Source organism: Oryctolagus cuniculus, chromosome 2, assembly GCF_051225735.1.
Source record: "Oryctolagus cuniculus isolate XC-2025 breed Fujian yellow rabbit chromosome 2, ASM5122573v1, whole genome shotgun sequence".
Taxonomy (NCBI): domain Eukaryota; kingdom Metazoa; phylum Chordata; class Mammalia; order Lagomorpha; family Leporidae; genus Oryctolagus; species Oryctolagus cuniculus.
In genome coordinates this window covers 146,834,457-146,953,821 of record NC_142868.1, presented here as the reverse complement: position 1 = coordinate 146,953,821, position 119,365 = coordinate 146,834,457, and the positions used below count along the sequence as shown (strand labels likewise).

Genomic DNA, 119,365 nt, shown 5'->3' with positions numbered 1-119,365 from the left:
TCTTTCCTGGAGGGTCAACCCCAGCTCTCACTCGGTACTGTTTCCCCTGTGTGATCTCATCAGTGCCCACTGCTTCAATTTTCTCTCATGGTACCTAGATGTCCTGATAAACTGGCTTTTCCTCTTGGATTTTTACATTCCTTAAGCATTACCATTTGTCCTGCCATTTAAGATACTTAATAGGATTCTCAAAATCTTGTTTTATTCTTTCACACTCCTTCATATTCCAGTCTTTTTGAGTCTGCTTCCTAAAAATCCTTGTTATTTGTCCCCTCTTCATTTCTGCCACTGTTAGTAAAGGCCCTCATTCTTTTTACAAAACAAGAATCTTCTCTATATTTTAACTAACTCATCCTCTTAACCCTTTTTACATGGTTAGCATTCTTTGAAAAAAACATTTCCTGGGATCGGCATTGTGGCATAGTGGGTTAAGCCACCATCCATGCTGCCAGCATCCCATATGGGTGCCACTTCGTGTCCCAGCTGCTGCACTTCCAATCCAGCTCCCTGCTAATGTGCCTGGGAAGGCAGTGGAAGATGCCCAAGTACTTGGGCCCCTGCCACCAGTGTGGGAGGCCTGGTCTTGCTCTGGCTGTTGCTGCCATTTGGGGAGTGACCTGTAAGATGGAAGATACATTTCTCTCTCTCTCTCTCTCTCTCCCCCTCCCTCTCTCCCTCTCCCCCCTCCCTCCCCCACCCCAGCCTTTCAAATAAAATAAATCTTTTTTTAAAAAGTAAAAAATTTTCTGTTTCCTTACCTTTATAAATGTTATCCACTCTGTCTGCTCTTCTACAGCTAGAACACTCATCATTTAAGATTGGGCTTCTCTGTGATGGTTGGTCCTGCCTCCATAGTCAGGGTGCAGCTTAGTACATGCCCATGTTATAGAATTCATCAATGAATTATTGACATTTAAGTGTTGGTATCACTCATCTCTGGGACTCTACCACCTGGTGCAGTCCTTCCTGGCACAGTTGGTGCTGAGTAAATGGTAGCTACTATTAGAGAAGGAAAGGTGAAATTGACCTAAGTGTGGTTATTAAAATACAGACAAGGATGCAGTTTTTAAAAAGATGCTTAACCCAGGAGAAAAAGCAGAGATGCCAATATTAGTTAAGTCTTGTAAAATATACTTTTCTTGACCTATTTGCCTCCCTTTTAAAAACTCTTTTGTAGCCCTTGAGGATTGAAAAGTTGCATGATCTCATACCCTTGCCTGGTTACTTTGTCCACTGTCAGCATCTCCCTCCATGCACATGGCACCTTCTCCTTGAACAGACACTCCAGTGATCATGTCATCAGTCCCATCAGATTTTTTGAATGTCCAAAATACAGAGCACCATGGGAGGTGCCAAAAATGATTGAGGTGAATGAGACACAGCTTTTCCTTTCAAACATGTCAATCTTTGTCTTTTTGAGGGACATAAAAATTGCATAAAGTAGATGAATTTTTAGTGTATAGCTTGATGCGTGTTTATGTATGTAAATACCATGTAACCACATTTGCAGCACTCTAGAAATTTTCTCTGTACCCCTTCCCAGCCCGTACCTACTATAAAGCAGCATTTGATTTTTATCATTGGAACCTACTGGCCTTTGGAATATTTAACTGTGAGTCTGTGTCAAGAGTGCACAGAAACAGCTGGGCGGTCCACTTCTAACCAGATGCTTCAGATCAACTCATTCTATCTTCCATGTTGAGAGAGAATGGGAATTGGTGATTCAGACTGCAATAGTAGCACCAAATAAGTTATCATAAATTTATTGAAAGATTATCATGTGCTGTTAAACAGTATGGAGAAACAGAAGAGAGACCTTTGTCAGATAATACCCAGCCTATCTACCTCACAGATTATTATACTAAATAAAATAATACATGAGAAGAAACACTGTAAATTGTAGGGCTAATCAAATATTAATAAGCCAATATCGGTATATCCTGTGGCCCTGATTCACCTCTACACACTCCTTCTAGTTACCTTGTACACGACAGAGTGAGAAAAATCACTATGGGTTAGATCAGTAATCAAGAACCTTGAGATAGGTGTCTTTTTAGAATGATCAGCAATTGTCCAGATCTGGGGGATATTCCCTTCTTTTAGATTTATTCTTTGCAGAAACACTTCCTATGTAGAGTGTGGATAAAGTCAGTTAATGACTTCAGTTCTAAAATTCTGTGATTTTGAATTTCTTTGCCAAAGACGATTATGAATCGGGAGTACTTTCACGCTTTCTCAAAGTGAGTCTCATCAGAGTTAATGAAGTTGCCACCAAAACTTTCTTTCATGAAAACTTTTGTTTTCACAGGCTGCATGTGAAAGAGGGAAAATTATAAAATGCTTTTTGTATTGCATATAGTAGAAATTTCATTGTTTGTCTTGAAAGCCCAGGAGTCGATTCTTAGACATAAATATACGGGTTATCTGTCTAGTTTTATGCCTTTGTTTGTCTAAGACTTAGTAAAATAAGTATTTTAACTCATATCTTAGCAGAGTTCAGTTAAAGCACAGGTTTAATAACAGTGGGTAAGATCAAATCTCAAAAGTAATCCTGTATGAAATTTCATTTCATGTGTATGACAGACCAAAAAACTACTGTTTCAACTACCCCCAATAATAAAAAAGATACATCATTTTTTGAAAAGCAATCCCTCTATTCTAAATGTCTGTGGTTTTAGGATATGTACTACTTGCTAGTAATTACCAATTTAAAGAGGTAGAATTTACCATATTCTAATATTCTTACCACTTATTCCCACAACTTCGTTTACTACTGGGCTTTCAAAAATTTAAAGAAGTACAAATAAAATTCATTAAACACTTAATATGTGAAATGGTAATACACAATAATTAGTATGAAATGTTCTTTAGCAGATTGAACTTTCAAGGATATTAGCAAGTAAATATAAATTTATGATAAAAGTAGCAAATATTCACCTTTCCCACTTGTTAAAATTTCTTTATCTAATCAAAACATTACAGCTTTCAATAAAATGTAGTTAGATATAAGTAAGTTTGGAGTACCTAGGGATCCATTTGTTGAATTGTCTTGAGATTTCCCTGGCGGGCCACTGGATTTTTGTGTAATTAGCTGATCCTGTTAGCCACTGTAGCACGGTTCTGGTAGTTTTGAGATGGGAAGGAAAACATAGAGCTTCTGGTTAATGAGCCTTCTTAAATGAATGAGTCAGACCAGGGAATCTTTAGAGGCGATTCTTGTTTTAAAGTAAGTCCTTAAAAATACTGTTGGCTATGATGAATCTAGATCCCAGCAGAATAGCAAAATAATTTTTTGTCTGTTCCAAGTAGTAGTATATGCTTGATGACTGGAAAAACATTGGAGGCACTGCTAAGAATGATACTTAAAAGTTCTCAGGTACTGTTCAATTATTTAATGTTAAGTTTAGTATCGGTATGCAATAGTTTTTAAAATGTCAGAATGTGTTTTATTGTACAGAATATTTTATCTTTATAATATCTTTGTATACAATGATTTTTTTCTTTAATAATAAATGGAAAACTTCTAAAATCCTTGATAAAATGTTACTGCTGCTTGGTTTTCAAAGTATCAACAGATTTTCTACATATTTATAACATCTTCCCGGAAAGGTAATTTTGCTTGCTTACAAATAGGCATTTTGGGGGGTGGATATTGTTGGACTGCTGCTTGCCTGTATCCCACATTGAAGTGCCTGGTGTTGAGTCCTGCCTCTGCTTCTGATCCACCTCCCTGCAGGGTGATGGTTCAATTGATGGGGTCCCAGCCACCCGCGTGGGAAACCCAGATGGGATTCTTGGCCTGTGGCTTCAGCCTGAACCAGCCCCAGTTCTTGCCAGCATTTGGGGAGTGAACGAGCAGATGGAAGGTCTTGGCCTCCTCTGCCCCCCAGACTCTGCCTTCCAAATAAATAAAAACAAAAACTTTAAAAAAATGTTTATGGAATGCTAAAGCTGAACGCTTGCATGTGTATTGAAATGGTAACTTTGTAGAGTAATGAAATGCCTTTTTAAATTGTTTTGGCTTAAACAACAAATTATTTTTTCACAGTTCTAGGGCTGGAAGTTTGAGATCAAGGAACCAGTATTGTTGGGTTCTGGTAAGGACTCTTCCATCTTGCAGATATCACAATTCTTTATTCATTCATCTGGGGCTAGACATGTAGGTTAAAGATTCTACGTCTTGGCTATTGCAAAGAACATGTGAATGCAGATGTATCTCCAGTATACTGATTTCATTTCCTTTTCACATATTAAGTAGTGAGATTGCTTGATCTCATGATCCGTCTATTTTTAATTTGCTGAGGAACTTCCATATTGTCTTTATAATGGATATGCTAATTTACCTTCCCCTCAAGTATCATAAGGGTTCCCGTCTCGCCACGTTTTAACACTTGTTGCCTTTTTGAGAATAGCAATTCAAACAGATGTCAGGTTTTAACTTAAATTTCCTTGGTGATGAGCGATGTTGGGGAAGGTTTCATATACCTTAGTATTTGCATGTCAGCTTTTGAGAAATGAAATGTCTGTTCAGACTTGCCCTTTCCCCTCTGTGTATTCTTGGCACTTTTGTAAAAAATCCGCTGACTCAGGGCTGGTGTTGTGGTGTAGAGGGTTAAGCTGCTGCTGAGATGCCAGCATCCCAGATTTGAGTTCCGGCTGCTCCGCTTTGGATCTAGCTCCATGGCTGATGGTGTGCCTGGGAAAGCAGCAGCAGATGGCCCAAGGACTTGAGCCCCTGCCACAAGCGTGGAAGACCTGATGAAGCTGCTGGCCTGGCCAAGTACTGGCTATTGCGGCCCTTTGGGGAGTGATATCTCTGGAAGATATCTCTGTCTCTCCTTCTCTAATTCTGCCTTCCAAAAAAAATAAACAAAAACAAAAAAACAGGTAAATCTTTAAAAGATCACTTTGGGTAACAATGGATGTTTTAACAATATTGATTCTCCCAACCTATGAATGTGTGGTATCTTTCCATCCTTCCAACAGTGTTTATAGTGTGGAGATGTTTCACCTTTATACTTCCAATGTAGAGCTCCTTCACTTTCTTGGTTAAATTTATTCATAAGCATATATTTTTGTGAAGCTATTGTAAATGAGATTTGATTCTTGGTTTTTCAGACTACTGACTGTTCTATGTTGATTTGGGGTCCTGCAAATTTATTGAATTTGTATATTCAATAAATATACAAAGTTTTTTGGTGGATTAGGGTTTTCCTTAAGTAAAATCACGTTCTCTGCAAACAGGGATAATCTAACTTCTTCCTTTCCAATTTAATGTCTATTATTTTTTTTCTTCCCTAATTGTTCTTGCCAGCACTTCCAGTACTGTGTTGAATAGAAGTGGTGAGAGGGGACATCCTGTGTTGTCTGTGATCTTTGAGAAAGGCCTTCAGTGCTGTACTCTGCTATGGTGTTGGCTGTGGAATTGTCATGTATGGTCTTTATTGTGTTGGGTTATGTTCCTCCTAGATGTAGTCTATAGGCAGTTTTTATGAAAGGATGGTAAATTTTGTCAAATGCCTTTTCTGCATCTATTGAGATGATGTTTTTTGGCCTTTAATTTGTTGATGTATATCACATTTATAGATTTGCAGGTTGAACCATCCTTGTATCCTCGAGATAAATCCCACTGTATCATGGTAAGTGCTTTTTCAAGTGCACTATTAAATTTGGTGTGTATTTTGTTGAATTTTTGCATCTGTGTTCATCAGAGACATTGGCATGTAGTTTGTTTATTGATAATGTCCTAATCCAGCTTTGATATCAGGGTAATGCTAGACTCACAAATGGACTTCAGAATTCCCTTCCCTTCCATTTTTTGGGAAGAGTTTGACAAGGACTGGTAATCATTCTTTAAATGTTTTGTAAAATTCAGTAGTGAAGTTATAAGGCCTCTGACTTTCAAATAAATAAATAAATCTTTAAAAAAAAAAATAGGAGACTTGATTGGAAGTAGAGCATCTGAGACTTGAATGAGCATGCATAGGGATGCCAGCAGCTTAACCTGCTGTGCCACAGCGTGGGCCCTGGAATATCTTTTTGTATAAAATAAGAACTTAAAGAATGATGGGGACATGTCAAAAGAACACAACCCAGCCTGAAGCGTGTCCCATTGGCAAAATCAATACTTAAAAAGCAGAAATTAAAACCCATCAAATAGGAAGGCTGTGAGTCTTGTTTCTGTGTAATTCCTGCAAACAAGAACATTGCACTTAACCCCACAAGTATCAAATTCAGGAAATTAAAACTAATACATTATTATCTAGTCACAAAAATAAACATTTTTAATTACACAGTGATGTAAATAAATGAGAAACTACCTTTTAATGGAATGATGACCAATAAATGTTAAAGGAATGATAAATTAGGCCGGCGCCACGGCTCACTAGGCTAATCCTCCGCCTTGCGGCGCCGGCACACCGGGTTCTAGTCCCGGTCGGGGCGCCGGATTCTGTCCCGGTTGCCCCTCTTCCAGGCCAGCTCTCTGTTGTGGACAAGGAGTGCAGTGGAGGATGGCCCAGGTCCTTGGGCCCTGCACCCCATGGGAGACCAGGATAAGTACCTGGCTCCTGCCATCGGATCGGCACGGTGCGCTGGCCGCGGCGGCCATTAGGGGAGTGAACCAACAGAAGGAAGACCTTTCTCTCTGTCTCTCTCGCTCTCACTGTCCACTCTGCCTGGCAAAAAAAAAAAGGGAATGATAAATTAGAAAATATTTGGCAATTGGTACAATAATTGATTCAGGTGGAAATCTTGAATGGATGCTAAACTTGGGAGTGAACGTTGGATAGCCTCTTTACAAGATACTAATGGCAAAAGGGAAAAAAGAGAGTTACCTTATCAATGGAGAAGTTTGGTAGACAGTACCTTGATCAAGTGATCAAAGCCCAACCATCAGTAACTGGGCAAATAAACGCTGATAAGATGCAAGTACATAATGTTTTCTGTGTGGTACTCATACCAAAAAGGTGCAAATGGAGTCTGATAATAAGGAAACATCAAGCAAATCCTAACTGAGGGATTACTACTGGCCTGAAATGCTCAAAAGTGTAAGTAATGGAAATCAAGGGAAGACAGAGTGTTTCAGGTTGGGAACTAGGGACATAATTAAATGCACAGTACAATCACCAGACTATGAAGAACACTGGTAGGACAACTAGCAAAGCTTGAAGAGGGCCTGAGGATTGGATAATACTAATGTATCAGTCCTGATTTTGATAGCAGTACTGGGGCTGGATTAAAGAATATCCTTTGTAGGAATTACACACTAGTGTATTTGAGACAATAAGGCATCATTGGCTCAATGGTTCAACTTAAGGGTACCATTTTAAAATGAACTCAGAAAAGCTTATATCAAAGTCAATTTCTTTTGGATTTAAAAAGTATAAAACTAAAGATTAGCCTAAAATGTTTTTCTCTTACAAAATGAAATTTAACTTTTAAATTTATTTGCTATAACTTGAAAATATAAAGTTATCTTGAAAATTTTTCATTTTAGTAGCTTGTTCCCCAGGTATTCAGAATTGTGATTTTCCTAAAATAAACCACAGACTATATTTGGGACACAGAAATACTAAAAACTGCAAACTGAAAGAGCTAACTTTCTCTGAATGTTATTTAAAATACTTCTAATTTAAAGCTTTAAAAAAAGAAACTATAAAATTTTAAGAATTATTTTTAAGCAAAAGGAAACTATGGTATTCTCATTACCTGATGTTTCCAATTTCACCTAGAACAAGGATCAACATTAATTTTTAACAACTTGTGTCTCAAATAAATGGAATGTTTACAGCTAATATTACTCTTTGCTTGAAATTTTGTGTAATTTTGGGTTTAAAAATTTAAGAAATAAGTTTTCTAAGTTTGCTAAGGAGGTTCCTGAATTTTCCATATTACAGATATACTGGATTCAAAGCTGAAACAAAAGAAATATTCAAAAGACTCTTACATTATTTGTCTTTCTGTAGCAAAATTTCTTCAGAAATTGAAAATGATTCACACAGAAGTTCTTTTATCAGAAGTTTATTTCTGTTATTCCATTCTCATTTTCTAACATTGGAAAGAGTGAAAATTATTTGCTACTATTCACATATGAAATCAAAGTGGTAGGCTGGCTTACCAGTTAACACTATTTTCCTGATATCTAAAGTGAATCTTCATATTTATGAAATATGTGTAATACAGAGATGGGAAACAGTGAGTAATTGATACTATACAAGCCATGTGAATACTAAAAAAAAAACCTCTAATAGCTATATTAAGAGTGACAGGAATTACACTTAAATCTGAAATTTTAGGAAAGTTTTCCTTTTTTTTTTTTTTTAAGATTTATTTTATTTATTTGAAAGCCAGAGTTACACAGAGAGTGAAGGAGAGGCAGAGAGAGAGGTCTTCCATCCGATGATTCACTCCCCAGATGGTCCCAATGGCCAGAGCTGCGCTGATCCGAAGCCAGGAGCCAGGAGCTTCCTCTGGGTCTCCCACGTGGGTGCAGAGGCCCAAGGACTTAGGCTATCTACTATTGCTTTCCCAGGCCATAGCAGAGAGCTGGATCGGAAGTGGAGCAGCTGCGAGGTCTCGAACCAGCACCCATATGGGATGCCGGCGCTTCAGGCCAGGGCATTAACCCGCTGTGCCACAGTGCCAGCCCCAGGAAAGTTCTTTTCTAAAACTTTCAGTAACCCATTGTTCTTTAGGTTTAGCTTTCTTTTTTCCTTTTTATTTATTTGAAAGGCAGAGATAGAGAGAGAATCTTTCTTCTGCTGGGTTCACTCTCCAAATGGCCCCAATGTCCGGGGTTGGGTCAAGCTGAAGCCAGCAGCCAGGAGCTTCTTCTTGGTCTCCCATAGTGGTACAGGGGCCCAAGCACTGGGCCATCTTCCATTGATTTCCCAGGCCATAGCAGAGAGCTAGATCAGAAGTGGAGCAGCTGGGACTCAAACTGGTGCCCATATGGGATGCTGGCACTGCAGGCTGAGGCTTAGCCTTTTATACCACAGTGCCAGCCCCAAGTTTAGCTTTCTTAATATTATTTCCCTTCATAACACCATTGGGTAATAAACTTACAGGTGGCAGTTATATGAGATTGTATGAAATATACTTGGGCTTTTTTTTGGTAAGCTGCTTGATTTGGTATTTTAATTCCAAAACTCAGTTATAATGGTCCATGAGTCTAAAAGGCATCCTCAGGTGCCTCCTCCATACCATAAGTACTCAATAATATAATGTTTTAGAAAAGAACTCTAGAGACAAAGCAACTTCAGTTCTATTCCTAGATATGGAGGTAACAATTTTTAGATGTCATCTAACTTCTTTGGTTTCAATATTTATGAAATAGAGACAATTTCCTATTTGCCTTTCATTAAGACGTTTGAAATTAATATATTGAAGTAATACTAGTTTACCCTTTATTTAGCAATCTGTTTTTCAAATTCTTAACCCTGGGATTGGAGTTACTGAAGGCACTTGTTTCTCCTTATTTAAAATGGTATGTCTCAATTACTAAGGTTTCACTTCCCCTTGCACAGAAGAAAGGTATTGACAATTTTAGATTGTCAAAATAGGAACTTGAGGTCATTAGATATGTGACAAATCACGCTCAAAAGGGCTTCTATTGGTAATAGTTTGCTTGAGGCTCACCAGGAAAAATATTGGCAGATTTTCATTTGATATCTTAGAATATTATAGGATACTATGCTGCATAAATCTAGAAAAAAATTTTATTCAGATAATTTTAAAGCTTTGGAACATGATTTTAAAGGTAGAATGCCTCTTCAAGAGGAAAATCTTGTTGCAAGAAATTACAGCGTCTCAGACTAAAAAAGAATGTGTCTTTTTTGTATACCCCTCTAAATCGAAGAATTGAGAGAATGGTTTCCTTATTTTGTTTTGTGGAGATGTAAGAGGAAATGAGAAAAAATCACGACATCCTTGGAACAGTTAGAACACAAAATCTACACACAGAGATCCTGAGCTGTTGCAATAAACTAGAAATCATACAGATCAACATGATCCAGATGGTTTCCCAGACACCGTTATGCTGGGTAAACAGCTGTGTTAGCATGGATGTTGAGTGGAAGTCTACATCATACCAGGAAAACACTACTCTTGGTCTCCACATTGAGAAGTTAGTCTTCCAGAGCAGGTGGCCAGTCAACATCCACAGACTAGAAGGGAGAAAACAGTCATTAAAACAGCTCATACTATTCTGGTCAACAGTTACTGGTAATATTGCTCAAATTTACCATAATACAGCAGAAGAAGATGCATTTGAAGGCAAGAGGTACTGAACACCATCATTTAAATGCTCTTGTCCATTCTAGGGATTCTTAAGCTTAAGCTCTGTTTCTGAATTAAGCAAGCAGCAGGATTTTTATTTTATTTTTTTTTTTACAGGCAGAGTGGATAGAGAGAGAGAGAAAGAAAGGTCTTCCTTTTGCCATTGGTTCACCCTCCAATGGCCGCCGTGGCTGGCGCACCGCGCTGACCCAAAGCCAGGAGCCAGGTGCTTCTGGTCTCCCATGCGGGTGCAGGGCCCAAGTACTTGGGCCATCCTCCACTGCACTCCCAGGCCACAGCAGAGAGCTGGCCTGGAAGAGGGGCAACCGGGACAGAATCCGGTGCCCCGACCGGGACTAGAACCCGGTGTGCCAGTGCCGCAAGGCGGAGGATTAGCCTAGTGAGCCGCAGTGTCGGCTCCATCTCTGATTTAACACATTCAATAGTGTGTAAACCTATAGCCTTGCTGGTAACCTAGCAACTAAATCTAAAAGACAAGAATATGAAAGATCACCTGTAACTAGAAAAGGATTAAGTATCTTTGTGTTTGATTCTTTCAAAGTCTAGTCTACTCTTACCTTCATTTTGCTCTTCTGGAACAAAACCTTGGCCTTCAAGTTATGATGAAATTACAGTAAGACTATTTTGTCCACACATAAACATGTCTGTTTTTTAAAAAGATGTATTTGTTTGAAAGGCAGAGAAAGAGGAAGACGGAGAGAGAGAGAGAGCGAGCTTTCATCTGCTGGTTCACTCTCGAAGGAGCTGGGCCAATCCAAAACCAGGAGCTTCTTCCCAGTCTCCCACGTGGGTGCAGGGGCCCAGGGACTTGGGCCATCTTCTGCTTTCCCAGGCCATAGCAGAGAGCTGGATCAGAGGAAGAGCAGCTGGGACACAAACCGGTGCCCTTACGGGATGTCAGCTCTGCAGAAAGCAGCTTAACCCACTATGCCACAGCATCAGCCCCGCATACCATGTCGTAACTATAAGGAATGTGTTTTAAGAGAAAGTTAAAATATTCATAGTTTTTATTAACTTTAAAAATTTGAAAACTAAAATGAGGTACTGAAACTGTTAATCCATGAGTCATTCACATTCCAGATTTATAAAACTTTGATTAGGAAATAGCAAGCTGGCATTGTGGTACAATGGGTAAGCCACTGCCTGCAATGCAAGCATCCCGTTTCAAGTGCCTGTTTGAGTCCCAGTTACTCTGCTTCCAATCCAACTCCCTGCTAACATGCCTGGCAAAGCAGTGAATGCTGGATCAAGTACCTGGGCCCGTGCCATCCCTGTGGGAGACCGGATGGAGTTCTGGGTTCCCAGCTTCAGCCTGGCCCAGCCCCAGCCACAGCTGTTACGGCCATTTGGCCAGTGAACCAGTGGATGGAAGATCTGTCTCCCCACTATCCCTCCCTTTGTCACTCTACCTTTCAAATAAATCTTTAAAACATAAACACTTTTATGTGTGTGTGTCTTTTACAAATCTAAAGATAACTTCAGTTAAACTAGTTTCACAATGTAGCCATATACAAAACATCCATAATAAGTTAATGAGTGGTTTCTCAAACTGAATTTTTAAACATCACTGATTGCAAGCGTGTGTTGAAGGCAAGGGAGGATAGCCGTGGTGTATTATCTCAAAAGCTCCCCAGGTGATTCCAGTGGACACTCAGGGTTGAGAAACCTTGGCCTGTGACTCCTTGACACTCCTGAGATCTCAGAATGTCCTAAGAACGAGGGCCAAAGAGCTAAAAGTTATCTTCCTCAAAATGATAGGCTCACTGAAAAGGCAGGCTTGCAGGAGCTGTCATTGGGTGCACTGCAGAAACTGCGTAAAGTCCAATCAGAGGATCTGCGATAATCGATTACTATAGTTTTTTCATGCGAGGCAATGATATCAACCTCTCTTTATAACTTTAATATTATTCCTAATACAAAATGCTAGCTTTCCTAAGATTTGGAGGATAAGATGAAGGATAAAGACTATTCCTAAATAGACTTTCATCAAGGAACACAATGTATTACTCACTATGTGATACTCAAATGAAACAAACAATTTCCTGAAATAGCCATTCTTTAGAATTTAACCTTCTTTCAGTTCAGGCTGTAAGAGCAAGAAGTCTGGACCACAGCATAGAGGTCCTTTACAGAAATGCGACTCCCACCCACCCACCCTGAATGTACATTTCTGAGCAAGCTGCCTTGAATTCTTTATAAAACAAAACAGATATGGAAATGTACTCTTGATTTCAAAGGACATATGAGAGTCATTACAATTTTGCTTGGCTTAAAAGTTACTTTATGTAAAGCAACTAGTAAATAGATAAAATAGTAAATGAGACCTTGTATTTTTAATGAAGTCTGAAGGTATTTCTTGTGATACAGTGATACTGTGTGATTATTTTCCAGTACTATGAAGGTGGGTAGTGCTATCTGACTAAGTGCCAAGGAGCATCACTCTGGCTGAATTTGCAAATGTGCACTCCAGAGCTGGCTTACCTCAACATCCAGCTCAAGAATGTCTGCAGTCACACTCATCAGAGAGCCAATGTTTGGCTTAGTTCTCCCGAAGTCTCCATGGACAAACTCTTTGATGTACCTGGGCTTTGTTTAAGGAAACAGTGAAGACAGCCATGCAGTACCAACCAATGGGCAAGATTGGATAGGTCAAAGCAGGAATGTTACAACACCATCCTGAGCTCTGATTGTGATACATGTCTTGGAAAATAAGCTATGGAAAACTGGTTCCTATTAGCTTGGAAGTCAACATAAGGACCCAGGACCTCTGTTTACATCAAAAGTACCAAAAGTCATAGTTTTCTTTTTTTCATTATAGCTTATCCCCAAAGTGTCAAGATTTATATATGGGACTTAAAAATTAGCTATAGAGGCCAGCGCTGTGGCATAGCGGTTAAAGCCTCCGCCCTGCAGTTCGGCATCCCATATAGGTGCTGGTTCGAGACCTGGCTGCTCCACTTCTGATCTGGCCTGGGAGGCCTCCTGGTCTCCCATGCCAGTGCAAGGACCCAAGCACTTGGACCGTCTCTACTGCTTTCCCAGCTGTAGCAGAGAGCTGGATCAGAAGAGCAACCAGAACACAAACAGACACACCTATGAGATGCTGGCACGATAGGTGGAGGTTTAGCCCGCTACACCATAGCACTGACCCCACTGAGTTTTTACAATTCAGATGTTTTAGGGACACGGGCTGCTGTTCTGGGCCATTGGCCACATAAAGTTAAGATCAATATGTACAGTCATCATTCCCATCTGCCAACCATGTTTATTCATCCGGCAAGGGCTTGAAATGCTAACAGGACCCACATTTGGTCATGAATTTGTGGCTTGCATACTATGTAGAGACAGCAAATGAATCCATTAAAAATGTTTCTGACTACTTCCTATGTGCCCAGCACTGGGTACCAAACTAATTACATGAAACATAAATAACTTCAAAGATGACATTGAACTGATTGTACCTCATAATTTAAAGTCATTTTGGGGGCTGGTCCTGTGGCATAGCAGGTAAAGTTGCTGCCTGTGATGCTGCCATCCCATATGGGCACTGGTTCATGTCCCGACAGCTCCTCTTCTGATCCAGCTCTCTGCTATGGCCTGTGAAAGCAGTGGAAGATGGCCCAAGTGCTTGGGCCCCTGCCACTCAACATGGGAGATCCAGATGAAGCTCCTGGCTTCCACCTGGTCCAACCATGGCCATCTGGGGAGTGAACCTGTGGCTGGAAAATTGATTCTCTCTCTCTCTACCCCCTCTCTAATTCTGCCTCTCAAATAAATAAAAAATTGTTTTTAAAGTCATTTTGAAAACCACAAAAGAAAAAAGATATCAAACCAAAAAAGCATGGCTTCTTCTCCACTGTACTTATAATGCTTTCCCTAATACCTCCCAGACCAAGTGGCGCCTCTTCCAGGCCTGCACTAGCTGTTCCACTAGGATCCCGCGGTGCGGACAGCGAGAGGATACGTCCCAGCTTGAGTCTTGAGATGGAGGCGAAAATGATGCTCGTCCACGTAGTGCGTCTCCATGGAGTGAATGACACGCGATCTCACAGCCAGTGGCCTGCGGTGCAGGACCCGGAGAGGGGTTTTCTGGTCGATCTTGAGGTCCTGCAGGGGGGTATGGTCACAGCAGAGAGTCAGCGCGGCCACCCAGGGAAGGATGGCTCGGCTCCTCTGTCACGCAACCCTCGCCACACATGTGCTCGGGAGGGGCTCCATGGATCACACTGCAATAAACCGTCTCCCCTCAGGTTCAGCCTGTGCTCTTCTCAGAACCTGGTCCATAATTCCTCACTTCCTGGGCTCCAGGACCTTCCTCATAAACAAAATCCAAAAAAAGGTTTCAAAGCAATAATCCTCAAAGTCTCTTGCTCTAATATTTAAAGGGTTGGTTACGACCCTAGAGTTCCACCCTGTCTTTTGCTTCAATGGGCTCTTCTGGAAGGCAGTGCTCTTTACAGACTGTGTGTGCGTGTGTTCGTGGGGGGGGGGGGGGGGAGAGGGACAGGGAGAGGGAGAGGGAGAGAAATGTTATATATGTGAAAGGCAGCATGAAAGGGAGAGGCAGACAGAGACAGATCTTCCATCCCCTGGATCAATCCCCAGATGCCCACAACAGCCAAGGCTAGGGGCAGGCCAAAGCCGGGAGCCAGGCACGCCCTATGGCTCTGCTATGTGGGTAGCAAGGGTCCAGGTACTTGAGCCATCACCTGCTGCCTCCCAGATGCACATTAGCAGGGAGCTGGTTGGGGAAGCCGGAACTCAAACCAGGCACTCTGATGTGGGATGCGGGCGTCCCCAGCAGCAGTTTAACCTGCTGAAGTGCAGTGCCTGCCCCGAGAGGGCAATGTTCGTTCTTTAATTTTCCAACCAACAGAGTGACCTGGGAGGATTTCAGGCTGGGGTGAGAAATGGCTGCTTGCAAGTACAACACGTGCCTCACTTGTGCACAAGCGTGCTTTGCATATTCCAAGGAGGGCCATATATGCGCTCTCGGGGTGGTTGGTTTGGTTTGGTTTTCTGGTTATACAGAAGGATAAATCTGGAAAAGTGGCGAAGGTGACATTCCAATGTAATGATTACAAGTAGGTGTGCACAACAAATCAGGCTCTGAGCAGGTTAGCCCAGCCCCGGAACGCAGCAGTGTCGCCTCATCTCAGCTGCTTCGGGGACGTGGGCTTGCTTTCCTTACAATTAGTTCAAATGAGAGATTTTCCTTTATGTCACAAGATATAATCAAGAAATAAGGAGAAATACTGTAAAAGGTTAATTCCAATTTTAAAAATAGGTACTGGGCAGAACTAGAAATGCCAGTTCCCGAGAACTGGGCTTCCTCTGCAGTTTCTTGTTGGAACGATTCCTAATTCACATGCTTAGTGAGTGCCTGAGCCCTGCTGAGCGAAGAAAGGTTTCTGTCTGGTCTCTGCTGTGTGGCGCTCTCTGCAGAGAAAGGAAGGGCGAGTTCTGACAAAGAGCATGCTGGGAAGGTATAACCGCCGTTATCAGAGTGGTGAGTCAGCAACCCCCCCCCCCAACTCTGTGGTTTTTATGCTTAATTCTTTGATTTTAGAACCATTTTTATTATTATTCTGAGATAAGCCATCTCCACAAGGTTGGCCTTTTCTCTGGACAAAAAGACCAATAAAATAAAGGCCAAGGCTAACTATTAAGGAGTCTATAAAAACAGGCTGCACTTCAGACTGCAGGAACAGCCAGCCTTTAATTGAGCAACTACAGAACGAGTGCTCTTCTCTGATTCCTTCACCTCTCAGTCACTCCCAGGAGGCTGACCAGGAACCAGGCAGGAAGTGGAAATACCAGCTGAGCTGTGAGGCCCAGCACTGCTGCCAGCCTGGCTCTCAGACCAACGCTGCTTGCTGCTCATGTTTCTTGTCTCTGTAGCTGACAAAAGGAAACCATTTACTCTAACTTGCACTCTGCTTTTCAGAAACACAAATACACTTTTTTCCATAGAAGTAGGTTGCCCTTAAAAAGGGGGACAAATAGTACATTTGAAATAACTTTCTCAGAATTGGAAACTGATTCAGTCTTTATATGTTTATGGCAGCAGGAATATTTGCAAACTGTAAAAAATGTTACCAGAAATCCACTAATCACATCAGCCGACTTGGACTATGGACCATTAAAATAGATCCTTTTACCACTGAGTCTGCTTCTATATAATAATCTTTCAGCCAGCATTATTTCTGAATTAGCTCATTGGCTACTACCCTCAAATGAGTTTAGGAGCCGGTGTTGTGGCCTAGTGGTTAAAGCTGTCACCTGTGTCACCCGTGTCCTCTATGGGTGCTAGTTTGAGTCCCGGCTGCTCCTCTTCCAATCCAGCTCCCTGCTAATGGCCTGGGAAAGCAACAGAAGATGGCCCACGTGCTTGGGCCCCTGCAACCATGTGGGAGACCAGGAAGAAGCTCCTGGCTCCTGCCTTAGGCCTGGCCCCACACTGGCTGTTGTGGCCATTTGGGGAGTGAACCAGTAGATGGAAGGGCACACTCTCTGTGTCTCTCCTGGTCTCTGATTTTCAAATGTAAATAAATTATTTAAAAAAAAAACAAGTTTATTTTTCCAGTAGCATTTTGAATGACTCATACACATGTGAAAGAATGGAGAATTTTATAAATCTGTTTTAAAATCTTAAAAATGTATCTACATTATAACCATTATCCCAAAGGCCCTAGATAATTAGGGCTCAGTTCCAGGGTCGCAGAGCTGACCTCCAGAGGGGCCCTTGCTTTAGAGAGGAGCTTCTCTAAGCAGGTGAATAGCGTTGCCACCGAAACCTCATTCTGCACTTTTCCCCTGAAAACACCATGGGTACTCCGTCAAGGCACATCTCTCCTCAACATTTTTCATCATGTATTACTATCCACATGTTTACATGTTAACATATAAAGTAATTGGGATCATATGCTGGTTTTTTTGTTTTTAATTTGAAAGGTAGGCAGACAGAGAAAGAGTCGGACAACAAGAGTTCTCCCGTCTGTTGGCTTACTCCCCAAATGCCTCTAACAGCAAGTTCTAGGCCAGGCTAAACCAGGAGCCAGGAACTCAATGGCAGGAACCCACCTACTTGAACTGCCTCCTGCTGCCTCCCTGGGTGCACATTAGCCGGAAGCTGGAGTCAGGAGCAGAGCCAGGACTCGGTCCCAGGCGCTCCATGCTGGATGTGGACATACCAAATGGCGTCTCAACAGCTAGACCAGAAGTCCCCCATTTTTGTTTTTTGGTGCCTATATAATATATATATATTATATATATTTATTATTTTTCTATTGAAGGACATTCATTTTGTTTGTAGTTTTTATTGATTTTACCACTTTCAACAAAGTTAATAAACATCCCTGTGCAGATATCTTTCCACACTCGAGTTTTCTTTCTGTCAGAGAGATTGGCAGCAGAGGGAGTGCTGGGTAGAAGACCAATGCATTTTTTTTTAATAATCATTGCCATGCTGCTTTCCATAAAGGCTGCAACACTTGCCATTTCTATTGACAATGTATGCAACTATCCTTCTCCTCCATTCCAGCCCACTGCTAGGTGTTACTGGTCCAACAGAAATAAGGTGATGTCTTATTTGAAAAGATGTCCCACCTCCAGATAGAAGTCACAATAACTTTTGGCCACTTAGAGTTGCTATTTTTTAGCTGCCTGCTCATATTTTTTGTCCTTTTGTATCTATTGGGTGTTTATATTTTTATGACAAGTATAAATCCTATTTATGGTATCTTCTGCCATATAATGTGTTTTCTACAGTCATATATATGAGTACATACAAACATATGTGTATGTGTTCAAATCACACTGTATCATCTTTCTATCTACTCTTAACCTTATCTTTCCCCTCAGCACTTAGTACCATTTTCTAATGTCAGTGAATATGCACTACATCTGGATAGTAACAGTCTAATTTAATTACGGTAACCACAGTATTAATTCAGTCCCCTCTAGTAGGTCATCTACATTGTTATAAAATACTGCCCATTTAATTTTTAAAATTTTCACTTTATTTGACAAGCAGAGAGACAGAGACAGAGGAATTGTCCATTCATTATTTTACTCCCCAAATGTCCACAATAGCCAGGACTAGACTGGGCCAAAGCCAAGAGCCCAGAAGTCAATCCAGGTGTCCCCCATGAGTGGCAAGGACCTAAGTGTTTGAGCCATCAATGGCTGCTTCTCAGAGTGTGTGTCAGCATGAAGCTGGATCATAACCGGAGTAGACTGCACTCTGATACAGGATATGGGTGTCCCAAGTGATGACTTAACCGCTGTGCCAAAGTCCTGCCCCAAATACTGCCCATTTCCACAGTGTGATAACTATATGCATTTCTGAGCCCAATTATGCTCTCTTGGCGTCTTTACAGGAAGAAGTGGGGGCAGGTGGGAAGAAAAATGCAAACAAACAGGAAGATTCTCTACAAGTGACACTCCCATGTGAAGGAAAATGGCATAGCCCAAAATGTATAGGCTGTCGTATACTATCAGTGTTTTTTATTTGCACAGATAATCTTAGCATTAATTCTGTTAGGTAAGTTCTTTCTTTCTTTCTTTTTTTTTTTTTTTTGACAGGCAGAGTGGACAGTGAGAGAGAGAGACAGAGAGAAAGGTCTTCCTTTGCTGTTGGTTCACCCTCCAATGGCTGCCGTGCTGCAGCCAGTGCACCGCGCTGATCCGATGGCAGGAGCCAGGTGCTTCTCCTGGTCTCCCATGGGGTGCAGGGCCCAAGCACTTGGGCCATCCTCCACTGCACTCCCCAGCCACAGCAGAGAGCTGGCCTGGAAGAGGGGCAACCAGGACAGAATCTGGCGCCCCGACCGGGACTAGAACCCGGGGTGCCGGCGCCGCAAGGCGGAAGATTAGCTTAGTGAGCCGCGGCGCCGGCCATAGGTAAGTTCTATTTTATATATAAATATATATACAATATATAATATTATTATATATACTATATAATATATAGTATATATTATATACTATATAACATGTTATATATATTATATATACTATATATTATGCATCATATATCAATATTTATATATATTACATACTTATATATTATGTTTATATATTGTGTAATTATATATCATATATTATCATGTATAATACATGTTAATATTTATATTTTACATAATTTATACATCAATATCAATATGATAATATGTAATATAATACATATAATATATATTATATTATATGCATAGTATATAATACAGTATATATTATATATAATATATTCATATATATTAATAATGTATTATATGATTTATGTTTTGTATATTTATGTTATATATAAATATAAATAATGTATAATATATTTATAAAGTATATTTAATATATATTTATATTTTAACAGAAGAGCAAATATAGTAATAGCATTGTTGAGTGTTTTCTATGTGCCAGCTTGTGTTCTTAAATGCTTGAAATGCTTGATACTCAATAAAGAGATTAAATAACTTGTCTAAAGTCACACAGCTAAGAAATGAAGACCTTAGGATTTGCACCCAGGCAACCTGTCTTTAGGGTTGGACTCCTAACCCCTAGCGACACTGCCTCTCCACTGGGTTAAGTGAGTTCCCAGCCACTTAATGACAAAGCCGGGACTTGAATCCATGTCTCACAGGCTCTAAAGCCTATGTTCTGTGACTTTAGTTACAAACAACAATAACTCTTTTACAAACAACAGAAAAAGTAAAAGAGAAAGGAAAAGGGTTAAGTCTCCGCCTATAATGCCAGCATCCCATCTGGGTGCTGGTTCAAGTCCCAAGTGCTCTGTTTTTGATGCAGTTCCCTGCTAAGGCACCTGGGAAAGCAGCAGAAGATGGCCCAAGTCCTTGGGCCTTTGCCACACATATGAGACCCAGATGGAGGTCTGGGCTCCTGGCTTTGGCTTGGCCCAGCCCCAGGCCTGGCTGTTGCAGTCATTTGGAGAGCGAACCAGCAGACAGAAGATCTCCCTCTCAGTGTCCCCCCAGCCCCCATCTCCCTCCCCGCTCTCTGTAACTCTGCCTTTTTTTTTTTTTTTTAATTTTAATTTTTTTTTTTTTGACAGGCAGAGTGGACAGTGAGAGAGAGAGAGAGACAGAGAGAAAGGTCTTCCTTTGCTGTTGGTTCACCCTCCAATGGCCGCCGCAGCCATCGCGCTGCGGCCGGCGCACCGCGCTGATCCAAAGGCAGGAGCCAGGTACTTCTCCTGGTCTCCCATGGGGTGCAGGGCCCAAGCACCTGGGCCATCCTCCACTGCACTCTCTGGCCACAGCAGAGAGCTGGCCTGGAAGAGGGGCAACCGGGACAGAATCCGGCGCCCCGACCGGGACTAGAACCCGGTGTGCCGGCGCCGCAAGGCGGAAGATTAGCCTAGTGAGCCGCGGCGCCGGCCTTGTAACTCTGCCTTTCAAACAAATAAATAAACAAAACATAAACTACCTTTATATCATCTAGGAATTCAATGTCTTTCTTCTGGATTGCTTTATTTATCCATATTAAGGCGCTGTAGGTCTTGGTCTTTTCTTCTTCACCTTCTTTCATGTGTCCTATTGCCTCTCTAAACAGACACAACAAAACAAAGTTTGTCTAAATATATAAAATACTACAAGCCTTGCCCAAAAATTCCCTTTAAGAATAGCTCTATTGAGATAATAAATGCAATTACCCCATTTGAACTACAATTCAATGAATTTTTGTAGGTTTACAGAACTGTGCACCTGTCACCACAATCTCATTTTAAAATACTTTCAGAACTCCCCCCAAAGAAACTCCGTTAGCCATTAGCAGTCACTTCCCATTCCCCTTGAACTTCTGCCCTGGGTAACCGCTAATCAACCTTCTGTCTCTATAAATTTTCCTATTATAAACATTTCCTATAAAATGGAATCACACAGCATGGTGGTGTTTGGTGACTGGCTTCTTTCAAGTCATAGTATTTCCAAGGCTCATTCATGTACCAAGGCTTAGCTCCTTTTAATTACCAAATGATATTCCATTGTATGGATACACAATAATCGATGGTTTCAGTTAACTGCAGCCAACTGCAGTCCAAAAAAATTAAATGGTAAATCCCAGAAACACAATTAATAAGTTTTAAATAACCCTCATTTTAGTACATTGTTCTATTGTTGTTTTGTTATTGTTAATCTCTTACTCTGCTTCATTTATAAATTAAACTTTACCACAGCTATGTACATATAGGAAAACACAGTTTATATAGAGTTTGGTACTAGCAGGTCTTGCAACGTATGCCCCAGATAAGGGGGAACGACTAAATTCCATGTTATTCATCTGCACACCTTTGGGGAGTTTCTACTTCTTTGCTGCTATAAATAATGCTACTATGAACACTCACGTCCATGCCTTTGTGTGGATGTGCGTTCTCATTTCTCTTGCATATTCAATACCTAGAAATGGTTGCTGGGTCACAGGGTAACTCTCACGTTTGACCTTTTGAGAAACTGCCAAACTGTTCCGCGCCGATCCGAAGTCAGGAGCCAGGTGCTTCCTCCTGGTCTCCCATGCGGGTGCAGGGCCCAAGCACCTGGGCCATCCTCCACTACCTTCCCAGACCACAGCAGAGAGCTGGACTGGAAGAGGGGCAACCGAGACAGAATCCAACGCCCCGACCGGGACTAGAACCCGGTGTGCTGGCGCCGCAAGGCGGAGGATTAGCCTAGTGAGCCGTGGCACTGGCCCTGTTTTCTGTCTTTTTAACAACAGCCATCCTAGTGGGCACAAACTGAGATCTCACTGTGATTCTCATTTGCATTTCTGTGATGACCTGTGATGCTGAACATTTTCTCACATGTCTATTGGCTGTTGGTATCCTCCTTGGAGAAATGGCTATTTAATGGTTTCTCCATTTTAATTGGTTTGTTAGAGTTTGTTTATATTCTGGAGACAACTCCCTTATCAGATATTTGATCTGCCCCCTCCCTCCTGAAATCATCGCTGGTTAGCCCACCCCTCACCTTGTCACAAGCTGCAGGTCACGCACTTGGATCTTATTAGATGACTTATTAATTTTCTGTAGTAAGAGAAAGGAAAAAGCAGTCAGCAACTGTGCTCCGTTACAGAGCTGGAGACGTGACGCCTCCCCGTCCCCCGTGCTTTACCTGCTGCAGCTCCTTAATTTCTCGGGCAGTGAAGTGTATTCTGTGCGGGTTCACCAGCTCCACTGCAAAGGGCCTCCCTGGCAGCGCACAGCGGTCAGGAAAGAGAAGCGTGTTGAGGGAGTTACCGTGCGAGCGAAGGCACCAGGGGTTAGAGGCACGAAAGTCGTGTTGAGCTCTAGAGGACTAAGAGTGAGTGACAGCGCTACAGCTGGGACAGGGAAGAATGTGTGAAAAGAAATCAAGGAGCTCTGGGGGAGGCGAGGGCTGGAAACCTGCACGTGGGCAGCAGGTGAAAATGACTGCTTCCCCGAGCTCCAGACAAGCCTGTGGTAATTACCAAATAAAACTCCAACAGCCACTAATTAAAGAACATAACGCAGTCCCACACAGCCATGCCCAGGTACACCGAGCTGAAATCCCATCTTCCTGGTGTAACCCACTAGTGACCTGGAAAGGCCGTGACTTCACGACAGGGAGGCGGACAGACCTCACACAGTTCTCATCAGCTTCCTTGTAAGGCAACTAGGCAGAAGGTGAGCCCTGAATGCTCGGAGCAGATTCACTTTCTCAATGGAGATGTACATTCCGGAAACTGTACTGGTACTTCTGAAACGCTATTAAGTGGGACAATCAATAATCCAACTTTTGGGGAAAAAAACATCGGGCTCTCCTTGTCGGTAAACATGAAAGCCCCTTGTCACTGGAGGCGTGTCAGGGCGGCCCCCACCGAAATGACTCCTGCTAAGACGTGTATAATGCAGGTGATAAAGGGAGCTCCGTGCTCCACAAAGACGTCTCCACTGGAGAAGCTTGGGGCCGTGGGCACTCTGGTTCTGGCTAAGCTGCCGAGAAAGGGTGAGGATCGAAGACTGTTCTAGTCTGGTAACGCTAGGGTGATCTTACCATTTCCTAATGTTCTCACGTCTACATCTTCTCTTCCAGAGGATGAAAAATTAAAACCTTTGGGAAACAGATAAAACAAGTCAGACATAATTGCCCTAAGATATTGGTTCCTAATCTTTGCTGGAAACCCAGTAAAAGGGCTTGAGTAATATACAGGAGAACCCCAAGGGACAGTCATCTTCCCTCCTCTTACCCAGGTCTCTGCTAAAAATAGTAATGGTAATGATAAATACCGTTTACTGAGTACTTATTATCCTCCAGGCATTAGAGTAAAAATAATGCGTAATTTTATTTAGTTCTTATTACAACCTTATGAAGCAGGTATGCACTCCCTGCTAGTGCATTTGGGAAAGCAGCAGAAGATGGCCCCATTCCCTGGCCCCCTGCCACTCATGTGTGAGACCCAGAAGTTGTTCCTGGCTTCCAACTGGCTCAGCCCCAGTTATTGCAGCCACTTGGGGAATGAACCATGGATTGAAGATTTCTCTCTCCTTGTCTCTCCCTTTCTCTTTCAAATAAGTAAATCTTTAAAGGGGGGGGGGGGTTGGGGGGCCGCACTATGGCATAGTAAGCTAAATCACCTGCAGCACTGGCATCTGATATGGGCGCCAGTTCATGTTCTGGCTGCTCCACTTCTGATCCAGCTCTCTGCTATGGCCCGGGAAAGCACTGGAAGATGGCTCAAGTGCTTGGGCCCCTGCACCTGCATGGGAGATCCAGAAGAAGCTCCTGGCTCCTGATCAGCTCAGCTCCAGCTATTATGGCCATTTGGGGAGTGAACCAGTGGATGGAAGGCCTCTCTGTCTCTAAACTCTACCTCTCAAATAAATAAATAAAATCTTAAAAAAAAAAAAAAATAGGTAATTTCCCCAAGGTCACACAGTTCAATGGCAGAGTGAGGTGTCTTTCATGTCAAAGCCAGACCCTGACTATCAACAATTTCATGGGCAGAGAGAGCACTGTTTGGAAAATGATCCCACCACTACCCTGGCCACAACCTTATAGTGAAAACCCTATCAATCTTTCTTTCCTTAAAACAAAACAAAAACATTCATTAAAAATTAAACTCCATGAAAGAAAGGAGAACAAAAACTGTTTGACTCTAAAAGGCAAGTTCATCATTTAATCAAACCTAAACTGAGTCTGTATATTAGCTATTTCAAAATCCAAATCAAGGGCAAGAATTATCAGACATGATAAATACTCAGCTAAGCTGCAGTGGCCCTTATCCCAGGGCTGGGGGCAAGGGGAACACACAGCGGGACTAAGAGAGAGATGGGCAGATGTCAGATGATGAAAGCCCAGAATATCAAGTAGTTTGGATTTTATCCTGTAGCCAGTCACTGACCAGATTTCACCAGGGAACTGATGTGACAAAGAATGACTCAGTAAGAGAAGTCATAATTGTATTAGGGGAAAATTTCTTTGAAACAATGATTTTGAGAGTGTGTTTAAACTCTGTTACTCATTAACTAGGGAATTAGCAAGTAGACAACATGATGTGCTGGTTCGAAGTGACTGTGAAACAGGTGTGCATACCCACTCAGGGCACATAATACTAGTTCACCTCACAGAGAGGTAAAACTTAGAACTCTCTTCCTAGACTTGTCACATGTGGACCATTAATCAGAAGTATCAAGTGTTATATCTGAGAAGCATGCGATTAGCAAAGGGCAGCCGTGAATCAGGGAGTTCAGCCAACCAGGTTTTACAGTCTGGCCCGCAGCCAGTTGGCACAAAGGCCCAGAGCTGTGCTGTGCCCAGGAGCTGTCCATCATCTTCAGATGCTGAGCTCACAGACTGCGCTCAGTCTGGGGGTGGTCGTCCCCACTCCGGTGAAAGATGGCCACAAAGCACCCTCACGACAGAGTGCAGCGGGGTGAGGGCAGAACGCACACTGTGCCAAAGCCTCCGCAGCTACTCTTCTTCTAGAAAGGGGGTAAGGTGGCCCCAAAAAGACTTTGAGAGAGACTTTTTGTGCCAATGCCTTATTTTTACTTCTTCACAACTTGCCTAAGTGTTATCACCAGTTAGTTGAAGTTAGGTAGACAAATACTCATGGCAATAGCCCAGTCTTTACTGCTAAGGTTCTGGGAAACTGTTGGGTGGCTGGGTTGATTTCTTCTCCATTCAGTAAACAATTCTTAAAGACCCTTAGAAACAGGCCCACCTACCTGATAGGCAATGAACTGTAAGAGTGCTGAAGTCTGAAGGGCTCCCCCCTTCCCAAGTCATTCCCAAAGCCCTGTCATTCCCAAAGCACACTCATCTTACGCTTGTCCAGACAGAAGGATGGATGTCTCCACAAAAGATTTTTCTAATTGTACTAGGAGCCCCTTGCCAAAGAGTGACATCACTCTCTGATATTTTTCCTGACGTGTGACGTGATTTCCATCAGTCGAAATCTTAGTCCCTTTTCTCTTATCTAACCCTGGGTGAAACCAGATTTTACATTGCCTATGGCCTGACAGGTCTGTTGAGAAAAGGAAAACATAAGCCTGGAAGGACCTGGCTCACCCCACAAACTGGACTCATTAATACCCAAGAAATGAAAACACAACACAGCTGCCTTAAGTCTTTGTAAAATGGTTACTGTTGATTTTTTCTAGGCCTGAACTTTATCGCTGGAAAATGTATAGGTGACCTCAGAAGTCACACATTTACAAGTGATTATTCTTAACAAGCACTGGATGTGGACATTGTGTTTCAACTTCCTCACATTCCCCGCAAAAAGGCCAAGGCTGATGTGTGCCAAGGCCAAGGCTGAAGCCCTTTCAAGCCATTTCAAGTAGCTTCAGTTGCTTTGATTTCACCAGGAGTAAGCAGTCACCTTGAGACAGGGAACACCTTGGGCACCTGGATCAAAGTCCAGCCCAGGCTACAGAAGTCCTGGACATGATGATCCCTGTGCGGCCAAGGGGCCTAGACTTGGTGGTGGTTAACCTAATACAGAAATCAATTCATGAATGACAGCAGATTGAACATACAAGTATTACAGCACCTACTCTCTGCTTTGAATTCTGTCAGCAAATGATCTGAAATTAATTCTTCCACCGACGATTCCAGTTTCCTTTCGCCATCAATGATCCAAGGAGTTTGTGGGAGATTCCTGGAGTATTTATTGTATCTCCCTGCCAAAGAAATGTCAGGCAGCCTGAATGGAATGGTGTGATTAACACAGTAGGATAAAAAGAAAAGCAGCAATTATTCGATGAGTGCCAATAGCCTAAGTGCTGGGTCATAAATCAAGACCTCATCTTAAGTAATTTGGGAAGCCAGAACATGGACATATAGATATTTAGGTAAAAAGGTTTAAAGTAGCAACAGAACAGACAAGTAAAGACATGATACGAATAATGCATTAAATGAGTTTGAAAGAAATGCTCAATATATTAATCTGATTAGTGAACTGAGTTATAGAATATTTAATTACTTTATTATTGTAATATAATTATTATATAATATTGAAGAATGCACCAAAGATCGTAAATAAAAAACTATTGCTTTTACACTTCATTTATAATGTACTACTCATTAGTGATAACGTATGCCAAAGAATTCAAACACAGGAAATTTTGAAGTGTTTCTAAGTTGAAACAAAACAAACAAAACAAAAAACCCTAACAGAACATGACTCCTTCACCACTAGATGAGTAAAGCCACACCAAGGTGGGCAGCTCTCATCGCCTGAGGGCAGGATATTGTAATGAAAGCTAAAGAGCAATTTCGTTTTAGCTATTACTACGAAACAGCTGGAACTTTCAAAACAAAATCTGCCTACTTAGATTACCTCTTGGGAAAGTCAATGTAACAGTTTTTTTTTTTTTTTAAGGTGGAAGTCAAGTGTTTAGTCATTTTGGCAATACTGAAATTACTTTTTCAAGTTTTCTTTCCTATTATAAAACCATTCTCTGTGCTGCTTTCTCCTGACAGTTTCTGGTCGCTACATCTGCTAATATTTTTATTCAGCCATCTCTGATGAAAACTACTAACACCTAGCAACTGACATTGCATCTTAAGTAACAAATATCTGGTAGGAATGCTTATAGAACCTAAAGTCTGGTTATCAGTTCTACTTCTCAAAAGAGTAGATGAGTAAGAACCCAATAACAGCAGTAAGAATTTAACAGAAAAGGAGTCGCTTTTCAGAAAGGACAGTAAGTTTGACAGTGAATGTAGATTCCAGACTAAATATTTTACCAGCCACAAAAACAGCACCATGAGCACATTCAATTTCAAGAACAGTGCATACGGCCTTTGGTGAGTTTGGAGGACAAGGAAACTGCCTGCAAAACAAAATAAATTTTACAGCTACTATTTTCCAGATGCAATACTGAATCACAAAACCAACATGAATCGGCATCGTCCAAGACACACACGCAGCCTGAGCGTCACAAGGCCTAACCTGCTCCCTGTCTGAGTTCCCGAACAGGAAGGCCTGTCAGGTGGGAGCACACCACTTTCTACACCTGTGGTTGGTGTTCAGTGAATCAGGGTCTCACTGCTACCTCTGATGCTCAGGAGGCCTCATCTTCACAGATGGGAATTTCCAACAGCCTTGAGATTTGCAGAAATAATCTGGATCTTCGCAGAGGAAACCCCTTTGGGCGCATTAGCCAGTGTGCTACCCTGGGTCACCTGCTGCTGGCTTTCATGACAGCAATCTCTGGGTAGTGTTGCCAGGCAGTGTGAAGCTGGTCATATGATTAAGTCCCACCCAGAAGGAAGTGTGCTACCATTTTTCTGTTTCCTTCTCATTCTAACTACTATCCTGTGAATTAGACCCCAGAGCCAGCAAAGATGGAATGGAGCTGACACTGCCCTCTGCTAAGAAACTGAAATCCAGCTGAAGACAGGAAAGAACAAGGATGACTTTATTCTCTGTCCACCACGCAGAAATTTCTATAGCCACTGACTGGAGTCTACTTGTAAATGACTACATATGGACATAACCCCAAATGCATGGCTTGAAAATTTCATATGGTTTCCCAAGATCACTTAACAAATCAATCATTCAGGAAAACTTAGGCATTATTGGCTGTAGAGTAACTACCTCTACTTTCTCAAATTTAACAAAAAAACTTCCTGAGATTCAATTTTAGTCAATAAAAGACATGAAATTCTCCTTGCACTGTCATTGCTTTATATTCAAATATCTTCGGAAGGATAACTACAGTGACATCTGACTTTATAAAATGAATGCCCTGAGAATTAACATATATAAGACTAATTGTACAAAGTGGCTCTCAGCATATTTACGTCTTAGAAAAGGATATCAGTGACTACAGAGGGAGCTCAGCTGCCTAAGATTTCAACTGGGAGATAGACAGTGGCCTAGAGCCAGATTTCCTGAGTCTCTGACCACTGCTATTGCTGCGACATCCCTAATCCTGGACTTCCCACTATAGTCCATGTTCAGCTGAGGGAAGAGAAGGCTCTGCTGAGTTTGCTCACCTGTGATAGGAATAGCACAGGGCTGGAGTGTTAAGAAATCTGCCTCTCGGTCACTCTCTACTCCCAGTTGATCTTGGGCAGGTCAACTCTCTCTTGGGTCGGTAGTACACTTACCGAACAGTACTACATTCCAAGTACTGTGCCACAAACTGGGGGTCTCACAGTGACTAAGACTGAGTTCTGGTTCCTGAAATACATCCAGTCCATCCCCTTTATTCTAAAAACTCCATGATACTTCTTTGTTTCAATACTTCTACTTACTTCCGGAAATCCTCTTCTTTTATCTTATTCAAAGCTTTCATAACTGCCATTCTAGTGAATATAGACTAGAGCAGGGTAAAATGAAAAGAAAAAGCATTATATCACCTAGAGAAGAAAACATCAGAGGTGACACAAAGAGCATGGTTGGAAAACTGCATCATTTTATATACTTGAAGGAGAGAATTCCTTGTTCCCTCAGACCTCAAGGGGGATTTGGTTGATGCATCTAACCTTCATTCCCTGCATTCCAGTGGAAACCTCGCATGTGCTTGAGGAGACGGCTGCCAGGGTTACAGACAAAGCAGCCAACCAGCCTGCCTGGCACCTGTCAACTCGACAGCCCTCACCAGCCACAAAGCAAGTCCACTGCACTGAACGGAAGAGCGTCTACACAAATGTCTCACTTGGGATTTTTTAAAATAAAAGCCAAGCTACATGGTAGACATATGAGAATTAATTCATGTATGTAATCATGGCTATGATAAATCACAATTGTTTCTTCTGTTATGAGAAATTATATTCACTTAAAGGAGCAAAATGTAAGCATCTTAACAGTTTATCACCAAAGCAATGTTTTTCTTTTTCTCTAAAGATTTATTTGAAAGGCAAAGTTGCAGAGAGGTAGAGGCACAGGCAGAGACAGAGAGAGAGAGAGGTCTTCCATCCACTAGTTCACTCCCCAGATGGTCCCAACGGCCAGAGCTATGCCGATCCGAAGCCAGGAGTTTCCTCCGGGTTTCCCGTGCAGGTGCACTTGGGCCAACTTCAACTGCTTTCCCAGGCCAGAGCAGAGAGCTGGATTGGAAGTGAAGCAGCCAGGAAATGAACCAGCATCCATTTGGGATGCCAGCACGGCAGGCGGCTGCTTTATCCATTAGGCCACAGCGCCAGCTCCAAAGCAATGTTTTTCAAACTATATTCTGGGGAATTTTAGGAAGTTCTGCAAGGTACAATACGGTTAGAACTGGAGCTAGAGTTGTGGCAAAGCAGGTTAAGCTGGTACAAAGTGTCGGTTCACGTCCTAGCTGCTAAGCTTCAGATCTAGCTCCCTGCTAATGTACCTGGGAAGGCAAAGAAAAATGGCCTAAGTGTTTAGGCCCCTGTCACTCATATGGGAGACCTGGATGGAGTTCCTGGCTCCTGGCTTCAACCTGGGCTGTAGTGGCCATCTGGGGAATGAACTAGCAGATGCAACATGTCTTTCTTTCTCTCTCTCCCTCTCTCTGTTGCTCTGCCTTTCAAATGAAATAAATAAACCTTAAAAAACAAATAGGATGGGCCAGCGCCGCTGCTCAATCGGCTAATCCTCCGCCTGCGGCGCCGACACCCCGGATTCTAGTCCCGGTCAGGGCACCAGGTTCTGTCCCAGTTGCTCCTCTTCCAGTCCAAGTCTCTGCTGTGGCCTGGGAAGGCAGTGAAGGATGGCCCAAGTCCTTGGGCCCTGCACCCACATGGGAGACCAGGAGAAGCACCTGGCTCCTGGCTTCGGATCAGTGCGGTGTGCCGGCCGCAGTGGCCATTGTGGGGTGAACCAACAGAAAAAAGGAAGGCCTTTCTTTCTGTCTCTCTCTCACTGTCCACTATGCCTGTCAAAAAAAAAAAAAAAAAAAAATAGGATGGGGCCAGCGCTGTCCTGAATTGCTGGCATCCCATATGGCCACCAGTTCTAGTCCCGGCTGTTCCTCTTCCAATCCAGCTTTCTGCTATGGCCTGGGAAAGCAGTAGAAGATGGCCCAAGTCCTTGGGACCCTGCACCCATGTGGGAGACCCGGAGGAAGTTCCTGGCTCTTGATCGGCGCAGCTCCAGCCGTTTGCGGCCATCTGGGGAGTGAACCAGTGGAAGGAAGATCTCCTTCTCTCTCTCTCTCTGCCTCTCTTCTCTCTGTGTTACCCTGACCTAAATACCTAAATAAATAAATCTTAAAAAAAAAAAAAGTAGGATTAGAACTAAAAATCAAGTGCCTATCTGATAAGACATGGAATCTAGGCCTCTCAAAAGGTCACTCAGTTCACTAGGCTAATCCTCTGCCTTGCGGCGCCGGCACACCAGGTTCTAGTCCCGGTCGGGGCACCGGATTCTGTCCCGGTTGCCCCTCTTCCAGGCCAGCTCTCTGCTGTGGCCAGGGAGTGCAGTGGAGGATGGCCCAAGTGCTTGGGCCCTGCACCCCATGGGAGACCAGGAGAAGCACCTGGCTCCTGGCTTTGGATCAGTGAGGTGAGCCGGCCGCAGCGCGCCAGCAGTGGCGGCCATTGGAGGGTGAACCAACGGCAAAGGAAGACCTTTCTCTCTGTCTCTCTAACTGTCCACTCTGCCTGTCAAAAAAAAAAAAAAAAAAAAAAAGGTCACTCAGTTTACCGTTTACTCCCAGCCATGAGGCAAGAAAAAGACATTTGAGACTCTACAACTCCTACTGGAGAAGTGGTGTGGTGGCTATGACGGTTGTACAAAAATCTGCTTGTCTGATTATTTGATGCTGGCACTTGCATATTTCCTCAAAGGTAACAAAAAGTGAAACCAGACAACAAGATGTCAATCCCTTTAGCCGACAAAGACGGCCATGCAGAGTCTGGGACAGTAACACACCAGGCCTGTCACTTCCAATCTGGAGCGATGTCGCCCATTAACCTTGGGGTGCTGAACACCCATGGGAAAGCCAAGGAGCCCATGCAGCGAGGAAAGCAGGGCCACACTACCTCAGGCCTAGTCTGCATTTCTCATTATCTCTGCACAGAGTATTTGACAAATGTGACAAACACCTCTCCCCAGTTTTAAAAGGCCCGTAATTAGTCAAAACAAGAGGAAAAACCAATGATACATTCTCATGTATCCTATTATTTTTAACAACTCTTAACAACAAATGGATGTCATGAAAACTGTAGATGACTGACTATATGAAATCAGCTAAATAACTAGGGTGTGAACAATTGCCAGTGCCATGCCATGCCATTCTGTCCCAGTGTAATATATTAAAGCACCTCTAATGTGCTTGCTTATTAATGTGAAGCCCAGCTAGTATTGGACAGCAAAGGAGATTTTGAATAAAATGCCTCTTTTGCAAACATAGCTTACAATAAGCTAAATACTTTACTATCCCTAATTTGAAAATCCAAAATCCACATCAAGGAGGCTCAACATGTAAAGTGTAGCAAATACTCCAAAATCTCAAACAATACAAAAATATCTGAAACATGAAACATTTCTGGTCCAAAGGATTTTAGACAAGGGATACTTAACCTGAATTAAGGACTATCCTAAATAAAATTATTAATTTTGGATTATGTTTTTAAAACACCAATTTCTAGGAAATGGATACCAGACTAAAGTTTGGAATGCTACCGATACTTTGAACAGATTTTCCCAGATGATGTAATTTGAGGAATTAAAATCTAAAAGTTGGATTTCCCCAAATGGGTAATAGTAACACCACTGAAACACTGATTCTAAATTAGGTGAACCAGTGAGACAAGTCAGACACCGACAAAAATTTGAGGATGTTTCTGTGCTATAACTTCCTTACCAGATGCAAAGTTGCTAATAGTTAAAAAAAATTACAATAATAAATGGAGCAAATGGGAATATTTAAAAATTGATTCTTGGTGTCATAGAGTTACCACATTTCAATGTATATCCTTTTAAATAGTTATTTGAACAAACAAATGAGAAAACACTCACTAAATAATAAGAAGTTGAAATCTTTACCTGTTTGTTTTTGGCTGGCTTGAAACAATCTGGGCAGACTGTACCTCTAAAATGAAATTCAAGTTAATGTAAAGGTAAATGAGTTTATTTAGGGGTAGATGTAATTCAAATATACTTTATACAACATGGCTGTTAAACTCAGGGCATCAAAAGCAGACAAAAATCAATCTTTACGCAAGCTGCATTGGTTTGCCTAAGAACCTTGTATTACAGCACACATTTTAAACCTACAACAACATGACATGCTCATTAGAAAGAGAAGCAACACTATTTTCATGAAAACCAAAAAAGATGAGTGATTTCACACAATTGACATTGTTGTTCATGTGGCAACTTACAGGAAGTGGCAATCCTCAACTGTTTCTGGGTGAGCAAAGACCACACTCACTTCAAACAAGCTCTAAAAATTATAAAGACAGTTTACAAATGAGCAAAAGGAAACTCACATCTAACAACTTATGAATGGAAATAGACATGAACTCTCAAAGGCTGGCTCTGAAAAAGGGTGACAAGGAAAACTGGAAACACTGCTGTTCTCACATCAGCTTGCTCAAGGAGCAACCGGGAAGGAAAGTGTGGTTGGGTTTGGGTGTGTGTGTGTGTGTTTGTGTGTGTTAACTTCTGAAACTCAGTCACAATGATACTGCCAAAAAATTTTTTAACTAAATTTCAAAATAAATGTGTATGTTTGGGGACAAATATGCAAATTAGATGTGAAGATAAAAGAAGAATTCAGGGAATTGAAAAAAATGAAGAACAATTCTGTTGATACCATGATTAGGATTATCAGCAAGGAAAACAACATTGTACTCACATCCTTAAAAACTACCTAACAAGCTTCTTTGGAGAGAATCAAATTTCTTGACGGATTTGAGTTTTAAAAGAGTCATGTTAGTTTTTTGTTTTATTATAAAAGCCATACATGTACATTATAAAGCGATCAAGCATAGGATGGCTTTTGACCCCTTGGACTGAGGCAGAACTATTAACAATTTGATGCGTTTCTAGGCATTTTGATGAATATAAACATATGCATATATACTTTTTCGGGTATTAGGTATGTTTTTAGGAAACCAACTTATTTAATATTATCCCATGGACATCTTTTTCAGCTCCAGGAATTATCAGACATTTAAACTGCAGAATATTTTTGTTATTAAAAAATGCTACAGTAAACATTCTTGTACATCAAAAAAGTACAATTTCATACTCTCTGTACTTTTACCTCTACAGAGAATTCCCCATTGAACAAAAGCTATAAATGTCATACCAGGTACAACTGTCTTTTTTACTGAATTCTGTGTTTATTGGTTTTATATTTATTGATTTCACTGAATTGTCAGCAAGCCTATTAGCTACTCTAGAATCATAATAATGAATAGCTTCTTCTTTGTTCCTTATTCTAATCTACAAAACAAAATTAAAAGGGACATTTCTTTATTCAAAAAACATCTCACTTGGCCTGAATCTATTAGAACATTACATCTTTTGTTTTCTATTTTCTGTTCTCACTGATTCAACATGTAAATATATTTGTGCTTCAAAACTGAAATTTGAGGTAAAAATATTTTGCATTAATGACTTCTCTAATTTCCAAAGTACTTTCATTACCTCATTTCCTCTTCATACTATCTGTGAAGTGGTTTTATTCTCTATTCTCTCAGTATTCAGTTTAAAGAACAGTCAGAGCTTATTCTTACTCACAGAAGGAAACAGAGCTATATGATTCAGAGTGGCTAAAAAATAAACTATGTAGCTTTATGATTTTGTTAGATAGTTTGTAATTTTATTTCAGTAAGGGCGCATCTGATATTCAGGGAATTTCTTTCAAGCAAAATAATGAAACAATGAGGCCATAGTATTAAAACTAATTTAAACTATACTGAAATTGTTAAAAACTAAATAAAATTTTATAAATATTACAGATTAAAAATAAATAAATAAATAAAATCAAATTTAAGATAAGCTAGGAATATGTTTGGTTTCCACATCTGGAAACCCTCTGAGACTCAATCCATTCCAGAGACTGAAGCCAGGTCTTCCCCGCAGTAGGAAAGATGGCCAAGTGTTCTGGTTCTCAAGGCAGTCTCTGTCCAAAAGTTGCCAGAGGAATCTGAGACCCCAGGAGTGTGGATTCTCACTGTAGTCCTGAATAAGTGTGTGTATCTGAAAATGACTGGCCGCAGACAAAGGAAAATCAGCACCGAGTGGACTCTACATTTGCTCAGTTACTTAGATATTGCAACACAGGAATAAACCTTTGCCTCCAAATACAGTATAAGTAAAGGCAGAGATTCATTTTTAACTTTTTAAGGCCATTTAGGGTACACTGCACCTATTACATTCATAAGAGTCTTGGATCACAAAGAAATCTTTGGGGAAAAAAATGAAAGAAAGGATCTAAATTTAACACTGTCAGGAATTGACATTTTAAAGGCTTAAAAATCCTTCACTGAATAAAAGAGACGATTCTTTTGGCTAACCAAAGCTTTACCACATAATGAAATAAAACTGGTAACACTAGAGAATAAAATTAACAAGGCAAATGACTCAATACCTTTCCATCAACAGGAACACCCAGTTCCTCTGAAAACAGGGGATGAGTTATCCATTTGTAAGCTTCTTTTAGCTGAATTATATCATTTCTTTCCAGAGACAAATTCTGCTTTCTGAAGAACATAAAAATTCACTGACATTGAAAGTCCACTTTTTCTCTTAAAGAATTTATGCAATTATTAAAAATTACTGATCAGGTGCCTATGATGTGCTAGACACTGTTCTACATACTAGATAAAAAGCAAACAAAAATTCCTCACCTCATGGACCTCATATATCAAGGAGCTACATTTTAAATGACATGTAAGATACTGGATTTTTCTGAATTGCCAGATCCCAGGAGATAGAATGGTGGGTGAGATGATCATTTATTGCTCAGAAACTATAAAGCTGTGCATTACAATAATCACACCCGTATTATTTCTTTTCTTGTTGAACATTGGGGCTTACCGTTGGGAAATCAATGTAAAAAGCTGTACTTTTTTTTCTACACTTCTGAAGAAGAAATATTCAATTCTAAAGTATCATTGTTCTAAAATGCTCATCAATGTAATATCAGATAAATGTTTGAATAAAAAACTGACATTCTCCCCAAATATACACATGAACCAATAAATACGTTTTGGGAAGTCCCTATTATGAGTTCTAGCTTTAGTTTGTAATCTAAAATTGTGATAGGAAGGAACTAAGGTAAGAAGAAAGAAAAATTATTAAAACTGCTCCACTCTGTTGAGAACACTGAGATACCACTAAACAAACTAACAAGCTTGCATCATTCAAATAATTAAAACTTGAAACCAGACAAATGGCTATTTTCAGGGCAGTTTTTTAAAAAGGGAAGGTTAGGACCAACTTGTAAATCATCCCTTTTAAATGTCTAATTTTCACTGATAGTTACTGTAGGCAATATCCATTACAATTTAATTCTTTAAAATCAAAAAGCACTACAGTCTGCAGGCACAAAACAAAAAGTAATTTAGCTAATGGCTAAATTTAATTGACATTTAAAAAACATAAAAATCACTGTTTCTCTACAATTGAAATTTAGATCTACCCATTCAGGATCCAGTTGAGAATGTAACTAGTTACAGGGAGTGCGCTCATATGCTTTGGAATTGTGGCTTAACCAATGGAATACCAAAGTAAGTCCTACAGCTGACAAATAATCAAATTATTTCTCTACATTCAAGAACTTATTCAGACACTGAGCTTCAAAAACTGCTCCTAATTCTCCATGTATCAGAAACATTTTTGAAATTTTAAAAAACTATCATGGTATTGGACCAACAGTTTAAGTATTTAATGATATTTGCACAAAACAGTATCACAGTTGACAGTAAGTAATAACTATATGAGAATGGATTTTAAAGAATAAAATGTCAAATCAGAAAAACCACATGAATAGAAACTATTTTTAAAATTATTTAAACGTTGGCCGGCACTGCGGCTCACTAGGCTAATCCTCTGCCTGCGGCGCCGGCACCCCAGGATCTAGTTCCGATCGGGGCGCCAGATTCTGTCCCGGTTGCTCCTCTTCCAGTCCAGCTCTCTGCTGTGGCCTGGGAAGGCAGTGGAGGATGGCCCAAGTGCTTGGGCCCTGCACCCGCATGGGAGACCAGGAGGAAGCACCTGGCTCCTGGCTTTGGATTGGCGCAGTGCGCCGGCCGTAGCGGCCATTTGCGGCGTGAACCAGCGGAAAAGAAGACCTTTCTCTGTCTCTCACTGTCTAACTCTGCCTGTCAAAAAAAAAAAAAAAAAAAAAAAAAAAAAAAAAAAAGTCTAAATGCTGGAGACTCCAAAGTGTTGCAGCAAAAGCCAACCCCAAAAATAAGTTAAAATATTGCTCAGTACATATTTCAGAACACTGCTGTTTTAAAACCTTCAGTCTTTGAAAGCTATTTAGAGCACGTGATCTAGTTAAAAAGCTTCAGTTATTTTTTTCCCCTCCAGATTAAAGAATCAGAGGATAGGTTAGCAGACAGCTTGGAAATCTTATCCCTATATATGAGAGTTCTTCAAAAATCTGTGGAAAAACAGAATTAAAAGATATAGTTATTTGGGTGTGTGGGGAGCAACTGGGAGCAACTCGGACTAGACTAAGTTACTGGAATTAAGACTTATTCTATGCATCTGCTTTCCCACAATATGGCGCTGAGAAGGGAAACAGCTTCTACACAGCTGCCTCCAGTTCAACCAATAAACTGTGGGACCTGCTCCTGATTGGAGGAGAGCAGCGTACTCGGCGTGTGGGTAGCAGAGTTGGGATTGGTGGAAGAGGACTATAAAGGAGGAGAGAGACAACATGCACCAGGAACATCTATCTGAAGGAACACCTGAGCAGCCCCCGAGAGAGCCGGCCGGCGGTGTGCCGCTCCCCCGCGGAAGTGGGGAATGTGGCAGGGGGAACCGCCCTTCCACGGAGGTGGAAGGGTCGGTAGCCAACCCGGGAAGAACCAGCAGCAAACCCCGGGGAGGGCCGAGCAGACAGAAGAACAGCGCAGGGTCCTGTGTCGTTCCTCCACGAAGACGGGGAGCGACATAATGGTGCCGTGACTCGGATATGAAGCCTGGGCAGGGTTTAGTGTCGTTCCCCCACGAAGACGGGGAGCGACATAATGGTGCCGTGACTCGGATATGAAGCCTAGGCAGGGCTTAGTGTCGTTCCTCCACGAAGAGGGGGAGCGACATAATGGTGCCGAAACCCGGGAAGAACCAGCAGCAAACCCGGAGAGGGCCGAGCAGACGAAAGAACAGCGCAGGGTCCTGTGTCGTTCCTCCACGAAGAGGGGTAGCGACATAATGGTGCCGTGACTCGGATATGAAGCCTAGGCAGGGTTTAGTGTCGTTCCTCCACGAAGAGGGGGAGCGACAGGGGGCAGAAAATTTTCTAAATCCATGCATAGTGGGGGTTTTTGTTGTTGTTATTATGTATGTGTGTTTTCATTTTATTTGAAAAGCAGAGAGACAGAGACAGAGAGATGTTCCATACACTGGTTCACTCTCCAAATGCCTGCAACAGCCAAGGCTGAACTCAATCCAAGTTTCCCACGTCGGTGGCAGAGATCCAAGTGCTTGAGCCATCATCTGCTGCCTCCCAAACTGCACAGTGCAGGAAGGGGTGTGGAAAATGGAGGCAGGATTCCATGCTAGGCACTGTGATAAGGGACACTGGTGTCCCATGTGCTGGATTAACCTGTGTGCCACAACACCCATCTATCTTCCTTCCTGTCTCCCTTCTTTCCTTTTTCTTTTCCTTTCTTTTCATTCATTCAATTACAGAAAAATACTTCCATCTACTGGTTTGCTCCCCTTAATGCCCATAACAGCTGGGGCTGGGTGAGGCTGAAACAGGAGCCCAGAACTCAGTTGGGATCTTCCATGTGCGTGGCAGGGACTCTTGTACTTGAGCCATCACCTACTGCCTCCCAGGTTGTGAATCAGTAGGAAGCTGGAATTGGAAGCAGAACTGGGACTTGAAGACAGGCACTCCAATATTGGATGCAGATGTCCCAACTGTTGTACCAAATACCTACCTGAAAACTTACTTCTTAATTCCATTGCACAAGAACTTTTTGAAGTACTCTTGTATAAGGCAAAAATATAATACTTAAGATGCCAGGTTTTCAATCCTGAAATTCAAATGTGACTAATAACTTTTAAAATACATTTTAGGGTAAATGTTTTCACAAAGGCCCTTAGTCCATACTCATTAATGTAAATTCAGTTCCCAGGGCCAGCAGGGTGGCAGAGTGGGTTACATGGAGGCTTGTGATGCTGGCATCCCATACCTGAGTGCTGGTTCAAGTCCCAGCTGCTATGCTTCTCAACTAGCTTCCTACTAAGGCTTCTAGGAAGCAGCAGATGATGGTCCAAGTTCTTGAGCCCCTGCCACCCCCATGAGAGAGCTAGATCAAGTTCCTGGCTCCTGGCTGTGGACTGGTCCAGCCCTGGCTGTTGTGGCCATCTGGAGAGTGAACTAGCAGATGGAAAGTCTTTGTCTCTCCCATTCTCTCTGATGCTCTGCCTTCCAAATAAATAAAATTAAATCTGTAGGGGAAAAAAAAAAGGACGCTCTTACTACACTTTCAGATTTCTAAAAACATAGGATCAAATTTTATTGTGCCAGAATCATAAATATTTGAGATGCCTAGATAAATCTCCAAAACCTTTGATAAGTAATTATTACTTTTTAAACAAAACAAAACAAAACAAAAAACTCATGTTAATTTTTCTATAAATCACTTAAAGTATGAGATTATGATATAAAAATGTGTATTTCTCTCTGGGTCCTCTCTCCAGATAACACAGGGAGCCTCCAACAAACCACATAGCCCTTTTCATATTGATACAGACTTTTTAATTTCAAAATTCATGAAGTTCTAGTGAATGAAAAGTTGTTTGCTTTTTTAACTCAGTTGGCAACCAAATCCTGGTCTGAACAGGTGAGGCTATTATCTGTTTATCAAACGTAGTATGAATATTCTTGTTTCATTGCAGAAATATTAAAATGTTTGCCTACACAGCACCACCTCGGACCCTTGAGCACAGGAACATGTAACATATGACAGTTAATGCCATGCTACATTCCTACATTCCAAAAATTCTAGGTTTAAAACACATTTGGTGTTTAAAGGTTTCAGATAAAAGATGGCAAACCTATGTTATCTATGTGATATCTATGTATGAACTCACTGATTTTCTGCCTTAACTAAGATTTTTTTTTATTTTTAGTGGATTAACTAAGACTTTACTTTTTATCTTTCAGAGCACAGTTTTACAATTTAATTTCTAAGACCAGTGTAAAATTAACTCTTTTCAGATAACTTCCCAAATAGTACTCTATTGTGCCTAAAGCGTATAAAATGTTCACATCACATCTATACATGGAAAAGGAATCTGCTTTAAGAGATTACTACACTGCCATGCTAGTAAACTAAACAGTACTGACACCCTAAATTTCTACATTAAGAACTATTTTTCCCCACCAATTTCTCTAGTAGCTGGTGAATTCAGTTTTAAAGAGAGGAGAGTAGGAGCAGCCACAGCAGTAGTCGCAGCAGTCATAGCACTTCAAGAATCAGGCGGCTTGTCTCTAAGTGGCAGTGAGAATTCCCTGCCGAGATTACTTACCCCATTTCCTGTTTTACCAGCAACCATGCAGCATGCTGCAGGCAACGTAGTCACACCCAGAGAGAAAAGAAAAAGGGGGAAATGTTCAGTGAGATGAGGTTCCAGCATCATTACTGAACTACTTACCTAATTTGCTAATCAAACTCCCCTTTTTTGGAGGGGAGTTCGGTTTAGAACTGTAGCAGTAATGTCAGTCTCATTTAAAATCATGAATGAGGTAAGATTTCACTTAGCAATGCTGGCCTGCTGTGGCCTAGGAATTCAACAGGGGTATCCCCCTCCTCCCTACTGATTTTTATTTCTCATGATGAGGATGAGTGTAAGTTTCTTAGCATAGGGAGCTTACATTTTGTCTTAAAACACTGTGTTATTTCATGTGGGGAAAGCCCAAAATGACCAGGCACATAATCTCCAAAACACAGAATTGCAGGCCCATTTTTTGTTTTTGTTTTTTCATCAGTGCTAACACATATTTTCACTCTATCTATTTGATGATATCTATACCTCGATGTTCAAGAGTAAGGTGTAGCAATGTCTGCAACTCACTTGGAAAAACACCAAAAACTAAGATGAAGTGATGAGTGGAAAAAAGGATGGCTGGATATATAAAAAAGCAAGTACAGAAAAACAGTAACGACTGTAGAATCAAAGTGTGTATACCAGTGTTTACTGACAATAATTTCAACTTTTCTAAGCACTGGAAAATTCTCATAGTAAAATTTTAGGAAAAACGTTCTGGAAAGGGTTAATTTTAAAAAACTGAAAGATAAGTTGCTAACGTGAAGATAGCATTCACAATCATGGATGTTATATAATTAAATCTGATTCATGTAAAATGCTTTGCCTGGTAGGTGTGTGACACCAAGATTTCTCAGTTTTTCATTAGACTCCCCTAGCTTTCACTTTAACAAAAGGCAAATGCCATGTCCTGCACCGTGGTATGTGGCATCCGGTGAACATAACAGGAACATACCATATAAATCAGTAACATCCCGTAAATAGCTCCTGTCTCTACATGTCACAAAATTGGCCATCATTATCACCCACATACCTTCAAAACAATACATGTATACGTTGCGGTTCATACATAGAGCCATGTCCTTTTAAATAAATGGGAATTCCTTCAAATGACAAGCAGGATGCTACAAACTTGTAAAGACTATAATCATTCAGGAACGTTAGGTACACTAATATATTCAGACTTGAGCCAAGTAGAAAAACTAATCACCAGGTAGGTAAGACCTGGTCCCAGTGCCTGAATGTCTTGGCAGTACCTCCCAATTTGTTGGGTTGTTAACTTAGAGCACTCAATCTAATATCATTTAAAGTACTACCATCTTCCCTCTCAGGTATTCAAGCTCTGTTTCAAACTGTTTGGGTACAGTATAGTACACAAATTACTAGGAATCAGAAAACCTGACTTTAGGCTTTCTGTATTTCCTACGACTTCATTTCCTAATGTGTAAAACAGGAGAATTGAACTAAGATGATGGTAATCTTAACTTTTCTGAATGGTTGGAAGTGATCATTAGTAGGCATTAATTAGTATACAATGTTCTAATTATAGGACTTTGAAATTACAGAAAAAAATGAATAATGGCTGCTTAAAAATGAAACCTTATAGTCAATGTTGTCCCACCCTTCCTTCAGGCTCCTACTTTAAGAGATCAAAAAACAGTAATGACCTTATCTATATAGGTATTAACATGGTCATCCATCCATGTCTGTGGGGAACTGGTTCCAGGCCCTCTCCACTCCCCTGCGTGTAGATACCAAAATCAACAAACACTCAAGTGCCTTATATAAAATGGCATAGTGTTTGCATATAATGTATGCACATCCTCACCCCCCCCCCTTTTTTTTTTTGAGAAACAGAGAGGGAAAGAGAGCTCCCATCCACTGGTGCACTCCCCAGATACTCTTACCAGCTAGCCAGGAGCCAAGAACCCAATCCATGTCTCTCATGTGAGTGGCAGGAACTCCAGTACTTGAGCCATCACCACTATCTCTCAGGGTTTGCATTAGCAGAGTCAGGAACCAGAGCCAAACATCAAACCCAGTATTCTGATTTGGCATACAGATGTCTTTGCTGTCTGAACCACTAAAGACCTGCCCCCTCCCATATACTTTAAATCATCTCTAGATTACTTATAATACCTAATACAATGTCAATTCTATATAAATAGCAGTTATGCTATACTGTTAATGAATGGCAACAAAGAAAGTCTGTACATGTTTAGTACACAATTTTTTTTTTCAAATATTTTTGCTTAGTAGTTGACTGAGTCTGCAGATAAAGAACTGAGTGTACTTCCCACGGATGGACATGAAATGGAAGATTTCATGAAAATGTGTATACAGAACCAAGTAACTAACGTTCCTGTCATGTACTTGGTAAATGGTACCTGTTGTTGCTGAATTGAAACCGTATATATAATTTGCAAATAATAAAATTCAAATTTATCCCTTAAACGATTTATAGGACTTGGTCCCATTTCCTCATATCCCCAAACTGCTCTGCTATAGGTAGTTCTTGAACCTTTCTCATCCACGAGATCTGAGCTATAGAGAACCATCTGTTTCTTCTTGAAGGGTCCTCAGACTCTTCTGTCCTTTTCTGTCATTTTTCGTCTCTTTTTGAGGCAGACTCTGTTCACTATGGTCACTTGCAGGTGATGCAATCAAATATGCAATGCATTCTACCATCCTCTGCTTACAAAGCAGGGTGGAACTGGAGGTTACCAGGGGAAACCAGAGAACCATGTGTAACATGTGAAATTCAATCAACTGTCTTCCGTACCTGAGACTTGCTAAAGGGTTTTTCCTTCCTAATTCCTGGCAGGTTCCCTGTGCAAGCAAACCAGCAGGTTGGACAGAACTAATCACACAGCAGGGGCCAGAAGGCTGAATCCCAGAGAACTCAGTAGTGCTCAATTATTCAATTTTTACCACATGTTAATAAGGCCCTGGACCTGCTACTGCCAAGGAAAAAGAAGTACATTTCTCCCTTTTAGGTCACCAGGATAATTTTAATAAATGTTCTGCTCCTTAGTCAGTGAGAAAAAAAAATGTTCTCTAGAGTAAGCAATTAAATTCTTCCTCCCCAATAGAACCAAATGGCATTAAAGTTATCAACTTTAATCAAATTTGATACCAGAGGCAGTGTGTCACCTCCTGAAAATTCTGGAACCACACAATTTAATCCTGGGCTCTTTATTCAAGAATTCCAAGCTAGTCCTAAATAGGGCAGTTGAATACCTGCTGGCTGAAGTGCTGTATACTCCGGTAACACACACACCCCACAGACAAGGTCTGTGCCTAGGAATGGCTCTTGAGCTTTTGAGTTCTGAGCTGGAAGTTCATGTAACACCAAACAACGAGTGGGTGAACATGCGGCCAGGGATTAAGACTGCTTCAAGCAAAGGCAGCAGGAAGGACAGAGAGAAAGGCATTATAAAGATCATACTGGGGGCCGGTGCCGCGGCTCACTAGGCTAATCCTCCGCCTTGTGGCGCCGGCACACTAGGTTCTAGTCCCGGTCGGGGCACCGGATTCTGTCCCAGTTGCCCCTCTTCCAGGCCAGCTCTCTGCTGTGGCCCGGGAAGGCAGTGGAGGATGGCCCAAGTGCTTGGGCCCTGCACCCCATGGGAGACCAGGAGAAGTACCTGGCTCCTGCCATCGGATCAGCGCAGCGCGCAGGCCGCAGCGGCCATTGGAGGGTGAACCAACGGCAAAAGGAAGACCTTTCTCTCTGTCTCTCTCTCTGTCCACTCTGCCTGTCAAAAAAAATCATACTGGGAACTACGATTCACTCGAGTTGGAGCTCAGGGTATGTGTGTGTGTGTGTCTGCGTGAGTGTATCAATGACAGTAGGGGTTCGATGATTACAGACTAAACTAGAAGGATTAGAAGGTTTTGAGTGCCAAACTAGGACATGAACCCAAAGATGGAAGCCACACTGATGTATATACCAAGTCCCACAGTCGCACGGAGAAGAGCCATTTGATCTTTGGACCTTCTATAGTTCCTCAAGTCACAATATAACTGCTATTTTCATGCTAGTGTTTTTCTTATGTGGTAGGTAAAAAGGAAAACATTCCTTTATCAGGAAAATATAGTGTGAAAAAGCTATATGTTCCAGAAAGGTGAGATAACGTGCCCAGATCACTTTTCTCCTTTTGTTGCCTATCCGGTCCTTACAGACAGCTAAGTGTGTCATTCTTGATAGAGAGAAAGAAACACTAGGCGGCCATAGCAGGCTATGCTTCCAAATATTTTGCAACTGCTTGCAAGGTGGTTTATCTCTTGGTTCCTCAACCAAATATAAAGGAATTCAACACTTCATTATTTGGGCATACCTACTATGTGGTGAGTGCAAGCAAAGTGAAGGCCAGTCTCTACTCATGAGCAAAGCATGAACTAAGAAAGAAAAAAGATACTTCAAATAACAATAAACAGTAGTAGTATTACTAATAACATCAGTGAAAATAATTAATAGAGGTTGTGCCAGGGATATGCTGACCTGATCTTGTCAGTCTTGCCGCAGAAGTGACAACTAATCTGACCTTTGAAGCATCAGTTACTTAGAAGCAGAGGTCGGACAGTGCTAGGAGGACCCCACGAGCTGGCGAATGCAAAGGAGGAAGCAGCACACCCACACTAAGGGGTGTGGATTTTATACTTAGGGCACAAACGGGTTATCAGCAATGGAATGGTGTGGTCACAGTTCTCTTCAGGAATCCTTACTCTGTCCTCAGTGTGAGTTAGCAGAAGAAGGAACTAAGGAAAACAAAGGCATTTGATAAACTACAGCAGTAATTCAAACAAGAAATAAAAGAGAATGGCAGGGCTGGTGAGTGGGGGCAGCAATCCTACGAGACAAGGACACAGACTGGCAGTGATGTTGAGCTGCCAAATAACCATCAATGCTCTTCAAACTCTAAAGTCTTCTGAATGCTTCACAGCTCTTGGACTCATATATAGACTTGTACCAACAGACTTGTGCCAATAGGGAAAAGACAGTAGTCGCCTGAGCAGCTGGAGGCATTAGCAGCACCCCCTGCTGCCAACTCTTCACCCAACATCCACATACGTTCAAGTGTGTTTTTCTGGTACACAAGTAGCCCGTTGGGAACTGGGCTCATTAAGGAGATTAGTCAACAAGAGACACTCCTCTTCCTGCTTCCCGCCCAGGGCAACTGCCTAAGATTTCTTCCTTCTCCTCCTCTGCATCCCCCGGCCTGCTCTAACTGCAGCACCTGCCCCAGCAGGCCCTGCTCCTTGCCTCCTGTCTCAGGCATGGTGGCAGAAAGAGGAAGGGAAGAGAGGAAGGGCAAAGACTCTCCCAGAATCACTGCTTGACCCTACCACTTAGCTGAAGTGAAGACTCCCCCACCACCATCTCTCACCCATCCCACCTCCTCGCTTAGCTTCATTCTCCTCTTTTCCCCAGAGCCTCTCACTTCAACCCCCTGCTGAAATGGCTGCAACACGCTGAATGCGGGTATCGCCTCCGATGAATGAAACTTACGGCTGCCATGTTTAAAAGCCCACCAGAATCCCTACAGGGTTGAGAAAAAAGAAAATGGAGACATAAGAAGAGACCTTTTTATTCTCCGATTCCCCACTACCTTGGCAATAAAAGCCTTTAGATGGTGTTAAGAATGGTGACCATTTTTATTTGGGACAAGGCAAGACAGGAAAAGCAAAGCCAGACCAGGAAAGAGCATGAATCTGCACAGCCAAATGCGGTCCTACAGCCCCATTGGCCCAGTCCCAGAACGGCTACTTCTAAGCTGGGCATTTTAAGGAGAATTTCCACTTCATCTTCCAACAGTGTAAATGCTGTTGTTTGCTCAGCTCTGAAGGACCTGAAGAACCTGACAGAGATATTCACAACAGAAAATTCTGCAAGCGGGTGGGGTGGGAGTCCAGGTAGGGAAGGACAGACAGCTACAAAGACAGACACAGATCAGTCTTGTCCTTTAACGTCATGGGATACTGAGAGAAGTTGGCAACTGAATTTCAGGTAACTCAAGAGTTAACAACATCAGGAAGCAAAACCATCTTAACAAACATCTGTTGGCGACTGGGTGTGTCTGAGAAGTGAAAATACATTTCCTCCTCAGATCTGATTTCAGAGACCCAGCATGGCCACCCACAGACTTCGCAGGGTCTGGTATCTGAATTCCTGTCTTGGGCACAATGTGGGTTCCAAGAAATCCAGCACAACTGTCAGAAGATGAGGCTGGCTTGTGACAGCTACTTCCCTGGGGAAGCCTTTCCACGCTGCCTGCCTGAGGCTAGAACTCCACGCCTTTCATCCAGGCCTGTCGTCAGAAGCCCACTGTTCCCTCATCTAAACCACACCTGCTAACTGGGCCTGTGGACCAAATCAGCCACAAGGAGAGCCTAAAGCACTACGTAAGCCAGTGTTTCCAGGTGGCAGTTGTGCCCATAAGCACATATGAACAGACACACAACCAATAAGTGAAGACAAAGATTTGTACCATTTGTAGGTATACATACAGATAACACAGGTGCACAGCAGAATATCCCATTCAAAGAAGATTTAAAGAATTATAGCAGGGGCCGGCGCTGTGGTGTAGCAGGTAAAGCCGCCGCCTTCAGTGCCACCAGCCTGTATGGGCCCCAGTTTGAGTCCTGGCTGCTCCACTTCCGATCCAGCTCTCTTCTATGGCCTGGGATAGCAGTAGAAGATGGCCTAAGTCTTTGGGCCTCTGCACCTATGTGGGAGACCCGGAAGCTCCTGGCTCCTGGCTTTGGATCAGCACAACTCTGGCCATTGTGGCCAACTGGGGAGTGAATCAGTGGATGGAAGACCTCTCTCTCTCTTTCTCTCTCTTTCTGCCTCTCCTTCTCTCTGTGTGTAACTCTGCCTTTCAAATAAATATTTTTTTTAAAAAAGAATTATAGTAGTACATATACCTTCAAAATAATTAAATTGTTCTATCTAGTTTGATTAAAGGAATTTCCACATTCTTTTTTTAAGATTTTATTTATTTATTTGTGAGGCAGAGCTAGAGAGAGAGGGAGAGACAAATAAAAAGGGTTCCCAATTTGCTCCCCAAATGGGCACAACTGCTGGAATGGAGCCGATCTGAAGCCAGGAGCCAGAAGCTTCTTCCAGGTACCAAGCGCTGCTTTCCCAGGCTATAAGCAGAGAGCTGGATCAGAGGAGGAGCAGCCAGGACACAAAGCACCGCTCATACGGGATGCCGGTGCCACAGGCGAAGTCTTAGCCTACTACACTGTGGAGCCAGCCCCTGAATTTCCACATTCTTAAAAAACTTTGAGGACTCCAAATAGGTTTGTTTATGTTGGTTATATCTATCAGCATGAGCCATATTAGTAATCAAGCTATGAATTTAAAAAATATTAATTCATTTGAAATTAACAAAGTAATAAATCTCTTACATATTAGCATAAATTTGTTTTTAAAATGTATTTTCAGTCATTTGGCCTAGCAGGTGAAACATTCACATCCCACATTAGAGCACCAAGGTTCAATTCCCAGCTCCTGACTACAGTTTCCTCTAATGCTAATGCAGATCTCGGGAGGTGACAATGATGCTTCAAGTAACCAGGTTCCTGCCACACATGAGAGAGACGTGGACTGAGTTCCTGGCTCCTGTCTTTGGCCCCAGTCCAGGGCTGTTGCAGGCATTTGGGGACAAAGCACTGGATGTAAGCTCTTCTTTTTTCTCTTTTAAGTAAGTAATGTTTTCAAGTAAAGTAATTTTAGTCAGAAGCGTGACATGTGGTACATTTTTGCAAATCTCTTTAACATGTCTTAATAGAAGATAGATTTTCTTAACTGCTTTACATTCAGTTTGCTGTAATAGTATATATCATATAAGCTCTGGAAAACTCCACCGAAAGCTCTTTGGAGGATGAGGACAAAAACAGTAAATTATTATAAAAATATTTCTAACCCTATGTACCTCTCATGGATGCCGGCGCCGCAGGTGGAGGATTAACCAAGTGAGCCACGGCGCTGGCCCTGTGGCTGCTCCATTTTTGATCCAGCTCTCTGCTATGGCCTGGGAAAGCAGTGGAAGATGGGCCAAGTCGTTGGGCCCCTGCACTTGCGTGGAAGACCCCAAAGAAGCTTCTGGCTCCTGGCTTCAGATCAGCAAAGCTTCGGCCAATTGGGGAGTGAACCATCAGATGGAAGACCTCTCTCACTCTGCCTCTCCTCTCTCTGTGCAACTCTGACTTTCAAATAAATAAATAAATCTTTAAAAAAAAAGAGAGAGAGCGAGAAAACTACCAAGCTAGATGAAACAAGACAACCTTGAAGGAAAATAAGTGCAATTAATTAATATTTAATTAGTTAAAATTTGACTCAGGAAGAGGGAGAGGGAAGGCTGAACCTGGGGCCGGCATGTGGCACCGTGGGTTAAGCCACTGTTTGGGACATTTGCTTCCCATTATCAGAGTGTGGGTTTGAGACCCAGCTGCTATACTTCCTATCCAGCTTCCTGCTTATGTGTCCTGGCGGGCAACAGATGGTGGCTCACGTGCTTGGGTCCATGCCACCCATGGAGGAGATATGCATGGAGTACCTGGCTGCTGGCTTCTCTCTCTTTCTCTCACTCACTCTGCTTCCCAAGTAGATGAAAATAAATAAACAAACATTAAATCGAGTTAGACCAATAATCCTCTTAGAAGAAACTGAAAAACAATAAAGACCTACTCTAGCCATCCTCTAAAATGGTTTTATATGTAAATTCTACCAAAATTGCAAAGAATAGAAACAGATTGTTCCTTTGTTGTTAAAATTTTCTAGGCACAAGACAGAAACCTATTCTAGAAGGCTTACCTAATATGCATTCATTACATAATTTAGTACTCAAACCAAACATATGTATTTAAATATCTTAACTAAGATATGTTACATTTTTACTAAGATAAACAAAATTTTAAAAATTTAAATTTTATTAAGATAAACAAAATTTGAAAATTTAAACTTTATTTCAGGGGTCGGCACTGTGGTGTAGCGGGTAAAGCCACTGCCTGCAGTGCTGGCATCCAGTATGGGCTCCGGTTCTAGTCCCGGCTGCCCCTCTTCCAATCCAGCTCCCTGCTGTGGCCTGGGAAAGCAGTGGAGGATGGCCCAAGTCCCTGAGCTCCTGCACCCACATAGGAGACCCAGAAGCTCCTCGCTCCTGGCTTTGGATTAATGCAGCTCTAGGCACTGCAGCCAATTGGGAAGTGAACCAGCAGATAGAAGACCTCTTCCTCTCTCTCTCTCTGACTCTCCTTCTCTCTGTGTAACTCTTTCAAATAAATAAATAAATAAATAAATCTATAAAAATAAAAATAAAAAGCTTTATTTCAGGAAAAAAAGTTCAACACAAGGAAATCACTAACTTGACTACAAATAATTCAAAAGAATATCATTATTGAACATATCCATTTCTGATCTAAAAACCATTAAGCTTGGAATAGAAATAAATTTTCTTAAATAGAAAAAGGATATATATTAGAAAAAAGTTAACAATATACTGAGTGTTTAGTTATTGGCATACATATAAAGAGTTAAAACCACAAAATTACTAATTGTAAATAAGGTAATCACATGACTAGAAAATCAACAGAAGACCCAGAGAAACATCAACACACACACACACACACAAACACATTAATTTCCTAATAACCAAAAAAAAATCCCCCTCAAATTTCCTCTTCCACCTCTCTCTCCTCTGCCCCTCCCTCTTCGTCATTCTGCCATTCAAATAAATCATAAAAAAAAAACCCAACCTGTAAAACCAGAGTGGGCATTTGACTTAGCAGTTGAGACACTTGTTAAGACACCTGTATTCCGTATCAGAGTGCCTGAGTTTGATACCTACCTTTAAGCTCCTGACTCTTGCTTCCTGCTAATGCACACCTTGGGAGGCTGTAGAGACAACTAAAATAACTGAGTTCCTGCCATCCAAGTGGGACACCTGGACTGAGTTCCCAGCTCCTAGCTTCAGCACCCTCCACCCCCACCCCTGCCTCCACTGGCAGCATTTGAGGAAATGAATCAAAAAATGGTAGCTCATTCTCGCTCGCTCGCTCTCCCTTCTACAAGCCAGGAAAACACATTTTTTTAAAAGTTAAAAAGCTATGAATCACTTGAAAGATCTTAAAAAAATAATTTTTTAAAATGAAGAGAACTTTTTTCCTAGATGAAATGTCCCTCCCAAATTAGAAATATGTGTTTGTTGAATGACAATAAATGTAATGAGAAATAGCAGGCTGAAAGGAATAAAATAGAGGTTAATAACCATTACAACCAAGAAGCTCTTACTACTCAACTTTTAAATTTTTTTAAAAAATTATATATTTGAAAAGCAGAGCAAAACAGACTAATAGAGTCTGGCATTGTGGCACAGCAGTTTAAGCTGCTGCTTGCAATGCCAGCATCCCATATCAAAGTGCCATGTCCCATACTGGAAATGCTTGGATTTGACTCATGGCTCCCCCTCCTGACTCCAACTTCCTGCTAATGCAGACCCTGAGAGGCAGCAGTGATGGCTCAAGTCGTTGGGCTCCTGCCACCTACAAGAAAGACATGAATTGATTTGTCAGCTTCCAGTACTAGCCCTGGTCCAGCCCAAGTCGTTGTCAGCATTTGGGGAGTGAACCAGTGGATGAGAACTCTGTCAGTCTCTCACTGCCTCTCTCAAAAAATAATTTAAAAGTTGGATCAGGTGTTTTGCCTACAGTTAGGACACCTATGCTTCACATCAGTCTCTTGGTTCAGAGAGCGAGCGAGCGGGAGCTCCCATCCACTGGCTCACCCACAAATGTCCACAGAGGCTGGGGGTACCAAGGCCAGTAGCAAGGAATTCAAGCATTTGAGCCATCACTGCTGCCTCCCAGGATCTACATCAGCAGGAGCTGGGAACTGAACCAAGACACGCCTCTTTTCTTTCTTTCTTTCGATTTGAAAGTCAGAGGGAATGATGAGAGTGAGAGTGAGAGTGAGAGTGAGAGAGAGAGAGAGAGAGAGAGAGAGAGAGAGAATCACTCCACTCCCCAAATGACCTCAATGGCCTGGGCTGGGCTGGGCCAGGCTGAAGCCAGGAGCTTCCTCTGGGTCTCCATGTGGGGACAGGGGCCCAAGTACTTGGCCATCATCTGCTGCTTTCCCAGACACATTAGCAGGGAGCTTGAGCCAAGTGGACAGCCAGGACTTGAACCAGCACCCTTATGGCAGTTTAAACCTGCTGCGCCACAGTGCCAGCCCTTGAACCAAAACACTCTGATGTGGGCACAGGCATCCTAACTGTAGGCAAAACACCTGATCCAACTTTTAATTTTTTTTTCCAGTATGGGACATGGCATCTTAAGCAGCATCTTAAACTGTTTGGTTAAACACCCTTAATTTTATCTTTTGTTTCTTTGTATTTATTTTCTTCTACTTGAAAAGCAGAGCAAGGGGGCTGGAGGTATCTTGCATTTGCTAGTTTACTCCCTATATGCCTGTGACAGTCAGGCAGAAGCCAGGAGCCCAAAACTCCATCTGGGTCTCCCATGTGGGTGGCAGGGGACCAAGAAATTCAACCATCATCTGTTGCCTCCTAGGGTGCATTAGTAGGATGCTGGATCAGAAGGCGAGTAGCTGGAGGCTCAATCCAGCACTCTGGATGTGATGTGGAGTTAAGCTGTGGCTTAACTCACTATGCCACAAGGCATATCCCATCATTCCTAATTAAAAAAAAAAAAAGATAAAAAGAAACTCAAATGGTTTCTAAACATAAAAAGATGTGAAATTTCACGGGAAAATCAAGTAAGCACAAATTAAAACAAATTTTGCATTTAGGTTAGAAAATATTGAAGAGTATGGTAATTCCCCACTTTGGTAAAGCTGGAGGTTGTAGTATACTTGTGAACCAGTACTATCTCTTAGAAGGGAAATTTGGAAATATCTACCACAATTTCAATCCAGCATTTCCAGTTCTAAGGACTTACTGGACAAAAATATAGATATACTAGACTCTAGATACAAGAATCTTCACTGCAAATTTCATTTTTATAATTAAAACTGAAGGTGATGACTACTCATCAGTTGGTTAACTGGGAAATTTAACCAACTGATTTGGGAAATTCTTATTTAACCATATGTGAGCTCTGTAAACTCTAACATTGAAGAGTGTCTACCATGGGTTGTTCCAAGAAGAGAAAGCATTACAACACACAAACTCAAATCACGTATGGTACATGTATGTGTTTATACAGCAAATGGTCTATAAAAAGATATATCAAAGTGTTTCTCCAGAAACATTTAGCAAAGAGGAAGAGAAAGAGATTAATTTTAACTGTACACACTTCTCAGTTGGCTTTTTCAATAAGTATGTTCTACTTTTGTAATTTAAAAAAATGCAAATGTAATCTGGTGAATCTTTTTAAGAAGCTAACAATTATTTTATTAACTTATAACCAATCATCTACATTCTTTTGTGTAAGTTTGCTAAAACGAATCACACCTCAATTTACTACTAAGAAGTTAAAAGTAATAACAATTTTGTTTGTATACTAATTAGAAGAATTCTAACTTAAAGATACCTAATAGGTTGATACTCATTATTTGACTTTTAGTAATGAAAAGAAGAGAATGGTATAAAACAATTTCTATCTCGGGCTAAGAATGTTTACCTTTGAAAGATTTATAGACTTTTTGAAATGTAGTATTTCTATGAGGAATTCGTGCTAAACATAGTATTTCTTGCTCTTCCTCTTTATTTCTCAATGCCTGTTTGGATAGGGCCCCATCTCTTGAGTTTACTATAGAGAATGCCTGCAATCAAGTGTTCACAGTATCAGAACATCTGTTATGGGAGAGAACTCAGACTTTCACAGTAAAAGTGTTATTTGTACATTTGCATCAGGGAAATCTAAAGAAAATGCATTAAGAGGACTCACTAATTCAGAATGTTATGTTTGGAATAACAGTCTGGGGAAATTTAGCTTTATTTAGAAAATGCTTTCTTCATAGACAAGGTTGATTAATAACACAAACCAAATTTTCAGGACCAATGCTTTAAATGTATAAGAAAACAGTTTTAAGGGACTCTCAAGTACATTTAAAAAGATCATATAATTAACATACTAATTACAAGTTCATTTATCTATTCATTAAAAGATATCTCCAAGGATCCTTTAAGTTGAAATTTCAATGGACTATGTTGACCTAGTTTAAGTTACTGCACGCATTTGAATGTAAGAAAATTCTACCTGTTTGAAAACACTCTATTATTTTCATCTACTCAAAGAGAATATTTTTCCATTTTTTTAAAATGTAAATCTAATTCCCCATAAAGGTAACAGCTAACTCTGGAATCAGTGCAATGATACAATGAATGCTTTGTTAACTATAAAATTTATACAAAATTCCCCATATATCAGGATCTCATTTTTAAAGAAAGATATTTCTCCAAATTGGTGAATTTGTGAAAACTGAATTATAAGCCAGGCTATTGATTTGAGTCTTTCTAAAGTTATTAGAGCAATACACTAAAAACTTCAAACCAAACCTTTCCAATATAAACTTCTGTGATGTGTTTAGGGTTAGCATGCCTGCCACTCTCTTTTCTTTCCATATACCTAGCTAAATAGTATCAGACCAGAATGAGAAGGAGGACATAACGTATCCTAGAAACCAGATGGGATTCTAAGACAAAGAACAGGATTGTGGTGGGCATTTGGCGCAACTGTTAAGACCCTGTTCCTGGCACATCAGGTTAGGCTGCTAACACGCCATCCCATATGGAGTGTGAGTTCAAGTCCTAGCTACTCTACTTCCTATCCAGTTCCCTGCTAATGTGTCTGGGAAATGGCCCAAGTACTTGGGACCCTGCCACCCAGGAGGAAGACCTGGACGGATGTCCAGGCTCTTGGCCTTGGCCTGGCCTAAACCGCCCACCACAGCCATTTGGGGAATGAACCAGCTGATAGAAGATCTCTTTCTCTGTTTTTATCTCTGTCTTTCTCTATCTCTGCCTTTCAAATAGATAAAAATTAAATCTAAAAAAATTTTATAAAAGAACCTGGATCCAAGTTCTCTTCTTACTTAACAGAAGTAATTTGGAGCAAATTAAGTGCCCTTCTCATGCTTGCTTCCTCGTCTATCAAACACGGAGACTGAGGTTTCTTTTATAATTGGAAGGTGAAATGAGACACCCTCTTTTTTAGTAATTTAAAAAATAAATTACAATGCTTTTTAAAGCACATTAAATAAAAAAGGGGATTTCCTCAACCCTGGCCCCTTCCAAACTTTCAGTTCTGGTTTTAGTGTAAAACTTTAAGGAAGGTGATATTTATTAAATTTTGTCATGCATCTGAGAATGGAACAGCATCTGCAGTGGGTCAGTTTCTAGCCATGAATGTTGGTCAACAGGTGTACAAGACATAAGGGCAAATGACCAAGACAGTTCTAACCACAAACCCAACAATGAAGTACAGTAAGACACTGAGGAGAGGAGGAAGGGACCTTAAATCTGTCCTGTCTAAATCCTGCCAGTAACTTCATTAGAAGGAAGCAAAGCGGACGAGGAAATGCGGATAGAAAATGAGAAAGAAGAAAAGAATGACAGATTCCTAAGAACAACATGGTGGAGCCTTGTCTAAAGGCAAGGTCTAGTGACAGAGGTTTGTTGGGGAAATTTTAAGCAAATTTCTGGAGAATGGTAATGTGAAGAGTTGTTCACAGATCAATACTATTTTTGTGTTTTGTGATATAAATATAGAAGATAGTAACCAGAGGGAAAAAGGCTTAGGCTCATGAGCTACCAAAACTGATTACTGGGAGGCATTTGGCTAAGCAGTTTTAAGCTGCCAGATGGGACGCCTTTGTCCCACATCAGAGGACTAGCGTCTGATTCCTGGCCCTGGCTCCTCATTCCAGTTTCCTGGTAAGTCAGATCTTGGGAGGCACGAGTGATTGAGTTCCCCACGACCAGGTATGTTATCATCTTTGTGCCCAGTTTACTCAGTGAGGAAATACTGCTGCCCGTAATTGTGGCCTATGCCCCCCAATCAAAAGGCTCTCATTTTACTGTCTCTGGAAAGAAAAACTTCCGTCTTTTCCTCTAGGGTTAGAGAGGGGCATTCTCCAGGCAGGCTCGTCGAGTGAAGTTCACCAATTTCCTTACTGCCCTCATACTCCCAGAATTCCTTGGTACTGTTTATTCCTTAAACTTTTGCTGACTGTGGAGTTTGTTTCCCCTTGAGTTTCAAATTTTTGGAAGTCTGCTAAGTCCTTTGCAACTCATGTATCTTCTTTCCAGCTTCCAAAAAGTTACTCCTCTCCACTTCTTACTGTCCACATCCTGGTGGATTGGTGCCCTTGAAACAAATTTCTTCACTGTTTTAAGAGGTTTCACAAAACTATTTCCCTGAATTTGATCTTCCTTCCTTACCAAGAAGTCCAAATGTATTTGCTTAAAGAGATAATTTTTTGTTCTTGTCTTATTTTAATTTTTATTATAATTGTATTATTTTATTTACTGTGTTAAACATATCACCAATACTAAAATGTATGATCTCCTTTTTTTATATTATGTTGACCAGATTTATTGATATATAATTCACATACTATGCACCTGACCCGTTTAAAATCTTCCAGTCAGTGGTTGTTGGTATATTTACAGACATGTATAACCATTACCACATTCAATTTTAGAACATTTTCACCACTTTAAAAAAGAAACTCTCTACCCTTTAAGTATTTCCTATTCCTCCAGTCCAAAAAAAAAAAAAAACCACTGATCTACTTTCTGTCTTGTTTCTTTTACCTTTGGGGTTAAGAATACTTTCTTGCACTATAACAAACCTAATGGAAATCTTCCAGTGTAGTTTTTATTTTATAAACTAGTTCCAGGAAGAATATGAAGAGGAAATATGTTTAAGAATATAGTAGAGTTTATATTCTTTTTGGCAAATAATAATAGAATTCACACCCAATACTGAACTTCAGAATGTTTGTAGATTTTAAGCTTATGTAATGATGGAGTGAAGGTAGAAAAAAAATCGGTATCAATTAGGTTCATAAGTGTATTTAGTAATCAATTAAAAAAAAATTTTAAAGACAGAGTAAGGCAAAGAGAGAGAGAAAGAGCGCATTCCTGGGGGCTGGTGCCATGGCGTAGTGGGTTAAATCACTGTCTGTGGTGCCAGCATCCCATGTGGGCACCGGTTCAAATCCTGGCTGCTCCACTTTCAATCCAGCTCCCTGCTACTGTGCCTGGGAAAGTGGCGAAGATTCTTTTTTTTATTTTTTATTTATTTTTAAAAAAAATTTTTTTGACAGGCAGAGTGGACAGTAAGAGAGAGAGACAGAGAGAAAGGTCTTCCTTTTGCCGTTGGTTCACCCTCCAATGGCCACCGCGGCCGGCACGCTGTGGCCGGCGCATCGCGCTGATCTGATGGCAGGAGCCAGGTGCTTCTCCTGGTCTCCCATGGGGTGCAGGGCCCAAGCACTTGGGCCATCTTCCACTGCACTCCTGGGCCATAGCAGAGAGCTGGCCTGGAAGAGAGGCAGAATCCGGCGCCCCGACCCGGACTAGAACCCGGGGTGCCAGCGCCACAGGTGGAGGATTAGCCTATTGAGCCGCGGCGCCGGCCAGCAGCCAAGATTCTAATGAGCATCTTAGGAGGCAGCAATACTTGGATCCCTGTCACCCATGTGGGAGACCCAGATTGAGGTCTGAGCTCCTGGCTTCAGGCTGGACCTGCTACAATTATTATGGGCATTTGTGGAGTAAACGATGCTTCAAATAAAATTTTAAAAAGTAATTTTTTAAACATATGGGGGTCAGTGTTGTGGTGTAACAGGTTAAGCCACTACCTACAATGCTGGCATCTCATTTGGGCACCAGTTCAAGTCCCCGCTGCTCCACTTCCAATCCAGCTCCCTACTAACGTACCTGGGAAGGCAGCAGAAGATGGCCCAAAATCTTGGTCCCTGTACCCACCTGGAAGACCCAGATAAAGCTCCTTGGCTCCCAACTGCAGCCTGGCCCAGTCCCAGTCTTCCTCTCTCTCTGTTATTCAAATAAAACAAATCTTAAAAAAAAAAAAAAAAAAAAAGGGCTCGGTGTGGTGGCACAGTGGGTAAAGCACTGTGATGGATCCCATGTTGAGTGCCAATTCCAATCCCAGCTGCTCTGCTTCTGATTGAGCTCCCTGCTAGGGTACCCAGGAAAACCAGAGGAAGATGCCCCAAGTGTTTGGGCCCTTGCCACCCACTGGCCTTGGCCTGGCACAGCCCCAGCCATTGCAGGCATTTAGGAAGTAAACCAGCTGATGGAAGATTTCTCTTTCTTTCTGTCACTACCTTTCAAACAAATAAGAATAGAATCTTATCTTCATAAAACACACACGAGGTAAAAGTGGAAAACAGGAAAAGGTCTTGGAAATTTAAAATATAATATCTATGAAAACAAGAAGGTTGGAAAATAAAGGTTAGAAAATTTGTTAGGGGGTGGATCAATTCTCTTCCTGCAGCAGACTAGAAAAACTGAACAGATAAAAAGATCTGCTCAAAGGCATCAGAAAGTTAACAAGGCAGTGAAGAATAGCAAGGCCAAAATCCAAAAGGAGGAAACCACAGATGAGCCAAGCTTTCCGAGCAGTTTTTCCACAAGAGGCACCTGCCAATCAGAAGAGGTGGCTGAGCATCACAAGACGGTCAAAAATTAGAGTCCAGTACCTAGCGAAGGAGGGGGAGTCCTGACGAGCCCTATTCTTCGACTGAATCAGGAAGGAGCACACCCTGAAGTCAGGGTAAATCTGGACTAGAGCAGCCCTGAAGGTCTGAAAGAACAGCTTCGGATCGCTGCGATCCCTTTAACGGAACATAAGGTGATTCAGAACTGCTAATGCCCAAGTGTTGGCAAAAATGTGAAACAACGAGAAAGCTCACCAGCTATTGGTGGAATACAAACATAAACTGGAAAAGCAGCAGTTCCTCATAAGGTTAAAGAGATACCCACCACAGGACCCAGACTAGCCACTTCAAGGTACTGACCGCCCCCCCCAAATAAAATATCTACACTAAGAAATAATACATAGAATTTCATACCAGCTTTATTCATAACAGGCCAGAACTAAGACAACCCAAATGTCTCTCAACAGGTGAATGCATAAATTGTGCTGTGTTCTTAAAATGGAACTTTACTTAAAATCGAGGCTTCTAGCAATAAAAATTACTGATACACATAACAACATGTATGGATCTCAAAATTATGTTGAGTGAAAGCAGCAAGTCAGAAAAGAATATGGCCAGCGCCGTGGCTCAACAGACTAATCCTCCGCCTTGCGGCGCCGGCACACCAGGTTCTAGTCCCAGTCGGGGCGCCGGATTCTTTCCCGGTTGCTCCTCTTCCAGGCCAGCTCTCTGCTGTGGCCAGGGAGTGCAGTGGAGGATGGCCCAAGTGCTTGGGCCCTGCACCCCATGGGAGACCAGGAGAAGCACCTGGCTCCTGCCTTCAGATCAGTGCTGTGCGCCAGCCGCAGAGCACCGGCTGCGGCGGCCATTGGATGGTGAACCAACGGCAAAGGAAGACCTTTCTCTCTGTCTCTCTCTCTCTCACTGTTCACTCTGCCTGTCAAAAAAAAATAATAATAATATATAATGCATGATTGCATTATATATTACATTTGAAAAAATGTAATCTATAATGGCTGAAATTAGCTGGTGCTGGGATTGGGAAGTTTAGAAGTGTTTGAAATGGTCTCTATCTTGATTGTTGTAATGGTTACTTAGGTTTTTGCAACTGTCAGCTCAATGAACTGTGGTGGGCATTTGGTAGAGCAGGTAGGATGTCCACATGCTGTATCAGAATGCCTGGGCTAAAGTCACAGCTCCACTTCCAATTCCATATTCCTGCTAATGTGCGTCTTGGGAGGCAGCAGGTGATGGCTCCAGCATTGGACCCCTGACATCCACATGGGAGACCTGGATTGAGTTACTGCCTCCCAGTTTTGGACTAGTCTAGTCCCAGCTGTTAGGAGCATTTAGGGAGTGAACCAGAGGATTGAAGCCCTATCTCTCTGCCTCTCAAACAATAAAAGCAAAATGAAAAAAAAAAAAAAAAACTCAATGAACTTTATTGTTTAAGTGTGTGCATTTTGTTGTTCATAAATTATAACTTAAAAAATTGAAAAGATTCCCAATATCAAGAGTCAGTGATGATGTGATAACCGCAACTCCTTGTAGACTGCTGATGAGGATGTGAACTGGCACAGTCGCTTTGGAAAAGTCTGGCATGATCTGATGAGTTAAAGAAGTATACTCCTTATACAGTTCTACTCCTACTGATGTACCCTAGGTAAACTCTTGCTCGTGTGCATTAAGATACAGCTGTAAGAATGTTTGGCAGGGGCCAGTATTGTGACAAAGCAGGTCAAGCTACCACCTGCAACACCAGTATACCATATGGACACAGGTTCATGTCCTGGCTGCTCCATTTCCAAACCAGCTCCTTGTTAATGTACCTGGGAAATCAGCAGAAGATAGCCTAGGTGCTTGGGCCTCTGAACTCATGTGGGAGACCTGGAAGAGGTTCTTGGCTCCTGGCTTTGGCCTAGCCCAGCCCCAACTAAGAGCCACCTCTGGGGAGTGAAACAGCTGATGGAACATCTCCCTCTGTCTCTGTCTCTCCCTATAACTCTGACTTTAAAATAAATTAATCAAAAAAAAATTTAGATTAAATTAAAAATGGCCACTGTAGAAATTATCCTAATATATAATAGTAGTACTATGAATACAAAGCAATATATTCATGCAATTAAATATTATACAGTGGGGCCGGAGCTGTAGCACAGTAGGTTAATCCTCCACCTGTGGTGCTGGCATCCCATATGGGTGCCAGTTCCAGCCCCAGCTGCTCCTCTTCCAATCCAGCTCTCTGCTGTGGCCTGGGAAAGAAGTAGAAGATGGCCCATGCACCCACATGGGAGACCAGAAAAAGCACCTGGCTCCTGGCTTCGGATCACTGCAGTTCCGGCCATTGCAGCCACTTGGGGAGTGAAAATGGAAGGAAGACCTTTCTCTCTGTCTCTCCCTCTCACTGTCTGTAACTCTACCTCTCAAATAAATAAATAAAATATTTTTAAAAAAGTTTTAAATGGAATTAAAAGATAAATTAAAAAGATACTATATAGCAGTGAAAATCAGCTAACTACAGCTCTGCATTAGAATATGGATAAATCTTTTTAAATAATTCCAAATGAAAGGAGCCAGACACAAAAAAATTATAATATGTTACAGTTCCACTTTTATTTAAAGTTCAAATCAAGCTCATCTAAACTCTAGTCTTAGGAGTAAAGATCACGGTTACTGTGAGAAAGAAGGAATAACTGCTGATTACTATGGAAACAGAAATTTACTAAAAAGAAAATAAAAACATTTGTACTCAAGGATAGAGTTCAACTTCAGGGACTCTTATCATATAATCTGTTTTCTTTCTATAAGACAATTGCTTAAAATTGAGAAATATGAAGGACTAAACAAACTAGACTAAGACATCCAACAGGTTGACCAACAGATTTACCACATCACAGCTCAGAGCAAAAACGATGTCTATGTGTTAGTGGAACATTTGCTTAAAAACTCACTCCGATGGGGCCGGTGCTGTGGCGCAGCGGATTAAAGCTGTGGCCTGAAGCGACGGCATCCCATATGGGCGCCAGTTCTTGTCCTGGCTGCTCCTTTTCTGATCCAGCTCTCCACTATGGCCTGGGAAAGCAGTAGAAGATGGCCCAAGTCCTTGGGCCCCTGCACCCGTGTGAGAGAAGCTCCTGGCTCCTGACTTTGGATCAGCTCAGCTCTGGCCATTGCAGTCATTTGGGGAGTGAACCAGTAGATGGAAGACCTCTCTCTCTCTCACTGGCTCTACCTCTCTCTGTAACTCTTTCAAATAAACAAAATAAATCTTTAAAAAAACTCACTTCAATCCACACTATACTCATAGTGAATATGATTCAAAGCGCTTCAGAATATACCTGTAGTGTACCTTAATCTTAGCTGCAAAATAACTCAAGTTGCACTATGAACCCAAATTGTTATTCAATACAAGTGCCATGAAGATAGGTCTGCATGTTTATAAGTCTTTCAGTATACCACTTTAGAATCCTTATCTGGTCCTTGACATATTCCAAAGGGTTAAAGGGCATATGCCTACTTATTTGGTGGATGGAGCATTTCTTTGCTTTCAGAAATAGCAAAGTCTCACTAAAATCATCACCTCAAGGTTTCTAACGTGAATTGTTACTGATAATACCAAATGACAATCAGATCATCAATTCACAAAATGACATCCAAGCTTCACAGAAAATTTAAAATATAGATATAAACTGAATTCTAAATAGAAACCATTTTTAGTATGATTTTTTTTAATAATTATTTTATTTATTTGAAAGACAGAATTACAGAGAGAGGTAGAGACAGAGAGAGAGGTCTTCCATCCACTGGTTCACTCCCCAGATGGCTGCAACAGCCGGAGCTGTATCAATCTGAAGCCAGGAGCCAGGAGCTACCTCCGGGTCTCCCACTTGGGTGCAGGGGCCAAAGGACTTGGGCCATTTTCTACTGCTTTCCCAGGCCATAGCAGAGAGCTGGATTGGAAGAGGAGCAGCCGGGACTAAAACCAGTGTCCATATGGGATGCCGGCACTTCAGGCCAGGGCTTAACCGGCCCCTAGTATGATTCTTAAACTAAGAATAAACGGGCTATCTGTGTTGACATCTTGGTATCTATCTCATTATTTCATTTTTTATATGCTTCATGATCAAATTTAAATAAAGTTCATTTTCTTTTTACCTACCCAAGTTAGTTCCCCTCATAGTACCCTTGCCTACCTATTCATAACATTTTAACAGGTACTTCAGAACTAAACTGAGTGTCCACCAGGAAAAATAACTTCAACAACTACATATATGAATAACTTTTAAATTATGCTTTGATGAAAGTAATGACTCTTTAATTTGACATATGTACATAAAAATACTTTGTAAATAAAAACGTGGGTTTTTTTCTCTGTCAGTATCCGCTTGGAGCACTTTCCTGGATTTGAACAGCCTGCCGTGTACCCAGCTAGCCTCTGACCCACTATTTGTTAAACCAAAAGCTACAAACATTTCTAAAAAAGCATTGTGAAACTGTGAAATGACCATTCAATATTACACTAAGATCTTTTATATCAGAGCTTTATAAATTATGATAGTGCCCAAATTGATAGAAAAATATGTATCACATTTTTTAAAAACTAGATAACTTTGCATAAAAAAAAACAAAAAAGAAAAAAGATCATTTTTTAAAGATTTATTTAGGGGCTGATATTGTGGTACAGTGGGTTAAGCTGCTACCTGTGATGCCAGCCTCCCATGAGTGCCAGTTTGAATACTGGCTGTTCTGCTTCTAACCCAGCTCCCTGCTAACGTGCCTGGCAAAGCAAGAGAAGGTGGCCCAAGTACTTGGGTCCCTCCCAACCATGTGGGAGACCCAGATGGAGTTCCAGGCTCCTAGCATTGGACTGGGATGGCCCCAGCTGTTGTAGTCTTCTGGAGAATGAACAAGCAGACAGAAAATCTCTCTTTTTCTCTCTCTCTCTGTTTCTCCCTCTCAAGTAAATAATTTTTAAAGCTTTTTTTTTTAATAGGCCAGTACTTTTTTTTTAAATGATTTTTTATTTATTTATTTGAGAGGCAGAGCTACAGACAGTGAGAAAGAGAGAGAGAGAGAGAGAGAGAGAGAGAGAGAGAGAGAGAGAGAAAGAGAGAGAAAGACAGAAAGGTCTTCCTTCCATTGGTTCACTCCCCAAATAGCCACAATGGTCGAAGTTGTGACAATCCGAAGCCAGGAGCCAGGTGCTTCCTCCTGGTCTCTCACACAGGTGCAGGGGCCCAAGGACTGGGGCCATCTTCTGCTTTCCCAGGCCACAGCAGAGAGCAGAGAGTTGGATTGGAAGAGGAGCTGTCGGGACTAGAACCAGCACCCATATGGGATGCCTGAATTGCAGGCAGAGGATTAACCTACTGTGCCATGGCGCCAGCCCCAGTTTTTTTTTTTGTTTTTTTTTTTTTTTTTTTTTAATCAGAGTTATAGAAAGAGAGGGAAGGACAGAAAGAGATCTTCCATCTGCTGGTTCACTCCCCAAATGGCTGCAACCTCCAGGGCTGGGCCAGGAACCTGGAGCTTCTTCCAGTTCTCTCATGTGGGTGCAGGGGCCCTAGCACTTGGACCATCCTATGCTCCTTTCCCAGGCATATAGCAGGGAGCTGGATCAAAAACAGAGCAACCGGGTCTTGAACCAGCGCCCATATGAGATGCCAGCATGGCAGGCAGCGGCTTCACACACTGCACCACAATGCTGGCCCCGTAATTTTTTTGTTAATAAAGGTATCTTCCACTGCTTTCCCAGGCACATTAGCAGGGAGCTGGGTCAGAAGTGGAGCAGCTGGGACTCAAACCAGCCCTTTGGAAGGGGATTCCAACATCCCAAACTGCTGCGTCACTATACCAGCCTCATTACTGTTTTTCTTAGAGAGAAAAATTCTCAGCTAAATATTTCTATCTGGGGTCTTGAATGGGTGTCCAGTGTATAAAATAGACCCTATAGTAATTGATCATATATTAATATCAGTGAAAGAAAACATACTATTTTACTGAAAATGGAATATTTGTAAAAGCCACTTTGAATATTTGAAGCAGTACAATCTAATTTTAAAAAGCAGCAGCTGGCCAGCGCCGTGGCTCACTAGGCTAATCCTCCGCCTTGCGGCACCGGCACACCGGGTTCTAGTCCCGGTCGGGGCGCCGGATTCTGTCCCGGTTGCCCCTCTTCCAGGCCTGCTCTCTGCTGTGGCCGGGAGTGCAGTGGAGGATGGCCCAAGTGCTTGGGCCCTGCACCCCATGGGAGACCAGGAGAAGCACCTGGCTGCTGCCTTTGGATCAGCGCGGTGCGCCGGCCGCAGCGCACCAGCCACGGCAGCCATTGGAGGGTGAACCAATGGCAAAAGGAAGACCTTTCTCTCTCTCTCTCTCTCATTGTCCACTCTGCCTGTCAATATATATATATATATATATATATATATATATATATATATATATATAAAGCAGCAGCTAATGGGGCCAACGCTGTGGCATAGTGGATAAAGCCATCGCCTGTAGTGCCGGCATCCCATATGGGTGTCGGTTCGAGACCTGGTTACTCCACTTCCGATCCAGCTCTCTGCCACAGCCTGGGAAAGCAGTAGAAGATGGCCCAAGTCCTTGGACCCCTGCACCCACGTGGGAGACCCAGAGGAAACTCCTGGCTTCAGATCGGTGCAACTCCGGCCGTTGCGGCCAATTGGGGCATGAACTAGCAGATGGAAGACTGACACACACACATACACACACCCACACTTACTTTGTCTCTCTCTCTCTCTGCCTTCTCTGTGTAACTCTGACTTTCAAATAAAATAAGTAAATCTTCAAAAAAATTTTTGGGCTTTCATAAGAAATCTGACTCAAAACCATTTTTTACAGCAACTTGAGTCATCTGAGAGAACCTGAGCAGAAATATGGTAGGAAATTGCTAAAAATTGTCCTTTTCATTTTATTTTTGAAGTTATATCTATAGAGAATCACAAAATAAATTAACAGTTTAATCATCAACCTTGTAAATATCACTCTTGATCAAATATTATCAGATCTTTGGTTCTATACTTTTATCAAGAACCATTCCCTATCTTTGAAGAGAACAATATTTGGGGAAAAAGAATACCAGTGAAGGTCAAAACCTAGGTTAAGTCTCTCGTATTAACACAGAAACACAACTATCTACTTTTGAAATCGAATGAAATCACATGAAGGTTGTATCCATAGCAACAATTAAAACTATAACTTTGAAGCTGGACAGATGACAGTTCAAATCCTAAATGTACTATTTGCCAATAAGATGACTTTGTACTTCGACTTTATCATCTGTGAAACGGAAATAATCTATTTTAATTGCCACATCAGAGGTTGCAATTAAATGAGAGAATACATACACACTGTCATATGAACACTCAGTAAATGGTGGCAGCTTGTTTTCCTAAGGTACTGTATCTTACTATTCCTAAGAAATAAGTATATCTTGTGGTGGTGTGGCCATTTCACATATTTTCATATATAAACTGTAACTTTATATACACATACTCACATATACTTGCTATCATTATTACAAATGATTTTTATATAAATAATAACTTCATGGGTTAGAAATATAAATCTAAAACACAGTGGTGATGTCAGAAAGGATAGTTGAATGACTTCTATGTATGCGAGAAACCCAAATCTGAAATAGATCGAGACTAAATTAGAAGTTCCCTTTTCCTGAAACTTAGTCAACTAGGCCACAGTTCTAAAAATTAATAGAAAAAGAGCAAGTTTTAAAAGCTGTTTATCTTTATCTGAAAGGCAGAAGGAGCAACAGAGAGAAAAGTTCCATCAGCTAGTTTACCCAAATGCCTGTAACAGATGGGCTGAGCCAGGTTGAGGCCAGGAACCCGGAATTCCATTTGAGTTTCCCACTTGGGTGGCAGAGGCCCAAATGCTTGAGCCATCATCTACGGTCCCCCAGAGTAGCACTAGCAGGAAGCTGGATCAGAAGCAGAGATGGAACTCAAATCCAGGCACTTTGACATGGAATGTGGGTATCACAAGCAGAGGCTTAACCTTGAAATACAATGCCCACCCCCAAAAAATAATTTGATAAATATCTCCACAGCTGTTAAACAGCAATGTGATGATATGTCGTATTTGATGGAAAATAGTTTTATTGAAAACGGATTTGCAGAATCTTATATTCTTTTCAATTTTGTTTTATAACTATTTCTTTTAAATTTTAAAGATGCCAAATCTGATAATTCATAAGAAAAAGAGCATACAAATTAAAACAAGCAACTTCGAATTTTTATGGTTACTTAGTATTTTTTAAGATTTATTTATCTGAAAGGCAGAGTGACGGAGAAAGAGGGAGAGACAGAGAGTGAGAGAGATCTTCAATCCACTGTTTCACTCCCCAAATGGCCACAACAGCCATGGCTCAGCCATGGTCACGCCAAAGCCAGGAGCCAGGAACTCCATCCTGGCCTTCCATATGGGTGGCAGGGATCCAAGTACTTGGGCCATCTTCCAATACACTTTCCCAGGAGCATTAGCAGGAAGCTGGATTGGAAGCTCAGGAGCCAGAACTTGAACCCAGAACTCCAATATCGGATGCTGGAGTCTTAAGTGGTAGCCTAACCTGCTAGGCACAATACCAGCCCCAAAGTTACCTAGTATTTTTAATGCACCCTGCTGTCTCTCAGTTATCCACAGAGATATTTCAGTCACAGCAACTTCTTTTCTCCTTTGTTCTCTCCTTCTCTATACACTAGGTTCAAACCAAAAAAATGGGCTCAGGATTGTGGCATAATGGGTTAAGCCACTACCCGTAACACCGGCATCCCACACTGGTGCCAGTTCAAGTCCTGGCTGGTCCACTCCCAGTGCAGTTCCCTCCTAATGTACCTGGGAAAGCAGCAAAATATGGCCCAAGTCCTCTGGCCCCTGTACCCACTTGGGAGACCAGGAGGAAGCTCCTGGCTCCTGGCTTCAGTCTGACCCAGCCCCAGCCATAGCAGCCATTTGGGGAACGAATCAGCAGATGGAAGATCTCTCTCTTTCTCTCTCTGCCTTTCAAATAAATTTTAAAAATCTTAAAAAAACAAAAACAAGAAAAAAAACCCAAAGCTATGAAGGAAATATATGCATTTTAAAATATTTAAATATGTGTCTGGGGGTGGGTGTTCAGGCTAGTGGTCAAGACCCTAGTTAGGATGGCCATGTTCCAGGTAGGAGTGCCTAGAATCAATGCTTGGCTCTACTCCTGCCTCCAGCTTCCTGGAACACAGACCTTAGCTGACTCACATGATTGGGTTCACGCCACCCATGTCAGGGACTTGAATTGAACTCCCAGGTTCACCCCTGCCTGTACCAATGCAAGCATTTTGGGAGTGAGCTAGCAAATGGGAATGTCCATTCATTTGTCTGTTCTCTCTCTCCATCCCACTCAAACTAATTTTTAAAAATAAGTAAGGGCTGGCGCCATTGCGTAGCGGTTAAAATTGCCACCTGCAGCGCCAGCATCCCATACGGGCGCCAGTTTGAGACCCGGCTGCTCCACTTCCAATCCAGCTCTCTGCTGTGGCCTGGGAAAGCAGTAGAAGATGGCCCAAATCCTTGGGCCCCTGTATCCACATGGGAGACCTGGAGGAAGCTCCTGGTTCCTGGCTTTGGTTTGGGCAGCTCCAGCCACTTCAGTCAACTGGGGAGTGAACCAGTGGATGGAAGACCTACCCCTCTCTCTCTCTGCCTCTCTTTTTCTCTCTGTGTAATTCTGACTTTATAAGTAAACAAATAAATATATGCCTGAAAATCCTGCCACCTGCTTCCCCAAATCTAATATACACTATATTACTGTGATGGTCTTTAGAACCAATCTTGCTTTTTAGTCTTGCTGGACTATGGCATCCTCCTGCCAGTAACACGATTCATTTCTCCTTGCTGCATGCCACAGTGTTCTTGGGGGTTGGGTTCTTGTTTTATTTATTGGACTTCCTGTGTCTGCATCCCAAAAATGAGTTATTAGATCTCTTTAATACCTGCTTTGATTTTCTGATAGCTGGACTCAGGACTGTCCCTCCTAAACAGGTCTTGGGTTCTATCTAGATCTCAACTAATCCATCCCATGTCACTCATCCTTTCTCCCTTGGAACACATTCCAGTCATATACTGAGTAACAGAACCCCAAAACTGCTCCCATGTCTAGTTCCATGTTCCTTTTGATGCAGTCTGGTGATTTGCTGACTCTTTGCTATTATTCATGAGTATATGGTTTAATAAGTTAGTAGTTAAGAAAAGGCAATGTCCAAGGAGCCAAGGCAGTTAGATAAATGAAAAACATACAAGGAATCAAGATAGAGATGGCAAGGGTTAAAAGATAAAAAGGAACATGATGGAGGGAGGAATACCCAAATTCTGATCGATGTGACACACTGGGCAAGTCAACCTCTGAGCTTTGGGCTCTGATGATACACGCCATCACTTCCCAATAAGTGCCATAAAAAGTTAGGGAGCCCTACCCCAGATGAACACCAAGGTCTCCTGCACTTCCATGATTCTAATAATGTGGACGTTCATTGCCTGATGTTGCAATCAAAGGGGCAGGCTCTGCGAGCTACTTTAAATAAGGAAGATGGGTTTGGACTTTCTGCAAGAACATACTCACATCCTGGGAGAGTTTTTAAAAGTTGCAGCCTGTGTACCTGAAACAGCAGAGTTACTATCTACCCCTTCTCAACCCACTTAGGGAAAGTCTATTGAAAGACTCTTAAGAAGCAGAGACAGTAACCTCAATAATTTTGCATGTCTTAAACTCCCTCATTCAGCAACCTTCTGAAAAGTTTCACGGGTAAGTGGATCATAAAGGGATGAAAGGAAGTTCTAACCAACTAACCAACCTAACCAAAACTAGGATATAGATTTTGAAAGCTGCTTAATAAGCTCAGAAAGAGCTTTAGAAAGAAGCGAGTTTTGTTTTATATGGTTGGTGAAAGATGTTAGTCTTGTAGGGTAAATGACAGAAAACAGAGATTTAGGAAAGCTGCCTGTCCTACAAAAAAAATTGACCACGGAAAACAGACGAAATGCAGAGAACAAAAAAATATAGAAACACACATGCTGAATCAGACAGTCAGAGAATATACATGCTAAATGGCATCCAACTCAGGCCTGAACACACAATATGAACTTGAGTATTTTGTATAGCTCTCTGTACTTGAAGTCAAATCAATTCTGTTTAATTCTGTTCTTCTGACTGAACATAATTAGAAAACAAGCTGTCCTTTAGGAAAAGTGAGCATATCAATCAATAACAGAAGGAGGGAAGTTACTCAAGTATCCAACAAAAAAGCATTCTAGGATTTTTGGCAGGGAGTTTCAGAGGTCTCCATTAGAAAGTACACTCAGAATCTTGAGTATGCGCATTGTTAGTAAAAGGGAATTCATCTCCTTCTCTTCAGATTCAGGATAGGCTTGAGGATCCCAACCTAGTTAAGAACCCCCAAATTTAAGTAAAACTCCAAAATCTCTGCAATACCCATTTGTCAGAATTTAAGAAAATAGTCTCCTAAAATTAAAAAAAAAATGCTACCACAGGAGAGGTACTGCTTTTTTTCTTAGTTAATATTCTAGGGCTGTGCATAACGTGTAGTACTTGGTGCAACACATGGCGATATCAAGTGTGATAAAGGAAAGGGAAAAAATTTTGATCTGACAAAACTCCAACTATATCAAGTTGCATATTAAGAAGTAGGTGCTTCATACAACCAAAGTAACAATATTTAAATGACAACATAAATAGATTGAACAAACTGTTTCCCACATTCTACCCACAGGAAGGCCCAATACACCAAACTGACAGTACAATATCGCCCTCTACTGGAACAAACTAGGAAAGCCAAACCTAAAAGAACAAAACTACAGACATTTAACTTTTAAAAGAACTTAATTTAATGTGTTGGGGGGTAGAGGGGGGCGTGCATGATTGTGGCACAGAGTTAAGCCACAGCCTACAATGCTGCTGGCATCCCATTTGAGCTATTCCACGCCCAATCCAGCTCCCTGCTAATGTGCCTGGGAAAACAGTAGAGGATGACTCAAGTCCTTGGGCCCCCTGTCATCCTAGTGGGAAACCCAGATAGAGTTCCAGGCTCCTGGCTTCAGCCTGGCCCAGCTGCAGCTCCAACCACTGTGAGCATCTGAGCAGTGAACCAGTGGATGGAAGCTCTTTCTTTCTTGCTCTCTAACTCCGCCTTTCAAATAAATAAATTCTTTAAAGAAAAAGATAACAAAATTTTTTTCCTCATAAATGCAAGTTTAATCTATATATTGGCATTAAGTCTGGCATATTCATTATATGGTGGTTTTAGTGTCGCACTAATGGCATATGAGTTTACAAGAATCAATCATGAATGTAAGGTAACATAAAAACCCACTTTGAGAAATATTTCACTTGAAACAGAGTTGAAAGGGCCTAACAAGATTCCTAGTCTAATCAACTATATGAAGCACACTTCCCTTCTAGGTATCTCTGCCAAGTGGTTGCCCAGCCTTGCCTTAAACAACCTGGTGACAGAAAACTCACCCTCCCTGAAAGCAGTCTATACTGTGGCTGCAAATTATTTCCTTCCTGGTTTTATCCTTTTATCAGTCTAATCTCTTTCACAAAGAAGCCCCTCAAACACCTAAGGAGAGCAAATTCCTCCCACAGAGTCATCGATTTCACAAACTGAATAAGCCAAGTTCCCTCAGCAGTGGCTCGTGTGCCCAAGTTTCAGACACCTCCACCATTCAGAATGCACTATATCCTCTAAATGTGGATTTGTTTTCCATTGTTCCTACAACAAATGCCCACAACTTCAGTGGTTCAAAACAACACAAGTTTATCATCAGCAAGGTGTTAGCTGGGTTCCTTTTCGGAGGTTCCAGGGACTGCACTCCCTGTGCCTTGTCAGCTTCATGAGGCCATCAGCACTTGTTGGCTCATGGTCCCCCTTCCTCCATCTCCTAAAGGAGCAGTGTTGCCTCTCTCTGACCATTCTTCCATAACCACATGTCCCTCTCACCTTGACCTCAGCCAGGAAAGGTACTGTTAAGGATAACCCAGGATAACTAAGGTAATCTCCCCATTTTAGGGTCTTGTACTTGAAGCACATCACCCTTTTTTCATATAATGTAACAAATGCACAAGTTCCAGGGATTCAGACATGGACTGCCCACGTGTCTGAGTTCCTTTTGAAGTAGACTGCTCCAATCTGGATATGGCATTTCAGGAATGGCCAGCACTAAGTGAAAAAGGATTGTCATCCTCTTCGTTCAAGATACTATACTTCTAATACCTGAGCCTAGACCTCTGATTATTTAGATTATCTAATTGTCTCATTACCTAGTTCTTAACCAAAATTCCTGAGCTCTCTCTATGAACACAGATTCTAAGCCACTTGTGTCTTTTCCCTTCTTTGGCAGTTTTTTTTTTTTTTCCTAAACCCAAGCATGAGAACTTCCATGTCTTCCTGTTAAATTCCATCTTGTTAGATGTTCCCCATTCATGACATTTCTGCGGATCTTAATTTTAACATTCACCCTACTGCGGTACAGGCTCGATTATGTGTCATGCACAACTGCAGTAAGTGTTCCCACTGTATCATCACTGATGGAAATTGTGACTAGGGGAGAGCATGAAAAGAATTCTGTAGCACATCAGAAATCTCCCTGAAGCTCAGTGATTCTTGAATCTCAATGAATGCACAAATCTCTGCCCTAACTCTAGATACTATGACTTAGGAGGTCTGAGACAAGGCCCCGCAATCTGTTTCTGAAATTCACTTGGAGAAAGACTTCGCACGTCTGATCTGTAAGACTACATTTGGGGAAATATGGTCCACTTTGACACTCGTCATGAATCAGCCCCTTTGGGGTATGGCCATTTGGCACCATCAGTTGTCCCCACTTGCTGCTCAGTTTCAGGAACTTATAAACAAAGGTCGTGGCAAATGACACGGAATCCCAGTCATGCTGGTGCTTCAGTTTTTCCGCGCTCTACCAGCCCTGTGAGTCTGTATAAGGCAGAAATGATGCAAACATGATTTCTTTTTGGCAAACCTGTTCAGCGTGTTGACAGCCAATTCTTTCTCATGCTCAATACTCATAATTCACTCCTTTAGTTCCTGATCTAGAATCTCGCCAGGGACTCAGGGTCAAACTCACCCATTGGTAGTTAACAGAACCAACTTTCTTCACCTTTGGAAAACTGGAACTGCCTTTATCTGTCTCCAGTTCATTTGGAAAATCTCTCTTTTAAAAGCCCTCAAGGATCAAGGACAGCAGCAAGTTCTTTCTCAATCTATCCTGGAATGCAATTCACCCAGGCCCAAATACATGGTCCCATTTAGGTAAACTTCACCCTGTGGAGCTTTCATTCTCCTTTACCAATGATCATTCTACCTTTTTCAGGATGAAGATCATTTTCCTTGATGAAGAGGACAGAAACAAAATAGGATTTTCAGAGTTCTGCTTCCTCCATTTTACCCACCAGCAGTACACCACCAGTTCCAAATAGCAAATCCATTCCTCCTTTCACCATTTTCTTGCTCTGAAGATAAATATAAGTACCTCAAATCTTTCTTAGCAATTCTTGGCAGCTTCTATTCATTAGTGGCTTTAGTTGCTATTCTTACAGATCTAAGCCTTCTTACATTGCACTAACTTGACTCTGTGTTCCTGTATTTCTTTTGAAATTGATCTCCAGTCGGCAAGAAACAACAGTTGGAATTGGGTGACAGGCATACAGGGTTTCATTGGGCTAGTCTTCTATTTTTTGAAGTTTCCGAAAACAAAAAAATCAAACAAGTATTTACATAAATGCAGAGACAAGTAGAGACAGAAACAGAGATGACATGAGATTCCCCCATTTCTTCTTCACTGGGATGTATTTTTTTTTTCCTTAAACTTTCTTTTGTTGGTTGGACTAATTTGAAGTAAAGTCTGAATTGCAGTTTCTCTGAGCATCTAAAACCTTTTATTTTTCACCCCAGATTCCTATGTTGTTTTTCTTTAACTGCCTTTTCTTCGGAATGTTTGCAATCTACCTGGCCAACCTCTAGTTTACATTCTAATCATGCCCATTCCTCCCTCCCTGTCAGGAACACAAACGTTAGGTTACCATCTTCTGCACCAGTTCCTCTATCATCCTTTAGGACCGCAGCACCAGCATGACTTGTGAGAGCATCAGAAACCCAAATTCACAGCTCCCACCTGACCTCTATATTAGAATCTCTGGGGATGGGGCCTGGGAAACTCTCCAAATAAATCTTAATGCATGTTGAAGTTAGAGAACCACTCTGTAGGAAAAGAAACTGTTCCAATCCAAAGGTTGTCAGATAAAGGGCTTTCAACTAGCCGTGATTTCCATCAAATGCCCAGACTGCGCCTGAGAGTCCTTCATACCGTGGTATCCACTGACCACAATTATCTTGTATGTATGACAAACTCATCGTCCCTCCCCTTGGCCAGCTGGCGTAGAGCATACTTCCACTCCTCTATCTAGCCCTGTTCCTCTCCTGTTCACCTCCTTTTGATGATATTTCATCTCATTCCACTCACTGGATCTAAGATCTCAATGCTAATTTCTTACAACATACCTCTATTTCCTTTGCTTTTAACAAATCTGAGTCTTATAAAAAATACTACTCTACCACTGTTACATTCAAATGCTAAGTCCGAACCCAGAAAGTCACCAAGACAGTCAAGAGATGTTTATTCGCTTCCCCTGTATAATCTCAACTCTGTCAAATTTCATATACCACTCCAGACTCTGGAGCATCCAGTTCAGCTACTTTCCATATTGCTGTCTTTTGTGAATCCCTGGATCCTGCCTATATTTATTCTGCTTACCATATGTTATTTGCTCTCTAACAGTGTTTCATCGGTTAATCTGCTTATTTTTCTCCTCATTAGCAGTATTAGGTTAAAGCTGTCCTGACCAGATCAGGAGTTCCTAAGAAAATACACTCAGGAGATACACTCCTTCCCTCCCCCTATTTTCTCCCAAATGATAATTATGCTAACTGCAAACTTTTCTTCTTCAACTCTTAAATTAATGCTTTTCCAATGATGATAATTAAAAACTATGGCTATAACCAGAAAGGAATTGGGAAGACAAAGAGTAGGGATAGATTAGTACAAATTTTTTGGTTTTACAAAGTAGTTTACTTGAGACTAGTTCTTTTCCTGTTTTTTTTTTTTTTTTTAAGACTTTATTTGAAAATCAGAGTGATAGAGCAAGAGGGATAGACAGAGAAAGAGACCTTCTATCTGCTGATTCACTCCCCAATGGGCACAATGGCTGGAGCTGGGCCAGGCTGAAAATGGGAGCCTGGAACTCCATCTGGCTCTCCCACACCGGTGGCAGGGGCCCAAGTACTTGGACCATCCTCCTGCCTTCCCAGGTGCATTAGCAGGGAGCTGGACGGAAGCTGAGCAGCAGGGGATTCCAATCAGGACACTGTTTTGCGATGCTAGCATTGCAGGCGGTGGCTTAACACACTGAGCAATGCCAGCCCCTTCTTACTTCTTTTATAAGCAGAAATGTCACCATACTGATTAAACATTATTTACTTTTAAATCACGTATTTGTGACAATTTATTTCTTAGTAGTGGAAAAAAATCTAATTGTTCAAATGACTCAATTTTCTGTTCCACTCTAAATTTTGAGCTAACATCAATTAATTCTATATACATACTTTTGTTCTATATAAGTTCTAAATTAAAAATATTCACAAGATTTAAATTGAAAGTTACGATGTAGAGTATGGCACTAAAGAAGTTATAGAATTTATATTCAAAATGCAAGAATATTTTAGAGATCAGTGTATTTAGTTTAAGTAGAGATTTATAACAAATAAGTTGTTAGAAAAGTAACTTATATATAGTCTGACTTGCACAGCATATCTCAACTGCAAGGAATAAAAGAGGGGCCGGTGTTGTGGCACAGTGGATTAAGCTGTGGCCTGCAGCGCCAGCATCACATATGGGTTACAGCTGGAGTCCCTGCTCCACTTCTGATCCAGTTCCCTGCTAATGGCCTGGGAAAGCAGCAGCAGATGAACCAACTGTTTGGGACCCTGCACCCACATGGGAGACCCAGAGGAAGCTCCTGGCTCCTGGCTTCGGCCTGCCACAGCCCTAGCTATTGCAGCCACTTGATGAGTGAACCAGTGGACAGAAGATCTGTCTCTCCTTCTCTCTGTAACTCTATCTTTCAAAGAAGTAAATAGGGGCCGGCGCCATGACGCAATAGGTTAATTCTCCGCGCCTGCGGCGCCGGCATCCCATGAGGGTACTGGTTCTAGTCCCAGCTGCTTCTCTTCCAATCCAGCTCTCTGCTATGGCCTGGGAAAGCAATAGAAGATGGCCCAAGTGCTTGGGTCCCTGTACTCGTGTGGGAGACTAGGAAAGAAGCACATGGCACCTGGCTCCTGGCTTCAGCTCGGCGTAGCTCCAGCTGTTGTGGCCCTCTGGGGAGTGAACCAATGGAAGGAAGACCTCTCTCTGTCTCCTCCTCTCACTGTGTATAATTCTACCTCTCAAATAAATAAATAAAATCTTTAAAAAAATAAGTAAATAAATCTTAAAAAAAAAAAAGTTGGCAATAAAAACAAAACATAAAAATAAAAGAAAGTCACCACATGAACAATAAGTATGATTTTCTGAAGAATTCTGGGATGTGAAAAACAGTGTACATAAAATCATAATCCTTGAATAACTATTATTCCTAAGAACTGAGTAGGTAAAAATGAATTACTCAATAATACAAATGAAAACAATGAAACATGTAACACACTAACTTGTAAAAACTTACTAATTCTCCAGTAACTGGAATAGTCACATGTTCCTGCCAAACGGTTTACTGGTTGACATCAGTTACAAAAGGTAAATACAGTATAAGCAGAAGAAACCTATCTTTAAATACCACAGCTTCTGTTTCTAACACGGAATATAAATACATCATGTATTTACTAAATATGAAATGAATATTATTAAAATCATCACAAGTATAAAGATGGACAATACAAATTTTAATGTAAATATAAACTTTGGAAGGTTTTGGTGTTAAGATATGTAACCACATTTAGAAAATAGATGTTTTTTCTTTTTGTTACTCAAACACTGCAACTTTGTGAGTCATTTGGTTTTTGGAAGCCTATTTATTTCTACCAAAAATTGGACATTATCAGTGAGCAATCCAGTTAGGCAATTTCACTGTTGTGCGAACATGACAGACTGTACTTACATAAGCTAAAGTGGCTAGCACATCAACAGGTGATATAATCTTATGGGGCCACCACTGACATGTGGTCCATTGGTGATCAAAATGTCATTATGCCACATGACTGCAAGTCAGAGATACTACTTAAAATCATTCTACTCTTTTTCACTTCCCAGCTTATCTCTATTATTCTGTCCAGCTTTGGTAAGTCTGACTTCAATCTTTAGCCTATCTGAGCGGAAGAACAAATGTGTTCACCCCAGGAAAGTGAAGGTGTGAGATTTAATGTCCCAATGATGCACTGGGATTCTTAGGGACAAGACATCTCATAAATACAATGAATATGTTTGGAATCCATGGTTATATTTTCAGGCTAGAAGTGTCTTACATATTGCATTTAACATAAGTAACAGACAGTCTTATGTTTTATCATCAGTTTTGATAGACAGGGATACTCCAGTAATGACTACCACTATTTTTTTCTTTAACAAAGAAAACAAGTTAAATAGGAAGCTATTTCTCTCCCCTTTAGAAGTGACTACAAGTGCCATCTTTTTACATTTTACTTCAGATAATATGAAGGTTCACTTTCATTGAAACAACCCTACCCTAGAACTATTATAAAACACATACATCTGCCTCAAAAGATATCTGGTTACATCTCTTGCTCTGTCATGGTCAAGCAGAGCTAACATTCAATAAACGTCTGCCACTCCAGGGGGACCTTTAAAAAGGCTGCAATCCCATGAATAACTAACTTGAACAAATAACTCCTTTTACCATTCCCTTATTCAACTATTAAGCAGCTATAAATTGTTTCAATACTTAATAAGTAAATAAAACATGAAAAATATAAGGTAAGAAATATTCTGTTCTCATTTTTTATTAATTCCTCAATTGCTTTCCACATATAACTTTATGTATGCAAACGACCTTACCTCTCTTACAGATAGCTGTGGTGGGAAGGAGACAGAAAACACCAAGTTGGTGAACTCAAATCCAGAGGCCTCAACCTTTTGACACACCTAAGAGAGTATAACAATTACATAAATTTCAAGAATTGCTGAAAATATTCTATGAATTCCTGATCAAGGAGATGATATTGCTAAACTTCAAAACTTCCACGTGTGAGTGGGAGAGCTCCCACAAATATCCTGAGATTAAGTATTAGCCAACAATGCTGTCTAATATCACGAAAAACCAGAACAGGATGACATCTGCAGAACAATCTGGTGATTATCAAAAGACTTTTCTAGAAGTGGTCATCAAAGAAGGATGAACCTTTCTCTGAAGGGAGAAGAGAACTTCCACTTTGCTTATGGCCTTCTCTAAATACTGAAGGAGTTTGTGGATTCAAAAGGCTTCCATAGCCAAGGCAGCTCATGTCAAGAGCCTCAGGTGATCAGTGATGTCATACATAGGAGAGTTAACTGTGAAGTTAACAACAGGAGAGGCCGGCGCTGTGGTGTTGTGGGGAAAGCCGCCGCCTGCTCTGCCAGCATCCCATATGGGCGCCGATTCTTGTCCGAGCTGCTTCACCTCTGATCCAGCTCTCTGCTATGGCCTGGGAAAGCAGTGGAAGATGGCCCGAGCCCATGGGCCCCTGCACCCACATGGGAGACCCAGAACAAGCTCCTGGCTCCTGGCTCCTGGCTTTGGATCAGCGCAGTTCTGGCCATTGCGGCCAACTGGGGAGTGACCCTGTAGATGGAAAACCTCTCTCTCTCTCTATGCCTCTCCTCTCTCTCTCTGTGTAACTATGACTTTCAAATAAACAAAATAAATCTTTAAAATAAATAATTAACAACAGGAATCACTGTGCACTAACTTCCCATGCAGGACCTCTGTCCTCAAAGTTAGATTATGAGAGTTAATAGTAAAACTTGTTCTCAAAGACTTACTTCATCTTTGGCTTTTTTTTTTTTTTTTTTTTTTGACAGAGTTAGTGAGAGAGAGAGAGAGAGAGAGAGAGAGAGAGAAAGGTCTTTCTTCCGTTGGTTCACTCCCCAAATGGCTGCCACGGACGGCATGCCGCGCCGATCCAAAGCCAGGAGCCAGGTGCTTCTCCTGGTCTCCCATGCAGGTGTAGGGCCCAAGCACTTGGGCCATCCTCCACTGCCTTCCCGGGCCACAGCAGAGAGATGGACTGGAAGAGGAACAACCGGGACAGAATCCAGCACCCCAACCAGGACTAGAACCCGGGGTGCCGGTGCTGCAGGCAGAGGTTTAGCCTAGTGAGTCGCGGCGCCGGCTGATTTACTTCATTTTAGTGTATTAAGTGTAGGATATTCTTACATCTCATGAGTTATAGTTATGAGTAAGAGCTAGCAAAAGATGTATCCTTAGGTTCTTCATTAATTAAATTTCTCAAAAAAAAAAAAAAGTGAAATCAACTTTGAGATGCAATGCCCTTGTCTCAATCACTGAGGAACTTTTTTTCATACAATTTGTTGAACCCTTTACTTAGTATAAAGTTAATCTTCTGTGTATAAAGTTAATTGAAAATAAATCTTAGTAAAAAAACAAGACTGGAAATAGCAGAGGAAGAAGAAAGAGAGGTTGGGAGAGGGGGTAGGAGGGTGGGCACAGTGGGAAGAATCACTATGTTCCTAAAGTTGTGTTTATTCATTTATTGTTTTAAAGATTTACTTATTTATTTGAAAGTTAGAGTTACACAGAGAAAGAAGAAGAGTTGCAGAGAGAAAGAGAGAGGTCTTCCATCCGATGGTTCACTCCAAAGATGACCGCGATAGCCAGAGCTGTGCTGATCCAAAGCCAGGAGCCAGGAGCTTCCTCCAGGTCTCCCACGTAGGTGCAGGGGCCCAAGCACCTGGGCCACCCTCCACTGCTTTCCCAGGCCATAGCAGAGAGCTGGATCAGAAGTGGAGCAGCCAGGACACAAACCGATGCCCACATGGGATGCCAGCACTGTAGGCAGCGGCTTTATCTGCTACACCACAGTACCGGCCCTAAAGTTGTATTTATGAAATGCATGAAGATTGCATTCCTTAATAAAAGGTTTCTTAGGGAAAAAAAGAAAAGAGACTTTTCTTTTGGGTCACTTTATATTTTCTAAATGTATTCAAATAAATTAAAGCTAAATGTAGCCCTGGTTATTTTTATTTTTTTTATTTTTATTTATTTATTTTTTTTTTTGAGAGGTAGAGTTACAGACAGAGGGAGAGGGAGAGACAGAGAGAGATGTCTTCCTTCCATTGGTTCACTCCCCAAGTGGCCGCAATGGCTGGAGTTGCGCCAATCTGAAGCCAGGAGCCAGGAGCCAGGAGCTTCCTCCTGGTCTCCCATGCAGGTGCAGGGGCCCAAACACTTGGGCCATCCTCCACTGCTCTCCCAGGCCACAGCAGAGAGCTGGATTGGAAGTAGAGCAGCCGGACTAGAACCAGCGCCCATATGGGATGCTGGCGCTGCAGGCAGAGGATTAACCTAGTGTGCCACAGCACCGGCCCCTAAAAATTTGTATTTATTTTATTTGAAAGAATCAGAGAGAAAGATACAGAGAGACAGAGATCCCCTACCTGGTGATTCACTCCCAAATGCCTACAATAGCTGGGACTGGGCCAGGCTGAAGCCGGCAGCCAGGAACCTAATCCAGGTCTCCCATGTTGGATGGCAGGGTTCCAACTAGGTGAGCTACCACCAGCTGCCTCCACGGGTGCACATTAGCCTAAAGCTGGAATCAGAAGCAGATCTGAGATACAAACTTGGGCACTCTGATCTGGGATGCAGGTATACCAAGCGGGGTATTGCCTGCTCCACCAAATGCCACCCCATTTATAGCACTCTTGACAGCAGGAAACAAAAGGCAATCCCATGTCCAGTCATTTACCTTCTAACATTTCTTTTCTAGACAACACCGAGTATGAGTAAGAACTTTTCAGAGAGGACATTTGGCCTAATGGTTAAGGCACATAGGCGTGCCTGGGTTTGTCAGTCAGCTCCAACTCCTGATTGCATCTTCTTGCTGACACAGATCCTAGGACACAGCAGTGATGATTCAAGTAACTGGGGTCATGTGGGTGACTAGATTGCACCCCCAGGGCTCAGCTCTAGCCCAACCCAGCCCTGAGTGTTGCACACACCTGGACCAGTAAATGGGATCAATCTCTCTCTCCAATTTAAAAAAAAAAAAAAAAAACTTTCTAATCCTTACCAGTGTTAAATAGCAGAAAGAAAATAAACCACTATACTTTTCTTCAATTGAACAGCACGCATGACTGAAATACGTGACTGTATATTTCATTTATTTTCAGATATGTTAACTAAAAGGTAACCTGAGAATAGCAGATTTGTATTTTCAAAAACAATTAAGAAAATGGTGACTGGTGTTGTGCTACAGAAGGTCAAGCTGCCATCTGAGAAGATGGAATCCCATGCTAATCCAAGTCCTAGCTGTTCTGCTCTGATACAGCTCTCTGCTACAGCACCTGGCAAAGTCGCAGAGGTACCCGTGCTGTGGTATAGCAGCTTAAGCCGCTGACTGCAATGCCAGCATACCACATGGGTGCTAGTTTTGAGTCTCGGCTGCTCCACTTCCGATCCAGCTCCCTGCTAATGTGCCTGGGAAAGCAGCAGAGGATGGCGGAATGCTTAGGTTCCTACACCTATGTGGGAGACCCAGTTGAAGCTCCTGGCTCCTGGTTTTGGCCTGGCCCAGCCCCAGAAGGTTGTGGCCATTTAGGGAGTGAACCAGCAGATGGAAGATCTCCGTCTCTATCTCTCCCTCTCTCTGGAATTCTGCCTTTCCAATAAACAAATAACCTTAAAAAAATTATTTCAGGACTTGAAGCTGAAAAGTTCTGAATACTTGCAGCACTAACAAAAACTCGATTATTTACCTGTTTAATGAACTCTCTCTCACTGAATTCCTGAAGAATTCCCAGGCATACGTTGCATACATTTAAACTGGAGTTCTTGGAAGCACTGCTTTCATCTTCAGGGGCAGTGTTACTTCCTTCTCCATTCCGACTTGGACTATCAGTGCCATCTTCCAGACCTTGTAGTCGCATTTTCTTGGGAGGTGGGTTTGTAATTTCCAAAAGTAATTCATCTTTATCAGTTTTCAGAAATTTTTGTAGTTCATTGAGAAACTCCTGGAAAGTTAATAAAAGAAAAAGTAAAATCCTTTAACAATGCCCTTAAGGGTTTCTAGGTGAGATGAAGCATGACAATTAGGACATACGACAGACTCTACAATGCTGATTTAAATCAATTCTGGTGCAATCAATTTATTTTATTAGTCATCTTGGTCACAAGGGAATTTAAAAGAGAATTTTCCGTTCCTATTATTATATGTGTGAACGTTTTTTACAAAGGAGTTTCATGTACAAGTGAAACTAAAGTCTTAACTGAGGTAGGAAGGCTCTATGAACAAATTCATTTTTTTCTTACTAAATCTACATATAAATAAACCTTTTTAAGATTTATTTACTTACTTGAAAGAGTTAGAGAGAGGCAGAGACAGAGGCAGAGAGAGACAGACAGAGTCAGAAAGTCCGCCATCCACTGATTCCCCAAATGGCCACAACGGCCAGAGCTTAGCCAATTCGAAGCCAGGAGGCTCTTTTGGATCTCTCATGTAGCAGCAGGGACCCAAGGACTTGGGCCACCTTCCACTGCTTTCCCAGGCCATAGCAGAGAGCTGGATCGGAAGTGGAGCAGCCAGGACACGAACTGGCACCCATATGGGATGCCAGCACAACAGGCAGTGGCATTAGCAGCTATGCCACAGTACTGGCCCACTTACAAACAAATTTAACCTAGTGTATCTGAAACAATATTCCAACATACACTTGGTATAAAAATTGTCAATTATGCGGGGACCAGTGATGTGACTCAATGGGTTAACGCCCTGACCTGAAGCACTGGCATCCCATATGGGCGCCAGTTCAAGTCCCAGCTGCTCCTCTTCCGAACCAGCTCTCTGCTGTGGCCTGGGATAGCAGTAAAAGATGGCCCAAATCCTTGGGCCCCTGCACCCACGTGGGAGACCTGGAAGAGGCTCCTGGCTCCTGGCTTCAGATCAGCACAGCTCCATTCGTTGAGGCCATCTGGGGAGTGAACCATCAGATGGAAGACCTCTCTCTCTCTCTTCCTCTCCTCTCTCCTCTCTCTCTCTCTCTCTGCCTCTCCTCTCTCTGTGTAACTCCAACTTTCAAACAAATAAATACACCTTTTTTAAAAAATTGTCAATTATGGGGCTGGTGCTGTGGCATAGTTGGCTAAGCCTCTGCCTGCAGTACCAGCATCTCATATGAGCGCCAGTTCGAGTCCCAACTGCTCCACTTCCCAACCAGCTCTCTGCTATGGCCTGGGAAAGCAGCATAAGATGGCCCAACTGCTTGGGCCCCTGCATACCTGTAGGAGATCCAGAAGAAGCTCCTGGCTCCTAACTTTCATTCGGCCCAGCTCCAGCAGTTGCAACCATTTGGGGAGTAAACCAGCAGATGGAAGACCTTTCTCCTGGTCTCTCCCTCTCTGTGTCTGTGTAACTCTACCTCTTAAATAACTAAATAAAAAAAGTAAACCTTTAAAAAATTGTCAATGACATAATTTATACTTTTCCATAACACCCTGAACAAATGTATTAATTTGGCTTCTAGTTCTATTATGAGGGTCATTCAGCTGTAATTTCAGAGAAAAGAAACTTCAACTATAATTAAACTAAGTAGTCATTTTTGCTAGGTTAATAATCTCAATCACTAAAACTTCATAACTACAATATTTGTTTAATATGAAATCTGATAGGCCGGCGCTGTGGCTCAATAGGCTAATCCTCCGCCTTGCGGCGCCGGCACACCGGGTTCTAATCCCTGTCGGAGCGCTGGAGTCTTTCCCGGTTGCCCCTCTTCCAGGCCAGCTCTCTGCTGTGGCCCGGGAAGGCAGTGGAGGATGGGCCAAGTCCTTGGGCCCTGCACCCACATGGGAGACCAGGAGAAGCACCTGGCTCCTGCCTTCGGATCAGCGCAGTGCGCCGGCCGTGGCGGCCATTGGAGGGTGAACCAACGGCAAAAGGAAGACCTTTCTCTCTGTCTCTCTCTCACTATCCACTCTGCCTGTCAAAAAAAAAAAAAAAAAAAAAAAAAAGAAATCTGATAAAGAAGTCAATTAAATAAAAATACCTTTGAGACACTTTACTAAACAAGGTACACAGATGCTGGCAATGGTGAAATGTGGCACCATAATTACAAAACATTTGGATGCATTAATTAAAAGAATCCCTTTACCATACGCTAGTTTGCCTAATTTCTGTCATTCCTTATACTAGATGGCAAAAACTGGCATTCTTTTGAAACCATTTTCATAGTTTAGATATTCTACTCATCTAAAAACTCAGAGGATGCTGCTTCTGTTTTGTCTAAATTAGACAGGTTTTATTATTTAGTTAATACCTTTTTGAAATTCATTCATATTACAATTTACTGACTATAAAGGAAAAACACCTTTCCTTCAAACAAATTTAATTCATTTTATTAAGACATTAGCACTCTTATTTTAATAGAGAAATATTCATAGATACATTTATAGGCATATTATGACCTACATAAACATGATTATCACCTAATATCAATGTCAGTATTTATATGAACGAAATACATAAAAATTTAAGGGCATTTCAAAAATTATCTTCATATATTTTGATATACTTATTTGCAAACAAAATAGGTAACACTGAGTCTCTATATAATACATTTTTTAAAAAATAATCCAGGGGTCGGCGCTGTGGCACAGCAGGTTAATGCCCTGACCTGACGCGTCGGCATACCATATGGGTGCCGGTTCAGGACCTGGCCACTCCACTTCCAATCCAGCTCTCTGTTGTGGCCTGGGAAAGCAGTAGAAAATGTGAGAGAGAGAGAGACAGAGAAAAAGGTCTTCCTTTTCCAAATGGCTGCTACGGCCAGCATGCTGCGCTGATCCAAAGCTAGGAACCAGGTGCTTCCTCCTGGTCTTCCATGCAGGTGCAGGGCCCAAGCACTTGGGCCATCCTCCACTGCCCTCCCGGGCCACAGCAGAGAGCTGGACTGGAAGAGGAGCAACCGGGACAGAATCCAGCGCCCCAACCGGGACTAGAACCCGGGTGCCAGCGCTGCAGGAGGATTAGCCAAGTGAGCCGCAGCGCCGGCCCTGATATATCTTAATAGTGTCTGGTGAGAAGTAATATTTGGTGATATTCTGCTTAGACACCTCTAAGGAAAAGTCGATAAAAGTATTAAATGCGGGCTGCTTCACTTCCCATCCAGCTCCTTGGTAATGGCCTAGGAAAAGCAGAGAAGATGGCCCAAGTGTTTGGGCCCTAGCCACCCACATGGGAGGACCAGGTGAAGCTCCTGGCTCCTGGCTTCAGCCTGGCCCGGCACTGGCCCTTGCAGCCATATGGGGAGTAAACAAGAAGATGGAAGATCTCTCTCTCCTTCTTTCTAATTCTGACTTTCAAATAAATAAATGAGTTTTTAAAAATAAAAACACATTAAATGTACTGTAGAATTCTTCCACAAAGACCCCACTACACTAAATGTGTATCACTTCTAACACCGACTTTTTAAGGTAACAGTTACTTCAAAATTATTATATGTAATTATTTTATTATAGTTTTTTAACTTAATGAAAAAGTATATATAGATATTTGCCCTCAAATGGACAAGTATTCATTTAAAATACAGAGAAATTTTCTTAACTTGAAAAAAGTGGAAATACCTTATAGGGACGTCTGTAAGGTGCATGAACATCCACACCACAGAACCTGAAGATACATCTTGGGCACGTCCCTGTATCTAGCAACAACCGGGCCACGTGCTTCTTTTCCTCGGTCAGTGGAAACATACTGATTAATCGTGACTAGAGAGACTAGAGAGAAAGAAAAGGTAAACCATAAGCAGCTTCAGTGTTTTACAGACAACTAATGTCATCACTTCAAAAAAAAAAAAAAAAAAAGATTTATTTTATTTATTTATTTCAAAGTCAGAGTTACACTGAGAGAGGAGGAGAGACCGAGAGAGAAAGAGAAAGAGGTCTTCTATCGGCTGGTTCACTCCCCAATTGGCCGCATTAGCCGGGGCTGCACTGATCTGAAGCCAGGAGCCAGGAACTTCCTCCAGGTCTCTCACACGGGTGCAGAGGCCCATGGACTTGGGCCATCTTCTACTGCTTTCCCAGGCCATAGCAGAGAGCTGGATCGGAAGTGGAGCAACCAGGACTCCAACCGGCACTCATATGGGATGCCAGCACTGCAGGCAGAGGCTTTACTCACTACGCCACAGCGCTGGCCCCTGAAATCATGCTTTTCATTAGGTATCACTGAACGTTTCTTGGAAACAGAATAGCTAATTCATTAAATTTTTCTATCAGAAATTAAAAATGAAGGCCAGCGCTGTGGTATAGTAGGCTAAGCGTCCACATGCAGAGCTGGGATCCCCTATCAGTGCTGGTTCATGTCCTGGCTGCTTCTCTTCCAATTCAGCTCTCTGCTATGGCCTGGGAAGGCAATGGATGATGGCCTAAGTGCTTGGGCCCCTGCACTCTTGTGAAAGACCAGGAAGAAGTTCCTGGCTCCTGGCTTCAGCTCAGCTCAGCAGGGCTGTTGCATCCATCTGGGGAGTGAACCAGCAATGGAAGACTTTCCGTCTCTCCCTTTTTCTGTCTGTAACTCTGCCTCTCAAATAGATAGATAAAATCTGAAAGAAAAAGAGATGGTCTAATCCATCAACATATCTGTTTAAAAAAAAAAGAAATTAAGAATGAACTTTCAGGGCCAGCACTGTGGCATAGTGGGCTATGCCTCTGCCTGCGGTGCCAGCATCCCGTATGGGCGCTGGTTCTAGTCCCGACTGTTCTACTTCCGATCCAGCTCTCTGTTATGGGCTGGGAAAGCAGTAGAAGATGGCCCATGTGCTTGGGCCGCTGCACCATGTGGGAGACCCAGCAAAAGCTCCTGGCTCCAGATTGCACAGCTCCAGGTGTTGCGGCCATTTGGGGAGTGAACCAGTGGGTAGAAGACCTTTCTCTCTTTTTCTCCTCTACCTCTCACATAAATAAAAAAAATCTTTTTAAAAAAAAAAAAAACTTTCGGCCAGCGCCGTGGCTCAATAGGCTAATCCCCCGCCTTGCGGCACCGGCACACCAGGTTCTAGTCCCGGTTGGGGCGCCGGATTCTTTCCCGGTTGCCCCTCTTCCAGGCCAGCCCTCTGCTGTGGCCAGGGAGTGCAGTGGAGGATGGCCCAGGTGCTTGGGCCCTGCACCCCATGGAAGACCAGGATAAGTACCTGGCTCCTGCCTTCGGATCAGCACAGTGCACTGGCCGCAGCGCGCCAGCCGCGGCAGCCACTGGAGGGTGAACCAATGGCAAAAGGAAGACCTTCCTCTCTGTCTCTCTCTCTCTCACTGTCCACTCTGCCTGTCAAAAAAAAAAAAAAAAAAAAAGAACTTTCTAAGAAAAAAAAACAAAGTATTCTAAGTTATATAATACTTAGTCAACCTTAATGATAGTTTAGCAGTCAAGTATTTACAATAAAATGACCAGGGGGCCGGTGCTGTGGTTTAGCAGGTAAAGCTGCTGCCTGCAGGGCCGGCATGCCACATGGGCATCGGTTCGAGTCCCAGCTGCTCCACTTCTCATCTAGCTCTCTGCTATGGCCTGGGAAAGCAGAATAAGATGGCCGAAGTCACTGGGCCCCTGCACCCGTGTGGGAGACCCAGAAGAAGCTCCTGGCTTAGGACTGGCGCAGCTCAGACCATTGCAGTCAACTGGGGAGTGAACCAACACATGGAAGACTTCTCTCTCTGTATAACTCTGCCTTTCAAATAAATAAATAAATTGACCAGTAGGTCTAAAAACATCAACTTTACTTTGATAATATAATAACCATGTGGCAACTAATAATCAGCAAAATGAGAAAAGTGTGCTCCTTTCATCCACAAGTAAAGCTTCTAACAAAAATAAATTCAGTGCAAAATATGACACTAACCATTTGTATAAAATATTGCCCATTTTTACAACTTGAATAAACTCACACAGAAAAAATATATATGGATGATAGTTTATCAGTCTGTTGCTAGGAGTACAACAAATTCAAATTAATCACTCTGAGCCGGCGCCGTGGCTCAATAGGCTAATCCTCCACCTTGCGGCGCCGGCACACCGGGTTCTAGTCCCGGTCGGGGCGCCGGATTCTGTCCCGGTTGCCCCTCTTCCAGGCCAGCTCTCTGCTATGGCCAGGGAGTGCAGTGGAGGATGGCCCAGGTGCTTGGGCCCTGCACCCCATGGGAGACCAGGAAAAGCACCTGGATCCTGGCTCCTGCCATCGGATCAGTGCGGTGCGCCGGCTGCAGCGGCGGCCATTGGAGGGTGAACCAACGGCAAAGGAAGACCTTTCTCTCTCTGTCTCTCTCTCTCACTGTCCACTCTGCCTATCAAAAATAAAAAAAAATAAAAAAAATAAAAAAAAAATTAATCACTCTGGCAAAAATAACTTCTGATTGGTGAATTCCATCTACATTACTTTTTTTTTTTTTTTTTTAATTTGACAGGTAGAGTTACAGACAGAGAGAGAGAGAGAAAGGTCTTCCTTCCTTGGTTCACTCTCCAAATGGCCGCAATAGCCGAAGCTGCGCTGATCCAAAGCCAGGAGCCAGGTGATTAGGACTTGGGCCATCTTCTACTTTCCCAGGCCACAGCAGAGAGCTGGACTGGAAGAGGAGCAGCCGGGACTGGAACTGGCGCCCATATGGGATGCAAGCACCACAGGCGGAGGATTAACCAAGTGAGCCACAGCGCCGGCCCTGTCTACATTACTTTAAAATGAGTCTATAACTCTACCTGTCAAATAAAAAAATAAATAAAAATGAAAATCTAGAGTTGTGTTATAATCAGTGATGACATGGCAATGTTTAGTATCATGTGTGCTGTCACATAAATAAAAGGCAGCAGGGCCTTTTAATCCATGTGATTTCACAATTCCAATGAGCTTGCTTCAAACTTGTACAAGGGTGAAGTGCTTACCAACAGCTTACTATGAGGACAAGATTCTTATCATTAGCCTATTTTCCAACACTTAAAAGTCACTACTAACTTCTAAGTTTTTAAATGTTGTGACTACCAAGAGGAGTAGATCTCTGATGCAAAATCATGAAAGAGACAGGAGTACAGTTCTACGTAATTCTTCACCTAAAAATCAACAGCCAGAGCTACAAAACACAGAGATGATCTCTGGCTGGGTTCTAGTTCAGATGAATATGTGAGTTAACAGGGAGATGAGGGGGGAAAAATCAGGCTTACCTAGACATTAACAGTGAGAACTTTCATGGACCGGGAATGGAAACACTTCTTTACGGTTGCCTAGGTAAGAAAGTATATAATATAAACTCTAAATAAATCCATGTGGGTTTATTCAAGTTGCAAAAATTGACAATATGAACTGTGTGGTCAATATGATTCACACAAGTGATCTGAATCCCTTCTCTCAGTCCATTTAATGTTAGTTTGATACCAACAAGGACTGGGATCCTGTATGGGGGCTGAACATCAGGGTTTTTTTTTTTTTTTTCTTTTTTTTGAAGATATATTTATTTATTTAAAAGTCAGAGTTACAGACAGAGAGGGAGAGTCAGAAATAGATCTCCCATCCACTGGTTCACTCCGCAAATGGTCGCAAAGTCTGGGGCTGAGCCAGGTGCTTCATCCAGGTCTCCCACATGGGTGCAACAGCCCAAGCATCTGGGTCATCTTCCACTGCTTTGCCAAGCACATTAGTAGGGAGCTGTATCAGAAATGGAGGAGCCAGGATTCATATGGGCTGCCAGAGTTACACAAGGTTAAGCACAGAAGCTTAACCCCCTGTGCCACAGCAATGGCCCCTGAATATAAGCATCTGAATCATATCCCTGGGGCTGGCATTTGGCATAGATGTTGAGAGAGGCTTGGGTCACTTGCACACCACATTGAAATACCTGGGTTTGAATCCCAGTCCTGCTCCCCACTCCAGCTTCCTGTTAATGCACACCCTTAGGAGGCAACAGGTGATGCCTGGGGTGATTGGGTTCCCGCCACCCACATGGGAGCCCCAGATTGAGTTTCTGGCTCCCTGTTGGGTCTGGCCTACCCAAGGTTATGGCAGGAGTGTGGGGAACCTCTGTTTCTGTCTACCTCTCAGATAAATAAGGTGCATCCCTGAAAGCATTCCCCTCACAGGCGATTGTTTCCCTCTCAAACCACCCCCCCCCCACCCACACACACACTTTCTGAGAGGCAGAGAGACACAGAGGAAGCTTGCATGCTCTGGTTCACTCCCCAGTTGCTGGCAGAGGCCTGCCAGTACCCCAACAGGCTGTAGTTGGGAGCCAGGAACTCAACCCAGGTGTCCTACACGTCCTCCATTAAGTTATTTTCCCTCCTTTTCATTAGTTAAGGTCAAGGATTTCATTTAATTCTGAATTAATCTTTACCTCAAAGAGAAACAAACACATCCTCCTCCAATAAACAAATCAACTAGTCCTTAAGAAGAACACTTTGTAGCAAAAACTTCCTTGGAAACCTAAAAAAAGTTATATCAAAAGACATTCTCTCTTTCCTTTGGTTTAAACAATTACTTCTCCAATAATTCACTGGAATAAAGGTACCATACAAAGTCAACCAGCGACAGATCACAATCTCCTGGCTCTGAGTAGTCCCCAAACCTGTTGTGAATTACAAAACCACCTGTCCTGAGTAATCTGAAGAGCTCAAAACAACATAACTCTCTTTCTCTTCCTCTCTCTCTCTCTCTCTCTCTCTCTCTCTCTCTGACACTGAGCTATGGATTTGCAGATTTACAAACCTCTCAACATCATTTTCACCCAGCAACAATCTAGCCACCCTTCAAGCACGTTAACATATGTAACTTAAATCTGGTGTTTCATCTTGATGAGATTTCTTAATGATCCAACTCCAGTTATCAGAAGCCAGTTGTTCCCTATTGGGGTCATTATCTCTGTAAGCAGCTCCTGAGAAAGCAGCCCACACTGTTAACTTTTCCAAGGTCGTTGGTGGGGATTCTGGCTTTTGGTTCATCTGTTTTACAGAAAGCACTCTGGAACAAGTTGCAACAGAACAGCCTCCCACGTGTCAGGATCCCGAACCCCTTCTCCACAAGCCAACCAGGAGCTCAGCCCCCGGTTTAATGGAGAGGAAGGACTTTGTTTTCCCTCTTGGACGGCTACCAAAAAGGAGGGATGGAATGGAGGGCATGAGAAAAGCCGGCCAAATGACCAGCCCGAATGTCAAATCGTGAGATCTTTGAAAACTTACTCTGCGACAGAAGGGTGTCGTCAGTTCCGAGGAGTGGGGGTGGGGGGTGTGGATTTCCAGGGAAGGAGGAGCTCACCGCTTCCTTGGGCTACGGACACACCGAGCTGTGGCACCCACCCTGCGTTCTTGGAAAGTTCATCCCAAAGTCTCACCTCGAGTCTCTGAAATGGCCATGCAAGCCCTTTCTCCCTCAGCCAGGTCCAAGACCTTTCCACTCACCCCTCCTTTAGAGCCGGAGGGCAACGACCCCCCGGAAGCCACACTCCCGCACCCAGTCCTCAGACCTCCCCGCTTTACCTTCTCTCAAGATGCTGGAGCCTGAGATTTAACCCCTTCTGACCCTCGGCGGGAATGGGGAAGACTAAAGACCACGCACCCACTGCGTCTAGCAATTCTGTTCCCGAGGAAACGAAAGCTTTAGAACGAAAGTGCCAGCCTCCGCTCGCCAAGACCGAGTGAATTTGGCCGTGCTTGTTGGAAGAGAGAGCTGTAAAACTGTCTAACTTACCGCTTAACCCCCACCCGGACCGGCAGTGCAGGGATGCATGGGGCAATACTCCCGGCTTTGGGGGTTTGGTCCCAGGGTAGCCTCCGGGGAATTCTGACGTCTAGGGCCTAGTAGCCGCTGCCAGAAATATCGATGGGCCCTTACTCTCAGGTTTGGAACGTAAATTCTTCCTAGGGCAAAAGAAAGAGACCGTGTCCCCCCTTTGATGTAGTGGTGTCCTCCCGCCTTCTGTCCCCGCGAGTAAAGCACCGCCAGCTCGGTCCCGACTGCGGGAGTGGGCGGAGTGGCGCAATCGGTGTTCTACCCATTGTGTCTGGCGCGCTAGGTGCTTGTGTACCAGGGCCTGGAGGGTCCGGGAGAGGAGCGGGAGCCGGACTGAAGCGGAGGAGATGGCGTCTCAGCCGCCGCCTCCCCCGAAGCCCTGGGAGACCCGCCGAATTCCAGGGGCCGGGCCGGGGCCAGGACCCGGCCCCACTTTCCAGTGAGTGTGGGATCCTTCAGACCACGCGTTTAGTGGGCCGGCGCGGGGGTTTGATCGGCGGCGGTTGAGTCCGTTGTTGGGAGGAGGTGTCCCCTCCCCCTTCAGCCAGTCCCAGGCGTGGGGTAGGAGATGGGGTCGGGGTGCTTGGGACGGGGGAATCCGTGTCCGACCGCTGTTCCCGACCGGGAGGCTCTCAGCAGCGACATTTTTCCGGCCGCCTCTCGGGGTCCGAGTGCCTGTTGGGAAGGGGGGCGACTTCTTGCCCTTTGAGGGGCGAGAGCCTGGCAGAAGGGCTTGACCCCCTCGAAAGCTGCAGACTCTGGGTCTGTGACAGTTGCGTTCTGCTTTTTCGTCCAGCACCGGCGTCGATAGGGAGCAAAGTCTTTTTATAAAAGCTATTAACAGCCTCTTGAGAAGTTGCTGAAAGCCCAAAAGGTCGCTTTTGCGCAACGGGAACCCAAGCCAGCACACTTTGCGTTCTTTGGAGCATACCTCGGCGGCTGTTTGGGAGAGGCGGCTGTAAAGCAGGACTGTGGAGCCTGAGGCCTCTGTGTGCCAGATAGTGTGCGTTATTTTCCTAAAGCCGACAGTGCTGTGCTTGTGTTGTTGTTAGTCAGTATCAAGTGGGTTTAGAACTTTAAAAAGGTGAACACGGAGATTGAAGAGTTTCATGAGCCTTTCGCGTTTGGTTTTGGGTGGATCTGGACATCTTCAATCTGTTGGTGTGACTGCAGTGTCAAATCACCCATTGTAGGTTTCCCTAACACATAAAGATCTCCAGCATATTGGAATGTGTTTTTGCTATGTTCTGAAATCTTGGGAGTTTTTTTTTTTATTTAACGCTAAAATGCTTGAGTACAATACCTTAATTTAGTAGTTATAGAAACATAGCAAATTATAAGCTTTAATTATGCTATCAAGCCACAGTAACACTTTTTTAAAGGAAAAACAGTTAAGGCCTTCCATTCTTTCCAGTAGTAACTTCTGTCCTTATTTGGTGCTTAGAGTACCCAAAACTTTTTTTCCCTCTTAGATTTGTTTCTGAGGTTTGTATTAAATATTCTTATACCTAAACCTTAAAAGTATAGTAAATAATAATATACATTATATATATAATTTCCAAGTCATATAATAGTAATATACGTTAATAATTATATACAGTATATATATCTATAACATGTACATATTATTGTTGCATAGATCTATTTGTCTCTTCATGTTTTCTGATCACTTTTCTTGACTGTTACCAATTTCTAAGAGTACTTCATTGTTGCTACTAATGTTTTGTATGTTTTACTAATACCTTCCCACCTGTAGCTTGTCTGCTCCTATACTTACATTTTCAATTTTTTTAAAATTATAGATGTTTTTCATTTTAGTATAGCCAAATTTGTCATGTTGTGCTTTTTGTTTTGTTGCTTCTACTTAAATCAGGAAATTTTTTCCATTTTCTTCTTAGTGTTCTGGTTTTCACATTCATGTTTTTAAATCTGGAGCTGACTTTGTTGTACAAAAATCAGTGTGACTTAGAGAACTAGTTTCTTTTCTATGTAGATCGCTAATTGTTCCAGCACTGTTTGCTGAGCAGTCTATTCCATCCTAGTTTGTAATACCATATATCCCATATAGAACTTTCCTAAATACGTGGTTCTGCTTTGGAGACTTTCTAACTGGTTCTGTATGTCTTTAAAAAAAAAGTATTTAAGTATTTGAAAGAGTTACAGAGAGCGAGCGAGCTCTTAACATCCATTGGTTCACTCCTCAGAGTGAACAGCCAGGGCCGCAACAGCTAGGCTGGGCCAGACTGAAGCCAGAAGCCAGGAGCTTCCTTCAGGTCTCCCAACATGGGTGGCAGGATCCCAGACACCTGGGCCATCTCCCACTGCTTTTCCCAGGCCATTAGCAGGGAGCTGGATCGGAAATGAAGCAGCCAGGACTTGAACCGGCACCGGATAGGATGCTAGCATCAGAGGTCAGGGCTTTACCCTCTACATCACAATGCAGGCCCCTATTTGTCTATTCTTAAGCTAGCACCACACTATCTTAATTACTGCTTTATGATTACTTTTGAAATATGTTGTGTCAAGAGTCTCCAGACACTGCTGTTCTTCAAAATTGCCTTTGTTACACTTAGCCTTTATAAAAGGACTTATTGGGACTTTTATTGGAATTGGTAAGAATTTCGGTCTCCTTTTTTTAACCTTAATATTTTATAATTATTTCTATCAAATCCTTTCCTAACTTTGTTTTTGTTGCTGATGTCAACAGACTTTTTTTATGTTTCCAGTTAGTTATTAACTGTTAGTTATTTTATGTTAGTTATTTTCAAGTTATTAGTTTGACATTTTCCAGCTAATTATTATTATTAATCAGACTGCTATTGATTTTTTAAACGTAAATATTATATACAGCATATCAAACTCTTGTTCTAATGGCTTGATTGAAATTCTCTTGAATTCTATGTAGACAATTCTGTCATCCTCAAATAAGCCAGTAGAGTTAGCCAACATCCTTATTTATTCCTGACTTCTCGTCAGAATGCTTATGAAGTCTATTATATTTGCTTTTTGGTTTTGAGAGGTATACTGTCAAACTTCTCTCTACCTAGCTCAGATTTTTATTATAAATAAGCATTTAATTTTTATGTATGACTTTTTTCTATCTGTCAAGATAATTATATTTTCCCTGTAATATGAAAATGTGGTTTATTACATTTTAGTGTTGAATCATTCTTGCATCTTGGGATAAATTCTCAATTTTTTTATATGTATCCTAATTTCTGTTTTAACATTTTGAGACCTTTGCATGTATGTTCCTTGATGAAATGGTAATTTTCTTCCTTTGTACTATACTTTTCTGGTTTTGTGGCAGACTTTTATAGCTTTCTAATTCTTATTCCTTTGTAGGTAGGCTGTCTTCTCCTTGTAGCCTTTAAGATTTTATCTAATACCTTGATCCTCTGTAGCTTCAGGATGTCTGAGTATGAGTATACACACACACACACACACACACACACACAGGCACCTTTATCTCCTGCTCAGAGCCATAGTATTCATTCCAGGACCCATAATGTTCAATCTGAGGATTCATGTCTATTTTTAATGCAGAATAATTCTCACCAATTATACCTTTAACTACTGTTTACAACCTTGCATACTTCTTTCCCAGCTCTTCCATTAAACACTCTGAGGAGTATCAGCAATGATTCTGCTACAAATAACAAATAGGTGACTTAATGTGCTTTAAACTATGAAGGCATTTATTGCTTAGTTAACAGTAAATCTTGAGATCTGCCTCAGTATTGTCATCTTAATTTTTCCGACTTCTTTTTCCCCTCCCTGTCAGCTTTCTGACAGTTTCAGCCATCTCTGTCTTGTTTTTGCTGCTTAAAAAAGAATCCTTTTTGCTTCTGATGGTTTCAAGATTTCCTCTTTGTTCTTGAGCATCACAAATTATACTTTGTAGGGGGCGGCATTGTGGCAGAGCAGGTAAAGCTTCTGCCTGCAAGGCTCGCATCGCATATGACAGCCGGTTGAGACCCGGCTGCTCCGTTTCTGATCCAGCTCCCTGCTAATGCTGCTGGAAAAGCAGCAGCAGATGGCCCAAGCGCCATCACGTGGGCACCCACATACAAGACCTGGATGACACTCCTGGCTTTGGCTGCAGCCTAGCCCAGCCCCAGCCGTTCCAGCCATTTGGTGAGTGAACCTGGGAAGTGAACCAGCATATAGGCAATCTCTCTCTCTCTCTAACTCTAACTCTAACTTTCAAATGAATAAATAAATCTTTAAAAAAAATTATACTTTGTTGGTCCTCAATGTGGTTTTCTTTGTATTATTCTGGGAGGGATTACTTAAAGCTGACTTTGAATGCCTCAGTGGTTTCAGCCATTATCACCTCAAATATTACTTCTGCCTATTTTCTCTTTAATCCTGTAAATCAAAGTACATAATCAGATCTGCCCTATCTCTCTATGTAAGCATATGCCCTGAATCTTACTCTCTCTTCTGTAGTTTGTTTTTTTATTCTGATGCTTCATTTGGCGTGTTTTTTTCTGAACTCTCTTAATTCACTGATATTTTTCTTTTAGTGTGTCTAACCCAGTATTAAACTGGTCATTGAGTCCATAGTTTCAGGCTTTTTTTTCCAAACATGAATTTTATCATCATATCGACTCAATTTTTTTTAAAGATTTATTTATTTGAAAGTCAGAGGGAGAGACAGAGAGAGAGAGAAACTCTTCCATTCTTCACTCGTCAAGTAGCTGCAACAGCCAGGGCTGGGCCACACCAAAGCCGGTAGCCTAGAGCTGTGTCCAGGTCTCCCAGCACTTGGGTCATATTCCACTGCCTTCCCAGGCCATTAGCAGGAAGCTGGATCGGAAATGGAGCAGCTGGTACATGAATTGGTGCACATTTAGTATGCTGGTTTTGCAGGCGCAGCTTTACCCACTTTACCACTATGCCATCCCCACTGAATGAATTATTTTTTTAATGAGAGCTGGACATTGTATGTAGACAATTTAAGACCTAAGGATGGTGTCTCTTCCAAAGACTTTCACATTTAACTCAAACTTCAGGCCATTCGCAAGTGAGGATCACTCCAAAGGGGCCAGCACTGTTGGGCAGCGGGTTAAAGCTGTGGCCTGCAGTGCTGGCATTCCATATGGGTGCCAGTTCTTGTCCTGGTTGCTCCACTTCCGATCTAGCTCTCTGCTATGGCTGGGAAAGCCGTAAAAGATGACCCAAGTCCTTGGGCCCCTGCACCCACATGGGAGACCCAGAAGAAACTCCTGGCTCCTGGCTTCAGATCAGCCCAGTTCCGGCCATTGCAGCCATTTGGGGAGTGAACCAGCAGATGGAAGACTCTCTCTCTGCCTCTGCCTCTCTGTAACTCTGCCTTTCAAATAAATAAATGTTAAAAAAAATTAGGTTAGGTTAAGGGTGTCACAACTTGTCACTGACTCGTAATATGTTTCATTTCCTGAATTTGAGGCCTTATCAGGTTGATTGATTTATTTGAAAGGCAGAGTTGGATTGGGAGGGGGACAGTCTTCCATCTGCTAGTTCATTCCCCAAATAGCCACAGCGACCAGAGCTGGGCTGATCCAAAGCCAGCTTCTTCCGGTTCTCCCACATGGGTGCAGGGGCCCAAGGACCCAGCCTATCTTCTACTGCTTTCCCAGGCAATAGCAGAGAGCTAGACTGGAAGTGGAAGAGCCAGGACTTGAACTGGCACCCATATTGGATGCAGACACCGCAGACAGGCGGCGGCTTTACCTGCTATGGCACAATGCCAGCCCTGGGGCTTAAACTTTGTAAAAATCTTAAATTTGGGTCAGTAAATTTTATAATCTCATTTTAGGAGCCAAAGTGGTATGTCCTAACTCCCAGTCTCAAGCAGTGGACCAGCGCCACTTTTGTGGAACACTTACTGGTTCCTAGCAGCCTGAGTCCCAGCTGTCACTGCTTGATTCTAGACCCATGAATGAGAAGCCGATAGCTTCAGCATCCTCACTATTTTACATTTATATTTCATTTCTGTTCCATAATTATGTGTGTCCTGTGTTAAATCTAGATTGGCTGTTATTCTGTTTTCCCTATTGCTTCTCCTTTTGAGCAGAACTGCTTCATCAAAGCTTAAATATACTACACTATGTGGCAGTCTGCTGAATTCTTTTTTTTTAAGATTTATGTATCTATTTGAAAGGCAGAGTTGAGAGAGAGAGAGAGGTCTCTATCCACTGGTTCACTCCTCAATGACCACAACAGCCAGAGCTGGGCCAGTCAGGAGCTTCTTCTGGGTCTCCCATTCAGGTGCAGGGGCCCAAGGACTTGGGCCGTCTTCCACTGCTTTCCCAGGCCATAACGGGGAGCTGGATCAGAAGTGGAGCAGCCGGGACTCAAACCAGCGCCCATATGGGATGCTGACACCAAAGGCGGCCATCTTACCAGCTATGCCACAATGCCAGCCCCTTGCTGAATTCTTTTTAAGTTTTGTTCCTTCTTATTTTTTAAAACTTAGATTTTATTTATTTGAAAGGAATAGAGAACTTCCATCTGCTGGTTCACTCCCCAGATGCCCACAACAGCCAGGATTGGGCCAAACCAAAGCCAGGATCCCAGAACTCAGTCTGAGTCTCCTGTGAGCTGTCATCTGCTGCCTCCCTGTGGTGTGCACAAGCTGGAATTGAAAGCAGACCCAAGACCTGAATTCTGATGTGGGATGTGGTGTCCCAAGTAGCAGCTTAACTACTGCACCAAATGCCCACCTCTTGTTCCATTTTGAAATACTGAGTTCTGGGGCCAGCACTGTGGCACAGCCAGTTAAAGCCTAGACTTGCAGTGCTGGCATCCCATGTGGGCACCAGTTCAAGTTCCGGCTGCTCCACTTCCGATCCAGCTCCCTACCAATGTGCCTGGGAAAGCAGTGGAAAATGGCCCAAGTCTTTGGGCCCCTGCACCCATGTGGGAGAACCCAAAGAAGCTCCAGGCTCCTGGCTTCATTATTGGCCCAGCTCCAGCCATTGCTGCCATTTGGGGAGTCAACCAGCAGATGAAGACGTCTCTTTCTGCCTCTACCCCTGCCTCTGCCTCTCTGTAACTGCCTTTCAAGTAAATAATCTTTCTTAAAAGTTAATTATTGATTTGTGTAGGAAACATCCTCACCTGTCTACTCGAGATGGACTTGAACTCAGCAAGTGCACCAAAAGCAAGACTTTGTTAGTCTTGCAAGATAAGAGTGTCTGATGAGCAGGCACACCCAGAGCAATTTCAGCAAGCAATTTATATCCTAGCATACAGGTCCCTGCCTGGTTCCTCATTGGCTGAGTACTATGGAGTGCACCATCTTCCTGGATTGTTGCCTAAGTTACAAAGTTATGTTCCTCCTTTGTACTTTGATTTCCTCTTGTGAGGTGGCTGCTCCATAACATCTTGTTTGCCTAGTGAGTTTTACTGCATATGAAGTCAGCTAATAGTAATTTTCCATTCCATGTTGAAAATGGACCACCAGGCATTGTTTTTTAAGATTTATTTATTTATTTGAAAGTCAGAGTTACAGAGAGAGAAAGAGAAGCAGAGAGAGGGAGGTCTTCTATCCGCTGGTTCACTCCCCAGGTGGCCGCAATGACTGGAGCTGCACCAATCCAAAGCCAGGAGCCTGGAGCTTCTTCCTGGTTTCCCACGTGGGTGCAGGGGCCCAAGCACTTGGGCCATCCTATACTGCTTTCCCAGGCCACAGCAGAGAGCTGAATTGGAAGTGGAGCAGCCGGGACTTGAACCAGCACCCAAGATATTTTGATGTGTATAGCTCAATAATAAAACAGCTGATTTTGAAATAAGCAAACTATCTGAGTAGATATTTCTCCAAATAAGATATAAAAATGGTCAATAAGCTCATGAAAAGGTGCTCAGCATCAGTAGCTCTGAGGAAAATGTAAATTGAAATTGTGAAGTGAGGTGACCACTTCACTTCTACTAAGATAGCCATAATAAAAATAATACAGATTGGCAAGGATATGAAGAAATGGGAGTCCTCATACACTGCTATGGGAATGTGCAGCAGAGCAGTTGCTTTAGAAAACAAGCTGGCAGGTCTTCAGAAGGCTGAACAGAGTAGACAGATGACCCAGCAATTTGCTTCTGTGTATATATCAAAGATAGAGGAAAACATGTATACATAATCTTTAAATTTATTTTTATTTCAGTTGTAAGGCAGAGAGCCTGCGCACAAGTGAGAACACATGCTTCCATCTGCTGGTTCACTCTCCAAATGCCCACAACAGCCAAGGCTGGGCCAGACCACAACCTGGAGCCAAGAACTCCATCTGTGCCTTCTATGTAGGTGGCAGAGACCCAAGCACTGGAGCCATCATCTGCTATTTGAGTGCCTTAGCAAACAACTGGAGCTCAGACACGGAGGGGGAGCTTGATCCCAGGTCCTCCGAAATACAATGTGGACATCCCAAGCAGCAACTAAACCAGCTGTGCCATAGTGTCAGCCTCTCACACAAATCACATACATAAATGTTAATGTCAGCATAATTCATAACAGCCAAAAAGTGAAAACAGCTTAAGTGTTCATCAGCAGATACATGGACAAATATAATTTGGCAGTAAAAAAAAAAATGAAGTAAAAAATGAATATCCTTAATCCAAAATCTGAAAGGGCTACGAAATCTAATTTTTTGAGCACTGACATGACACCATCAATGCAAAATTCTACATCTGACTTCATGTGACAAGTACAGAACAGAGGCACACTAAAAATATTGTATAAAATTGCCATTGAGAGAGGTGATTGGCTTAGCAATTAAAATGCTGTTTAAGACATTCATGTCACACAACAGAGTACTTGGTTTGATCCATGGCTCTGGCTTCTGATTCCAGCTTTTGCTAATGCAGGCCATGGAGGTGGCAGTAGTAGCTCAAATAGTTGGATTCCTGCTACCCACCTAGGAGACCTGGACTGAATTCCCTGATCACAGCTTCGGTTCTGCAGCTGTTATGGGCGTCTGGGGAGTGGGCCGGTGGATAGGCGTTCTCTCTATATATATATCTCTCTGACTCTCAAATAATCACTTAAAATTACCATCAGGTTATAAAGTATATATGAAACTAATTTTGTATTTAGACTCGAGTCCCCTACTCAAGATAACTCATTGTAGATATGCAAATATATCAACAACTGAAACATGGTTCCAAGCATTTCTGATAAGGTATACTCAGTCTGTTCTAATATATGCAGTAATATGAATCAGCTTTGGAGACACTATGCTAGATGAAAAAAACTAGTCACAAAGTGTCACATATTATATTTGAGTCCATTTACCATGGAGCTTAATGATTTGCAAATTCCATATTTGCTAATTGGCCTACTTGTTGAACTTTATTTGTAAGCCCCAAAATCAGTACTTCCAGCATTTTCACAGTCATTCTTGGACATGTATAGGGTGGGAAAAGATTTGAGCTGAATTATGAGAATTAATGGTAAAAATAGTCTTCAAACAGTACTTTATACTTTGTGTGTATGTGTGGATGCAAACTGTTGAAATCCTTACTTAGTATATATTAAGTTGATCTTCTGTATATAAAGATAATTAAAAATGAATCTTAATGAAGAATGGGATGGGAGAGAGAGTAGGAGATGGGATGGTTTGCAGGTGGGTTGGTGGCTATGGGGGGGAAACCACTATAATCCAAAAGGTGTATTTTCAAAATTTATATTTATTAAATAAAATTTTTCTAAAGAAAAAAAAAGATTTGAGCTGAGTTTGAACAAAGCAACACTCAGGCTTCTTTTTTCACCTCTCATGCTATAAGCATATTGCCCTTTTCACGGTCTGTTTAGCATTCAGTTTTTCACATTTTTGGTTATGTTTTTTGCTGTGTAAAGGGGCCCCCAAATGTAGGATGGTGTTCTTAAATACAAGAAGGCCTTTTGGAGAAAATGCATGGGTTAGATCAGTTTCATTCAGGCATGAGATGTATCTGTTAATGAGTTAACAATACACAAACAAACAGAAAATAAAATATCTGATTGGTTGATGGAAGTGTTGTGACCTGAGACTTAAAGAAACCTAAATTTCTATTTCTCGCAGGAGCAGGGATTCAGTACTTGCTAAATCAGAGTTGAAAGTTATAGGATATAACCAACATAAATAACAAGAATCTACTATACATGAAATGTCCAGAATAGGCAAGCTTATAGAGACAGAAGGTAGATTGGTGGTTGCCAAAGATTCGGGATGGGGCAAGAAATGGGGAGTAACTGCTAATGATTACAGCATTTCCTTTTATCCAATAAAACTGTTTAAATGATGTTTGGAAGAAATGGAAAAGATTTGAATATCAATTAAATTATTTACATAGGTGATACAGGACTGTTGTTAATTTTTAAAGATGGTTTGTATGAAATATCTTATTAGGAAGTGAATGCTGAGGTATTTAGGGGTAATGTATCAAGTTTAGAAGTTAATTTCAAATACTTCAAGAATTTGTATAAGACTAAAGAATAAGAAAGAGAAAACAAATTTGGTAGAATCATAGCAGTTGTTTAGGCAGAAGCTATATGTATATTATTATACCTTCAAATTTTTGAAATTATTATTTGAGAGGTAGACACAGACACACACACAAAGAGTTTTATCCATTGGTTCACTTTCCACATCTGGGACTGGAGCCAAAAGCTGAGAAACAATCCAAGTCTCCCACCTAGGTGGCAGAAATTCATTTACTATCTTTTCTTTTTTTATTTTAATTTTTAAAAATATTTATTCATTATTTGAAAGGCAGAGTTACAGAGAGGCAGAGAGAGAGAGAGAGAGAGAGAGAGAGGTCTTCTATCTGCTTGTTAACTCCCCAAATGGCTGCAACGGTCAGAGCTGGGCCTACCCAAGGCCAGGAGCTTCCTCCAGGCTTTCCTCCGGTCAGAGCTGGGCCTACCCAAGGCCAGGAGCTTCCTCCAGGCTTTCCTCTGTTCCCCTTCCCCTCCCCCTCCCCCTCCCCTCCTTTCCCCTTCCTTTCCCCTCCCTTCCCTTCCCTTCCTTTCCCTTCCTTTCCCTTCCCTTCCTTTCCCTTCCCTTCCCTTCCCTTCCTTTCCCTTCCTTTCCCTTCCTTTCCCCTCCCCCTCCCTCCTCCTCCCTTCCCTTCCCTCCTCCTCCCTTCCCTTCCCTTCCCTTCCCTTCCCCTCCCCTCCCCTCCCCTCCCCTCCCTTCCCCTCCCTTTCCCTCCCTTTCCCTCCCTTTCCCTCCCCCTCCCTTCCCCTCCCCTCCCCTCCCCTCCCTTCCCCTCCCTTTCCCTCCCTTTCCCTCCCCCTCCCTTCCCCTCCCTTTCCCTCCCTTTCCCTCCCCCTCCCCCTTCCCTTTCCTTTCCTATACTGATACTTTCTGGCTTCTTTTAAATTTATTTATTTGAAAGGCACAGTTACAGAGAGGCAAAGGCAGCAAGAGATTTTTCCATCCACCAGTTCATTCCAGCTGAGCTGATCCAAAGCCAGGACCCAGGAGCTTCCAGGCCTCCCACGAGGGTGCAGGGGCCCATGGACTTGGACCATCTTCCGTTACTTTCCTGGGCACATCAATAGGGAGCTGATTTGGAGGTGGAGCAGCCGGACTTGAACCAGCACCCATATGGGATGCCGACACTGCAGGCGCTGGTTTTACCTGCTGGTTTAGCAGATAAAGCTGCTGCTTGCAATATCGGCATCCCATATGGGTACCAGTGCATGTCCCAGCTACTCCACTTCTGATCTTGGCCACATCCAGGAGCAGTTTACCTGATTGGCAGAAGGCAGAGGTGGGGAGAAATGTGCCTGGGGGTCCCACCACCTGCCAACAGTCAGGCTAACTGCATGGGCTAGGTAGGCAACCTCACAGGATTGCTCATAAAAAATATAAATTTGCTTGAAGATAAAGATTTATGGAGTTCAGATCTAGTAGAAAATAGAAATCCACAAAGATGAGCATGGCATTTGAAGACTCTCAGAAAATATTCTTCTCATACCTGAAGAACCAATTTAGTGAAGAGCTAGTTGAATTCACATTTTTTTTAAAAAATTTATTTTATTTATTTAAAAGAGTTACAAAGAGGGCCGGCGCCGCAGCTCAATAGGCTAATCCTCCACCTAGCAGCGCCAGCACACCGGGTTCTAGTCCCTGTCAGGGCGCCGGATTCTTTCCCGGTTGCTCCTCTTCCAGGCCAGCTCTCTGCTGTGGCCCAGGAAGGCAGTGGAGGGTGGCCCAAGTGCTTGGGCCCTGCACCCCATGGGAGACTAGGAAAAGCACCTGGCTCCTGCCTTTGGATCAGTGCAGTGCGCCAGCCGCAGCGCACCAGCCGTGGCGGCCATTGGAGGGTGAACCAACGGCAAAAGGAAGACCTTTCTCTCTTTCTCTCTCTCTCACTATCCATTCTGCCTGTCAAAAAAAAAAAAAAGAAAGAAAGAAAGAAAAGAAAAGAAAGAGTTACAGAGAGCGGTAGAAGGGTCTTATATCTGCTGATTCATTCTCCAGGTGGCCACGATGGCCAGAGCTGAACCCATCCGAAGCCAGGAGCCAAGAGCTCCAGGTCTCCCATGTGCGTGCAGGAGCCCAAGCACTTGGGCCATCTTCCACTGCTTTCCCAGGCACGTTAGCAGGGAGCTGGATTGAAAGTGGAGCAGCCAGAACTCAAACCGGTACCCATATGAGATCCCAGCACTGCAGGCCAGGACTTTAACGCACTGTGTCACAGTGCCAGCCCCCGAATTCACTTTTGATAGCCTCTTAGAACATGGTGGAGTTCTGAAATGCTGATAAATTACCTGTCATACGTGTATTAGGGCCTGAAAGGATAAATCTAAGTGTGAAGACATTAAAGAAGTAGACAGGCCCTTACGAAAACGGAGGCCCAGCTTCAAATCATGAATTTCTAAAGTTAAATCAAAGAGATCATGGATGAATAGTACCACTGCTAGCTCCTTCCTGATGCAAAGTAGAGGAGCATTCAGAAAACAATCTCCGGAATGAAACACACTGGGAGAAAGAGAATGTCATACAGAGACGTAAATTATTGCTGCAGTTCTTCATATATGTGCAACCGACGTGCAAAATCAAATAGGCAGACACCTGCACATTAGCTAATATAAGTGGAAACTGGGTAAATCACAAGTGGAAAAAAAAGATGCATAATGAGTCCAGATCATAGAGTTATTACCCAAATTTTTATTATACTTTTTTATTTGAAAGGCAAAGGGGACAGTGAAAAATCTTCCGTCTGCTGGTTTACTTGCCAAATGACTGAAACAGCTAGGACTATGCCAGGTCAAAGACAGAAGCCAGGAACTCCATCTAGGGCTCACATGTGGGTGACAGAGACCCCAAATACTTTGGACCATCATCTGCTGCCTTCCCAGAGGGAAGCTGGACTGGAAGCAAAGGAATCAGGACTCTGAACAAACCGAAGTGGGGTGTGGGCATCCCACGTGGCAGTTTAACCTGCTGTGCCATAACACCCACCCTAATATTTGCTTTATAGCAGAACCTTGTGAAGAAAGGACTTGTTGATAAATTGTGATGCATGTTCTTTGTTGTGGACTGGCCTTTTGAGTAGCAAAAGAAACCTGGAGGGTAATTGGCAAGAAAATATCTAAACTGAAGCACAAATAGATAAAAGGCTGGAAAAAGAAAAGAAAGAGATTTTAGGAGTTGAAACAAGGTATAACTTACAAACAGAAAAAATAGTTCTACAACGATTGAAGCAGTAGTTTTCAAAATATTTGTATTGTAATCAACACTTTTATAAAATATAGTAAAAATATAACAGTGTAAAATTAATAACTACTTAAATCTCATTTTCTGTACTTTTCTCATTATGGGCTCATACAAATGGTTTACAAACTAATACTGATGCACAGACCACAGCTTAAGTGGCATGGTACGAAAAGAACCTGAATTCATAACTAAAATCTTCCTCACTAAGAGAATTCCAGGTCTATATAACTTCACCGATAGATTTTCACATATGTTTAAGAAGTAATTATACAGGGCCCGCGCCGCAACTCACTAGGCTAATCTTCCACCTTCGGCACCAGCACTCCGGGTTCTTGTCCTGGTTGCTCCTCTTCCAGTCTGGCTCTCTGCTGTGGCCCGGGAAGGCAGTGGAGGATGGCCCAAGTGCTTGGGCCCTGCACCCACAGGGGAGACCAGGAGGAAGCACCTGGCTCCTGGCTTCGGATCGGCGCAATGCACCGGCCATAGCAGCCATTTGGGGGTTTAAGCAATAGAAAAAGGGAGACCTTTCTCTGTGTCTCTCTCTGTCTAATTCTACCTGAAAAAAAAAAAAAAAGTAATTATACAACTTTCTAGAATATTGAAAAAACAATACTCCCAACTCTTTAAAAGGCCACTATAACTGATAACCAAATCTGACATAAGTTACAATTTAAAAATCACAGGATATTCTCATGAATATAACATAAATACAAATAATCAACAAAATACTGTCAGACTACATACTGCAACATTTTCATGGTCTACTTGATTTTACTCTGTAGTGCAAAGTAGCTTTAATGTTTGAGGATTAATGTAATTTACCATATTAAGAGAATGGAGAAGAAACATCATGTAATCATTTTCACACTGAGAAATCATTTGATAAAGTTTAGCATTCATTCATGGTTTTAACAAAAAAATTAGAAAATAGCAATAAGAAAGGAACTAGTAAATTTACAGCAAACATAGTAATTCATGGTGACGTGTTGAAAACTTTCCCCTTAAGTCAGGAGTGAGATGAGGATGCCTGCTAACATATTTCTAGTCAGGTTTCATTTGAAAAGGCAAGGATGCTTGATATCCTCACTTGGATTCAAGGTGTAATATGATAAGGATGAAATAAACCTATCATTTACAATGCAGGGTCCCTAATATTTAAAATTCAAAAGCATAGGGCCAGCGCTGTGGTACAGCAGATTAATGCCTTGGCCTGAAGCACTGGCATCCCATATGAGGACCGGTTCAAGACCTGGCTGCTCCAGTTCCGATCCAGCTCTCTGCTATGGCTTGGGAAAGCAGTAGAGGATGGCCCAAGTCCTTGGGCTCCTGCACCCATGTGGGAGACCCAGAAGAAGCTCCTGGCTCCTGGCTTTGGATTGTCACAGCTCTGGCTGATGCAGCCAATTGGAGAGTGAACCATCGGATGGAAGACCTCTCTCTCTCTCTCTCTCTTCCTCTCCTATCTCTGTGTAACTCTTTCAAATAAATAAATAAATCTTAAAAAAAAAAAAAAAATGAGAATCCAAATCAAGGTTGCTGTATACAAGGATCATACGTAAAAAAAAGAAAACTCAGTTATTTCACATAAACAACGTGATTTAGGGATAATACTATTTTCTTTTTCATTTGTTTATTTTTCTGAAAGGCAGAGTTATACAGAAAGAAAGATAGATAGAGGTCTTCCATCTGCTGGTTCATTCCCCAAATGGCCACAACTGCCAGGGATGGATCAGGCCAAAGCCATGAGCCAGGAACTTCCTCTGGTCTCCCATGTGAGTGCAGGGGCCCAAGCACTTGGACTGCCTTCCACTGCTGTCCTAGGCACATTAGCACTGACCTGGATTGAAAGTGGAGTAGGGCCGGCGCCGCGGCTCACTAGGCTAATCCTCCGCCTAGCGGCGCCGGCACACCGGGTTCTAGTCCCGGTCGGGGCGCCGGATTCTGTCCCGGTTGCCCCTCTTCCAGGCCAGCTCTCTGCTGTGGCCAGGGAGTGCAGTGGAGGATGGCCCAAGTGCTTGGGCCCTGCACCCCATGGGAGACCAGGAAAAGCACCTGGCTCCTGGCTCCTGCCATCGGATCAGCACGGTGCGCCGGCCGCGGCAGCCATTGGAGGGTGAACCAACGGCAAAGGAAGACCTTTCTCTCTGTCTCTCTCTCTCACTGTCCACTCTGCCTGTCAAAAAAAAAAAAAAAAAAAAAAAAAGTGGAGTAGCAAGACTTGAACCAGCACCGTATGGGATGCTATTGTCACAGGCAGTGGCTTTACCCACTTTGCCACAACACTGGCCCCTAAAAGGAAACTATTTATAGTAGCATCTAAGAACAAACAAATATATAAGAAAAAGCCTAAAAATATACTGTGTAGACTAAACTATAAAACGTTTAGGGCACAGTAAAATAATTTTTCTAATTGTCAAATATCTTTAAAAGTCCTAAATAAATGTAACAAGTATTGGCCGGTGCCGCGGCTCACTTGGCTAATCCTCCGCCTGCGGCACCGGCACACCGGGTTCTAGTCCCGGTTGGGGTGCCGAGTTCTAGTCCCAGTTACTCCTCTTCTAGTCCAGCTCTCTGATGTGGCCCGGGAAGGCAATGGAGGATGGCCCAAGTGCTTGGGCCCTGCACCCGCATGGGAGACCAGGAGGAAGCACCTGGCTCCTGGCTTCGGATCGGCGCTGCCGGCCGTGGCAGCCATTTTGGGGGTGAACCAACAAAAGGAATACCTTTTCTCTCTCTCTCTCTCTCTCTCTCTCGCTGTCTCTCTCGCTGTCTAATTCTGCCTGTCAAAAAAAAAAATATTGTATTTGTGGATTGAAACTTTGTGTTTTTTGTCAGGCAGGGTTAGACAGTGAGAGAGACAGAGAGAAAGGTCTTCCTTTTTCCATTGCTTCACCCTCCAAATGGCTGCTACGGCCAGCGCGCTGCACCAATCTGAAGCCAGGAGCCAGGTGCTTCCTCCTGGTCTCCCATGCGGGTGCAGGGCCCAAGCACCTGGGCTATCCTCCACTGCCTTCCCAGGCCACAGCAGAGAGCTGGACTAGAAGAGGGGCAACCGACCTGCACCCCATGGGGGACCAGGAAAAGCACCTGGCTCCTGGCTCCTGCCATCGGATCAGCGCGGTGCGCCGGCCGCAGCGCGCCGGCCGCGGCGGCCATTGGAGGGTGAACCAACGGCAAAGGAAGACCTTTCTCTCTGTCTCTCTCTCTCACTGTCCACTCTGCCTGTCAAAAAAAAAAAAAAAAAAAAAAAAAAAAAAAGAGGGGCAACCGGGACTAGAACCCAGGGTGCTGGTGCCGCAGGCGGAGGATTAGCCAAGTGAGCCATGGCACCAGCGAAACTTTTAATGTTATAAAAATATTGATTTAAATCCAAATATAGATTTAGTATGATTTCAACAATCTCAGTAGGGTTTTTTGCTGGGAGGAGGGATAAAGAACTTGAAATGCCATAAAATTTATATGGCGGTATGAAGGGTCATGTAGTCAAGATAGTTTTGAAGGTGAATAACAGTGTTGGTGGCCTTTATTGGGTATTAAAATCTATTAGAAAACTATAATAGTGAAGATATTGCCATTTAAATGTAACAATGAACAAGTGTCTAACTGGTCTAACTGTAACCTTGAGAAACTGAGCCAGTGTTGTAAAAAAGAAACCACAGATTTTAAGATAATACCAGTATAAGGAAACAAGAAAAATAGTAGAGTTCAGTCAGCTATTTTACTCGTTTTATCTTTACAATGAAGTCATAAGCATCTGAATATTAGAGACTATATATTTTTTAAGACTTTATTTATTTATTTGAGTGATGGAGTTACAGACAGTAAAGGAAGATACAGAGAGAAAGGTCTTCCATCCACTGTTTCACTCCCCAAATGGCCGCAACACCCAGAACTGAGCTGATCCAGAGGCAGGAGACAGGAGCTTCTTCTGTGTCTCCCACACAAGTACAGGGACCCAAGCATCTGTGCCATCTTCTACTGCTTTCCCAGGCCATAGCAGTGAGCTGGATCAGAAGAGGAGCAGCTGGGACTAGAACTGGTGCCCATAATAGGATGCCGGTGCCGCAGGCAGAGTATTAACCTACTGAGCCACAGTGCCAGCCCCGTGAGAATATATCTTAACAGTAGTTCCCCCTCATCCACAGGGGATGCCTGAAATTTTGGATAGTACTAAACTCTATATATTGATATATACTGAATTTTTCCTACATACGTATCTATCATAAAGCTTAATTTCTAAATGAGGTATAGTCAGAGATCAGCAACTATAAGTAATAAAATGAGCGGTATAGCAATATGTTGAAATAAAAGGTGAATGTAATCTTTCTCCCCCAGGAATAGCATACTGTACTATACTGTACTGACTGCCCTCTGTGGGTAGCGGGAACCACAGAAAACAAGACCGTGGATTAAGGGTCCTGCTGCACTCTTCAGGCATCTTCAGTGTAGTCTGCCATTACAGTAGGTGTACAGGAGGTGTTTAATAGTTACTTTGAATTGACTATTGTATGTTTAAGTTAACTCTCTTGACTCTTTTTTGGTTTTAGATCTGCTGATTTGGGTCCTTCTTTATTGACAAGACCTGGACAACCAACACTTACCAGAGTGCCCCCACCTATTCTTCCAAGGCCATCACAGCAGACTGGAAGCAGCAATGTGAACACTTTCAGACCTGCTTACAGTTCATTTTCTTCTGCATATGGTGCCTATGGGAATTCATTTTACGGAAGCTATAGCCCTTACAGTTATGGATATGGTGGGTTGGGATATAACCGCCTCCGTGTGGATGATCTTCCACCCAGTAGATTTGTTCAGCAAGCCGAAGAAAGCAGCAGAGGTGCCTTTCAGTCCATTGAAAGCATTGTGCATGCTTTTGCCTCTGTCAGTATGATGATGGATGCTACGTTTTCAGCTGTGTATAACAGTTTCAGGGCCGTATTGGATGTAGCAAATCACTTTTCCCGTTTAAAAATACACTTTACAAAAGTGTTTTCAGCTTTTGCGTTAGTTAGGACTATAAGATATCTTTACAGACGGTTGCAGTGGATGATAGGTTTAAGAAGAGGCTCTGAGAATGAGGACCTCTGGGCAGAAAGTGAAGGAACTGTGGCTTGCCTTGGTGCCGAGGACCAAGCAGCTAACTCAGCAAAATCTTGGCCAATATTCTTGTTCTTTGCTGTTATCCTTGGTGGCCCTTACCTCATCTGGAAACTTCTTTCTACCCACAGTGATGAAGTAACAGGTAAGAAAAATGGAATGGGTTCAAAAGCCATATTATAATTCAATTGTCAAGAAGAGATTTATTAAATTAGTATTTTTATTTTCACCTTGTATTTATTAACTTGATCTGGTTACATTTTCAGTTAAGAACTTTCAAAGTAGAAGAGGAATATGTAGCAAAAATAGGCTTGTTAAAGTATTTATTGTTCAATTAGCTTAACAATACCTTTCGCCTAACTTCTGTTTATAAGGTACAAAGCTTGGTGCTATAGAGGATACAAAGATACACAGGGCATAATCTCTATCTTTCTGAAACGTCTTGATTGGAAGGTGGTTAAGACATAAATATAGGTAACTGTAGAGCCAGAAAGAGTATGGTAAGGAATGTGATAGTGAGGAGTGAGACCTATGATTTCCTGGGCCTTTTTGTATGCAGGACACTGTGGTAGCTAGGTATTTATATCTCACTTCACTGTTTAAACAACCGAAAGAGAGGAATTCTGCACACTTTAAGAGTGACAAAACAGTTGAAATAAATCACTTTCCTGAGGTCATGTCTTTAGTAAGGCAGAACCAGTAACAAAACCTGGGCTTGCTAGACCATTAAGCCTGTACTCTCTCAACTGGTACAGAATGCTGTCTTACTTTAGAAAAGTGAAGCAAACATTTCTTGTTAGGGTACAGGAGGAAATAACATCTGAGTTACACTTTGACATATGGGTAATACTTCATTGGTTAAATAGAGGGAGGGAAAAAACTGTCAAGCAGATGAAACAGCTTGAACAAAAGTATGTAGGCAGGGGCTTGGGACGGTGGCCTAGCAGGTAAAGCCACCGCCTGCAGTGCCTACATCCCATTTGGGTGCCGGTTCGAGTTCCGGCTGTTCCACTTCTGATCCAGCTCTCTGCTATGGCCTGGGGAAGCAATGGAAGATGGCCCAAGTCCTTGGGCCCCTGCACCCATGTGGTATACCTAGACAAAGCTCCTGGCTCTTGACTTTGGATTGGCTCAGCTCGGCTGTTGCAGCCAGTTGGGGAGTAAACCAGCCAATGGAAGACCTTTCTCTCTCTTTCTCTCTCTCTCTGTCTCTGCCTCTGCCTCTCTGTAGCTCTGCCTTTCAAATAAATAAAAAGTCTTAAAAAAAACAAAAAACATACATAGGCAGAAAATCAGGCTGGCCTTAGGGCTTAGCAGGTTAAGCTGCTGCTTGCCACACCAGCAACTCCATATCAGAGTGCCAGTTTGAGTTCCATCCAGCCTCATACTGGTATGCCTGGGAAGGCAGCAGAAGATGGTCTAAGTACTTCGAACCCTACACCCTATGTGGGAGACCAGGATGTAATTCCTGGCTTCAGCCATTTAGGGAGTGAACCAGTGGGTAGAAGATTCTCTCTGTCTCTCTCTCTCTCCTTCCCTCCCTCCCTCCCCTTTTTCCCCTCTCTTCCCCTCTCTCTCTCTGGTGCAAGATTCTGTGTGTGTGTGTGAGAGAGAGAGAGAGAGAGACTCTGTGTTTCAAATAAATAAATAAATCTTTAGAAAAAGAGAAATGTAAGATTTGCTGAATAGTTACCATATAGCATTGAATAGAAGGATGGTAAGAAATAAGACTGAGGGGGCCGGTGCTGTGGCATAGCAGGTAAAGCCTCCGCCTGCAGTGCTGCATCCCATATGGGTGCCGGTTCGAGATCCAGCTGCTCCACTTCCGATCCAGCTCTCTGCTGTGGCCCGGGAAAGCAGTAGAAGACGGTCCAAGTCCTTGGGCCCCTGCACCCATGTGGGAGACCTGGAGGAGGCTCCAGGCTCCTGGCTTCGGATCAGTGCAGCTCTGCCCGTTGTGCCAATTGGGAGTGAACCAGTAGATGGAAGACCTCTCTTTCTCTGTCTCTCTTCTCTGTGTAACTCTGACTTTCAAATAAATAAATCAATCTTATGCAAACGTTTCTTAAAAAAATAAGACTGATAAGGCAGGGTAAAGGCTTAATAGTAGAATATTGTAATTTCATTTTAAGAGTTAATCTTTACTTAGTAAGGAATGATTTTTTTGGTAGTTTTTTTTTTTTTTTTTTTTTTTTTTTGACAGGCAGTGTGGACAGTGAGAGAGAAAGGTCTTCCTTTTGCCATTGGTTCACCATCCAATGGCCGCCGCGGCCAGCGCATCCCGCTGATCCGAAGCCAGGAGCCAGGTGCCTCTCCTGGTCTCCCATGGGGTGCAGGGCCCAAGCACCTGGCCCATCCTCCACTGCACTCCCTGGCCACAGCAGAGAGCTGGCCTGGAAGAGGGGCAACCGGGAAAGAATCCATTGCCCCAACCAGGACTCGAACCCAGGGTGCCAGCGCCGCAGGCAGAGGATTAGCCTATTGAGCTGCGGCACCGACGGTAGCCTTTTTCTTAAGATTTATTTATTTATTTATTTGAAAGGCAGATTTACAGAGAGGCAGAGAGAGAGAAGTCTTCCATCCACTGTTTCACTCCCCAGATGGCCACATCTGAGCTGAGCCAATCTGAAGTCAGGAGCCAGGAGCTTTCTCAGGGTCCCTCATGCAGGTGCAGGGGCCCAAGGACTTGGGCCATCTTCTGTTGCTTTCTCAGGCCATAGCAGAGAGCTGGATCAGAAGTGGAGCAGCCAGTACTCGAAATGGTACCCATATAGAATGCCAGCATTGCAGGCAGTGGCTTAGCCCACTACGTCACAGCGCCAGCCCCTTGGTAGTTTTTGTTTAGTAATTTTTAGGTTTTGCTTTTTTGTTTTTTTATTTAAGAGACAGAGAGAGAGAGAGAGCACTCTCATCCAGTGGTTCATTCCCCAAATGTCCACAGTGACCAGACTTGGGCCAGGTCAAAGCCAAGAGCCATGAACATAGTCCAGTTCTCTCATGTTGGTGGCAGGAACCCAATTACATGAGTTGTCAGCACTGCCTCTTAGGGTCTGCTTTAGCAGGAAACTGCAGGCATCGAATCTAGCACTCCCAATATATAATGCAGGCATCATAACTTTTGGGGCAAATATCCACCACAGTTTTTGCTTTTTTTCAAGCAGGCTGTGATATACATCTAAATAGTGCTCCCAAGAGGTCAGTCTATCTATAAACAGTAGAAGATGAGTCAGTAGAGGTTAAGACAGATTGAGTGGCCAGTGTTGCGGTCTAGTGGATACAGCCGCCACCTGCAATGTGATCCAGCTCCCTGCTGATGGCCTGGGGAAAGTAGCTGAAGATGGCCCAAGTATTTGGGGCCCTGCCACCTATGTGGGAGACCTGGAAGAAGCTCTTGGCTCCTGGCTTCAATCTGGCCCAGCCCTGACTATTGCAGCCATCTGGAGAGTAACCAACGGTGGAAGGTAGCTCACTCGCTGGCTCGCTCACTTGCTTGCTCTCTCTCTGTAACTCCAACTTTCAAATAAACAAATCTTTGCGGAAAAAAACAGGTTGAAATTAGTAAGATTCATAAAGGATTTGAGTTACATTTACCTTTGTATTCTGAATATCTAACAACCTGCTTGGCACGCAGAAGGTGCTTAATATATTAATTAGTGGCATCAGTTATATTGCCTTTGTATTAGACTACATGAGAGAATGGAGGCTTGAAGTAAGCTGTGTGAGAACCAGGTTGATAGAGTAGACTAAGTGAATTTAGTCACTGACTAGATGTGCTATGCAAAGGGAAAGGGGGAATCAAAATGCTCTATACCTTTAAATTTGGGTTACTGGATAATATTTTATTCATTAATTCCATATTTGTTGAGTGCCTACTATATGAAAGGCACAGTTCTGTGAATCAGAGGTAGAGAATTGAATAACACAGTTTTTTAAAAACTGATCTTTGTGGCAGTCTAATAAAGGGAGACAGTAATCTTGTAAATAACATTTATAGTAAGTTGGAAGGTAGTAAATGCCATGGGTGGGGGGAGGGCAGAGACAAATGTTGGGAAATTCTAGCAGTAGAAAGAAGAGTTCCAATGTCAGGTAAGTCTTCCCTGAAGGGAGATGCATGAAGCAGACCTCAGCTATTGAAAGAAGAGTGTTTAGTGCCAGCACCATGGCTCACTGGGTTAATCCTCTGCCTGCGGCGCCGGCATCCCATATGGGCGCCGGATTCTGTCCCGGTTGCTCCTCTTCCAGGCCAGCTCTCTGCGGTGGCCAGGGAGTGCAGTGGAGGATGGCCCAAGTACTTGGGCCCTGCACCCACATGGGGGACCAGGAACTCCATCCAGATCTCCCACAAAGGTGGCAGAGGCCCAAGCACTTGGACCATCGTCTGCTTCTTACCCAGGTGCATTAGCAGGGACCTGGATCAGAAATGGAGCCACAGGGACTCCCAACTGGCATTTATATGGGATGCTGCCATCACAGGTGACAGCTTAACTCTTTGTACCACATAACTGTGCCCAGAACTTTTCTCTTGACAAGTAAATGTATGCAGCTTGCAAGCAGACTCAGTGAAATATCTGCATTTTCCTTTTGTAAGCTTTACTAACTGTATCTTAATTTTGTTTTATAGACAACCACAACTGGGCAAGTGGTGAGGATGACCATGTAGTTGCTAGAGCAGAATATGATTTTGCTGCTGTATCTGAAGAAGAAATTTCTTTCCGCGCTGGTGATATGCTAAACTTAGCTCTTAAAGGTAACAAATCATGAACAGGTTGGAATTATCTCTGAATTCTTAATATTTATAAATGTAGTATTAAAGACTGCAACAAAAGATCTTGTTTATTGTTAGCTGACTTTGAGGTAATTACTAGAATTTTTCTGTGGTATCAGTTTAGACCTTCCAAATCTGGAGGAGACACAGAAAAGTTCACCAACAGAGTTGTCCCAATAATATTTTTGTGTGATAAAGATTTCACTTATATATCTTTTCAAAGCACTTGAATTCCAGACACTTACTAATCCCCAAAAGAATTATATATTGTTATTTAAACATCCCTTTTTGTCCTTGAGTACTGGACTGGCGTTGCCTTCTTTATTATTTGAATAATTTTTACTTCAGAAACTTTTATCATGAGTGTTCTAAAAATTAGTGTCATGAATGTGTTCAAGAACCTCAACAAGAAATTTGTGCTTATCTCGGGTTAATTTGTGGACCAGGTCACTAATAGTTTTTAATGACTTTAGGTAGAATTACCTTTTCCTTCACCTTTCCCCAGTAAGGTAACCAGAAATTTTGTGTATTTTTTAAGTGTGTTGTGTGTTTGTGGGGCTTCCATTTTATTGTCAAAAGTCATATTTTGTTGATAAAGGTACTAGTAACAGTAACAGGTATAATTATAGAGTATTTACTATGTATATAGCACTATATTTTACAGCTTCAGTTACCAGGGGTAGGAGCCTTTTTCTACTAAGGGCCATTTGGATATTTATAACATCATTTGCAGACCATACAAAATTATCAACTTAGAAATCAGCCTGCTCTAGATACATTGAATTTTCAGTCCTACCTGCGGTTGCTTTAGCAGGACCAGATCAGATGATTTCGTTTGGTCTTATGCAGTCTGCAGACTGGATGTTTCCTACCCCTGAACCCTTAGATTAATGCTGTAAAGTGGCTGTAATTATTATCCTGTTTTGCACATGAGGAAACTGAGACTCAGAATGAGCAAATGGTCCAGTATCACAAAGCCAAGATGTGATGAATGTAGGTTTGTCTGACTTCGGAGCCTGTGCTTTTAACCACTCTGGATGCCTTTTCTGTGGGAGGATCCATTAATCGATGCTAGAGCCTCTGCTTGGTTTTGGGCACTCTTAAAATAAGGAAAATATACTTACCTTAGGTGTTCAAATCATTACTTTAATGTTATATAACTGAAAAATTTAGATCAAATTACTGAATCTCTGCCTCATTCCTTCATAAATCTTATGCATGTAGATATTGTATTCATATTCTTCTGGTAAAAATAGAAATTATTTTTGATTTCAAAATAATTTTTTTAAATTTGTACTTAAAGACATGAACAACTAGATAATGAGTTTTAATTGATCTAAATAAAGAATGAAGAAGACCAGGTGTGATGTCTTTGAATTACATCATAATATTTCAGAACAATTTATATCTAGTTCTTCAACTAGTCATGCCTTTTAACATTGCCTTTGCTTTTCTCCATTGTTCAAGAAATGTATGTTTGAGCATTTAGAACAAAGTCAGTACAGACATGCTTAATTATATATTTCATTTATTTCCTTTTATAATAGACTATTAAACATAGAAGTCACGTTGTGCTATACTTAAAATGTTGAACTACATTTGTAGCAGTTAAACAGATTTTTGAAGATGTGGATACAATAGATGGTAAAATATACAGAATTGAATATATTACATAATCTTTCTTACCTTAAGCTTAGAATATCACCTTTCACTTCTTATCCTGTCTCTAAAGATAACTGAGGTCTTCAATTTTTTTGTCCATCTTGGATTAAAATACACATTCATTATCTTCAGAATTATTTATCACAATGGGATAGAATGGATTTTATATTTTGGCAAAAAACATGTAAAAAAAGCTGATACGTAAAGGTATAGTTTGTAGAGGAGGTAGACATTTAACATAGCAGTTAAGATACTCATGTCCCATATCGGAGTTCTGGATTCAACTCCCAATTCCAATTCCGTATTCCAGCTTCCTGCTAAGGAAGGCAGCAGGGGATTGCCCAAGTAATTGGCTTCATGCCACCCTTGCCACCCTTGTGAGAGACCTGGCTGTGGCCACAGCTCAGCCCTGGCTGTTGCAGTTGAGGCGTGAGGCAGTAGATAGAAGCTCACTCTGTGAATGTGTGTGTGTGTGTCTATCTTCTCCCCACACATAAATATGTTTTTTAACTTTTTAGAAAAAATAGAATTTAAGGTTTATTTTGGTGGAAAATATTTTTAAAATCTATACATAGTTTTTTTTTTTTAAAGCCAGTTTCTTTCTTTCTTTCTTTCTTTCTTTCTTTCTTTCTTTCTTTCTTTCTTTCTTTCTCTCTCTCTCTCTCTCTCTCTCTCTCTCTCTCTCTCTTTCTTTCTTTCTTTCTTTCTTTTTTTAGTTTTTGACAGGCAGAGTGGACAGTGAGAGAGACAGAGAGAAAGGTCTTCCTTTGCCATTGGTTCACCCTCCAATGGCTGCCACGGCCAGCGCACCGCGCTGATCCGAAGGCAGGAGCCAGGTGCTTCTTCTCCTGGTCTCCCATGCGGGTGCAGGGCCCAAGCACCTGGGCCATCCTCCACTGCACTCCCTGGCCACAGCAGAGAGCTGGCCTGGAAGAGGGGCAACCGGGACAGAATCCGGAGCCCCAACCGGGACTAGAACCCGGTGTGCCGGCACCGCAAGGTGGAGGATTAGCCTATTGAGCCACGGTGCCGGCCTATACATAGTTTTTTCATACCACAGATTTTTCATGAATTTTTGAAGACCCTTCGTATGTATGGATTTCAAAAGTCTTTGCACTAAAATAAACATCTTTTCATTGCATTTTCTATGAACTTTATAAAATACCTTCATATTTATTTTCTGTACTTATCCTCACTTACCCTGTTGAGAAGCAGTGAGATATTCTTTCCTGAGATTCCAATTTAAAATATTAAAGACATTAATTTAAAATTTTTTTAATTAAAGGCATTGCTAATTTTAGTTTTAAAGATTTTTATTTATTTATTTTAGAGGGAGAGTGGGAGAGACAGAGAAAAAAGTCTTCCATCTACTGGTTCACTCCCTAGATGGCCACAATGACCAGAGCTGGGCCAGTCTGAAACCAGGAGCCAGGAATTTCCTCCAGGTCTTCACATGGATGCAGGGGCCCAAGAACTTGGGCCATCTTCCACTGCTTTCCCAGGCCATAGCAGAGAGCTGGATCGAAAGAGGAGCAGCTGGGACATGAACCGGCATCCATATGGGATGCTGGTGCTACAGGCAGAGGCTTAGCCTACCTACTATGCTGTAGCTCCAGCCCCTAATTTTTAGTTTTAAAGAGGATGAATCTCCTTACCCTATGAGTGGGCCAACTGACAAAAACTTTATGTTCTTCAAGATAGAAAGAAAATTTAGTAAGTAAAAAAATTTAAAATGTAAATTATAATTATGGACCTTAGAACTGGTAGGCGTATTCAGCATTTGATTTTGAATATCTATGTGCATGTACTATTTATTTATATATTTTGTTAGGTAAATGTAACATTTTACTTAAATATGATATTTTACCATCAATAATCTATTGAATCATCCAAGTATGTTATAATTACCAAGCTTTTTTTTTTTCCCCAACAGAACAACAGCCCAGAATACGTGGTTGGCTTCTGGCTAGTCTTGATGGTCAAACAACAGGACTTATACCTGCAAATTATGTCAAAATTCTTGGCAAAAGGAGAGGTAGAAAAACGGTGGAATCGAGTAAAATTTCCAAGCAGCAACAATCTTTTACCAACCCCACACTAATTAAAGGAGCCACAGCCAATGATTCTTTGGATGAACAGGAAGCTGCCTTTGAATCTGTTTTTGTTGAAACAAATAAGGCTCCAGTTGCACCAGATTCCACAGGGAAAAGTGGAGATAAACAAGATCTTTGATCTCTTTCATGATCATATGCAGTTGAACAATAGAGTACTTTTTTAAAATTATTTCTGATAAATCTACAATCCAATGAAAACATGTTATTGGCTATTCCAGGTATTTTGCTGCTAGAAATTATTAAAGTTATATGCAAGTATGTTGGTCTAGTGACCTGGTTATGTGTTACAAGTTATTGGACCACGAGGACATTGGTTTCACCTAGTTTTTAAGATTATGAAGACTGCTATCATTGTCATCTTTTAAATCCCTAGGTTTATTGGAGGGGTAAGACTGGTGAACCATAGGATATATGGTTTGCTGCAGTAGGGATCATTAATGCTTATTAAAATTCAATTCATTGGCTTGTAATCCTCAGAAATTGATAACATAAATATGAGAGCAGGCAAAAAGGAGACCTTTTTTTTAGATCCTTAAGTAAACTGAATAATAAAAATGTTCTGACTCATATTCTATCCAGTGTTGAGTTTGCTTTAGTCAGTAGTAATATGTTTTTGCCCACAAATAATCAATACTATTATCTTTGTATTTTTTAAATGTATCTTGAAAAGGTCACTAGAAGCATTATAGAGATTGTTCTAGAATGACAGAATATAGCCTTTACAGTATTGCTTTACAGTTTGCATTTAGTGATATAACCAGATCTACCAGTAATGCTTTTTTAATCTTTTCATAGATTCTCTGCTTCTACTTTTTAAAATTCCATATTCATGTGTTCTTTAAACATTGAAAATGTG

At 42.2% G+C, this 119,365-nt stretch overlaps 2 protein-coding genes across 19 annotated transcripts; one reads left to right on the top strand and one right to left on the bottom strand.

Moving 5' to 3' along the window:
• Nucleotides 1–8,009: 8,009 nt before the first annotated feature.
• Nucleotides 8,010–91,386, bottom strand: PUS10 (pseudouridine synthase 10). Of its 18 annotated transcripts, XM_089327619.1 has the most exons (20): nucleotides 91,142–91,189; nucleotides 89,793–89,881; nucleotides 88,627–88,686; nucleotides 85,050–85,199; nucleotides 81,191–81,445; nucleotides 77,273–77,359; nucleotides 40,420–40,454; nucleotides 35,291–35,402; nucleotides 33,072–33,133; nucleotides 32,734–32,779; nucleotides 29,034–29,098; nucleotides 27,519–27,604; nucleotides 26,324–26,449; nucleotides 23,319–23,375; nucleotides 22,416–22,492; nucleotides 22,272–22,327; nucleotides 20,737–20,854; nucleotides 14,264–14,406; nucleotides 12,781–12,880; nucleotides 8,010–10,166 (listed from the first exon to the last, which is right to left on the bottom strand). In XM_089327619.1, exons 4-20 carry the CDS (start codon nucleotides 85,173–85,175, stop codon nucleotides 10,128–10,130), a joined length of 1,590 nt encoding a protein of 529 aa, XP_089183745.1. In that variant the 5' UTR covers nucleotides 85,176–85,199; nucleotides 88,627–88,686; nucleotides 89,793–89,881; nucleotides 91,142–91,189; the 3' UTR covers nucleotides 8,010–10,127. The 18 variants fall into 18 exon arrangements, with proteins under 18 accessions (XP_089183745.1, XP_051694371.1, XP_051694380.1 ...); XM_051838411.3 differs by lacking the exon at nucleotides 89,793–89,881 and having other exon boundaries at nucleotides 91,142–91,376; XM_051838420.3 differs by lacking the exons at nucleotides 89,793–89,881; nucleotides 91,142–91,189 and adding an exon at nucleotides 90,931–91,134.
• A 111-nt stretch (nucleotides 91,387–91,497) lies between these two features.
• PEX13 (peroxisomal biogenesis factor 13) lies at nucleotides 91,498–119,083 on the top strand. Its single transcript, XM_002709854.6, has 4 exons — nucleotides 91,498–91,622; nucleotides 109,419–110,113; nucleotides 114,590–114,715; nucleotides 118,329–119,083. The coding sequence occupies exons 1-4, from the start codon at nucleotides 91,531–91,533 to the stop codon at nucleotides 118,625–118,627; spliced, it is 1,212 nt and encodes a 403-aa protein (XP_002709900.3). The 5' UTR covers nucleotides 91,498–91,530; the 3' UTR covers nucleotides 118,628–119,083.
• The last annotated feature ends 282 nt before the right edge of the window (nucleotides 119,084–119,365 follow it).

What these genes read in the sequence shown, in the direction of transcription:
- PUS10 (XM_051838434.3), bottom strand. Translation starts at nt 85,175, where the DNA reads ATGTTTCCACTGACCGAGGAAAAGAAGCACGTGGCCCGGTTGTTGCTA. An exon ending in AGAGAGAGTTCATTAAACAG is followed by an intron (nt 77,360 to 81,190) that starts GTAAATAATCGA and finishes ATACTCTCTTAG; the next exon opens with GTGTGTCAAAAGGTTGAGGC. An exon ending in GACCTGCAGCTTGTGACAAG is followed by an intron (nt 20,855 to 22,271) that starts GTGAGGGGTGGG and finishes GTGTCTGTTTAG; the next exon opens with AGAGGCAATAGGACACATGA.
- PEX13 (XM_002709854.6), top strand. Translation starts at nt 91,531, where the DNA reads ATGGCGTCTCAGCCGCCGCCTCCCCCGAAGCCCTGGGAGACCCGCCGA. An exon ending in GGACCCGGCCCCACTTTCCA is followed by an intron (nt 91,623 to 109,418) that starts GTGAGTGTGGGA and finishes TTTTGGTTTTAG; the next exon opens with ATCTGCTGATTTGGGTCCTT. An exon ending in CCACAGTGATGAAGTAACAG is followed by an intron (nt 110,114 to 114,589) that starts GTAAGAAAAATG and finishes TTTGTTTTATAG; the next exon opens with ACAACCACAACTGGGCAAGT.